Here is a 142,903-nt window from a genome sequence, read left to right as displayed (position 1 = left end):
TTAATTCCGTATGAAAAATGCCCACACAAAATAGTCCAGAACAGCCAGAGAGCCATAAACTCACACCCCAGCTTATTGCGTGCCAACTTCCCTGCATAAACAAGCATAAGTGCACAGTAGTTTTACACTGCAAGCAAGGTTTCCTCCCGGAGAGGCAGGCCCCCAATGTGGGCTATTTAAGGTGTTAGATGAGGGGCTGGGCACACGTCACAAGTACATTTTGCATAGGCTGGAGCCACCTGACCTCACTGCTGCATTACACAAAGGTACGGGATAATGCGTGGCTGCTCTAAAGGTCAGCTTGGCTCTCAACAAGGGAAAGGCTCTCCACCTTTTCCACAGAGTCAGTCTTCCAGCTGTGGGAGGGTAGGGACTGAACTACTAACCCATATAACACCACCTTAAGCCTTGTCCATTTGCTGCCAAAACTTCAAGCATTCACAGCTCTGATAAGGGTGACATTTACTTCAGTAGTCCGGCATTTTAAACCCAGACTGATCTTTTTCAACTTCTTTTCCTCCAACCAGCCAGCAGCTCTGCAGGCTTGTTTCTACCCTGGGCTTGTTTCTACCCAGGCTACCAGTGAGGACAGTGATCGCAACCAGGTAACTCACGGGTTTTCCCTTTCATATCTGCCTTCCATTGACAATGGCTGCCCACCAAAATCAGTCCAAGAGATGCAAACACAGAAGTAAGCGACTGAGTTACCATGACTAATAAGTTGCCATTTGCCAGCTGAGTCACAGTAACATCGAACCAACCAACCTCCTCACAGCTGAGGCGAACATTTTACTACTTACTGCAATGAAGAAGACTACTAGAGTCTAGATGACAACTTACAATCTCATTGTGGTAAATCAACTTGCTGGCAGTCGTCTGTTCGTACACTTTGCTCTGCCAGTATCAGATTGAGTCAAACCTTTTGGTTCCACCAAATGCCACGAGCCGAATGCATTTCTGCGGTGCAACTGCAATACTGTTTGCGGTGAAGATGCAAAAAGCTACTACATCTTAATCATTTTAAGCCCCTTCTCAATTATTCTAATGAAAAGTGCCATATTGAAGATGTTCACTTCCAGAAGCAGATTCAACAGAAACACAAGTAAATATATCTTTAAATAAACACAAAAATCATTCTGCCTTATTCCTAGGTATTGGACACCGACCCAAGAATCCCAGAAGTCTGGGTTCGGTTCCCAGTTTTGATGCAGACCTTCTGCACCATCTCACACAGCACAGTTCTTTATGAAGATACAAAATGGGGATGCTACCAGTTTTGACACAAAGTAAGGTAGAATGCATGCATCGATGCTTGTTAAAAACCTCCACACGAAAGACAAAGGTTGTATAAATAATTAAATATAAATATACACAACAAATTTACCACTGCCCGTAACGCTGACTTTGTAAGGTAGTCTACAGAGAAGGGTATTTTCCTGATGCTTACTCGTTTAATGAAAATAAGTACCTGTAAGAGAACAGACAGCACTCCATCTGCAGATAAATTTTACCTGCTTTCAGTGCCAGTTCAGAGCCAGCACATGCTGGGAGTAAACAAATCCATTACAAGACAACAATTTGTGACAAATGAGAGCAACACATGGACTGAGGACCAGTGAACGGGTCCCCCATGCACATCAACATCACAGAAACTACCATCACCCTCCTGAACTGTTGCAGAGGTCAGGAACTGGGCAAGACACAAACTTTCCTATCCTTCCTCTGCTAGTGGCACTCTGCTCTGTGTCAACACACGTCCCCCACGCTGGCAGAGGAAGTTTTTACTGGCATTGTCTAAACCGCATCGTTACAGTGCAAGGACTGCCAACCCTGTCTCTTTCATCAGCACAGAGTTCTCCTTATCAGAGAGGAGAAGCACAAAAGGCAGAGAATTACGTACACACTAGCAGTGTTTCTCCGATGCTCAGCATAAAAATATAATCAAAAATTGTACCAGAATGGTGATGTGAAAAGCACCCTGCCAAGTCAGTAATAAATATAAAATTCATACCTTACATTTCCACAATATATCACCTCTTATCCCGCAGTACTTTACGCATTGTTGGGACTCGGATGAATCCCCAAATCAGAACAGATTTGTCCTGGAATCTAACATTTTTGTTGGCTTTGCGTTCATTCAGATTACACCCTTTAGCGAGAGCAGGATAACAGCACTTAAAATGGCCCCTTGAATTTGGTGGCGGCCATTTTAAACGTGCCCAACTCCTTCCAGCCACCCAACTCACCCCCTCCAGTTTGTCCCACACACCCCCTGTCCCTCTCACTCCTTGGCCCCGGTGCCCCTCCTGCCTGCCCTGCGGCAGAGGAAAGACAAAGCAGTATTCTCAGGGTGTATAAACAGCTGGCTCACACCAGTAGGCAACATTCACGATATCCTAACTCCAAATACAAACCCTCTAATTCTGGAGACCGCAGCCACTGACATCTGAGCAAGCCTCAGCGTTAAAAGGCAATAAACCCCTATCTTCTCATCTTTCACCCTTCCCAAGCAATATCACTGCACAGGTATTATACACAGCATCCGCAGAGACCACGTTGTGCAGCCAGCAGTAGTAACAGCTTCTCCTTTTTGTGAAGGCCTCGTGAATTGATAGAAAACTAGAGGTGACAAGGAGTGAAAAGTCATAGCCCACCTCCCTGTGGCTCATTATCCTAATACCCATCACTGAATCCTTCCTGACAGATGCGTTTGCCAACGACTCTGATGGGAACATTGAGCAGTGACGTTCCTTCTTATCCCATCAACATGCCTATATGACAAAACCATGTCCATTTTGGCCTAAATATTGCATCTTCTGAAAGACATACATAAAACGTAGGAGGTGCTAGAAAACCCTGAGGAACACTACAAGTGTTAGTAGCAGGAGGTACCTTAAGGCAGAATTGCTGACTGTAGTCCTTCATGCAACATACCATACCTGATCATCACAAGTCTAAATAGGGAAAGCATCTTCTAAAAGCTCAGCTAACACCAAAGTGTGCAAACAAAGACCAGATTGTCACAGCTCAGGAGCCATGAGAGGCAGTTCAGTTCTTCTAAATTCTGAAGTTGCCTCTAAGGAGCCACAGCCAATCTCAAACTCCCTTGCCTTATCACTCGTGGTAGCACAGCTCACTAGGGATGGCAGCAGTGAAATGCACTGCAAGGTTTCCCTTCTGTCAGTAAGATTTTGGAGCTCTTCATACTTTTCGCATTCCTATCTATTCACTTATTGGTGGCACTGCCTACAAACAAAGTATTTGGGGAAGAAAAAAACCCTTGGAAGCCACAACAATATGAATGATTTAAAGTAGCCCATCCAAAGAAGGAAAAAGAAGCTACTAATACTTGGAGATGCTTCCAAAAGGAGGTACATGTATTTCCAAGTACATTTATCTGCATCTACACTGACAAAAAATCAGGACCATTATTTCACCTCTGGCAGCAGAAACACAACTGTAGCCCGCTCAAGAAGCAACTTCTGACATTAAACAAAAAAAACCAAAACGAACAAAAACATAAAAAACCACCACTACCCCACCGTGTCATTTAGCTTTACAATGAGACAATAAACTATACATCATTTGTCTTCCTTTTCCTAGTACAGATAAGGCCATAGAACAGCATCACCCAGAGTGTGGTCCACAAGTTGCTACTGGCCTACAATAGGTGATCTGTGCAGCATACTATCTGAAAACAACACTCAGTGAGCCATGGCACCTAATAAAACTCCCTATCACAGAATTATAGAATGGTTTGGGTTGGAAAGGACCTTAAGATCATCCAGTTCCACTCTCCCTGCCATTGGCAGGGACACCTTACACTAAACCATGTTGCCCAAGGCTCTGTCCAACCTGGCCTTGATGCGCCAGGGATGGAGCATTTACCACTTCCTTGGGCAACCTGTGCCAGTGCCTCATCACCCTCACAGTAAAGAACTTCTTTCTTATATCTAACCTGAACTTCCCCTGTTGCCCTGTGTCATTTTCCTCATTATAAACTGAATTATAAAAACTGAATGTTTTTATGCCTATATAACAGATGAGCATTTACATCAAAATGTAAAACATCACCCAGAGTGCATCTGTTTTGACCAAAGGGAAGAGGCAGTACGAGACCTGGAATTCCTGAGCCAGACATCACAACTGAAACATCAGCATTTTGAACTCACAGTCACTGCAATGATGCAGGCATAGGAGAAGCAGGATGCATTGGTGGGCAGTCTCCTGGAGAATACTGTTATGCCAGAGCTACTTCTATGTACAGGTGGGTGCTGCTGCAAGCAAACAGCTGTGCTTGCAGTATTATTAGCAGTCTCTAGAGCTGACAAGCATCAGATGTTTTGGTTGCAACCATTTTTGAAAGCTGGTATTTAATTCTGCATGAAACCTACTCAAAAACCTCATGATGAAATAGGAAGTTTCAGAAGAGCATCAAGTACCTTACCAAGAACCAGAAATCAATTTATGAACACAAGGATTAAACACAGGAGATTGCTGAGCAGTGGTCAATGAGCTGGGAACTGAATTGTCTACAAGCCTATGACAAGCACAAACTAAAAAGGGGCTCATTCAATGCTAGCTGAATTATGCACAGGTCCAGTGGAAACCAAAAAAGGAAAATCATAAGCCTGTTGCTGCATGGGGAAAAGAGGACAAAACACCTTAACAGGGAGGCATACAGTCTCTTCTTAAGAAAACATTGGAAATGCAATCACCTGGGACAGCTAAAACTAAACTGAACTCAACCACCAGAAAATGTGCAGAAGGAAGAACCACATCTACTGTGTTTTGATCATGTGAAGGCAACCAGATCAGTGGGGTGGGTTTTTTTTGTTGTTGCTGGCTAAAGGATATTCAATTCCACAGCTGAACAGCAACTTACTATTACTTATCATTGTCTACCCAGGCTTCAGTGTGGGACAGTCCCTGTTGCACATGAATGTGACACACGTGTCCCTACAGTACAGTACTGTGCAAGAGGCTTCAGGCAGAACCTCCATTCCTGACTCTTTGAGGATAATCAAACAGCCATGCTCAATCAGGCTGGTGGTTTGTTTGGCTTAAAATATATATACTCCAATAAGTAATTAATATATTGAGTAAAGGAGATCTTCATTAAAGATTCTCCACATTCACTCCTTCAATTAAGGTTTTAAATGTTCACTTTCATAGATTTATACCTCCCTCTTGTCCTTCAGCAATGCCAGAAAAGACCAGAGTTTACATTCCTGGCATCTCAAAGATAGAAAAAGAGAGGAAAATAAAACCAAATCCTCCAGAAAACAACAAAATAGGAAAGACAGAAAAAAAAAAAAGGCACCAAAAACCTACCAGGGATTCTGTCCATCTCCAGAAAGAAGAAATGGTGTTCCTGTTGGGAAATTTGTCTCTTCCTATGTTCATAAATGCGTCTGTAAGATGAATTAGAGAAGCAACTTGGGCAACTGGAGGAGAAAACCTGAGCCCCCCAACCCAGGTGTGGGGCTGCTCTGCACCCCAACAAGGGCCGTGGGGAGAGGGCAGATGTGGGGTAAGGGGATCCCATCTCCCTTAGTACCGTGGTAAGGCATTTCTGCTGTCCACGTGGTGAACTCAGTTCATTCTAGCGACAGACAGGTACCCCGGGGTGACCGGGGTGTTTGCGCATACTAACTGCAATGTCAAGGTGTTTGCGCCTGCAGCACTTACCTCTTCAGTGAGGGAAATGGCAGCAGGATGCAACTCTTACCTGCGCCGTGCCAGTGACGTCACAAGCAGCTAATTCCAGCCTGGTTGCCATGGAAACCAGCAGGCCTCAGCACCAGTTAGCGGTTCAATATATAATTTACTTATTCTTTTTCACCTAAGTGATTAGGACTCAAAATACAGAAGCATCTCACAGATCCTCTGATCATTTCACAGGAATTTCTTGAAGGCAAACACCAGCCTGAACTACTGAGCTGTGCACTCTCCAGGGAAAAAAACCCAAACAAACAAAACCCAGGCAAATAAAAGCCAAAACCAAACCAATCCTCTCCCCTGCTATCCCCTGCCCTCCCAAGTTTCAAGGGAGACAAACACTGCGGCTCCTGAAGATTTCACAGGGCTGTCACCATCTGAAGGAGATGAGCCAATAGCAAAGGAGGAGATAAAAGCCCAACACAGGAGCTGCGGCATCAGGCAGGACCTTTGGTCTGTTCCACCTGGGACACCACATCCCACAAGCAGCTGCTGCCCGATGCCGCTGTCAGCATAAGGCACATCTGCACTGTTGGTGATGGGCAGCAGCAGGATCCCAGAAAGTCCCTTTTGGTTCCTACAAGCATCACACATTGAGGAACAAGTCTCTCCTCTCAGCAGAAGCTTTCATGAGCACTGCTAGTCAATGCAACAACAACCAGAGCCCTGGGGAAGGCACAGCTCCATCTCCGTCCCGTCTCACAACCCAGGACCAGTAGCCTGTATTTTCCACAACTTTAACTGGTGCTGCAGTCAGAGGTGATTTCTCTGCTTTTTCCACTGCCTAATTAGTCACTGCAGAGCTTGTGCAAGACCTAAAGGTTACACTTCAACATACTGGTCCAGTGAGAGAAAATACTAAAGAACTGGTTTTACTGTTTCTTATTGTGCTCCATTATGTTTTAAACCAGTATCTTTCAAAATGGGAAGTTTTAAATATTAACTTTGAAAACCAGCTGCTTCATGGCTGAACCACACAGTCTGGCAGAACAATAGGAACAGCAGTACTCCCCAGCCCTCCTGTTTCAACCCAGCATGGGCCACCCCCATCTTACTTCCCAAAACAAGTCATCCCAAACAATCCCTGCTGCACCCCTTCTCCTTGCTGGTCCTTCCTCACAAGCAGAGCTGGCAGTAGGGAGAAGATGACAACCACCAGTAAGACCCAAACAAACAAAACCAGAGGCGTTATTTTGGCACAGTTCTAAATCAGGCACATGATTCCCTAAAGAGTAAAAGAAGAGGAAAAGAAAAGAATCCACAGACGAGAATCTTTCTGTAGTTAGTTTTTGTTCATGTTCCTGAATGCTCTACATGGTAGAAGTTCTCATCTGCAACACATCTGAAAGCCACCAGGACAAACTGGTAGGTGACTGTGCAAAGCCATTAACACTTTCAAGAGTCCAAGGGGCTCTTTTCTAAGGGAAGGAGTGGACCATCAAACACCAGGATCACCTCAAGAGCAAATTTTAGAGGTCCTCCTACTCCAAATTATTTACCACGATAATTTAGAGTGGACCAGTGCTTTTATTTGTGCTCCACTTCCTTTTCTTCTTTGATCTGCAGCATCTCCATTCCTCACCCTTTGCATAACCCTTTACATTCCTCACAGCCCAACACCAGCTTCCCTCCAGTACCCTTTGGTCTAAACTTGCTCCTCTTATTTCCATTACTGTCACTCTGGTACCCTTTCTGCCCCTTCATGCTGTCACCCTAATCCTGTTGGGTCACAGGGTGCTTCCCTCCTCCTCCAGTATTAGGATCTTGTGCATGCTCTACCAACATCAATTATATTAAACAGCAACAAAACCTTTGAGAGTTTTCCAGGAGTTACCCTGATTTCAACGCTAAGGGAAATAAAGGATCACATGGGAAGTGAGTAGTATCAGAGGGAATAAAACACAGAACCAGGCTGATCTGTACTCCGGGCACTTCATTGTCAGAACTGGATTGCACCCCTGACAAATTGGAACACATTTATGCCAAGTCTAAACCAGAAAGAACCACTGACAAAAAATAACATTGTTTGGCTGTACATCGATGAGTACAATTAAAAAGATGATTAAATGTTTCTATTTTGGGGGGAAAAATAAATAAAACCAACCAAAAAGAAACCCCAAAGAATGTCTTTAAAACTCCTTTGCTACAGCAGCTCATTTCATACAGGGAACAAGGCAAGAAAAACATACTGCAGTGAATTTTGCTATGGGAAAATGACTGATACTTTGGATTGAGCTGACAGCTGACTTAAGAGTCATCACTAGGGCTAACTTCTTCCTTCTCCATGCAGCCTGCAGCGGCCTGGCATGTCTCAAAACTTGAAAGAAAAAAAAAAAAGAAAGGGAAAAAAAAAAAAAAAAAGCTGCTGATTTCACAGGGAAGAAGCCTAAGAGGCTGTTTGGAGGATGAAGTCAAGTACATATGGTTCTATTTATTTGTTTGTTTTGGGGTGGGGAGAGGGAGTCAGTGGCAAATTCTCAGCCCTGACAACCAGCTCACAATAAAAGGAGCACATGAAGTCAAGAGTTCCCCAAGGAAAAGAAATGCTCTTAAAGTTTGTCTTTAATACATAAATGGCAACATATTTGCAAGATTCAAAAACTCGGGCAGCATCCAGCTCCAATGGTTAAAGAGTGTTTCTCCTTGAGGCCACCGTCTGAATCCAGCCCATATAAACTGTAATCCAAAACTGCGTTTGGATAGCAGGTCAATATAGTTCACACAAAATCCCCCGCTGTGCACTGAGGTGATACAAAACAGGTACACGAGGCAGGTCATGTCCTAACACACACTTAGACCTCTCCACCACAAACCAAACACAGCTGCATTTGAATGCATGACCAAAGTTCTCTGCATTTTCTTTTAGCAGGAGGGGGAAAGAAAAAAAATCCCCTTAGGAAACACTGTATAAAAATATCCCTTCTCTGGGCTTTATGAATGAGAAGTCACATAGAAAAAGGCAGGAAATGAGGTAAGGTTGCTTTTTCCCTCACTCTATATCGTGACCGCAATGCACACATACATTTCTGAGTTTAAGAATATAACCACATACTCGTATATAGCTGCATCTCATCCAAGTGCTAGTCACTTGGGAAAACTTGGAAATTTAAGAATTCTTTGCCTCTGATCCTACAGCCATTACCAGTTGGGAGCTAACACACATTTCTTTTTTTGTTCATCCTGAAGCTTTGAATTATAATTTGCTCATTAGCCTAATAAATATCTCATCGTTGTGTGGCCTGGAACAGCAGAAACAGCAGTTATTAGAACAGTTCCCCACTGCAGCAGAGGAAGCTTGTCTGACCTCAGCATCCCTCAGCACCTTAAGCAAACACAGATCCACTACAGCCGTGATCCTCATGGAGCTTTCCTGCTAACCCAGACATAGCAAAGCAAGAGGTTGTGACTCTCCTCTCTCCAGAGTGCGCACAGGCTCTTCTTCAGTCACAGGAGAAATACCCCATCCCCACAGGTTTTCTCCATCTGCTCCCAGGAAAAAAAGGAATTAAAAATCCATGGCACAGGGGCAACAAGTACTGTAGAAAAGGTTCACTGGCTCAAGTGCTCTGGTTGTGCTGAGCATTTCAGTAGTGCCCAACATCATTTCCTGACATTCCAATTTTCCCAGGTTGCCTCTACCTCTGTCCTGTGTCTTTGTGAAACTCCTGTTTATACTTGATACAGAGCCTTGACAGAAATGCCCTCTTAGAATGGAGGGGTAAGAAAACCAAGAGGGACTAACAGCTAACAGAGGTTTTTTAAAAATAAGTGAACCCCAACAACATTTCTCAATGCAAAGAAAAATGACCCCAAAATAATGAGTCTGGGTTTGGTTGGTTGTTGGGTTTTTTTAAAGCCAAGATTGTGATTCGGATCCTGCTGAAACCTCCCCTGGCCCATTCCCAAAACATATGCGCGATGAGAAGAGTAATGACTCTCCCAAACACACTAAATAGGGCAATTTTGGGACCTCTTCCAAGATGTCTCTCCATCTGTCCATCTCCTGCCCAGCAACTCATCATGCCCCCTAATCTCTAACTTTACTCTGATCTCCAGCCCCACCATTAGCTCCTGTCTCTGCCCCATGTTAATTTGGTCACATCCTACTCCAGAGCAACATCTTTGCTTTTCCTGGAGTTGCCTCCTTTCACAGACTGACATCAGGGAAATTCCCTGGTTTTCCATTCCCAAAGCCAAGTGGTCATTGAGGCACAAAGGGGAAGAACCTACTGTTGGCAAAAGGGAGCAGCAATCCTGTGGCACAGATCTTCATCAATCCCAAAAGCAGAGGCATCAAGTTGTACCTCCTTTCTACACCAGCTCACACTTGCTCCAGTAGCCCACTTGTCATGTTTCTCTATGGGGCTACCTTTCAAGCCCTGCTGAAATCCCCTTATTTGCCTGTAGAAAATATGGAAAGAATTAGCACTGATATTGGGCTCCAAATACAAACTGTCCCTATAGACAAAACATTAAAGTACTGATGTTGCGTGTACCCAAAGGAGGTAGCAGAAAGACTCTTCTGCCTGCAGCAGGTGAGAGGCAGACCTGCAATTTCCCTGGGAATTGGGCTTTTTCCCTTAGCCTTCTGATTTACAGCACAATCAATAGGTTTCTGCCCACTGCTGCCACCCCCTTTAGTTTCAGAATTGATGGGTGGCAGCGCTCCAGCACTACTGTGCTACAGACAAACTGCAGAATGCCACCAAGGCGAGTGCTCCACTGAGTCACACACGGTCAGCTCAGCACAACACAACCGGGCCAGGCAGCACACTGGAAGGCTCTGCACTTCTCAGCCTGCTGAAGCTGGGAAATACTATTAAATGGGGATAACAGAAGAAGGCAAAGGGAAGCGGCAGACAAGTTAGCTAAATAAGCTGAAAACAAATTGTTGGATAACACATCGAGACAATCCAAGTCTTCACTTCTGCTGAGAGGGGCAAACAAGCCCCTCCTGGCTCTTTCCTCCCTCCCTCAGCACATATCCCTGACTAGATGTGGCTGAGAAATGACATTCTTACTAGGTTAGTTTACCACAGCACACTTGCAGCAGTAACAAGGAATGTGGGAGGCAACTAGGTCCATTCTATTTGTCAACCATGCTGATCTGTATCTACTTTAACCCACCACGAAGCTGTGCACTTATAAGCAAACTGAAACCACAAGCTAAACCCCAGTACTGTCTCATATCTGAGGTGCACATTTCATCTCCAAATCGGGAATGGTACAGATTAAGTGCAAGCCTGCTTCCATTCAGATCAGTCCATCTGCTTCCCTTCCCCCAGTTCAGTCGGAAGGGGTTCAAGCCTAATTCCTGCCTTCCTCATCAGACACCCACAGCCAGAGCTTACAAAGGGAAGCCCTCTGGCACATCCTCTTCTGGAGAAGCAAAACAACATCATCAGCAGAGACAGGCTTGAGTCTGAAGCACGGCATGTTGAGTCCTCATCCAGCACCTTCCCTCCAGTGTTATGGCACACCTTCTCTCCTCTCCCTCAGATGCACGTGTTGGAAATGATACTGCATCCACGGCACTGCCAGTACCACTTAATACGAACCTGCAGCTTGACAAGCAATTACTTAGTGCATCATATCAACAAGTACCTGGATCATAAATTGCAACTCAGCCCTACCCTTTCACCCTCCAACACCTTTTGAGGGCATTTTCCAGGAAAAACTTATCACAGGCCGGCTCCCAATGTCAAACAGATGTAAAAATGCCTTAATTACACTGCAGTAGATCACATGCCTTTTCAAAGCTTTAAGGAAACAAAACACAAAACAAAACAAGCCTTGTCTCAAAATAAGCCTCTTCTCTTCCTTCTCCTCATGGAAGGGCCTTAAGGCACAGCTGGATGCTGCCTGCTGGTGACAAAGCTGGTTTAGGAAGCCACTAATGCTCACTCCTTCCCCAGGTGTGACTGGGAAGAGGTTCTGTTTCAGTAAGGACAACCACCAAAAACACTCTCTGCCCACAGCCTCGGGCACAAAGCCATGCTCCAGCTCAGAGGAGGGCCTTTATGCTGGCAGGGTAGGGAATATTCCAGGCAGCCGGACAACACCACATTCCTTTCCCAGTGAAACTTGTATGAAATGCTGCATCTTGGACAGACACTTATTACTGTTTAAACTAACACTTGCCAAAAGAGAGAGAGAAAAAAAATTAATCAATATTCCCAACCTGCTCAAGTACTCAAATGTACAACGGAAGGAGAAAAGAAATGCCAAGAGGGACAAGAGAGGAAAAAGAGAGTGTTTTCAGATTAAATGAGAGATGAAAGAGAGAACCAACAAAACAGAGATGGTCAACAAGTCTCTTCCACAGACACACAGCTGTACAGGAGCTTTTTGTACCCAAGGACAGATTTTATAGCAAGCCAGAGAAGCAGCAGCTCTCTTTAAAGGAGTGCAAGGTGAAGAGAACGGAAGGTGAAGGAAAAGGGAAGCTCAAGCTGCTTAATTTTGTGACTGAGACCAGCGGACAATAAGCTATAAAACACGTTGGCTGGATGTATGGATAGGAATGAACAAAGGGATCACTCGTTTTCATCTCCAGTACCTGCAGTTCTGGCAGGAGGCTCCCTGGACACTTGGACACATAGTGCAAGTGAAGTTTCTTAGATGCAGGCATCATCCAAGAGGAGGCCTTGCCAAATCACATCCTCTGCAGCCACACGATAGAAGCACATGGAGCTGCTTTGACAGTCCAGAAAAAAAAAACCCAGGCACTACCTTAATTCAATTAGACTTTCCTATAGATAATGAAAGCATCCACAGTGGTATCAGATGAAAAAATCAGTTATAAAGAAGTACAGACCCTCACATTTCAAAGTATACAAAAGCCAACCGACAGAAACACAAAGTAGCTTCTCTCTCAGGGTTGTTGCTTCAAACTATCCATGAAGAATGGTTTTTCACATTCCAACCAACACTTGGTCTCAGCTCCAGCATCACAGCCAGCTCCAGTGTCCAAGACAGCATATCACACTAAACAGCCCAGCAGTGCACGCAGTGTGGTGATGTGCCTCTGGCACCTTATGCTACCATAGGCATTAAGCGAAGACCATGCTGCTTCAGTTCCACTGAGATACCCAAGGACTCACTCCATCACTGGAGAGTTTTGGGCGATGAACTACCTGGTTAAAACAGATGTTTTGGCCAATAGCAAGAGCCCCAAATAGTTCCTTTGAGCAAGAAACTTCATCACTAATCTGCAGAAGAGTCCTACGAGAAACAGAATTAACCTGCAAATACCAGAAGAGTAGATGCCTGTTCCCAATAAAGCTTTACAGGTCAGAGTCCTCTAGGGCAGAAATGTGGCTGACGACAAAAATTTAGGGGAGGGGACCTAAAAGGACGATTGAAATGTAAGGCTACATCTATGATAAAGCTCTTCTAGGGAAACACGGCAAACAGCAGAAAGACATTTCTGCTGTGCAAAACCCAGCATGGCCCATCTTCACCTGAGCTGCCCACCCACAGGGTCTAATCAGCAAAAGCACATGTTCCACTGGCAAGGGACAAGCCAGACAGGCAAAGGCAGACAAAACAGAGGGCCTCTGAGAGGTCTCTGCGTCCTCCGCTCTCCCAAGGCAGAGCTGGAAGTCATCACTTCAAAAAGCTAATGGAAAAAAGGGAGAAGGTTGGGGGGAAAGAAGGGGGGACGAGATCAGACTCTGTATTTCAGGTTCTGGGAGCTGAAAGAGAATAAAAAGGTAGTTGAAGCCTAGCTATCCACTCTGCTAAAAACCCTATGAGCAGGCACAGAACAATGCTGATTTTTACACTAGAAACCAGAAAACGAGGTGGAGGGAGAATGCAGGACAGTGCTGTGTTTCTACATTAGGATTTTTAAGTACGCTGCAGGATTTCTGTCTCAGAGTACTCACTGAGTTACATCAGACTGTAATGGCCTGTTGATTTTGAGAGATTATGGCAGTGCTGCTGATGCGGGGGGAGAGGAGATGGAAGATATGGTGTATCAGCCAGCGTGCACACACATTTCAGATGATCACCCCCACTCCTGGGTGAGAAAGACACAGCGGATTCCCAGTGGGACCAGGACCAGGAGGGGACCACGCACAAGACCCCGTTAGTAATCGAGGCTGGCGCTGCAGGCAGTTTTAGTCCATCCCTGATCCCCATTTCATTCCCCTGAGGCAGCAGATGCCAAAAGCAACATTTATGCAGGGGGGTCCCATCCAGGGTTGGCAGGACCAGAGCCACATGGCATGGCACAGCAAGTGTAATGGAGGAGGTGAATCCCGTGCGCGGCGTGTTCCTGAGATGGATTCAGCCTCACTCTGCCAGGCTGACAACTTTGCCTGCCTGCCTGCCTTTCTCTCTCCTGTATTTCACAGAGAAATGGTATCCTTTCCTTTTCCTTTCTTTGCTCCCGGGCACAAGCAATCAAGAACAAAGGATGAAAGAAAAATGCGGGGGGGGGGGGGGCGGGGGGGGGGAAGCGAGGCGGGGGAGGGACATTTGAGAGTTAAGGAGCAATCTTCAGCAGAGAGAAGAGAAATATTATTTTTTATAAAAAAGGAGGAAGAAAGGCGATGCAGAGCCTTGGAAAAAAACACAATATGCAAATGAGGCAGAACAAAAATCAGAGCTGGAAAAAAATAAAATCAAATCACACCTAAGAAACCCACCTCGCCATCAGCTCTCTGTCAGGGGGATGCCACCGGGGTGAGGGGTCCCCAAAGCCCTCCATCTCCAGCAGACACCCGTGGCTCACTGCAGGCAGGCAATCTGCCCTCTGGGGCATAGGAAGGGAAGGGAAAAGGGAAGAGTAAAGCGATTCTGGAGCAGTGCAAATCCTTGTTTTCTCTCTGAGGTAGGGAGCTGTGGGGCAAACAGAAGCAGCCAGGTGCTTCTAACATGATGTTTGTCAAACAATCTGATTTCAGGCTTCACTGGAGTAGTCCCTCGGCAGCTGCTTTAATCTACCGCAGCAGTTCTCCCCCACAGCAGGCTGCATTCCCCTTGTCCCTCCTCCACGCTTCCTCCAGGACCGAGGTCCCCCAGGAGCAGAAACCTCCACCCCAGCTGGCAGCGCATTGCCTCACAGACCAACCACCTCAGGCCATGCCACAAGCTAAGCAGGATCAGGTTTGAACTGGAAGTTTCCAAAGGAAAAGGGAGATCCTGCTGCTGCAGATGACATCCCGCACTCTGTGCAGAGCCCTCATGCCGCTCAGAGGTGGGTGTCAGCAAAGGTGGTCTCTTCCCTCTGGACCATGGAGTAAATAACTCATCCATCAGCTTGTTCATTAGTGACACTGTAGCTGGTGGTGTGTTACAACACACTGTAGTGCAGTTACCCTTCTACTCATCATCATTTATTTATTTTCTTTCCAAGGTATGGCAAAATATCAGTCTGTGCTCCTCAGCTGCGAAGAGGGAGAGGTGTAAAAGGGAACTAGGAAGCAGCAGGATTCCTGGCTTTTAGACCAACTCTGGGACTCACCTGAAACACCACATTTTAGCACCAGCAGTGCTCTCTTTTCTCATAAACAACAGCTCCTTTGCCACAGCTTTCTTTTCTCCTTCATCCCACATTTCTACTCCAAACATTGTCAGTTTTTGGTCCAGTTCTGCCTGCAAACACCTGATGCTAAGAACTATAAGCTACGAGTTGGTCTTTAAAAACCAAACCATTTTTTGTAAAGTTTATCCATATCAGAAAAATTGATTACTACTTTTACTTCCTACCAAGGAGCATCGTTTAACTTAGTAAATGCTAACTGCCAAGCAGCACAAGTCGCAGCTGTGTTGCAAGGGCCAGTTAAAAACAACTTCAAGAAGCTGATAAATTCCACAGCAGAGGTGTCTACGCACTGGTGGGGAACATAAAAGACAAGGCAAAACCTTGCACTGTTTTACAAAGGACGGTGGATATCCAGGTAAAGCAGACATGGGAAGCTGTGCACACACTGAGGGCAGTAAGTTGTCTAAGGGGAAAACAGCAAGAGCAGCAGAGCTCTGTGCCAGACAACTGCCCACAAAGGTCTCTTGCACCTCCAGCAGCTGGAGCTGCTGCAGGAATTGCCCAGGAGCTCCAGTGCTCCGAAGAGTGACTCCCTCACCCAGACACCCGCAGGGAGGCAGCGAGAAGACATACGATGTCTCAGTTCACATCTTAGCCAGGTCTGTGTCCCTATCAGTAAGAACCGCCACCACAACTGACACTAATTGGTTCTCTTGTTGTCATGCTGCAGAGGTGACAAGGACCACATGGGCACAGACAAGAAGCCTCCCTCTCTCCAGTCCCCCCAGGTCATGGCTAGGTACCCTGGCAGGTACAGTGTGCTTGGATAGCTGGTATTGCCATGATGTGTGTGATGCTTGCTGGTGAATAAAGAGCATCACTATCTGGAGCTGTCGAGCCTGCGTCACTCACTGCAAGAAGCAGGGGGGGGAAGACAACTACCAGCTTAAACCAGATTTTACTGGTAGGAGCACCACCAGCATCCAGGCTCTCTGGGACTGTACAAGGGAACCTGAAACGTTACCAGCTGCAGTTGCAGCCTCCATCCCCTCCTTCATCCCGGAAAAACAACAATTAGCACACGTGTGCATTAGTGCATGCATGTGTTTGCATGAGCCTGCAGTGCAAACATATACAATAAACAGAGCGAGGAAGAAAGGGGTTGTTGTTTGAAGCTCAAAGAAGCTATTTGTAAAAATCAGTGTGCAAGTGAGAATGAAAAAAGAGCAAGAATTACTTTCATCTTTCTGGGAGGGAGAAGAGGGGCAGGGAATTAAGCACACACACACACCCCGAGCAATGCCTAAGAAGAATTATGCAGCTCGTGATAAATGCACTTTTCTGGTTCTGTGAAAAATCTAACATAATGAAAGTACCTTGAATGCAATTACTGGCACTTGTTTAGCGTGGCAGGGCATTGCACTGCCACTGGGCTTGCTCCTCTCTGCTCCCAATTAGCATGCCAAGTACTCCAGCCACACACATGGGCTCACGGGTCAGGGATTGGTGCGGAGGAACAGCAACGAGCTACCTGCCCTCCAATGAGGGAGCAAGCGATGTGCTGGGAAGCCCCAGCTTCCTTCATTTTACATCCTCCCATCCCTATCACACTCTTTTCCTCCACTCCTCCAGGGTCTCTGGAGGCAGTGATAAAAACCGCAAACTCTCCCCCTCCTCTCTCAGCTGGTCTCATTCACGGCTCATGGCAGACCCAGTTTCCTCTGGGGACTCACTAATGAAGACGGCCAACGTTAATCTCTTTCCCCCTCCCTGACGGGTCGATTTATAGTTCCACGGAGAGTCCTGGATTGCAGCCAGAGGGCTTGACACATTCTTCTTGTTCCAAGACGGAAGGGGGGGGGGGGAAGAGACAGGCGCACGCACGCACACACACACACACACTCTCTGAAGACACACGCGCATTTATGATTTGGATTTAGCTGGAAGATGCAGCTGGAAAACCTGTTTACCTGTTCCAAAACAGCAGCTGAAGGAACAGCAACCAACAGTGCTTTTGTATATACATGTACACTCCAAACATCTTTGTGTTTCCATAGCACCTCTCTCAGCCCAAAGACCCCAAATCACAGGGATCACTCCCTCATCACCAGGATGAAATAAAGCATCAGTTGTGTGCCAGCAGCATTACCCGTGAGTCATTATGAGAGGAAGCAAACGATAACTCCTCCAGGATAAACGGCAGCGGGGGGGCAAAGGGAAATTTTAGACAGGCAGAAAGTAATGAACTGGAATTTGGCCAGGACACTGAGGTTATTGTCCCCTCATCCCATGGAAAGTGCAGTGGGATCTTTAACAATCGACTGATCAAGGCCTCAGCTCTACCTCTCATCCATAAGAGGTTCCAGCAGTAGTACAGCTTCTCCCAGGAGCAACGCTAGTACATGAGGTCAGGAGGGGCTCAGAGAGAAAGGCACCCCTGTGATACCCCCCGATCTGCTTTTCCTATAGCACTCCTTGGCATTGCATGCACTGGAACCCCTCAGACCTGTCATTCCCTTTTCAAAAGAAACCAGACAGAAGGAAAAAAGGGTATATTTTTACCACTGAGCTATAAGGGAGTATCCCTTCCCCCCCAGCAGCCTTTAATTCCTTCCCCCTTTGGCAGTTGCTGCCGTAGCCTCACCGCATCCCTTAACTTTGCGCTGTTTAGTCCAGTTCCCCGTCCGCACATCGGATTTGGCCGTGATGACAGCACCGCTCTGCTAATAGGGTCAGTCAGTGAGCTACTGCTGCAGAGCCGCAGGGGAGCACAAAACACGGCCTTTATTCCTGTAAGACCTATACATTACCTCCTCACCCCCGCCCCCTCAGGAACCAAGTGGTGGATTTAAAAGGAGCACTGTCAAGTCATTTAGGCCCATTATTTTGCACTAGGAGAAATGGCCTTTACATGGCTCTCCTTTAAATGGCTCTCATTCCATCTTTAAGTAATCTTGAAGGTTTCAATTGCAGGGCTGTAAACCACAATGCAAAAAAGCACAGACAAATAGATCAGATCAGATACGAGACTGCCCAGACACAGAGTTCCACTTGCCAAGCTGACTGCAGAGCAAAAATAGAAATGAACACTGCACATAATTATAGTATTTTACATTTCCACTGCACTTTCCATCCTGAAAGATCCCCAAGTGCACACACATGTGCATGCATGTGCATACAGAGAGGCAAGACACTGGGAAAATTCACTTGCTTGTGAAACAGACCAAGAAATCGTGGTCCAGTAATAACAGCTTGTACTGAACCAAAGCCTTCATTAACACACACACAAGCTCATAGAAAATCATTATAATGTGAAACAAGACTAAGCCAAGCCACAGCAATCTGTAGATCAGCAGCTCTGCTGCTGCTCAGCGTTTCCCCCAAAACAGAAGATTAGAAACTGATCTTTCATTAGCTCTCGCCCTCCGTTTCTAGGGAAGCCCAAGGTGCCAATTCCACTTTGCTACCGCAGGGCAGGGGCAGCTCTTCAGCAGTCCGCTCCCCAGCCTTCCCCTCTGCTGCTGGGAAGTGCTTTGCAGCCTGTTACTGCACACATCCTCCAGCCCTGAGGGCTGCAACAGCCCCTTTTTGCAGACAGCAGAACGTTTGAACAGGGGAACCAAAGCCAGGGACAGTGCCCTAAACACAGTGCTCCTCTTTCCCTCCAGACAAGAGAGCCGGTGTCAGGTACAAAGGCCCCTTCTCTACATGTGTGCCACCCAAGATGCTCTGAGCAATGACGAAAAGGGCCAGGAAAAAAAGCTCTGGAAGAGAAGCAGAAGCAGAGATGTGATGCTTTGGCAGAAACCTCCAACTTTCTCAGGAGGCTGGAAGCAGGGAGAAAAGAGCAGGCGCTAGCTCAAGCCTCAGGCTAGGGTGCTGGGTCACTCCCTTCTCTTTCCTGCATGTCTGTGGCAAGTCAGTTTTGTCTTCCACATATTAAATATCTCATAGCGGTTTTAAACTCCCATCTGAGCACACAGGCATTTCGATGTTGACTTGTGGCCAAGCATATGAAGAATGGGGGTAGGAAGTTCAAGAGGAGACAGAGAAGGCGGCGGCTCTGAGGGCACTACAAAAAGCAAAGATAAGTCAGGAAGAGGGAAGGAAACGGTCTGAGGTTATGAAACGATACAACAGCTGGCTATATAGAGCTCAGAGGTTTTGTTTCTTAATGAAAACCAGGAATCTCACCAACAATACAATGTAATCAAGCGTAGTACACAACTACCCGTTCAGCAAACAGCCTCCCTACTAGGAACCTTACACTACTAGGATGAGGCTGATGCCCGTTTTTGATGCCCTTCACAGAACAATCTATTCACTCAGCAACACACTGCAGTTGTGTCTGAGGCTCAGTGAACAACTGGCACGTGCCCCTCTCAGCAGAGATTTTGGGGAAGGAAGAGATTTTGTCAAGGACACTGCAGCAACACCCTTCCCAGTACTTAGGAAAACAGCCATGGGATTGTTAATGTCCAGAGAAAACTCCAGGTTTTAATAAGGTCACATCTGAAAGAGCCCCAGATAATAAGCTGCATGGAAGTCAATTTATCGACCTGAGCACACAGGGCTAAGGCAAGCCTGCTGGGATTCAAAGTTGTGGTTGCAGGGTGCATAGGTAATTCATACCTGATGCTTGAGGCCATCCCCTCTGGCTACAAATGGAAAACCAATGCGATTCCTTAAATTTCATTTAGTTTAACAGTCCAGTGCATTATTCAGGAATGCAAGGAAAAGCCTGCTTAAAACGGGATTTTTATGTTGACAATGTCACTTTACCAACAAATAGCTCCGGCTGCTCAGTGTCCTCAGCGGGAGACAGCCGGTGCTCAGCTGGCTGATGTACCAGCAGCCACAACCGCCACCACGAGCTGCTGCGCACAGGGCACAGGCTGCAGTTCCCTGCTCCTCCCAACGGGACTGCAGATTCCCAAGGAGGGGGAAGGGCTAACGGGGGTGAGAGAAGAGGCACAGGGGCAAGCTTGGGGTGAAGCATTATTAAATTAAGGAACAAACCTCACTGCCACTTCACTGGGACACCCTCATTGGCTTCGGATGCGCACCCATGTCAGCTCCCTTTCCCCAGCCTTGTGTGCTCCCTCCCATCCCCCCCCAGACAAGGGAATTAACCACCAGGGTCAGGAGGCTCCTTTCCCCTCCCAGAGATAACATGCCCACTTTTTACCTGCATGCAACATCAGCAAGATATTCCATGGGCTTCTGAGACCTTACCCAGCAGCTTCAGCTCTGCCTCAGTAAACAACCAGACCATGTGGCACAGCCTTGTGCCTACAGGAGGGCTATGGCAATAACACATCTTAGCAGAGGGAATGGTACAGCCAAGTGGCATGAGGTTGCTACAAATGACCTTAAAATAATCTTTAGAATTAAAAATAGATGGGTGCATGTGCCTTTGCGTTTTGGTGTTTGTTGGTGTGGGGTTTTTTTTTGGTTTGTGGTGGTTTTGGTTGGGGTTTTTTTTGTGTTTTAGTTTGAGGATTTTATTTTATTCCTACAAACATACTACATAAAGAATGTCAAGACAAAAGTTCTGGCCATTTTGTTTTCCTCCCCCCTCTTTCCTAGCTAGCAATGAAAGTTTCTTCTAGGCTGAAAGACACTGACAAGCGTCGGACCAAGAAAATGCTGTCCTCCTAAACAGCGAGAAACTGAAAGCCGTGGTGTTGAAGGGGAATGGGATTCTACTCAGCCCACACCAAATTCTGGTTGGTCTTCACTTGCTTTTGCTACTGTCTGTAACAAGACTTCTCGTTTTAAGCTGAAGACAGTCAGCAGGCTCAAAATTCTCTTACCTGCAATTAAAGTATTAAAGCTCACAGAAACATCCGTTCTACCTCAGCAGCAGTTCTCTTAACTAAGCCTCCAATAAAATTAAAACACAGAGCACGCTTTACTCCTTATTGTAACCTAAGATATATCAGGTCTGATGACAGTACCATATTTTAAATCCATCATGGCGGGGGGGGGGGGGAGATAAATTGGTACAAGCCCAGTGTAAAACAAACATTCCCTCTGGGTCATCTTTAAAACTAATCTGGGCACGACACTAGAAAGCATGCTTAAGGAGACAAACAAAAACCTTCCAGTTGTTTTATAAGCATACTATCAGTGGAAGAGGCCTAAGTAAAAATAATACTGTATGGCTGTATTAGCTGACTGTTATTGTTGGCTACTCAAGCAAAGTAGGGCTTCAACAACCCAGAATTTACAGGACTGCGAGCCTGGTGGGTCTCTGGGTTTGATTTTGTGCCAATTCACATTCACTCATGCTCTTGGATAAGTCATGATGCCGTCAGCAACCACAGCCCAGCTGGAAAACTGGGTTAAGAAAGCAGTGGACATTCACTGAAAACTAGGGCTTGCCTGCACCAGGACACACAGGAGATGCAAGCTGAGGCACTTTAAGCAGACGAACAAAATGGCATTAAACCCCTGTGTGGACAGATTTATGCAGAACACAAATGTGTCCCTGATTTGCCTGCTTCACCACTAAACCTATTTTTACTAAATCAGCTGAAAGTTAATCTAAATCTAAATCAGAGTATGGTCAGATCAGCCAAGCAATCCAGTCAATGCGGGCCATCCCTTCAGTCAGACAGCAGTAACTCACCTTATGTGCTTCCAGTCTTCTGTAACGCAAAGAAACTTACAGTGTCCTCAGATAAATCTTCCGCAAACTGTTTTTGTGCTACTTAAGAATCAGAAGGGACAGTCTGGCTGGGAGTCAGCAATCTGGTACGTTGGCAGAGGCTGGCTACAAAGATGTCCCTAGAGTTGCCAGTCTAGCACCGTTCCTCAGCTCCAAAATTAAATAGTCAAACTTTAATTTTTCCCCCCAAAAAAGACAGAAATAAAGCTTTTGACCCTGCAGTGATGCTGCCTCAGGAACGGCCAGAGACATTGCCACCAAGACGGGGCATTCATCTGCAGAAGGACTTTTTCCAGTACCACAGTTATTTCACAGAAGCAAGAAGCCGGGCGAGGTCTGTTGGCAACCCTCACACATGCACTACTCCAGGACTGGGCAGGGACTCACGAAAACAACTTCCCAACAGTGACCCCAGCCATGCACCGGCCTCAAGAGATGCTGGCACGCCTTTACGGACTTGACAAGAAGATGCCTTTCATGCACTGGCTTTCTCACTTGGAGGAGGCCCCCAAAGCACGTGGACTCAACACTGGGTGGACAGACCTCATCTGAGTGGACATGGAGAGCTAAGCTGGTTGCTGAAGTCAGGGGAAATACAGAGCTGCCACAGCAGCTGTTTCCTGAGGAACACAAGCTGCTGGCACCAGGGAAAGCGCTGTTTTAGTGTCTACCTGATTTTCTGTCCTTCCTGCCCCAGGGTCACATCGTCCTCAAACAGGATTTTTAAGAATGAAAGTGTAAGGATGGAAGAGAGATGTCACTGCTCCCCCAACCCTCCTGCATCAGGAGCTGGCTGGGGGTGGGCTCCATCCATTGTACCTGCCCATAACACAGCCCCTTCCAGCAACCTGTCACTGTGTCACGAGGGCCAGCCTCTCCTGACTGTTCTATCTAATTGGCACACACCAGCGTCAGGGATGCTGTCTGCCCCCGTTGCCAGGTCTATGCAGTATTAATTCTTTGCCGGCAGCTCTTGCTCCCCTCGTGCATGTTCCTCCTCACCGCTCCATCAAGCACACCTCTGCTCTGACCTGCTGGCCTGCTCTGCAGCTCCAGCCACCGGGCTGCTGACCCTCAGCACCCCAGCCCCCCCCAGCACTGCTGCCCCTCGGCCCCGGCGGCACTCTGCATGCAGCTGGAACAGAAAAGCAGCAAAACCCCACATCGCCCCGGGGAGCTGGCTCAGACCACCAGCCTCATCCTGCCTGCAGCTTCACTAACAAGTTAAGCCCGGAAGGGGAAAATGCCCTGTGCCCCCGCATCCACACCTCCCCCTCCTCCCCAGCTAGCCACCGGAGCAGAAACCCTTTTGTTTCTCATCAGAAATACAGCAATTATTTCAGAAAAATCTCTCCCCTCACCACTGGCAGAAATACCACAGCCTGAGCCAGCAGCTCTCTTGATGATCACAGACAGTGGAATATTCCAGAAAAAAAGAGGATGATTTGGGGAGGGGGAGGGGAGGAGGTATGTGGGATCCAATCTTCCTCTCCCTGCCAACCCCTCTCCATCTCTAACAGATTTCATTTGGTATCATCAGGATTTCTGTGAAATTTACACCCAATCCTCCCTTTCTCCCGTTTCAACTCCTGGCTAAGCTCAGGCAAAGGTGCACAAGAATAACACGCTGCTCCACTTTTCTCGCAGGCTGGACAAATAAGTCTTCAGCTAGCCACATGGAAGCCATTAAAAATATATTAACATACCCAGCAGGGTCTGTCACTTTTTCTTTTCTCCCCCCCCTCCCCTTTTCTTAAACACAGAGAAGGAAGAAATCTTGCCACAGTAACAAGAGGTTTTCATCAAGTCTCATTACCTCAAGCACAGCCGCGCACCACAGCCCCCACAGAGAACAGCCTTCGGTTCCCGCTGTCATTAAAGCAACGAAGATCTTAAACAAAAATTAAACCCAGGACAGCATGAAGTTGGGAGCACATGAACGGATTAGGCAGTGAAGGGTGCATGGAAGCCAAGGGGAAGAGTGGGAGCAGAGCCACCAGACAGGGCTCTGCTCAAGCAGCTCAGGAGGGATGGGGCAGGTTAAACATGCCCTGCAGAGTGGGCCAGGGGCACTATTTTCAGTTTCAAGCTGGCATCTAGAGGTATGCTGTATTTCCCGGAGACTAAGTGACACAGCAACATACCGGAACATTCATAAGTCTGGGTATAACGAGCCTAGCAATTATGATAAGCAAGAAGCTTTTTCTGAGATGATGGACAAGAAGGATGATTCTGCACACTTTGTCACACGTCCATTTGTACTCCAGGGGGTCCTTGTCCCTTCTGAACAGCGTTGTGGCTCATGCTTCCTGGAGCGGCTGCACAGCACGTCTTAACCTGCAGCAGCTGCTCTAAGCCTGAAGCAGGTGGCTGATGGTTTGGGATGGGGGTTTGAAGGGCAGGAGGCAGCAACTCTACATTTAAACAAGGGATTTCTATACCAGGGGGTTGTTAGTCAAAGTGCTCTTAAACTGTAGTTTCTCAGGTATTTCTTTGGGCAAATCACTGGGTTAAGCAGCTTTCCTCTCTACCCTGGCTACTTTAATCCAGATCAATTCCCTGATCCAGTTCAGTGTGCAGCAGCATGTTCAGCTGCGCTGGCACAGCTGAACAAGCAGCTCAGGAGCAGTAGCAGCAGCAGGGGCTGCTGAAAACAGCACTCGTAAAACTACCCCCTCGGATTCAACAGGCATGGCACTAGCCCCAGGAGAGCAAGACGCTGCATGCAAACCCCATGAAAACAAAGATAAGGGAAGAAGGATACTTCATGCACAGTTAACTGGAAAGAGATGATTTGAACCAAACAGGATGTAAAATAAAGCCCCAAAAGTTGGTGATGGTGTGTGTGTGTTTTATGCACCTCCAGATGAGATTAAGTTTTATTTCTCCCATGGGAATGGAAGAAAGCAACAAGCTCTTTGTGAAGCAGGCAGTACAGTTAGGAAAGGCAGAGCTATGAAGAGGCGATGATGGTAAAATGCCAACGAAAGGTGGACCTCTGAGGGGCAAGGTTCCTGCACATGAGGAGCAGCAACTATGCAGGGACAACACAGAAATAACTCCCTGGCAGATCAGTAAGGAGCAGAAGGGAGCCAAGATGTGACTAGATGAGTAAGGACTTAGAGGGGTCCACCCCAGGTGCAGAGAAGGAAGGGGATCAGGAGAAAGGAAGCTACGTCACATCTCTGGTGTCACAACCATTCCGGTTGTGAACAGTTTAACAGATCATTATCCAAACAGTTTACACATCCTCTGGTTCTGGAGTAATTACATCAATTCTTAAAAAGACATCACATAATGAAGTCTATGGATCTCACAGAAGCAGATAGGAAAGTAAGCAAAATGTCTGACTATACTAGGAACAGACCAGAAAATAGTGCTGATTTAATAACGATATGATACAAATCAAAGATATATTTGCCTCTGCAGCACTGAAACCTGCTCTACTCATCCTGCCTTGGAAAGGCAATGCAAGGAATTGAGGGGGTTCAGCACATGGCAACTAACAGATGAGATTTGGAAGACAGCAAATGCTTACATGAAGTCCACATGTGCAAAACAACAGCTACGTGCTAGCGGGGAAGAAAAGCCTTCTACTGCAACCAGACTATACTGCATCCAGGGCTGTGATGCTGACACGGTGGGTGCATACGCTTTTCCCCAAGAAACCCATCCACCCTCTCACAGCCAGCCACCACAACTTAGCAATAACTGCCACGAGCCATGGGAGAGAGCCATCCCATGAAGAGACAGCAAGGCAGACTCTATCCCCATGCCAGCCCAACTCAATACACCATACGCAGTCTTCATTGTGGAGCTTCATGCTTGGTATTTCCACAGCCTTGCAGACAAACAGCTTGACTGGATTGCTCTTCCTAGCCACTGCAACAATTATACAATGGTTTGGGTGGAGAGGACCTTAAGATCATCTAGTTCCAGCCCTCTGCTATGGGCAGGGACACCTTACACTAGACCATGTCGCCCAAGGCCCTGTCCAGCCTGGCCCTGATGCTCCAGGGATGGAGCATTTACCACTTCTTTGGGCAACCTGTGCCAGTGCACAAAGTCTGTCATGTAAAAGAAATCAAGAGCCCTGCTTTAAGCTGATTGCAGGAATATAAGGGAGTCTTACCCACACTCCCGAGTGTGACAGCAACGTAATTAGGTCAGGGGATAGCTGTGCTGTAACAGATTCCTTGGGCTTGGCTCTATCCAACGTAGAGCCGCACATGAACTCTGTTTCAGCTTATATCTGCTCACTGCCAGCAGCCAGGATTCTTGAAAACCTACTTCAAGTGGCTAGCCTGTCTCAGGTCACAGCTCAGGCCCTTGATGTGGGCTCCCAGCTCTGTACTTCTGCAACAGTCTTCAACAGCAGGGCTAAGGACAGCAAAGTTTGAGCCAAGGTACAGCTGCCTGCAGCTGAAACAGGCCTGCAATACGTGCCAGAGGAGAAGAGGGGGTAGGCTCAAGGCAGCACATGCAAGGAAGGCACTTGTATTGATGCAGCTTAAGCTTATCCTGGAGACCAGGAGTTTGACACCGTGATTAAAGCACAATCAAGAAATGTTTCCTGACAGTGAAGTCTATTAGGCTGTGGAACAGGCTCCCACAGGAAGCAAGGGAATCCTCATCCTCCTGTCTCTGTAAGAAGTGATGGGACAAGTAGTAGGGAATCGAGCCCCATGACTGGCGATGGCATGATGGGGCCAGTCCCACAAGAGGCCTCTTTCAGGAGTAACACCAACTTAAGAAATTCCCTCTGCCCCTCCTGCAACACCTCTCCAGTTTTGCTGACACTGCTGCTCGCAAGGCAGAACCATGGACTAGACCATTGTGGTCACTTCACATGTTTGGAGGGATGGGAGTTTTGACTGACATATTTTACACCACAGTCTTACCAATAGTTGCATCCACACAACTGGCGGGATGGCAGTGGTGGGACAGGACAGGAATGTGAGGTGGGAGGTGAGGAAATAGGGATTTCTTAGGTTGTGCTATAGGTGTCTTTACACTAACCCAGAGTGAATGAATTCATGCAAAGGCAGTGAAGAATGCAACTGAGGTGGAGGGTGTTAACTAAAACATGATTTAGTATAGTCAGACTTGTGGATTTGGACATGACCTAACATATATGGAAATTTACAGCAGAGAATGTCCCTGTTAATAATATATATGGTATCAACTAAGTTTCTGACACACTGGGCTGGCACTAACTTAGTGGCTTAGGTCTTAAAGACTGTCTCAGTTTTGATTTATTTAATGTTTAATTGCCTCCCTTAAATGTTTCCTTTATATATTTTTTGAATGGGTAAAAGATCAGGTTGGTTTTGAACTGTACAAATCAACAGGAACAAGCATTCTGCCCCATTTAAAGTAGCAGACACCTATCTCCTTTTTTGCTGGGTTGGGCTTTTTTTTTTTGGTTTGGGGATGGGGGGAAAGGAGGTGTGAAGAACATCACAAAGTTCAAAATTAATGTCTCAACTTGTAACACACTTCTCCGCCTCCCGCAACACTGGTTGCAGAAGCTACCCACGGCTGACACTACTCATGAAGCTCCATATGGTTCTGCTTCCCTTCATTTTTCCTCAGCCTGGCAAACTTTGGCACTGCTCAGGTTTTCCTGGTCCTTGGAAAACAGGAGAGATTCCAACAATTCCAGTTTTTACAAAGCTCCCATGGTGCTATCTACGAAAAACCTATTGTAATGGCAAAGCATACAGGCAAATTTGGCTTAACATCACTGGTGCTGTAGAACCTTTCATAATGCACTTAGTACCGGTAACAATTATTTACACTGCAGTAGAGTTGAAGGATTTCAGTAACACAACATACACATACAGCAACAAATGTCTGTGCCTGAATAACAGGTTAATAAAGTTATTTTATTTAAGACAGAAAGGGCTCAAAATGGTGTGTCATTTTAAAGCACCCATGATTTGACAACAGTTTGTGCAATTATCACAAACCTCTCAAGGAAAGCTTCTAGTGCACTCAGGAAATAACCCTGCACACAGTGAGTATCCTGCATGCACCGTAACTCAGCAAGTGCTTTTTGCAGCTCCCTTCTACACTCAGTCATGAAGGATACAGATCATTACAGCCTCCAGCTATAGAGCTTTAGCTCCCAGAGTAGCAGCTCACACTTTTAGCTCTGGAGATCCCCAGTTCAATCTGCTGCATGTCAGCCAAGAGGGCAGCTGTCATATAATTACAGCCACAACTTTGCATGTGAAAAAGTAGGGAGAGCGAACAGAGATCTTATTATAGAATCCTGGTTGCAACCTGCTGAAGAGCTCCCTATTTAAAGTAACTTCTTGTAAAGAGAGGGAGAGGGAGGGGAAAAGGGAAAAAAAGGAAAGAGCCTTCCAACGCAGCTTCCCAATGCTCTCTGGTTTGCAGAAGAAATCGATGCTGCTTTGCAAAAAAGCCTTTTGTTACAAATGCAGGTATATATCAGATGAAGCATGCAACTGCAGACCAGGAGTAAGGCTCTAGCCCCTTATGAGTCCCCAAAAAAAGAGAAGAAGAAAAGAAAAAAATGCTTATTGCTGCAACTGAGATAACAGAAGTCCAACAGTGCATCTTAGTGTCTTTCTGAACTATAAACCCTCGCCAGCAGCCAGGCCATTTTGCTATGCAAGTTAAGTACTAAAATCTATATGTAACTCAGTTACATCTTGTTTTCTTCAAACTGTACACACTCAAAGGGAGACTTAACAGAAGATCTGGGAGAAGAGTATGTTTGAACTATAAAGGTACAAACCATGGCAAAAAAAATCAGTCTCAAATAAAAAGATCTTTTAATGAGTACAACACAAAACAATTAGACCAAGTTTCTTCTTCTCTGTTAACCTTTCTGCAGACCCTTCTGCACACATACAGCAATTTTTGAGCCAAACATTTTTCCAAGCCAAGAAGTTCAAAACCAGAATTTGAAGCAGTGTAATCCAGTTTTAAAGACACATTTGTATTCCCCAAACAATTATTCTGGAAAGCTACCTTTCTTCAGTAAAGCATTTTCAGGCTTAAGATACAGATTAAATTATTTGCAGAACATTCTCCTCTCCTACAGTCCCATCCATACATTCATCCATCCATCTATCCATCAGTCAGCAGTACAGAATCCATGGATTCCCTACAGCCTGGGGTGAATCAAACACTTTGGACCATGGGCAACAGATGAGAAGAAGATGTTCCTTCAAACTACTTACCTGCTTGATAAACACTGCTCGAAGTAGACCGATCTGACTCAAACTGTTCAGTATCTGCCTGCAGGAACACAGACTCGCTGAAACACAGCAACCAGTTCATACATGTGCTATACCAGTGACCCTTCAAAACTTCCCAAAACACAGAGCTGTGATTCCAACAGGATTTGAAGGAGAAGCACCTAGTAGACAGCCAAGCTGGAACGTGTTCAAACAATTGCTAACACCAACAGCAAGCCTGCAATAGTTAACTCCAGAATTCACTAACACTTTGTATTTAAACCAGCTGAATTCTCTGGTGACATCTTCTCAGCAGCCTCATTTCTGAAGCTCCATTTTCACTTGGCTCAGACAGTCTTCTGCTGCTCACCTCAAGCAATATCTACTCAGGAAAAACACAAACTACCTGCCCATCTCTCTCCCGTCAGAAGAACATGAGGGAGAGACTCAAGGACACAAAACCCAGTTTTAAAGAAAGCTATGTGCAGCTGCAGCAGCACAGAAACATTTGGGGCTGATTACACACACACACAGCAGAACCCTGGCTGGGCTCATCCCACAGAAGGGACCCATAAAAGGTTCACCTCTCCCTCACCTACTGCAACCAGGCAAAGCTCACGAACATCTGAACCACGCTTGCTGCAGACATCCAATGAAAGCAGTACAGCCCTATGCAGAGATGACTGAAATGAGACACTGTTACTCTATTTTCTGGTATTATTTCTGTAAATTTAGCACTGCTAAAAGGTTCCAGATAGACATTCTCTGGAGACCAAAATCCTTTGCCTACCCTGAGAAGATATGCAGAGAGAACAGCAGCAAAACTTATACGTGCTTTTCTCATCTCTCCCAGCCTGCCGAGGCTGAAATGACTGACAAAGGTCCAAAATGAGGGACACACATAAATTATTAATATTGCACTAGTAGTCTCGCTGTTGCTGTGACAGTCGAAAGACTTAACAGAGGCAGGCTCTGCAGGGAAATATTACTTTACTTCAAAATCATTCATTCAGGAAACTTACATACTGAGGAGAAAAGAATCATTCTGCAGCATGCTCTGTCAAACCCCTCAGCTTTAAGACCCTTCATTTCTAAAGCAAAAGCAATTTTAACAAGAACAGGAAATTGGCGTGAAGCATGAGGCGCTTCAGATTTCAAGTGAGCAACACTGGAACAGCATTACTTTCGGACACAAATCCTAACATACGTCTTTTTATGCCTGACCTGGAAAGTCCATCCCACTTCTGAGAGCCAGGTAAGTGTTTTGTCTCTGCAGCCTCTCTGCTGAAACAGCCAAGTGACATACCAGTGAGAGGATAATGGGTAGCCATGCACTGGCAAGTGGAAGGGAGCCAAAAAGCCACTTCAGTTGGCCGCTCGAGCTGCAACCTGTGCTTTAAGCCTGTGTGAGGCTCCAGATTTACCTTTGTTTCATTCCAGGTCCAGCTATACCTGCTGCCACAGTAGCCATGTATCCGTAAACAGTACACAAAGAGATGTGGCTCTCTACTGATCTATTAGCTTCCTCTCTCCTGTTGCAAGGGAACAGTTTATGCAGGGGTATTAGTCTGTTTTACATTAATTTCTAGAACTGGGACAAATGACCTGAACTTTGACATGTCTGAAGAAAGTTAAATTATTTTCATCTTTCTTAGTAATGAGAATAGATTTACTTCTTACTTTAAACACAAAATTTCCCTCCCAAAATATTTGAAGTACTTACTGAAATGTTTTCTTTACCAAAGCCCTGCAAAGCCTCAAGATTATTAATAACATTTTGAATAAAGAGGCACAACATTGCTTCATACCAACAAAAAAAGCAGTCAACTTTTCACACAATAAAGTAATTAATTTTGAAAACTAGTACTTTCTATTAAAATTCTTGTATTTAAAAATCCAAAAAGGTTTCAAGTAACTCTAGACACTGATGGGGGCAAAGAAAAAGCAGACCCTACCCCCAGCTGGATGGCATTCCTCTCTTTGGGTGCAATGTGGTAACATTTGATTGACGCATCTGATCCATTCCAAAACTCCAGGCGATGTTTTAATCATCAATGGGCAGAAGAATCCTAATAATTTTGAGGAAAAAAAAAGAAAAATAGAAAAACAGAGTAGAATATGGAGGCAGGACACAGAGCACCTGGTGTATGTCTAGCAGATCCAGCTGATTTAGCTGGGTCCAGAATAATCAACAGATTAAAGACCAAGTTGATGGCAGAAACTCACAGCTACCAGTATAAACCCCTTCCTCCCCTCTACCCTCTTTTTGCCATCTCAGCTCAACCCAGTCTCCCAGTACAACGTGGAATTTTAGTCCCATGCCAAAGGAAGGGAAATAGGAAGAGGGAAAGGAGTGGGAAGCGAGAAACCAGGGTAACTAAGGGATAGCATGAAGAGCCCATTGGCATGCAACCAAGGGCCTGCACAGGCCCTTGCTACAGCAGAAAACAGGAGATCAGGCACGTACAAGGAGACGGCAGGAGAGCAGATGCAAGAAGGTGAAGGTTCAAGTGGTCCCTGAGCTCAGGGGGTAGGAAATGGCAGCAGACATAGTACAGAAGTGAGCCCCAGCATGCACAACGAGCTCAGCCTTCAGAAGCAGCAACACACCAGGTGACCTGCTAGCTTGTGATAGGCATTTTCATTATCGACGGGCACGGTACAAGAAATATATAGTGTGAACCTTCCACATTAAACAAGGCTTCCCAGTTCACCCATAAATTTATTTTGCTATCAGCCAAACTCAGATCCACCAATATCAACCACTTCTGCTCTGAAACAAGCCTCCGCTTACAGTCTTGCACCAAACAGTTGCTGCTGTTTCATTTCAGCACTAATGAGCACTTGCAAGCCCTCAGGACCTGCCAACCTAAGAGATGGCACAATCCCAAGAGGACTTTACCTGTTCCAGCAGCAGCCAGAAGGCAAGCATCATCAGTGTGACCCTCCAGCTGGCCAGCTGACGTATCAGACCAGCCCACATCCCAGTCAACTGACCTGAAGCCAGGTACCTTCCCACTAGAAGTGAAAAGCTGGCTGACTGGTCAGCAGGACATCAGTTCTAGCAGGCCAGAGCTAGAGAGACCTGTTTGGGAACATGAGCTACACAAAGGTCTCCAGGCACCTAGTTGGTTTTTACATCTGCCAGGTGTTCCCAAGTCTTGGGAAGATTAACAGCAGAGAAGAGCTGGATGGGAGAAGGAGGGAACACAAGAGAACAAGCTGACGCTGCAAAGGGACGGGAGCAGCAGGCTGAAGACGGGATCTCACAGTAGGAAAAGTGGTTGCTACAGTGCAGAACAGGAGCTGAGGGAAACAGGAAGGGGCTGTTAGCAGAAAGAAGGCAGGTAAAGGCATGCTACTGCAGGGAATGGGAAGGCCTGTAGCTTAGGGCTGATAAATCAAATGCTGCTGCCAGAGTCTTACACCAGCCTTTGAAGCCTCTGAATCACTGACTGGGGGGCAGCACAAGTAGGATCTGCCACAAGCATGCCCATCCAGCAGCTTCAGGTAGTCATTTAAGGTATGTCTGGACCATTAAGTACCCTGAAGATAAGGAGAGACCTTGAATTCAACATGACACAGTCATGTGGAGCTTGCACAATGAGAAGGATGCGCTCCCAGCCCTGACAAGGACTACACAGCGGCAGCTCATACCTCCCTTAGGCTCCCCGGAGCAAGCGGTTGCAGAGCAGCCAGAATGCCTTTGTAACCAACCCCCCAGCCCGTCAGGAGGGCCTGAACCCTGCACCGGCAGCAGTGAAAGCACAAACCTCCACCTCACACTCTAAATAATTAAACTCTGTGGGAGCAGCAGCAGCCTCATAAAACTCCTACACAGACCAAGCCAGTCATTAATGGGGGTCAAAGATGAACACTCTATTTTTTGTAAGTGTGCTTTGATGTGTGGGGAAAGTGGTGAGAGGAGATCTTCATTACCCTCTCTGATACCCGACAAATTTTTCCTTTCCTGGCTATCAACATCTCCTACTTCCACCCAAACCCCATACCGCTGGCAATCATCCAGACAGCCAGGGACAATCAGGTGTGTGTGGATGACATCTGTGCTAGCTGGTCACCTGCAGGCAGGGAAGCAAAAGGCCTCCCTGAGCAAAGCCAGGCTCTACCAGAGGCTCAGCCAGTGCTTATTATGAGGTTTGGGTTTCACACAGATGCCAATGAGTGGAATCCCAGGGCCAGTATGATGCAAACCACAACCCCACACACCATCTCCCCTACAGCAAGGCACAGAGGAGAGTACAAGCCAGTAAAATCTGTCGGGATTATTAGCTTGGGCTCAGAGCCAGAGCTTGGAGCTGCCACAAGGGCAGGGAGGCTGCCTGCAGCCCTGCAGGTCAGCAGGAAGGAAGTCGAAGTCCCCTGATGGGCAAGGAGAGGCAGCAGGCAGGAAAGGCAAGACACAGTTGAGAGAAGGTCATAGAAACACTAGTCTACACCTACCCCTTCTGGCCTTAAAATACATACGTACACATAGATGTGCAAGCTGCTTACTAGTATGCTTTGTTCAGACATTTTAAAGGAGAGAGAGCTGCTCTTCCCACTCTCTTTGCATTCCCCCACACCAGTTTTGGAAATGGTTCTTTAGTCTTCCCATCAATAACAGCCTCAGGTGGAGAGAAACAAAGGCAGGTTGGTTTTGGGGAAGGGGTCATCACATGGACACAGAAAATTCCCCCAGCAGCATGAAGGGATGTTGGATGCTCTATCAGCAGTGCCAGTTCCAGCCTGCACCGTCCAAGCCTCTGCCAGCCTGTTTTTCCTGCTGTGTTTTCTCCACATGGAGAAGTCACAGACTGGAAGTGGCTTCAAGATCTCTGCTACTGTGCTGAGAAAGTGGCTGGTGTAGCAAAGCCAGCTTTCATTTATTATTTATAAGCAGTACTGATAGATGCCCATTTTTTCAAGTCACCAGGAACCTTCTCCCAACAAAGCCCAATACGTGCAGAATACTTTCAGAAGGAAGTTAAGAGCTTTACATGCAATGCCAGCACTTGTCTTTGCCAGCATGGCAAAAGCAGCTGCCGTTACTTCCATTATTATTGGAAATAAGGGGGAAAATAGCTCGGGCTCTTGAGCCTTGGCACCTCTTCTCTCCCACCGTTTGGCTACCAGAGCTCCGGTTACTATTCAGGGCAGAAGTGCTCACCAGGGCACACATTCCAGGGGGCTGGGCCATGCCACCTGGCCAGGCTCAAAATGGCAGACAGCGATGAATAGGGTAATTAGAAAGTACAACAGAAGCCACAACATAAAAACAAGGAACTTCTATTACAAGAAAGGGTTCTATGGCATGGTTAGATCCATCACCCCATATGTTGGGTCATGGTGGTGCCTTGGGAGCCTGCTGCTGTTATCTGTTTGCAATCACATTTCAGCCCATCTTTCTGCTTAATGCACGAAAAGCAGAGCTAATCAGATTCACTCTCTCTCTCTGCTTAATGTCTCCAGTTCCCAAACATGCTCTGTACTGCTTCAAGTGATGTTCAACTAAACCAGCCAGGAGCACGCTGGGCAAAAAAAGAAAATAAAAAAAATAAAAAATGGAACTACCTATTAATTTTAGTCCATCTTTCCACCTATTATGTCTAAAATTCCTTCTACATTTGAGCCCTGCAAACAAAAGTCAGGAAATTCCCATTTCCCTCTCTATGCCACACCCAGCTCATGTATGAGTTCCCTTCTCCAAGCTGCTCCTCCAGTGGCATCTGGGCAATTAATTCTAGCACAGACCTCTCAGCCTTTCCTCTCATTCTCTGGGACAGCTTCTTAAAATATTTCCTGGCTAAGAACCTCCACAGAAGGATGTCTTCTGCTGGCACCATAATAGCCCCTCTTTGTTAATCTATCTGAAGTGACCATCACATGCTCTCTTACTCCCTCTCTCCCCAGCACTATTTAATTATTGCAGTCTTACACAGGATCTCTAATGTGCCCTCAGCATTTCCAGTCTGAAGACAAACAGGGCCCTGGAACGGCTGCTTCTCTCACTGCATTCCTTTGCACTCCTCAGGGCAGCTGGAGCATTGCTGGAGTCAGCTATGACACCTGGATCTTCACTAAAGCAACCAATGCAACAGCTGAGAAGCCCCCAGACTGGGCAGACTGCATGAAAATTCAGCAGAGATCCAGGAAAAGACTGGCTCACAGGAACACCCACCATCATGAGCCAGGTTAAGCAGCACAGGAGGAGAGTCACCCATTACAAGCACAATTGAAGATTTGCCAACAACAACAACAAAAAAACCCCCAGCAAGTGTTTACAGGAGATGAGAAAGAGATGTAGGTGGAAGACAAAATTGCAGCATTCATCTCTCTATCCAGGAGGAGTGAAAAAAAGGAAGACTGCAGAGATGAAACCCCAGACAGCCTGTGCATCTGTCCGCATCCCCCAGCTCATCCCCACTACATCAATCAGAACAGTGGCAGCTCTGAAGAAGACCCCCATTATCCAGCTCCTGCACTAACATCTTCCCCAGAGGCTGCACGCATGTGCAAGGGGGTGGAAGAAAAACATACTTCTCAATGAGATTACTTACAGCATTTTCTATGTTGCCCCCTCTCTTAAAAATGTCTTAAAAAAATTACTGCAGCTGGCTTATAAATGTGTCAGATTTAAAGAAAAAAACATATCCTTGAAAACAAAGACACTTTGTGCTCAGCATATCCAGTGGCACCATTATTTAATATCAATACGCCGGTTCTTTCCTTTATTCACTCCATCCTTGGAACACAAATCCACTGTAACAGCCACCCAGTGTATAATCTTACCATGCAAAGCAACACAACCCTCCAATAATCTTTCTCTTGCCATAATGCTTTTACATACCAAAAAGAAGAATTTAGCCTTAAATGCTTTAAAAAAACCCCAGCCAACTGCAGTACAGCATGAAACAAATCTCTAAGAACTCTCAAGTTGGAGCAAATTCCCTCATCCCTCCCTACTACCTTCCTTATTTGAAAATGTCTACACAGTACTTCTAATTTGTGCACCAGACTGACTGCAACCTTCCCCTCCCGCCAGGTACAGCCGTTCACACATAGGGCCACAGACACACAGGCTCACGGCATCCCATTGCCTCTGGCACACTACTCTTCACTGACATCATCTTCACCTTCATGCTGTATAAAATTCACCAGACAGATAGAGTATCTGCTCCTTTAGCCATAAAGCAATCACTGTAGGCCAACAGACGCCTCCATCTAGTCTCCCAAATGCACACTGTGACCTGCACCGTGCCCCTGCTAAGTAGAGGCTCAGGCATGCATCTTGTTAGGTGACACATGCCCCTTCCCCGCCGTCAGCCAGGGCTAATGCAGATGGTGTATCTGACGGATCCATCACTGGCAAAGCCGCAGCAGGAACACTGCTCGCATGGATCAGCAGGAGCAAAGTTCCCACACAGGCTGAGCTTCCACACACCCCTAGGTGCATCACATCCCTGGAGCAAGAAGGCACCGTTCTGTACTACCACGGCAGTGTCCCACAAGGGCTTCCCAATTTCTGCTGATGCCTGAAAATTAGGTAGCAGCATCTAGAGCAAAGGCAAGTCACAGTTCAGAGATAAAGAGACTTCCTCCTTGTGTGGTACCCAGCTTCAGGCTTGGCTCCCCACTGGCGTGCAGAACACTCTCTGGACATTTCCCTGTCCTTGCCATCTATCCGACGCTTCAGGGACCACCCGGTCTCACCAACTCCAAGTCCTCACTCCAAACAGCCATCACCATGTTTAGTGAGCTCTTTCACAAACAGCCTGCAAGTATCTCCTCAGCCAGTCTCGTTTTGCTCTCTCACAGGTGAGGGTTATGGCTACTATTTTTTGAATCCTTTAATAATAACATATGAGCCTAATAATAATAACTATTATTATTATTAGGCTCATAGCAGTGGGCTGTTAGCAATGGGCTTTTGGGAACTATGATATGCCTTTAACTGCAGAGGCAGTGAAACTCAACCTTTTCCTTTTTTTCCTCGCTTTTGAAAATACTGCTTGGGAATGGAGTCAGCATCTGGAGGCACACAAGTACATCCCAGGGAAAGAATGAGAGGAGCAGAGGGGAAGGGAGGGACCTGAAAATGAAGGCTGAGGGCGAGGCTTCACATTACAGCTGAACCAGGCTAAGAGTTCACTGCTGCCATAAAAGGGGGCCCCATTTCCACCTTTCTTTCATTCCCTACCTTTCACTGCTGGGAAAACAAATCTTACCCCTCCTGCGTGGCAGCTCTGATACTAGCCTGAACCTGGTGAGCAGGTTCAGCTCTCTGTCCCAGGAAAAAACTATTCACCTTTTTATATTTCTGGGCAAGTCAGCTTTCCCAAAGCTGAACAAACTGGATGCGTTTAGTATATGAGTGGGCACAAGGCAAGGAATACAGCCACAGAGCCACGACCAAGGCATGTCCACCCCTCTCAGAAGCAGCAAGTGGTTAGATCGGTTCAGCCACAGTAAGAAAATCCATCCTCACCCGTGTGAAGCTGTGATTTCACCCAGCAAGTACATCAATCAGCACAAAACAAGGGGCCAGGCTGAAAAACCTGCAACAGAAGTGTTTGCTAATAGTCTTGAAACAGGGAGGTTTACCTATTATTAGGCTCTACCTACCAGTTGCATTTCTGGATGATGAAAGCAGCTGTATAGGTAAAGAATGACACTAAAACTGAGCAGACCCAAAGCAGACAGGAATATGAGAGGTTCTGCAGGATTTCCAGTCGTAATTGTGCCTATTTCTAAATTGGACTCTGTTATCAAACAAGATGGCTGCCTTCATCACTGTGCTCAAAAATGTCTGTTTTCATTACAAACTTAACAATTAGTTTCATGGTGCTCTTGATAAAGCTTTTTTTTTCCCCCAGCAGCTTCTACATCATCAGATGAACAAAAATAATGCAATTCTTTCTGATTAAAAAAATAAAACCCAAAGCCCATTTACTCCACTGTCTTTATTCCTCTCCACCTCCTCTGCTCAATTACTAAAAGCAATTTACAGACAATAAATGTAACTTCACAGCTGCCTGTATGAAGTATTCCCTTCATTTTATAGATGAGGTTACAGGCTATACAGAAATTAATATCAGCAAGGTCTACTTCAAAGCTGGATATGCAAGAGGAACAGATGAACTCTTAAAGAATACAGATCATGCCTGTACTCTAGTAAAACCAGTAATAAAGAATTAAGGATGTTACCAGTTGGATATAAATTCCTCAAATGTATCTGCTCAAATACAGTAATAAACAAAAGCTTGCATTGAGGTCTTGCTTGGGTTTATTCTGTTATTATTAGGAACACCACCATGAGATTTCAGATTTGCCGCTCAGCATCCCAGAGACCAAACATGCTTGCTTTCCTAGTAAACACATGCTTAACTGCTACCCTCATGGGCTCAAAGAGGGTCTTACCAGCTGGTGCATGATCACCAGGAATCTGCAACTAGAAACTCAGTACATCATCTTAATCCATGAAGATAAGCAAGCCAGGAGAGATTCCAACATTCTCTGCCACAGCCTCAAGGGCTTTGGCAGGGCAAGAAGGAGCAAGAACCCACGTCTGTTGTTAAAATCACCACAGGTGACTTTGAAAAAGCACCTGGAGTAGCAACACTAAAGGGGGGGAAAAAAAAAGGTGCAGTTTTGTGCAGGCACTCTTCTGACGGTAATGGCTCCTTAAGGCTTAATAAAAATGCATGGCCAACTTTTCTTCTTCCACACATTAGCAGAGCTCAGAAATAGCACCCAAGTCTGGTTATACAACTCAGCAGGCCCAGCTTCTCCTAGGAGGAAAACACCACCGGCGTGCAGGTACTCCAAAGGCTGAGTCATCTCAACAGTCCCTTCAAGTGAAAATAATCCTATTAAGAACTGGGGTGTTGGTATTGAAGACAAAAAAGAATGTTAATTTTGGCACTCCTTAATTACACTGGTTCCACTGTGTCCATTTACTACCAAACCTAACACCTGAAGGTTAGTAAAATCACCACACTCATCCATCCACCCCCAAGGTCCTCCCCAGATACCAGCCCCTCTATCGGCCAACAACTGCCTAGTCATTGCCTATACATTTTCTTATCCCTGACTAACACAAACCAGTATTTGTACAACCACAGGGCTTTGAAAACTAATTTAGGATTAAGGCCTTCATTTCTAGCCTGCATACAAATACCAGCCATGCTGAAACCAACAGAGCGTTGTGGACTTCTGTGCTGTGACCAGCTTAAAACCAAAAGCCATATCACACACGCATCAAAAAACAGGCTTCAAGACAGACCAAAAAATCAAGCATAACACAAAGGATTTTGACTTGTAAAATCTCTCACAAGGGGAGAGCTGATAAACACCATCACATTTCTAGCAGAACTGCCATTTTCTGCATTTTCACTGCAGCAAGTACCGATGTTTGTGCCCACTGACACTTTGTGCCCTTTTCACCCAAGCCAGCAACAGCATCACAGCCTTGAAAATGGCTCAGCAGATGTAGGTGCTGCAGAGAGCACCCACCGTAGGAGGTGGGAATCCATACACAGGGCACGGAACCCATGCTCCTCTTTCCAGGCAAGGTCTGGGGTGTTCACGCTAACCCATCAAGCCCTGAAACCTCCCAAAAGCTGCACAACAACAGCAGGAGAAACACAACCTGGTGGGATTGAACAGGTAGTCCTGTGGTTTAAACTGGTACCCTGAGCCTACAGGAGTCCAGAATTTGACTCCTACCATGACCCCAGTGCAGTGGCCCCATCCACTCCACCTGAGGACAGGCCACAGCACACACTTCCCCACCTCAACTCTTCCAAAGGGGATGGGCTAGGAAAGAAACCAGCAGCTCAGGCTTAGAATTTTATTTTTGAGGTTGGTAGTTCTGTTATGGAGACTGATCCACTGATATTTTCCTAATATAAGGAACATATAAGATGCCTAGAATTTGATAGCTGCTTTTTAATTAAATTGAAATAAGTAAATCACAGCCTGTTGCCATGGAGAATGAACAGACACAGCCTCTTGACTCCAGGGCAGGATCAAGCAGGAGAGGCAGACAAGGCTGTGAAATTAAAAACACCTATTTTAAAGCAAATGGTCTTGATAATTAGCAAAAAACGTGGCACAAGGAAATAACATAACCATATGGCAGGAAGTGGTTTTCAAGGTGAACTATGAAGCTCTTTAAAATAAACAAATAAACTGCTGGAGTTGCTGGGTCACTCACACAATCATATATGCAGGATTAAATGTGATTTAAAAAAAAAACACTGAGAAAATAGCAATTAGCTCTTCTTTCCCTTTCCTGCCTGTAGCCTGTGTCTGTTCTTATTTTTAAGGACTTGTTTTGAGTGATTAACGTTGGCACCTATTTGCAGTTACCAGAGGGCTGTCAAACTCAAAGCCTTGTGGTTCACCCTGAAGGGAAAACCAAGTTTATGGGATATAAAACCTTTTATCTGTTACTCAGTGTCATTACACAATCTTGGCCAGGTCATCAGACACTAATAATCATTCCTGAATCTGTGCATCCCTGTTATGACTTCCATGACAAAGTGACTTCAGAGGGAATTTGCCCTCCACACACCACATATCCAACCCTGTGCTACATCTCTCACGAAGCAGCACAGCTCAGAGAGAATCCATCAGTGGGAGACAGCACAATCTTCAGCACAAGCTTGGCTGATGGACAAGCCTTGCACGTTCCCTTCCCAGTATGCCCAGAGCACAGGGCATCAAAACGTTCCACCCCTTTTATGACAATTCTGCTGTGCTCAGATATAAAAGGGTTGCAGCATGGGAAGTTCCTTGTCACCTTTTCAAACCCAGCCAGGGCAAATCTGAACAAATGTCTTACAATTTCCAGCAAGCATGAGGCCAAAGTGCATCAAATTCATAATAGCTTAAAAATACTTGAAATAAATTGTACCTGATGACTCAGTTTCAAAAACGTGCTGTACATTTTTTTGAAGGGAAGGGATAGATGAACAAACTTTCACTTCAAACCTCCCATCCACTCTAGGGGAAAAGCCAACTTTTTCTCCTATTTTGTGAAGACACAGATTGTCGGCCACAGTCTTCCATGGCACCTAACGACACACATGAAACAGTCAGGATCCCAGTCCAGGCCTCTGTGACACAGCTGGCTGCATTAAAAAACAGTCACAGTCTAAGCCCTAATCAGCAGAAGTTGAGCTGGCTATTGACAAGTTCCAGTTTGCTCCCCACCATGACCAAGAAACACCCGCAAAGGGAGGGGAATCATAACAGGAATCTTGGAGAAAGAAGGTGTTGGGGAAAAATGAGCAATTAAAATCAGCATTGTCTGCTTTCACAGTTTTGCCCTGTTTTGGAGCAATTGCTGCTTTAACTGAAGTCACACTACATAAGATTCGTGCTTTTCATTAAAAATAAACTCCAGGTCCAAGTCTGCACGAAGACATGCTTAAACTTGCAAATTTGATTTACCATGAGGACACCAACAAGGACCCCAGTGCCACTTCTTAAAAACGCTGGGGTGGGGATGGCACAAGCAGGCTAACTCATAGCCTTTGAACAGCTGACACTGACAGCAGCATCTGCCCAACCTCCTCACTCATGCAACCCCTTTCTTTCCAAAGCCTGCAGTGAGAGGGACTGTGAAACATCTTAGGACCCATTAGCTGCATGCGAAGGTGCTGCACACTCTTGTCTTCCCCTCTCTCTACACACCACTTCCCTGGTGTGCAATTGTTCTCCTGCTGCTTGAACCACAGTCCTACCCTACCACCTGAAAGCAAATGGCTTTGCTGGAGCTGTTTCTGCCATTGTAGGCACCAGACACCCAGAGGGCAGCGGGTGGCTTGTTTCTCCTCACCTCACAGCTTTACTTAAGTTTAGATTTAAAGAGATTTAACACAATTATCAAGGCCAGCCTAGCACCTCCCTCTGAAAGCGAACTGTGGTTTCTTCTCCGTCCCCACCAGCCAAGATAACATGCAAGGGAAGACTCCTACCCAGGGACTCCCTGTTGGACAGAGCCAGGGTTAACGGGCACCTGTGTTAAGACTCAAGCCAGGCGGCCGCTTGTCATAAGAGGGAAGATGCCAGCCGTGCCCAGGAGCAGATTATTTCCGTATCATAGCAAAGAGGGCAGCAAGCCAAGAATAAAATCATGAAAGAAGAGGAAAAAAAAAAAAAAAAAAACAAAACCAAAACCAAACAACCCTCACACATAAACTATTCCCTTCACCAGCATCACACCATGGCATACACACAAAGAGGGGAGAACACTCATGAGACTCAGTCCCCTACCCAGGCTGCCCACAGTCACCCATTCCTATCACTTGTACCTTCCCCTTGCCAGGTCTTCCCCGACCTCCTGCCTGCTCCCATGCCATCCCAGCTCCCTGCACCCCCAGCCCACCTCCTCAGGACCCCCACAACTGCTCCTCACCCCCAACACCCATCCCACCACCACACTCTCAGCACCCACATGTAGCAAAACCGGGGCAGAGCATATCCCAAAGAAGAGGCTTCAGATGCCAGCCTTGCTGGGATGTTTTTTCACCCACCCTGGGCTCCCACCGGGAGTTTCCAGCCATAAACCTCGGTGTGAGGTTGCTCATTCGAGGAACGTATGGCACATGTGCACGCCACTGTCAACAACTTCCAGTCACAGACCCGGTGGGCAAGTCCCGGGTGGGCGAGGGGCTGCCTACCAGCAGGAATTTGGCTTTGGGAAAGGCAGCTCGTAAGCGGGATGGCTCCTTGACAAAAATAAATATCACCTTACTGTTCTTTTTAACAGCCAGAAAGGTTACGATGTGCTGGTCCATACGGGGCTGGGGAGAAGGGTGGGCGACTGGGGGAGGCAATGCATAAAACCGCACGGGGTTAACTGTTTGCTCACCGTAAAAAGCAAATAACACTAAGGAATCGGAGGTTAACGACGGACAGAATCCAAGCGAGGGTCGCGGGAAGCACCAGGGCCCTCAGCAGAGACCGCCTGCCCCCCGGCTGTGGAGGCGCCCGCCTTTCACACGCGGGGAAGGCGGCTGAGGGAGGGACGCGAGGGCGGCGGGTCCCGCTCCCCGTCCCCGGGGGGCAGCTGGGGTTCCAGCCCGCTTAAAAGCAAATAACCCCCCCAAAAAACGCCGCACACGCCGGGGGGAGGAACAACATAAAACTCCAAAGGTTTTGGGAAGTCACCTCAGACGCAGAGAGTGCAGAGGAGCGAAGAGCCGAGGGGTGCCAGTTCCAACCCGCCGCCCCGCCCTTCCCGCCAGGTGGGGGGGCGCTCTCGCCCGCCAGGTAACGCGGGCGGGCAAACGCCGTAACGGCCGCCGCTTACCTGTGAGGGCCGGCCCTCAGGGTCCCATGGCAGCCCCGTCCCGCGGCGGGCAGAAGGGCTCCCGGCTCTTTGTTGCGCCGAGGGAAGCGGGTATGGATCCTGTCAGCTCATGTGACGCGACGGGCTCGGTCTCCGGGGCTTTTCCTTGCTGGATTTACCTCACCTCTCCCCCGCCCGCCCTCCGCCAGCGCTCAGAGCAGGCCCCGCAGCCGGGCGCGGGTCTCAGGCCCGACCGGCTGCTGGCAGAGCGGCGGCGGCCGGGGAGGAGGAGGAGCCGCTGGCGGGGCGGGCTCCCCCGGCAGGGCCGGGCGCGGAGGAGGGCTCTGGCATCTCACAGCGCTGCCTGGAGGGGGAGGCGGCGGGGCAGGGCGCTGCCCCAGGGCCCATCGTGTGTCAGCTCCCCCCTAGCTCGGGTCCCGCTCTCGCCCCTGTTTCCTGAGAGGAGGCGGTGCCGCAGGCCCGTCCTCGCCCGAGGCCTCGGTGGGATCGGCCTCTGCTCCGGCTCGGCGGGCTCCTCTCCGGGGCGGGAAGGCCTCACTGTCAGCCCTCCCGCTGCAGGCGCCGGCTTTCCTAGAGGAAGGGCCGCCTCACTGGTAGTGGGGTGCTGCTGGGACCACAGAGGAGTCGGGCAGGGGCTTGCCTGGTCTCCTTTAGCGTGGAGTAGGAGTGGGTAAAACGGATCCCTGAACAGTGGTTTTGTTCCCCTCTTAAGGCTACTGTTGCAGCACTCGGGGCCCTGATGCATATGCCTGGGCCTGCCGCTGTATTCGGGAAAGTAAATGAAAACGTAATTACGTGCGTTCCAGTAAAAGCGAGGAAAGCCCCTCGTTTTCTGTAGAAGAGAAACAGCAGTACTGAGTCAGATCAGCATCCTGCCTCCCAGAGCACTGAACAGACAAACCCTAACACAGGCTGTCAGCTCAAACAAGCAGCCGTGACACTGCCCTAGAAGACCTCCCCTATGACCTGGTGATCTGTGATCAGGCACTTCCTCACCCACAGCTGGGGTCTTCACATTCAACAGCTTCCGAAGCATTTTTATTAATGAATACAGTAGCTTTTTTTTTTTTTCTTGATCCATGTGAAATGTTTGTGTCTGCTACATCATGCAGCAAGCACCCAGCTCCCTTCTTCAGACAGCATTTAGTCAACGTCTTCTTGTCTGCCAAGCACAAAGTGGGGGGCAGAGAGAGATCGCCTTTCTGCAGCTCTTTAACGCCTCGATATGCCATTTTTCTTCACAAGCCAAGTCTGAAAAACATTACACCACCAAGCCATGCTGTATATAGGAAACAGAGATGACATTTCTATCAGAAATGTGGGCAGCTCAGAAAACCTTGGACTCCTTCATCAAATACAACCGCAAATTGAATGAGCAGCTTCCCTGCTGCTCTAGTCAGTCCCAGGATTGCTTCTACACTGGCATCGGCTTTCTAGACACCACAATTGACATTAAAAAATGGCATCGTGCAAGCAAGCACATACACAAGAACATACCATAAAACTCCCTCTATAAAGTGGCTGCAATGAGACCAGCAGACATCCAAAACACACCAAGAAGCTATGAGATTCAGCCAGCCCTGCAGATATTGTTGCACCTGCTCTGAGGGGAACACTGGTGAGCTGCTTTATCCAGCAAGGTCACTCTTCCAGCAAAATAGATTCGAATTTACTATGATAAAGATAACACAGCAACAGCACCAATCTTAGAAAATCACTTTTCAAAGGATCAAGGTTTATTTGGTATTTGTCTAGTGCAACCGAAATTAACAAGGACTTGCAAAGACTCTGGCCACATTAGCTTTTTGCAAATTTGTTTTTCTGCTTTTTAGTTTAGTCTCTGCTGTAGCATTCCTCCCACAAACACATGCCAATAGCGATAATATTCCATGTTAAAAACCACACATAAAATAATCTTTTAAATTAGTGTCTCTGAAAGATTTTTTTTTTTTCCCTGTGTCTCTTCTCCTAACCTTCAGGCTCTCCCTTTCCCAGCTCATTACAGGAAGTAAATCCGCAGATGAAAACACATGAAATAGAACCAGAGCCAGAGCATCAAACATGAAATACGCCAGGACCGCTGCACAGACAGCATAATCAATGCCCTTCCTCCCACAGCAAAACCGCCAAAATTCTTTGTTCCTGCATGTACTTGTGCCACATCTCTACAGTTCATCGCTTCATCCTGCACGTGAAATAGCCCCAAAGAAACCGTGTGAATGAACCTAAAATAATTGCTGTCTTAGAAAGCGCCTACTGCCAGCCGGTAAAGGACAGAAAACCGTACTCATCATTAGAGTACCTTTTGTCAGACAGCAGCAAGTTGAGCCCCTCCATCCTTATCCCAAAGGAGACCTACAAAATGTTCCCAAAAGATAAAGCTTGGCATTAAAACTTATAATCCCTAGACACTAAAGCTCGTGGATCTAAGGGGATGTTGCCTTCCTAGCCTGTTACAGTCTGCCTGCTGACCTCTCCCTTTGTCACCAGCACAAACAACCCTTTTCTGGCAGTGGTTCAGCAGAGCACCAGCAGCCTGTCAGTCACTTCTGCTCACACCCTTTTCCACTTCATAGGTGCTCCTTTTTTTCCTCAAGTGGTCACATTGATTAATATAATTTGATTAAACTAAGAGCTATTGCATCTAACCTGTAGTTAGCTGGAATATTGCTGCCTTCTGTCAGATCTGATAAAGAGACCCTGAGCCCAAAAGCTTGTTTGCTTTTTCCAGCTCTATCAGTTGATCTAATAAAGGATGTTACCTTTTGCCACGAATCTTGCTTCCCTAGGATCTTTAGACCATCCGCAGCTACACCACCGCTTTTAGCATCTTACCTGCTTTAACCAATTCTTCCAGATTCTCTTATCTGTGAAATAGAATATGATAAAATGGATTCCCTTCTGTATTGATTCTTATACTGTTTTCATGAACGTAATATCCAAGTACCTTCTAGGACTGCATTAGCTCATCTGACTAACATCTGTCACATGGAGAGCTTTTCTCTTTCTTGTTCTCTTCTTAGGAAGAAGATGCGTGGAGCAAAATGGTTTGGTTTCATGAGTGGGTTGGTTTTTTTTCCTCTCCACTGTTCATGTTGCTTTGTGTTTATACCAGTGATAATGAGGACGGTGGCAGTTTCCGTGGTAGCTCTTATTTCCCAGGAAAGTTAATTGCAGAGTGTTGAGCCACCCATAAAAAGAAGTCTCATGCACAAAGCAGCATTTTCATATGTCATTCCTTAGCAAAGAAAAGCTAATCCATATTCTCGACATTTGGGACAGAAACTTCTTAAGGAAAGAACAGCATTTCCTTTTCTCCAGAAAAAGAGTTTCAACCCGTGATCCTCAGTATGTGACGTTCAAACAGATCGTTGCAGATTATTAACATACAGGCCAGCGCTCTATACAGTTAGTTATAAATAGGAAAAATCTGGAAACCGAAAAGAGTAGCATGCCTTTTAATTGCACTGAGACAGATTATCATAGGACAGCTTGGAGGGAAAATGGTGGAGACAGACTATTTCACGCTAAAAAATAGAGATAATTTACTTATGTGTAAGGAATCACACTGCTGTTCCTTAAAGAGGAACTCTGAACGATCCCACGTGTCTAAAAAGGCAGTAGGTACAACATATGAGCTACTGAAAGATAGAAACTGAGGTGAAGTGAGGAATCATCTGTGCTCAAGCACTGCAAGCAGAAATACCAGAAGACCTCAGGGAGACAGTAGACAGCAGATTTAATATGTTTTTGCAATGTGATATGGCAGCAAAAATCATGCAGTTAATTTAATTTGGGGTTGTAAAGGCAGAGACCTCTTCTCGGAGATATAGGCAATAGTCCCATTTTTTAATATAGTGGTGAGACCGCAGTTTGAAGACATGTTTAGTTCTGGACAACTCAGTGCTAGCTAGATGTCAACAACTTGGAGGGAAATAAAAAGAAGAGCAACATAAAATGATAAAAAAGCTGGAAGGGATTGCAGTGTGTGTAGGTTGCCCAAATAACGACTGTGAAGAGCATCATGGGAATTGCGCACGGGAACTTCAGGGGTGCAGAAGCACTAGGGAATGAGAAAGACTGGTTAGGGTTGTCTGAGGGAGTATAAATGGTTTACATGTAAATTAAATTAAGCAAAGGAAACATTAATCTACAAGCCTGCAAGACGGCACTGCAGAGGAGCTTCCTATCACCTGGTTCGCACAAGGCTGTTTGGAGCAAGGCATATAAGAAACCTGACTGCAGGAAGGGATTAGATGAGCACAATATGCCTTGGAACTATTTAACTGCCTGCTGACTGTAATATCTGCAGAGCAATAGGTCTCAGCCCAGTACACAGTGGAAACTTTCCCTTCTCTACACCATTGCCGGAGACACTTGTAAACCAAAATACCCATGCAGGTATTTCCAGCAGGTGACCATGGAGTGAGTGCTGTATTCAGAGTGGCTGGAGGGGTGTATTGTCAGAATTTTTCCCTTTTACCACTGGGATTTTCTTGTGAGATCACTGGCTTATCATCTGGTAAAAACAGTTCTGGTGGCACTCCTGTGTTTTAATATTGGCATCATAACGTTCCCTGGATTACGCAGACCTTTGAGTAGATGTCCAGAATGGCACTTACCTCTCCCAAGAAGTCTGTGGCATACAGCTAATTGGAAAGAAAAAAATCAGAGCCCTTATTATTCCTTAGTTAGAGGGGTGATATCAAGATAAGTCTTTTCTCTAACATAGGAAAGCTAACTTAAACTTGTACCCATAACACCTTTATATCACTCTGTACCATCATATGTTCTGGCCTGCCTGTTACACAGAAAAGCTGGACCTGACAGTATAGTATGTTCCTCCCAAGCAAGGGCTGGTACACCATGTTGCTGCTCATCCTGGATGTGCTACACACACATTGGGGGGGGGGAGGGGAGGGAGGAGAGAAGGAGGGCAGGGAAAGGTCATGCTATTTTATAAACATTCTAGAAGGGTTTTGAATGTCTTTTCTTATTTGGTCTATATTTTTTTAACACCACCCCTTAGGGAGTCATATGCAGTGATAATTACCTGTCCAACCATACACAGAGCACACAAAGGTATAGCCCCCTGTAACTGTTGACCTTAAATGTCCTTTTTCTGCATAGAAATGTCACCTATCATCATGAAGGAAACGTTTCTGCTTACTTATTTAGATGAAAAACATGGCTTAACACAGATGAGCATACAGCAAAGTGTACTAACGGGTTTAAGATAGTCTTGTAATGAATTGCTAAAGCATATGCTAAAATTAATTCATCACACCCCCCTAGCTTATGATGAGTGTCTGACTGTTTTATTTGCACTCTGCCTAATGGCCCATCTTTCTCAGGACAACATACATTAAAAACCTCCCTGTAATTCCATGTTTTTACCTTTCAGGCTATGTTCAAAGAAAAAAAAAAAAAAGGAAGCGTTTTCTCCTTTCTTTTAAATGTAGCTCTTGTCTAAGTGCTAGGACAGGCACTGTCAGCTCTGAAAATTCAAGATTAATCAAACAATTAACAATTGATGTCAAGTGACTTGCCATGACTGGAAATGAGAGATGCTGCATTCATTTTAGCTCTGTAAGAACCAAAAATAGCTAACCTGATTTTTATGGACAGCAAGATTATTTTAAACCTGTTGGAGAGGAGAAAAGGAAGAGTTACAACTCCTATTAAACTGGTTTTTTCAAATCTCCCATTGCATGTTGCATATTCTTTAGCAAACGGCCAATCTGTAGAGAGGACTGTGCTGGAAGGGCTGCTGTGCTTCAGGTTCACACCCTGCCTTGACCTGAATGAGACTGAAAGCATACAGAAATCCTGAGAGGGCAAAAGCTGAGCTGAAGTTTTACTTTCTCTTCCCCATGTGCCAACATAGCACTGCACTGCACTGCTTGAATAAACAACCCAACCTAGAGGGAATTACATCACCTCAAAACTGTGGTTTCCTTTAAACATTAAAAAGAATGGCAAGTATTTCCATTCACATAATTATCAGCATTATCACCTCTCTTCACACCTCCTTCTTCTCCAGCATCTAACTGTTGGGATGGTAGGGACTTCCCTGTCTCTTCTGATGAGCAGAGAAAGCCTTTGAGACTCAGCTGCAGCCATTTGCTCTTCCTTGTCTAAAGCCTCTTGACAAGCTCAGGAACTTCTTCAGCAATCAAGAAGACTTTATGGGATGGATGAGGAGCAACTCAGCACATTCGCTCCATAACCATTTATTTGGAGAATTACAGCATACATATTTGGGCATTCCATGGTATTTTGACTCTTATTGCCAAAATGGTGGATACCTCTGTAAAAGAGAGCAGTAACTTCTCCTGCAGCTCGGCTACCTCAGCCAGGCAGACATGAGCCTGACCGATACTTGCATGGGAAATCAAAAATGAAAAGCAAAGCCCTGCAGAAACTGGGGCTGGTGGCTCAGGAAGAAACTTTTTTGGTTTTCCTAAACTGTAAGGAGCTCAGCACCTCCCTACTTACCCACCTACTGGCTGTCACTTGGACAACCTGGTACAAATAAGAACATAGGAACCTGAATTCTGTTCCCGACTTCACCTCTGACACCCCGCAATTTTGGAAAAGTAGTTAAACCTCCTGAGACTGCATTAACCTCCTGAGTCTCCTTTTTTTTTCCTATTTATGAAGCTGAAAAGTCATGCTGAGCCTTGCAAGGACTACTGGAATCTTTGATTTTAACAGCGCATGTCAGTGCCAAAAGCACCGTTAGCGGCATTACAGGGCTAATTTCTTCACAAGGGAGGGAAACTCACTGTGGTACAGGTATTTTGGGTACAATTATTGCCCTTGGAAGTACTCAGATATCATTGCATAAAATTGTAAGCAGACAAATCTTTCAGATGGGATGGAAACCAGAGGCCCTGACTAGTTATTAAAAGACATAACATTTTGAAGAAGTCCATATGTTAGCTTTTCCATGTTCACCCTGTTCCAATTTGGGTAATTACATTCTGACTCCTTAAAGCAGGGTGGCTGACATGCCTGGCCCTACCAGCTGTATATCCAAATCTTCATGTGGCCCAGAGCAATATGACACAACCCACATAATTCAAAAGGCTGAAAGAAAAGAGGATCTCCAGGAGAGTTCATCGAAAGACTCCCTCCCCTGAATGAGATCAGATCCACAGCTCGTAACACAGTTTGGCAGCTTAAAGGCCTGGTTATTAATAGTGAAGTACCTAGTAACATACTAGTTACTAATAGTAACCTGCATTTCTATTTTATCATTAACAAAGAAAAACACCATACCCTTGACAGTATGTGGAGACTGGGCTTGCCCTAGAATCAAGCAAGAGAAGACGCTGAAGCTCACATTCTCCGCTTTTCCCTTGGAGATCACTGGCGTTCTCTGACTATCTCCTTTTTTCATTTGTAAACTCAGTGATACTTCACTGTGCATAGCAAATCTTGGTGACCACAGAATCCCAAATCACAGGAAGAGTGGTATCTGAACCTTCATCAGCTTCCTGACACAGCAAAGAAGAGGAGAAGTATATGCTGCAAACGATTTTTTCATCATGGATGCAGAAAATTTTCCCAAACCCAAGATAAGATGCCATTTCCATATGGAAAGAAAAGTGGTGGCAGTTCCAAGCAGCCCTGAACATCTGGCCTATTTTGCATTTTAGATGCCAGTCTGACTTACTGATGGTGTCAGCAGCCACTCTCCTGGCCCTCACATGGGCAGCCCTGTGCCAAGACACTGGTATCTGATGAAGCTAATTCTCCAGACTTCATGGATGCAGAGAGGAACCTGTCCTGTCCCCATCTCTTCAGAGGTGCTGGTGGCGCCTGGGCCATGATGCAGAGCTGTGAGGGGTGCCGGAGGCACCAACCCCAGGGGTAGAAGACAGTCATGGCTGGGGATGTTCTGCATGGCTGAAGGTGCCCACCCCGGGAGTCTGTGGTCTGGGGGCTACTGGGGGAGCTGGCAGGGGGATGTGGGCAGGCAGGGGACAGGAAAAGGAGCAGAGAGGACCTAGGGCACCATCTGGTGGCTTCACTCACTGCCTACCCCAAATCCCTGTCTCACAGGGTCACAGTATTGCATTAGTCAAGGGCTGAAGGAACACCAGGTCTTTCCCAAGAGGCAGCTCTGCAGAAAGAAGACATCCCTGCCCTTGATGCAGACTTATGCACCTTTATGGCACTGCTGGATGGGACAGTGGTGCAAACCAGAGCCATGGTAACCATTTCACTTGGATGCTGTTCAGTCAAGCACCTCCCTTGATTAAGAGCCAGCACTACCCAGGTATTTAGAGGTGATTTCCACTAGTGACACCCCTGAGAAGGAAAAAGGAGTAGAAGTTAGAGTCGGTGAAGAACACCTTGGGCTACACCTTGGGCATACATTTCATTGTCATTATCCATCACAGCAAGGTCTTTCTTATCTACGGATAAAGGCAAAATACAGTTGGCATGTTTCACACATCAGGACAGTACCCATGCAATTGCTTTGTCCTCTGCAGAAACGGATGAAAACAACGAACCAAAGAACCACTCATGTGCACCCCAGGTTTTGCCTTCTCAAATTAGGATTTGCTGTAAAGCACTGTGAAGGAGTTGTTTTAAAGGGACTAGGTGACCTCAGTATTACCAAGGCCCTTTGCAGCAATACCAGCTAAGACAAGTGAGGATGATCACGGTGAGATACTGCATTTCTCAGGACCAAAGGCTTACACCTGGTGGAGATGGCAAAGGACCTTGGTGCTATCATGGCACCTCCTTTAGAAGGTGTCAGGGCAGCTCATTTCCACCTTGCACCACTGCTTACTTCAATAGCGAGTCTCCATTTCCATGAAATCCTGTCAATACAAAAGGATAATTCAACACTTGGAAATCAAAGTTTATACCACTGTAACCTGCGAGCACACTCTGTGCACAACAGCACTATCCTGGGGGAAGCAAGTGGATCTGAGCACATTAGGGGCACAATTTTTAAGAGGAAACTCAATATTTACTTTAAAGCAAAACATGTAGAGTGAACACAACAAGCTAGTCATCACCTCTCACCTTTGGGGAGCTGAGGGAGCACATCCTTTTTTTTCTTGTTTAATTGCTCAACACTTAAAAATTAACTCCTTTCCTCCTGTTAGTAATACTCATTTTCTGTGTCTATTCTCATGGGCCATAGAGCCAGGTAAGACAGAGACCAAATGGCTGCCTTTTTCCTGAACAAATCTCTGCTATGAAGTAGCTATACCAATATTATATGAATTATATTTCCTAATCTCTCCTACCTGTGCCTGAAGGCATTTCCTCATACCTCCTTGGAAACCTTCATACCATTTAAAAGCGTTCCTCTTTATGCCTTTGTCATACACTCCAGTGCAACTGTGGCTGCCAGTGGCACACAGTGCTAAAGAAGCGATATTAGCTTGTGGCTACATAGCTTCAGAACTTCCTTTTTCTTGTGCAACAGCCTTTTACCCTTACAGGGCCAATCCAGAACCCATTGAAGTCAACACACCAACTCCCCCCGACCTTGGCAAACTTTGAAGCACAACCCAAATCCTCAGTGTCTCTTGGAGATTTTTACTTTTCCACTTAATTGATCAGAACCTGGTGTGATTCTCCCAGTACTTTAGCTCTGACTCTTCCAGAATAGTCTCTTCTGTTCCAAATACCATTCTTCCTCTCATGTTTCATTTTAAACAGCTTCAGCTACTTAATATATAGAATTTTTCAGGCATAAGTGTAAGAAACACTCTATTTAAAAACACAACAGAAAGACAAGACAAATCAATTCATTGCAAAGTGAGATCCTTGCCAGGAAACTTCCAGTACCACCCAGTATTTTTAGCATTTGTAAAACTGAAAAAGCAAAACACAAAAACTAAGCAGGATTGTTTTGAAAGTTTTCAGTTTTTATCTATTTTCCACCAGCTTCTGCTGAATATTTTATTGCCATGCTGCAACATATTTATAATTCATCTCATCATTTCTTCAAATTTGTTAAGGAAAGGAATTGTAATACCTGTACAATCCTCTTGAAATTCTTCTGTAAATATGGATGTTTTCTGGTCATATTAGGAAACACTAAAATTCCTTACTTCAAAAATACTTATTTGTAATTGTCATGATCACTTAACAAATGGGAAATGGGTTTAATAAGCCACACTGTCTGTTCATTGCTCTTTCTGAAATGAATTCCTCAACACTGGGAAGAGAAAAAGCATTTTCCTGTGGTTAAAGAAAGTCCAAATTGCATGTTTGAAATCTCTTCTAATAAAAAGAGCAAAGCAATAAGCGGATTATCTCTTTAAACATAGTATAGGAAGGCTGGAGGCCCCGGAGACATTTTCCATAGCCTCTATCTCTGATGCATAGCCACATTAGCTTCAACTAGAGAGGGTCTTATGACCCTGGAGCTCAATTTTAATTTGATCTTCTTCTTTAAAGAGGTTTCTATGATTCCTCTCAAGTTATGCTGCATATTCTTATTTTGGGTTGGCTTTGTTTGGTTGTTTTTCTGTTGTTGTTTTTTTTAATCTGAGATAAAACAGCCTCAGCTTTTTGATCCACTGGTTTGATCGTGTTATATGGATATTTCATGTAACCTCTTCCCTATCAGAACTAGAATATGCATAAGCACGAATGGTAGGCAAGTTCCAGCTGACGGGAAAGAGAAAAGCTTGGATAGAAGATTCCCCTCTAGGGCCTCCCTCCAGTTGCTCTAAGTTTCAGAACAGGTCTGCCTGGGCAAATAACCAGTGGGGTCAGGGTAAAGGAGACTTATACCCTTGTTGGGAAACACTGGCCAGCTGAAACAAGGGCAAACCTATTGCCTTTGATGGGGCAGAGGTACCATGCCTGCCCCCACAGAGGCTCAAAATCCCAAGTGATAACAATGCCCATTGCCAAAAAGAAGGAAATTGGGGAGCTCGGCTTGAATGTCTCTGGGCTAAAACCTGGCCCCAGACCCCCCTGTCTTATGCAGCGCCAGCAGAAGAGTTTCTGCAGATTCTCACCTCCTTGTTTCTCTTCCTTGTTCTGGAAAGGGCACTGCCACTGAGACAGGGGTATTTTCTGCCAGGCAGGGTTATTTTCTCTATTTTCCTATTCTCCATCTTTATCTCTGTCTGTGCATCCAGTCCTCATGGTATACTGCTGTTATTGCTGAGGGAAAAGCATTTACTTGGAGGCACTGATTTGAGTCGGCTGAGTATGGTCACAGCAGGCATCTGTGACTACTTGATGGGATTAGCAGATTATGAGAAAGCATGTTTCACTGTGGGGTTCCTGAGAAAGGAAAAATGGGCAGGTGGATGCTTGGATCTTGGTTAAACTATGCATGAAGGCCTGATGACCGTGTCAGGAAAGTCGTAAACACAGGATCAGATGGACTGCTGCAGGTCAGGATTGGAAGATCAAGCTAGCAAGCAGGGAGGTCTCCGGATTGTCCCATCATTTACAGAGGGTCGAGATTTAAGTATTTCAGCCATTCCAGGTGAGAGAAATCTGCACAGATCCCATCTGCACCATTTCTAAGATACATGTGAGTGCTTGACAAAAGCAGTTTTTCTTTTGCATCAAACGGCTTTGCTGCAAAATAGCTCTGCTGCATCAATGCAGACTGAGCCCAGTGGGATTTGAACAGATGCATTCTCTTGTTAATGAAGGGCAGTTTAGAAGAAGCCAGGGGGTCACAAGTCCCTTACGGTTGTGCCCTGAAGTCATTGTGGATCTCTGCAGAGAACTGGGGATGTAAGAGAGTAGTTCTGCAGTACAGAAAGATGTCTGGTCCACACAGGGTGAGATTTTTTCCTGTTAGATATTCTCATATAGTGTATCACAGGATTCTTCTAGAGTTGCTTGCTTCTTAGGTGTCTGCAGAATGATGAAAAGGAGAAAAAAGAAATGGAGGAAAATTATTCAAAAGGTGATGAATTAATTCTTAATAAGCAGACCCTGACATTTGTTCTGTTAGAGATGGCTCTAAGTGGTCTGCTGAAATGGAAGCTACTACAGTGAGAAATGTTGCTCCGCCAGAGACAAACGTGACTAATCCAGCCCAGGGGATAAAGATACCTCCTTTACTTGTCACTCTTTCCCCAAAAAGCTGTCAGACAGGGAGGGGAGGGAAAATTGGACTTGGTAAAAAAATAAATCACTTTGGATTCTGTGAAGGAGGAATTCCCTGACCTCCTCAATCCTGTTTCTTCAACAGTTGAGTCTATTCCTCACGACCGTTCCTTGTGTAGACAAGGCGCTGACAGACTGATATTTTAAGCGCTGTGTGGCACAGGCCTGCTGTAAGCAAGGTTACACAGCAAGTAGCTGAAATGCCACCGGGTGAAGGAAGCCCTACCTACACTAGCATTTTCCCTGTTGCCACCTCCAAAGGGAAATGTTTTACAAAATGCTGACTCCAGGCACCTCCAAAGCATATGGGATTAACCCCTCGCTACCCAAGCTGGCTGACAGTCCAGCACGACAGCACGCAAATGCTTTTGTTTCAGGGGCTCTCTGCCCTGCTTCCCTTTACAGCTCCCTCTCCACACACAGCATCCCGCAGCAAGGTCAGCCACCATTCAGCAATCCGAGCTCCTGCTCACAGGCCAAACACACTGGCCCACAAGTCTCACTCTTCAGGAAAACACCCTGTTATATTTTGGCACAGCCAGGTGGAGGAGGAGTGTCCCAGGTGGTCACAGCCCAGGATGACTGAGAAGGAAGCTGATGAAGGTGCTTGCACCAGTAGTGGAAAGCGCAGACAAATTCTCCTGTGCAGCGATCACAGGGCACTGCCACTCACATTTCCTTTTGATCAGTACATGAATTCAGGACACTTGGTGGTGTCTGCTGTTGGTGTGAGACCTCATTCCATCCCCTCTCTTTGCTTTCTTCTCCTTTGTTTCTCGTATTTCTGCTTCGACCTTTACCCCACCCTGGCTGAGACTACCAGCACCAGACCGACTCACACACAGATGCTTTTTTGCTCTTGCTTTGCTCTGGCTCTGTTTTACAGACCCGCTACTCCCCAAAGCAGCAGTTGAGTGGTGTGGGCCACACACAAACGATTCAGCACAACCCAGACAGCTCCACACTAGGGAGAAAAACCCACGCATACTGCATCTCATCATCCAGACTGAATCATTCCGAAGGGGGCAGCTGGGAAAGGTATACAGAAGAATAAATAGGACAGGGAGAAGGGATCAGGACCTACTGCTCTCCCTATCCAACTAGTTCAAAATGCAGCAGGAGCACAAAGCCAGGGATACTGTCTTTTCCAGCATGTATGATGCATGAGGGTATAAGACAGCCTATATAAAACAGACCATCCTTCCCCTCAGTGATCAGATACCTGCCACTGTCTTTGCTATCACCAACCACTGCTGTGCCACAACAGTAATTGCAGGAGGCCAGAGCCCTTGAGACCAGACCACATGGCAAGTAGCTCTGACACAGAGGAGGCTGGTTGATTTTAGACCACTGTTTCCTAAAAGGTGGGAGTTGTGAAAATGCCTCAAATACTGGAAAATACTGTTTTTCACGAAACACAGGGATGGTGTCAACTGAAGCTGGCACCATTCTCCACGCTGCTTAGGCAACCTAAGGAACTCTCCCCAACAGGACATCAGTGGGAGGAAGCAGGAGACATTTTTCAGGAACACTTTCCAATATTAGAATAATGGAGGTATTTTTTAACAGATAAGAGGTCTGGAGGGAAAAAGAACAACGAAGTTCTGAGGACAGGAAGGAAACGTTCCCTGGGTTGCCCGATGCAAGTTTTGCCCCTGTGAAACAGCTGATGCCTGCCAAAGGCATAGTAGAGGGCTGTGTGGGCCTCTAATCTGCTTTATGTGGCCCACACAACTGATCTGCACCTGCATATTCCTAGTTGCAGCTATTTTCACTATGCATGCTTTTAGTTCCTTGTCTCTAACTCGTTACTCCCAGCCCAGCAAGAAGATCCGAGCTCAAAACGTGCCCACACTGCCTTTTCCTGAGCCCCAGAGCTGACAGAGACTGTGTCAGCCCAGCCTTAGTTCAGACCATCTTATATTCTACTACCATGAAATGGCTCTTAGGTGTTTAATGCCAGTGACAGCAAAGCTGTGTTGTCCAGAGTCTGCCCCCAGTGCAGATTCCTCTACCCCAAAGGACTTCTCAGCTGCCTAAATAACCTGGAAAGGACAATAGTGGAGATCAGCATGTGGCCAACTCTCTGTGCACATCTGTCCTGTTCAAAGCAGTGACAAACCTCTCAATGCCTTTCAGCATATGTCATACAGGAAAGCATCTGCACGAAACCAGGACTGCCAGAACTGGTAGAGCTGCAGGAGTGAGGATTCTGCTGGAAGAGGGAAGATGGGCTACATGTGCAGCCCAGCTGGTCAGTGGATGCCACATCTCATTTTCTCCTTTCAGTGTGCTTGCTAATGCCATGGTGACTCTGTGGGGTTTCTTTCCCCATGTGCCCAGGGCATAAGGGAGCTCTCCAAGAGCAGGGCCTCAGCCCTTACCTTCACTGGAGGACTCTTTCTGGGTGACAGGTTGTTTGTATTGTCCTTGAGGATAGAATAGACATCAACTTGCTGCAAATCCAGGCACTGCAGAAGAAGAGAAGAGATTAAGGGTCAAATAAATTACTTAGGTTTAAGACAATTAATGGCCCACTGGGTTGTTCCACATCTCATGCCTGACATTTTTTAGGAACTGCCATCTCCAAAATGTTGAAGTTCCTGACCTGAACTTGGGCAAACAGAAAATTCTTTTCCCCTGAAAGCTCTACAGTGCAGCTGCATCATCTTCCTTTTTTCAGGCTCACAGGGGCAGGCTTTGATGTTACCCTGTGTAAAGCAGTGGAGAGAATGCTAATGCTACCGCTTTCTTCCACTTCAAATTGTCCCAGAATGCAGGATGAAGACCCCTCTGCCTCATGGAAGGATATTGTGCACCATGTGGACCACAGGTAATGGGCAGTGCTCTGCACCCAGAAGTGTTTAGGTGCCTGAAACCCACAATCTCTTGCTCATGGTTATTCTGGGCATACAAAGGTGAGAAGAGGGGCAAGGCTGAAGGTCCTGAAGCACAGGGGCTGTCAAAAATGGGAAACCCTACCTCAGGCAAGACTCCTGTTTATTGTCTGGGGTTTTTTTCCCAAGCTGGATCTCTCTTTTCTTCATAGAGTGAGCAAAGAATAATAATAATAAAAATCAATGCACTCCCAGGCCCTCAAACATACCCATGGTCCCACACAGCTACACAAACATACACATGCCCTGCATGAATATGCACCCACTGGTCCCCCAGGTAATCATGTCACAGGAGATGCGTGTCAGTTTGAGTGATGTTCCAGATCTGCCTGAAGGATCAAACATAACAATCAGGAGGACTTTTCCGTGTGTGTTTCAAGGATGACAGCAGGTTGCCAAGGTGGCTGTTTCTCTGGCAACAGGAAGATGGGAGGAGCTCAGGCCGCAAGAGGGGCAGATGGTATTAGTGGAGAAACTGCAAAAGGGAGCGAGGCGCCCTGTAACGCAGCAAAGAGGAAGAGCAAAACATGGAGGCCCGATTCTGGGGCTGCCCAATCACCTGAAGCCTCATCATTTTATCCAGAGCTACAAACACTCAGTATTTTTCGGGATCATGGCCAGCAGGATGGTGGTTTGAACAGGACCAGATGATAAAGGAGCAGCATTTGCAAGCAGAGCTTGAAACAAACAAGCACTCAGACAGGAGGAGGGCACAGAGAATGGAGCAGCACACCTCTCTCCCATTCCCACCCCTCCTCTGGGAACAGTCAAATTATTTCACCCGTCTGCTTCCCACTCTCCACAACCCGCTTGCCTACACAGACATTCCCAACTATTCACATGTACACTCGCGCACACGGAGAATCCCATTTCCCCATCCTCATTTTCAATTCTCTTTGTGATGCTCACAGTGAGGACCCTATCCCACATGCTGCGCTCCCAGCAGCCTGGCACTGTGTCCCCTTGGCAGGACAACAGGCAGCCTCTTTCACTGCTCTAGTCTGACTCCACTCGCAAGCAAGAAGGATCCTTTTGGTGTTTAACCTCCAAAAATGATTCCTTCCCTCCATAAGCCCTCTTCCCATGGAGCCTGTTGACAGTGCTGGTCCTTCGCTGGCTCCTTGGAAAGCTGGTTTCTCCAGTCACCATTTGCAAATTAATACTGTTCCTTGGTCGCTGACCACCTGCTACTGTCACAGTGAAGGCACACAGGCCTCTCTCCTCCCTGCTGGCAGATGCCTGCCCATCCCCGAGCAGCCTCCTTGTCTCCCTCACACCATGAAAAGCTCCTGTGCTCTGGAACCCGCCTGCACTGCAGGGGTTCTGTTTGCTGCTCTAAAAAGCTTATTTGAAGTGTAAAGTGGATGAAGCGAGTCCCTTGGATTGTTATTTCCAAGCTGCTCCTTAACAAGGCAGCTGAGCTGGAAGACAGAGGAAAATACAGGTTTGGGTCTGGGCAGTGCAGTGAGGTAGAGCTGCTCTAGTGATGCAGGAGGACAAAGAGGTCAAGGAACATCTGGCAGTGTAGTGGGAACAAAGAGGGTGCCCAGCAGCCCTCTTATTATCAGGGCTTTCTGCTACCTGCTGCTTTTCACTGCATAAACCTACCCCCAGGGACCACGAGGTGAACAGTGGCACCTGGAAGAGCCAGCGGGGAAGGCATTTGCTCCTAGAGATATTCAGCAGGATGGCTTTGCAGAAGGTGTGCTAGGACCCTTACCACACCAGGGGTGAGCCTTGCTGCTGTGTTGGATAACATGTCATGAGCTGCACCAGCCTGTTCCAAGCCTTTGCTTTGATGTCCAATGCTGCCTCCTGTCGCTCCTGCTCTCAGTTCTAGGCCTACAAGGACACTGTGGTTCCCTGATGTGATATGTTTCCAGAGTCTGACCTCTTGCTTTACCCCATGGATAGCCCATCTGGCACATGCTGCCCTCCTCTCCCATTCCCTAATCATTGACCTTCTTCTTTATCCAATCACTTGGAGTCACTTCTCACGCGTCCTTTCCATTTCCTTGCCTTAGCTTACCCCAGTGCTGAGGACAGATTTCTGCCCTCCCCGTGGATTAAGCACTGTGTTCAACACCCAATTTAACAGCAGCAGGTTTTCACAACACACCTAGTTTCAAGCGCAGTGTGCAGAGCTGGGTTTACACCATGCAGAGTCCCAACACAATTTGGCAGCAGAGCACCAGAGTCATCTTTCAAAAGAAATACGGTTTGTCAACTTCCCACTCCCCTCACGTGTCCTGAGGGCCCATCCAACACAGGGTCCCCACCCCAGGGCTCTCGCCCTCTTTCCTCCATGCTCCCCCCTGCTCTCATCATGTGCCATGTGTGTGGCTGGAGCTGCTGCTTCATGCCTGAACGAGCCACCCTGCAGCAGCTGCTCCACGATAAAGGACTCTCCATTGGGCGGGCTTGTACCCCCCGGCATGCACAGGCAGGAGGTGGTCCAGGCTGCTTACAGCTCTGCCGAAGAGGGCTGAGTGCCTGCTCTGCACACCAGACTGGCTGCGAGCCCTGCACAGCTGGTGTGTGGTTAACGGGCCTCAGGGAAGGCTGCCTGGGCCAGGTCCATAGGGCTGTGGCAAGCACAGAGGCTCAGCCAGCTCCAGGCACTGCCTGTGCCTAAAGCTGCCTCTGCTGGCTTGCTGGATTAGCCTTTGCAGGGCCTCCTGAACAGAACAACATGATGAAACATGTAATTAAGATGGAGCTAAGGATGCATGACGAGGCCGACTGAGCGAGAAATGGATTTGATTTTTTTTTGTCTCCTTGCAGAAATCATCCACTTCAGCAGGAAACTACCCATTTGGATTTTTATAAGCCTGAATTAAAAATAAATTACTTGATACAAATGAAAAGGTTTATAACCTGCAACCTCCTTTACCCAAAGCATTGCTTTTTGCCCAGAATAAACTATATCACGTACAATACATAGTGGTTTCTTTTAAACCTCTACTCCAAAAATTCAAGGGCCACAAAATGGTGCACCCGCTCCCCCGCCTGTGAAGTGAGAACGGGAACGGGGCAGGCCCATCCTCTTGTTCATATCTGCCCCTGATCAGGTCTCCTACCTCCTTGGCAGAGCTTTGCTCCTCTCTGTAGTACATTCTCCAGGGCTTCGCTTTGTTTAGTTTAAATGATTAATGCAGCAGAGCTCACAGGTTTTCCTTGGAGAGACGTTTCCAGCCCTTACAGACCCTGCAGTTAGAATGGTTTCCTAATATTCAGAAAATATCCTTCTCTACTCACTTTCCTTTTATGCCGCCTTGTTTGTCCCACAGATCACGGGGGTGGGGAAAAAAACAACCCTTCCCTTTGTAGTGGAGCAGCCCTCACATGGGAGTAAAAGGAGAAAAAGGAATCCATTTTAAATCGATCTGGATGGGTTCTAAATGGGATTAGGGATCATGGTTACTTGAGGTAACTGAGGTCTGGACCTGATGTTTCAGGAGAGACCCTCCAATCCTATTACCTATGATGCTGAGCCTACTGGCCTCGAGGTGTGGGAGCAGTTGGTATTCCCCAGTTTGGGGAACGGAGAAGGAAATCCTGCACAATGAAAATGGGAGATGCTCCAACAAAGAGACTCCTTTCACTTTCTTTCCTGCCCTTTTCTCCCTGAGAGAGAAACTGCAGGGTCTGTAACACTGACACCAGTTCAGGTGTCTCAGCAAAGTTCTAAACAGCTGGGGTTGTTCTGGGGGAGCACATCTCTCTGCCCCTTTCCTGAGCTGTCATTCTCCAGCTGAGAATGTCATGTCCATGAGACACTCTACAGTACAAAGTGAGGCTAAGATCCCATCTTTCTTCCTGCCTCCTGGAAGACCTTCCTCTTCTACTACCAGGAACCTCCTCTGGCCCAAAGCCTGCAGCTCTGTGCTGCTACACTGCTGACAGAGGAAAGGGTGCTGCCTCACAGGGCACAGTGCAAGGCTTTGGCACCAGGGAGGCCATGAGTGGGACCAGGATGGAGACACACAACATGCATAGTCCTGAGAGGAGCTAAGCAGGGCAGAGCACAGGGTCATCAGTACCAAGCTGGTGCACGGGTATTGCTTATGTTTTGTATAATGATACTGGTGCTGTCTGTACAATGGCAGAGCAGGAAAAGGAAGGGTTGTACCATGATGCGAACAGAAGGGATGGAGGGTGATTCTGATACTCACATCATAGACAGGAGATGGTGGTGGTGGGACGGCTGAAGGAGGCTGGGTTTCCACCTTCTGTCTCAGGATATTTAGCTGGTTCCTTTTAGGGCACAACACCTGCTCAGGACAAGACACCAAATGACACATTTGGAGCAAACACCACCTTCTCAAAGCGAAGTGAACACCAATGTCATGTCAAAGCCAGCTGCTCGCATACTCCCTTCCTGCTGTCACAGGAAAGAGTGCTGGCATTCTGCAACATGTGGCATGATCCCTTTCCTCACCACAGGGTTAAATGGTTTGGTGACTTACCCTGGAGCAGTGGAAAGGAGAACTGGGCTCTGTGCATTCATAGAAATCACTTCCACCACTGAAACTTAGGTAAATGGAGGGTTCAAGTATTTAACAGCACACAACAATGCTGTAGGACAGAGAGTAAAGCAGGGCCCTCTTCAAAGTGTGCAGAGGAATTTCAGAGAAGCAAGATGACTTCTATGAGGATTTGTCCAGGAAGCTTTTGTTAATACACAGATGACCATTAATGATGACATATAGTCAGTGATATGCTAACGTACAAGTCCAGCATGCGGTTGAAGGAAGAAGGTCTCTTCCTCTGAAACGTTTCTTGCATCAGATGAGTTCTCCTTGAGCACGTTTCGTCCATGCACAGATAAGGGTTAGCCCTGCTCAGCAAGCAAGGGAAGAGGCAGAAAAGGCAGAAGGCTTTGCTGAGTATCTCTGTTCTAATTCAGAAAGAAGTGGGATGATTATATTCACATCACATGAAAACGATGAACTGCTTTCCAGTCCATTAGTAACTAAGGAGGATGCTAAATAGCTTCTCTTAAAGATAAACATTTTTAAACCAGCAGGTCTGAGCAAGCTGTGGTGAGAAATATGGGCTGTGTTCTGCAGGAGGGCAAATGTAATGTCTGCAAGATCTCTTTGGGCCCCAAGGAGAGCCCGCAGGTCTGACACTTGCTGGCCCACCTCAAAACCTAGAGATGCCAATTGGCAAGTCGTGACAGTGCCTCCCTCATCATCCCCATGGAGACGCTGTCTAGGCAAACAGAGATGGGGGCCTGTCTCCAGCCTAGTCACTCTGCTGCTCACACCCCTTCCCCCTCCATCAGACTGCCTGCAAAGGAAGTCTCACGAGATTAGCAGGTCTGCCAACTGCTGCCATTCTGTTTTCAACTTCCTGATGTCTGACTGTGTGTGCTGAAGCCTGATGCTCCTTGGAGTCATACTGTACTAGTAGCACAGCCTCCACATAAAAATGCATGCAGAGTGTGCTGTTGTGGTGGCAGAGGGCAGTTTGAAAGAGTAAATATGGGGCATACTCTACCTAGAAAAAAAACAATCCCCAAATTCCATTCTAAAAGACACCAGGGGGTTTTAAGCCAGCCTGAAGATCTCTGGAAGAATGCAGAGGATGTTATTTGAACACCTGAGGGTGGCAGTACTAGGAGCAGTAGGTTTCCCTCAAACAAGGATTCCACTATCATAATTCCAGAGTTTTTTCCACAGGGCCCCTGTCTCATCCAGATCTTCAGCCCTACTTCTGGTTTTTCTTCTCTTGCTCTCTGCATCATTTCTTCCCCACTCCTGCTTTCCCTTTTGCCCTCAGCTACTCATCCCAGCTTTTACTTCCTTACCCAGCTGATCCCAACCTGTGCTACTCATCTGCTCACCAGAAGGGCCCTGTCAGTCCAGTCCTAACACCCTCCTCCAAGCTCCAGTGCTTCCTCACTCCAGATTCCAGTCCCAGTTTCCCTCCTGAGGCTCCTTCCAGCCTCACAGAATCACTGCTGTTGAAATGTGCCTCTGGAGATTGTCTTGTTCTATCCCTATCTGCTCAAAGCAATGTCAATTAAAGCAAGTTGCTCTTCAGGTCCTTGTTTCCCTTTTTTTTCCAAGTTAATTGGGACTTCCACACAGGCTTCCTTGGTGTCCTTGTCCAGACCTTGCCCTCTCACTCTGCCTCTTAATGTTTTCTCTGTCAAACAAAAGCCCAAGGCTCTGGTCCCCATCCCCTCCATGCTGCAGATTGCTTTTTTCTATAGTGCCTGAGCCATGGCTCAGGAACGCAGTTGCACAGTCTCCTTGCAATCAGGTTGTGCCCTTGAACCAGAGTAGTCCCCATCATGAAAGAGGATTAGAAACGGGGAAAGTCCTGCGCTCCTCCTGCCACCAGGGCTGCAACAGACTCGCTTGAGTGCACAGGACATTACCTATCGAAGTGGCACCATGTGGAAAAGCAGCCTCACAGGGGCTCCTTTAGACAACTGAGCTGCTAAATTGACAAGAGCCACAACTGAGCAGGCACAAACTGCAATTTTCCAAAAATCCATCACAAGACTACATCTTCTTGAATATTCTCAGGGCCAGCACAACTGCTAGTGTGACTTCTTGCCTTGTGCCAGATCCTTGCTCTAAAGCAGAGCATGCTGGAGTCCAAACGATTACCAGAATTTCTTTGATGGACAAATCAATGACCCATTTTGTCTCTTCTATAATCTTTTTTTCTCAGAAAGACTCAACTTAAAAAAAAAGAAAACAAACCTAAGGCAGACACCCAACATGGAAAATTTCAGCACAGAGACTTCCAATCCAGCCAAGTTAGAAGCAAATGAAATAAATTCCTAGAATGGGTCATGTCAGATACTGCTTTTTATTTGGTTATAACTTGCCTTTCTTTTCCACAGAAGCAGAGCTGTTGCGGCTATGCTCAATGCAGCAAGAAGAACTGTAAAGGTAATGAGGGCTTCCCACCCATAAGAGGTCTCTACATACCCTGTACCTGTAAGAAAGAAGGCAGAAGATTCACAGTGTGAGTGGAAGTTACAATCCTGCTGTATCTTTAACCCTGGAGAAAGTCTTGAGAAAACTAAAATAGAGAAACAGTGCGGAATACGGTAGTGCAGATGTACACATCCTTAAAAACCTTCAGTCTGACTGAACAGAGAGCAGTGTGCAGCCAAGGAATCACACAAAAGAGACAGGATATAAGCAGCTGCACTTCATATTGGTTAGAGGGAGGTGACATATGAAAGCCAAGAAGGTGGTAGGTAAAGGCTGGCTAGGGTCTTTAGTGGAAGGGGCAGAAAGACAGATGGTGGAAAGCACATAGGCCACACAAACTAGCAGGGTGGGTACTGTAAGCATCCTCTGACCAGTGCAGCAAAGCTATTTCATCACGGCTCTTTGCATTTACACTTTCTAAGAGGTTTTCCATATCCAGCATTGCATTCAGTAGTGCAAATCTAGCCAGTCAGCAGCATGCACGTCTGTGCATTAATGGAACAACTGACCCCTTGTACCACATGGGAAAGGGGGAGGGATTACAGTGAGCCCCTGACGTGTTTATGAGCCCCCAACAGTGAGCGCCTAGCTTGTATGTAGGTCTGATTATGGCAAGAACCCTAACCACTGACCTTGAATTCAAACATCTCTATCATGCTGCTAAAGGCCAAAGCACACTATCTCCCGAACAATAACACCTAAAAGCACACTCTGACTCCGTGCCCAGGCTCCCTGGTTAGACCCTGGCTTTAAGCCTGCTGTTCCCAGGAGGCTGCAGCAGGGCAGATAAAAATCACTTCAACTTCATGTCCCATCTGCACACTGGGAACAGTAGCACAGGTCACCTGTACAAAGTGCATTTAACTCTGATGGCATTAAGTATTTAGCATAAAGTATTATTCCCACCCGACTTCATAGCATGTTTGGGTAGAGGAAAAGAAGAGAAAAGATCATCTTTTCATAGCCAGATCCAGCTGATTTATAACCATCTACCCTTTCAATCTGGCTGTTCGCTTACCTCTAGCAAGGACAAACACTCCCTTTCCCATCTTGTGAATGTTATTCCATCTGACGTCACAGTAGTATGTGCCAGTAGAAGAGGTGTTTTCAAGGGGCCTAATTATGTGTTTGTAACATACAGTAGCAGTCTTATTCTCTTCTCCAGGAGGGATGGTTACACTTTCCAATGTACTGTAAATGGATCTTTTCTGGCCCAGTGAATTAATCCAGTAATAGAAGATTGAAAATGTGGTGTATTTCGGCATATAAGGGAAGATGACTGTACAGGGGATGGATATTCCTTCCTCGAGCAGTGCAACTTGGATTGGAGGTTTCTGCTGTACGTTGACGCTTGCCCCTGTAAGGGTAATAATAGTTAGCAGTCAGCTAACATCACTTTAAGTCAGGAGCAGCCTGCTGCCCCAAAGACAGGGTCACACTGAAAGCAACTGTATGTGAGGAAGTGCACTCGTAGCACGCAGTGTTGGCCCTTGTCAGAGATGGAGTGATTCAGAGCACGTGCCCTGTGTGATCTGCCACATCTCTTAGGTAATTGCTGTATGATTTGCGATAGCCTGTTGCATTCACAGGCTTCCCCTTTTCCCTTGTGAGCTCCTCTGTACAACACCAGTGTGCAGAAAGACAGGATATGAAGCAGGAAGTGAACCGATTTTGCAGTGGTGTGAGACTGTATTTACAGCAGCTGAATAGAAAGCAATTTTCCAAGACAAATGCTAGCTGGGCGTCTCTTGAAACTCCCAAGTTACAAACCTCTGCTTGGGCATCTCCGTGTGGCCATGTGATGGCTGTGCCAGTGAAGGTGCTGTAGGCAAAGCAGGTGTTGTCGGTGGACTGTGTATTTCTGAAGCATGAGTGAGGAAGGAAATTACGTATTCTGTACAGGGGCCAGCACCAGGGCCATGAGAAATAAGACGCAGCTTAATCACTCCAAACTTTTACTGCTGTAAATGAGCAGCAAAGCACAAGACTCGATGCTAGATATGGGAACTATCTGCAGAAGACTGCAGATCTTAAGTATCTGTATGTGACAGTATCTTAGGCAGAGAGATGGGAGATCATGCCCTTCATGCGCTTCCTCCTTACACAGACAGGGCTGTTGAAAGTGATCTATCACTGCAATTCTTTAGACAACGATGTCGGGAGTTACAAGAGAGGATGAATAAGCACAGATAGAAAACCACACCGTAGTTCACTCCCTGTTTTGTTTAATAAAAAATAAAATGCTAAGAGTGAGCCATGGGCTAGTAAGGAGCCCAGGATGCAGGGCCTCTTTCGCTTCTCAGCTGAAATCAGGTTTAACATCAGGCAGTCTCAGAATCTGTTTGTTTAACAGCTGACATGACACCACATACAAAGCAACTTAAGAAGAGGTCCCTGCAAACTACTGTTGTCTTTAAAAAAGGAACTGGAAACTTACACACAAGCCTTCTTACAAAATGAAGGATTCTTTCAGAGACATGAAAATAAAAGGTGGGGGGAGGAAGGAGTAGAGAGAGAAAGAAGGGGATAGGCACGCTTTTCCATTCATGCTTTTGATGGGATTCCCTGGAGTTCTGCATTTATAAGCAGGCTCATAACAAGGCATTAAACCTGTCCCTGAGCACAGCCAGGCTTGCTTTCCTGTCATCATGCACTAATGCCGCATCGCAACAGCAGCATCACCTCTGCACAGTGGGACTCAGTGTTGGAAAAGGCAACACAGCCATAGGACAGCTGAATGCTAAGCACTGAAAAAAGGTTGTGGGGGTCAATAATGGAGGAAAAGTGAGGCCACTGTCCAGAAAGGACTGTTAGGAAGTAACGTCCATAAAAGAAAATCTTCTACAGACGATATATAGCCAGCGACAATGGCCGGAGAGTAAGGAAGAGCTTAGTTTACATCACTAGAAAAAGGTTCTTAGCTGTAAAAGCAACTGAGATACAGTACAGTTCTAAGGGACGTGCTCAATTAGTTGTGAGCATGCAGTCCCGTGGACACTAGATACAGTATTATGGAAAGATGGTGACAGAAAATCCTGCAGACACTGTAGGAGTGATAACCCAGTGGTCTTTTCTGGGCCTTATTTTCCAAAATCATTCATCATCCTTCTCCTGATCTCTACCCAGCAGAACACACATGAATATAGTTTCTACACAAGACATGGCTAAGCACTGCTGTAACAAAACAGAAGAGAGATCCATCTTCTTACAGTATCCCAGGGGCCATTAGCTTGAGAGGAACATACTAGGGAAAAAGCCAAACCATTTTATTTAGGTTATCTAACCCTTCTCCCATGTTCCTTCTTTCCTGAGCATTCTCTTTCTGCTTTGAAATGCTTAAAAGACAGAAATAGCAGCAGCGTGCCAATTCCTAGAGGGGATCTCTGGAAATTAGCAAAAGATAGCAGCTGGAAACACTCTAATATGAACAAACGTGAGAGTAAACAAAAGGAATAAAAACTCATGGGTTTACCTCCACACTGAAGCAACCAAAGAAACAGGAAGATGACTTTTAGAGTAGAGGCCATGATGAGGGGGTCAAAAGCTGGAAGACAGCAACCAGAGACAAAGATCCAAAAGGCAAAAGAGATGGGGGTTATCAGGTATTTCCACGCCCGGGCAGCTGGTTGATCCCCTCTTGTTTGTGAAGGGATGTCAGAATGTACACACACTGCTTTTGCCAAGTTGTTCCTGGCAGCTGCAGCTCTTCTGCTTTTCAGTAAGACTCCTCCCCACATCAGGTTTCATATCTCTGTACTGTTACAGTGGTGTTACACCTACCAGTGGGTGCCCAAAGATTAGACCATAAACTCTTCAATGAATTGAGCTTTGTCTCCCGATGACCGTAAAATATCCCACTCATTCCAAGCAAACTTTGTCACCTTCCACAACGACCAAAGCCGAGTGTTGGAATAGGGAAAAAAAATGCACTTTGACTGATGCTGACTGAGGCCATTTGAGGTGAATGTGGTCAAATTCAGGGAAGGATTCAACTGATTCTGGAGCAATGGACAAGCTTAAAAGTGGCACAGTGGGATTTTTACCATAATTTTGCAAGGATCTGTTTACACAGTTGTTTTGGAACAGCTATTCCTGAATATCTCACTGCATGGACCATCCAGATTTTGGAATAAGGGCACATTATTTCTACTTATCTTAAGTGCTTTGTTCACATGGGGAAGCTACTGAGCAGTGCCACAGGGTGTGGGTTCAAGGAAGAGTAGCAACATTAAACTCCTCCTTTATGTGAACACTCAAGTGTGGGAACCCCTGTTTTGCCTTCAACACAGGAAACAAGTACCAACATCAGCAGTCAGTACAGAGGAACAGCTCCGCTGTATTCTGGACTGTACAAAACTTCCCTTCACAGCCAACTCCTCTACTAGGTCACTTTGGAGAAAGGCACTCTTCTTCCAGAAGTGAGAACAACCGGACAGCAAATTCATCCCTAATGGCTGGGATGTTTCAGATCCACACAGCTGGCTCTGAATCAGCTTTGCTATACAGGCAAGCCTTAAGAAATCTATTGTAGGGGAATCTAAGGAGAGCCCTTTGAAGAAGAAAACCCTCTTTTTGTGGGAGGATCCTGCTGCCTATACTCATGAAGAGTCTTTGATTTTGATGAAAGCTTGTTTTTAGCTAAGAAGTCTGCAATGCAACAGCTGAGCAGTGTCTGACTCGAAAAACCCCTAATGTCTGAGAGGTCTTAACTTCTCTCTTGGCAGCTTCCTCCTTTTTGTGAGATATTTGTGCTGTCCACAAGAAAGCACTTTGCTGCAATTTCAAGGGTGCCTGCACACATGGGGTGCTTTGCTGTAGAGATTGGTGGGAGATAGCTGTGCAGGAAATACTGAAGAAGGTAGATGAGCCTGTCATCAAAATTGCTCTCTATGAGTTGATTTATCCCTCCAGACTTTGTAGGATCAAGGTTTGCTCCAAAACCACCTTTGGTTTACAGCATTTTTCCTTCTGTTCAGCCTGGGACAGGTCCTCAGGAGGAAGGGGTCTTGGCACAGGGGGTGGCTTGCAGCTGCAGCCACTGCCACCCCCAGAGCCCAGGGATGACTCCAGTACCTTGCTGAGAGACAGCCCTGACAGATGGGTAGAGGAGCAAGTGGCTTTGTACGGCTCTTGAAGACTGGTGCAGCAGCTGTACTCCTCCAGGGAAGGTTTAGCTCAGATTAGCCAAAACCAACTCCTCTCCCCAAGACATGCTGACGTGAGCTGCACGAAGCTGGTCTCAGCTGGAAATTACTCCTCACAGAACTTAATGCTGAACAGCAAGGACAATCAAGAGCGGTAACAAGACACTTGGGGCTCACTTGGTGTTTCAGATATGTAGGCACAGATCAGGCAGCTGTGGCTCTGAGGGGCTGTTGGAACACAACAGTGCTCAGCAGCGTTTCTCAGGCCTGAACAGCACCTCAAGGTAGTTGTAGGAAGGAGGGAGAAGGGGGCAGGGTCTTACTACCCTCCTGTGGAAGAGCTCTGCCAAACAGTGAGGGCCTCCTCTGCTCTTCTATCATCCTCATCCCCATGGTAGCACACAGCTTTGCAATTTCCAACATCGATGTATTTCTAGAGGACAGAACATGCTGCTCCTGCCAGTGATGTGTTTTAACTGTTATCAGCATTTATCTGCTTCAGGAATTCAGAGCGATAAGTGGATTAAGTGCAGTAGGCTTGTGGGGCTGCTGGGTCAACATCATCCTTCCATCTTTTCCCTTCTCTTCCTAAAAACAACCGTGTTGCCACTTTAAATGCCAAGTCCTGGAAATATCATCCTCTGGAATTAAAAAAAAAAATAAATATATAGATCTAGTATTTCAAAAGAGATCACACATAAAACCCAGCTGTGGGATTAGAGGCACCGCACGGCCAGAAATACATTCACTGCTGGGATTTGCTATGGTAGAGCTCGCTGAAAAGAAATGGCTTTGAAACGACTACCCAGCAGCTATTAACTGCGAGACAGGATGACATTCTGTTCCTCAGAGCCTAAAGGGAGCCTGAATCTTTGAATGTTAAATTCTAATTCAATTTGGTCTGAAGATTCTGGGCTGGGTTTTAACCCTGGAGACATAAATGGGGGAAGATGAAGATGAGGAAGATGGGGAGTTTTGTGTTTCTATTGCCAGCCTGTAGCAGGGCTGAACTGATCCCCCCTAAAACTTAGGTTTTGGAGCCAACCAGAATACCTGTGGCAAAGGAAATAAATTATAAAGCTCCAAAGGAATAGGTCATCGTATGACCTTCACTCATGCATTATACAGTACACTGCTGCATGTAAGCTGGTCCCTGCAGCATGATGAGGAGGGAACTGCCTGTCCAGCTGTAGCCCTGCAACAGCATAGACAGTCCAGGATCTGTATGGCTTGGTTCTTCCTTTGATGCAGGGAATGCTGATCACTTCCTGAGACTAAATACATGATTGGGCTAGGTGCTAGCAACAGTTTCTGCTCCTAGCTGGAAAGCGTCCATTAATTTCACTGAAGCGCTGTTAAAAGCCCGCGACAGTGGCCAGCATTCCCAACTGTGAGGAAAAGCACATTGTTCTGGCGCGCACAGAGGACGAGTTTGGGCAAGCGCTGAACCTACCAGAATTGCCTGTTCACAGCTGTGTCCAATGTACACCCACAAGTAAAGGCACATACACACACGTGCCCACACATGCCCCCCCAGCCAACTCCAAGCAAAGCATTTATTCAAACAAAAAGGCTGCTGCTAGCCAAGGCAAAAGCAGTGATGCAGAGACCACAACAAAGCCTCTTTATTGCTGAAGCGTTTAACACCACAACCACCCAAAAGAGAAACACCGCTTGGCGCAGAGAAAAGCTGCAGCAACTCAGCGAGCCTGATTGCAGAGAGCGCTTCAGAGCATTCCCCAGCACGGCAGCTCTGGATTTGCTGCCTTGTCAGAGACCAGCTCAATTCCCCATTGCTGGAAAGCCAGCCAGCGGCAACACACGCACCTCTGAGGATTCACAGTCTCTCTGACTCCTGTAACTCCAGACTCCGAGGCGTACAGTTTCCCTCCGTCTGGCGGCAGGAGCGATAGGAGAGCCAGCGCGAGCGGGGCTGTACCTCTGCCAGCAATTTTACCACTGTTGTGTGTCGAGTGCCTCTCCAGCAGGGCTGGATGATGCCGAGGTAAAAGCTGCCAATGCCCTCGCTATGTTTCTACCCGTTGAACTGCTCTAGGGAAGAGAACAATCAGCAACTCGAGGGGAAACCAGAAAAAGAAAGGTGTTGACACTACCGTGGGGAAGGGAGGGGACACTTCTGAGATTCTCTTTCACCAGCAGAACGAGCCTGCCTCAGAAATCACCCCGCTCCTGCTCTTTTTCTGTTCATCTACTGGAAAGATTCCCAGAGACTAAATTACCGTCACACGCCTGCTGCGCTCACAGGGGCTGATGCTGCGCGGCTGAGCCTCATCCCCGCCGTGTTCCCTGCGGCTCCCCTTCACGGGCTCCTCGTACAGCCCGTGTGGCAAGCCGGGCCGAGCCGGACTTAACCTGGAATGACTCTTTGCCCTCTCGGGCTGACACCTTCCCGCAGAACACCTGCCTGGCCGGGCCTGGGGCTGCAGCGGGGCCAGGCAGAGCCATTCTGCTGACGGCACAGCGGGCCACGCTCCGTCCATTCGTGCAAGAGGGCATAAAGCTCCCCCCCAGGCAGCTCGCCCACACCGGGAGGAAAAGCAGAGCCGCCTCGGCCGAGGGTCACCCGCTCGCCGCCACCGAGCCCCCGGGCACCGGCCTGGCTCGGCCGCTGGGGCTGAGGGGCGGCGGCCGTTACCCGCCAAACGCACGCCCTTGCCCACAAGATGGCGCCGTCGCGCCGCTGCCGTCCCCGCTCCCGCCTGCCTTCGGGGCCCGCCCCGGCCCTGACCCGCGGGCAGCGGGCGGTCAGCAGCGATGACTGCGGTTGTGTCACCGGCGTTTCGGCTCAAGCCAGCTGCAGACAGGGGGCCTGGCTCGGACAGGTCCCGTGTGAAAAGCAGGTATTGTGCCAGGCCAGGCTTGGCCTGGCCTCTCTCTCCTTCCCTCCACACACCTACCTACCCACCAGATCACTGGGGGAGCTGCTGTGTTTCACACCCGGGACTGCTCACGAGCACAACTAGCATCCATTTAAGGCAAAATTAATGCTAATTAACCGTAATCAACAACTCGAAGGACAACATTTACTCAGCAAGCTGCAGATAATGCAGCAGCAGTTCTCCAGGAGCAGGCTGAAGATGGGGTGTGGGAAAGAAAATAAACCTTAAGGTTGGCTCTGTCAGATGCTCAGCCCCACTGCAGTGGGATTAATCCATTCCCCTTGTCTGCTGCCCTTCTCAGCCCTCTGCTGCCAGAGGTCCCTGCCCCTGCAGCAGCCCAGACCTGTCACCCCACACACATCTGGCCCAGCTGCTCACAAGCCATTCATCCTACACCAAGGGTGCTGTGGAAACTCCTGACGGCACTGGTGAGGAGCGCAGTTCTAGTATGAATGGTACTTCTCAGCTTGCAGAGGCCTCCTGACACTCTGCGTGGGTGCTTCCCACAACCAGCAAAGCCCAGGCACCTATTTCACGCTGCTAACCAGCGATGCTGCACTAGTCAAGGCTCCAGCGATGACGTTCAGCTTCCCATGGTTGCCTCACCAGGGGCAGGCTCAAATCAGTGCCTCCACAAACAGCGGCAGCATCTCAATGGCATGCATGTGACTGCTGTGGGGGCCCTCGTGGAAGCAGAGAGTAGGAGTCACAGGAACACAGCCTTCCCACCACCATGGGATGTGTCACCAGCCCCAGGGTCCCATCACCAGACCAGCCTGGACTTTCTCACATTAGCAGCAAAAATGCTTCTGGTGGGATGCTGGGCAGGAGCAGGGCATGCTGCTGAAAGCTCCCAGCCATGCTCTCTTCACACAGGAGCCCCTGGCCCCTCTCCTCGCCAGCTGCATGCCTTGAGGTGTGCATATCATGGTCTGAAATCCTCCCGAGTGAAGGGCTGAGCTGTCCTCTCTGTAAGGGGCACTGGGTGTGATGCAGGCAGGTTTGGCAGGGGCTGGGTCTGCACAGGGCAGGCACAGGGAGGGTCATGTTGGACAAGGTAGCAGTAGTTGGGAGGGAGCCGCAGGACCGGTCCCTGCCAGCAATAGGCTCACCAGATGGCCCGTATGGCCTCATCTGCACAGGAAAGCTGCTCTGGCCTCAGCAAGCCTTGCTTTGAGCCAGCCAGCCGTGCCAGCTTCACTCCCTACACCCTGGCAGGGAGCAGCTTCTGACCACCTCCAGGGGCGTAGGCCTGCCTCACAGCTGCCTCCAAATCCAGATTCCTTCTCCCTGTGCTCCCCTGCACTCAGACCATGTAATTCCCTGCCCTGTTCTTCCCCTCACCTTTTTATGTGGGTTTGGGGTTTTCTTTTCTTTGCCCTGCAGCATCTTTCCAGCTCAGCGTGCTGGGAGACACAACCCACAGCACAATGACAGCAACCTTGGGAACCAACATGGACCCCCTCAACAGACGCATGCTGTCACACCCCACTTTAGATTGGCACAGCTTTTCTTGCACACCAAGCCTCTGCCAGCTCCTGGGAGGAAGGCTGGGAAGAGATTAAGTAGCTAAGAATCTCACTGGCAAATGAGTATGGCTCTTTTCTTTGTCTATCAATTCCTTAACTTTGCTTTTATCAAGAAATGTGGAGAATACGCAGACTGATACAGCTGTTTTGGCACGCTCTCCTAGGGTAGGAAAATGTCTTTTTGCCACCAGGGCCTATTCTGGCTATGCAAGCTAAATAAAGAATCCTGGCAAAAGCATTTGCTGGAAGAACCACCTCTCTGCTAGGATTTTTGCCAATATAGAAATGTATTTCATTCTGTCTTCCCTCCCCACCCCCAATTTCCCACCTGCCGTCTACATCCTTGCCTGACAGGACTACAGGACAAGGATCTGTAGCTCTGGCCTCATGCAGGAAGATTGGATTTTGTTTTTCACACCCTTGCAGACCACTTTTGAGTGCACTGGGAGCAGCCAAGGCTGCCATGGGGCAGTGGGAGACCTTGGAGGGGTTTTCTGAACCTCTCTGTGGGCTTGGAGGTTGGGCACTGAGCCTGAACCCACTCCATCTCCTCCAGTGAAAGGCATCACTGCTGCCTGGAAAACCACGTGGTGGTAGATGTGCATCCCACAGGGATGGGAAATGGGAAATGCAAAAGCCCTGGAGTGCAAGAGGAAGCGTGTCCTGTCAGCACAGAGATATAACCTCAGTGAGAGCAAGTGCATGGAGGTGGGACTACCTGGATACCAGAGCAAGCTTCAGATCCCTTCTCCTGTGGCTAAGTATATCTCCACTTCCTCTTCAGATATATATATGTATGTATATATACATTTATATGTATATATGTATACATGTATATACACATACACACCTGTTTTATACCTAGCCACTAACACTTGCTGAGGTTTCCCTAAGGCAGCCCCCCTGTATCCTCCACAGCCCAAGTAGCCGTGCAGAGACCCTCTACCACAGCCAGGCCCATGGCTTCTCCCACAGACTGCCCTCTCCCTGCTCTGCACACACTGGGAACATCCTTCCCCACCCATACACTGCTTTCTTTAATATCTCTGCCCAGCTGCGGTTTATAAGTTGCTTAAATCTTTTCTAGGAACAGATAGAGATCGCAGTTACCCAGAATCCAAAAACGCAGACAGCTTGAAATGTGGTTAGGCTCTGCCCTACTTTCATTGAGCTGAGAGGGAGGCTCTGCCAAGGTGCTCAGGGCAGAGGACAAGAGGAGAGAAGGAGAAAAGAGAAAGACCCATCTCAGCAAACCACCCCTTCCTCCTGTCCCAAGAAGCAAACCCAGCCTGTCCCCCCCAAGCCTGCTGTGTCTGTTTGAACCACACCACTTCTCCTCCTGGTTTGCCCAGGATGTGCAGGTGACCAGGGCATGGAGATGGGAAGCCTGGCAGAGATGCTCTCCTGCCTTGTAACACTTGACACAGACACGGGCATCTCTCCAAGCTGAGAGAGGTGTGAGGGTTTTGCTGACTCAGGGCCATGAGGATGGCAACGCAGGGAGTGCTGCAGATTAAGAATGAGATGTGTGGGTAGAGTTTTTACTGTCCACACCCTCACTGATTGCTTTTCCCTATACTAAGTTGCTCTGAGGCCAAGCGAGATGCAGAAGTGGAAGAGCTGTCTGGGACTCCCCTCCCATGAGAAATCCCCTGCCTGGGAAGCCCATGCTGGGTTGCAGAGCTGCTGTGAGGCTGCGCCTGCATGGTGAGCACAGCTCCCTTGCACTGTCAGGCCCCTCCAACAGCAATACTTACAGGAATATGCACTGACCTGGAAAGGGATACTGCTGAAAAAATCGCCAGGAGCCCTTTTTCCTTCTCTCGGTGGGGCCAGCCCACACGACCAACCTGCAGACAAGGAAAGTGTTTCCCACACCTATTTTACCCGAGGTCTGATTCCCATAACCCTGGGCTTTTCTCACAAGCACCAATGACGTGCAAAGGAGATGGGACTCAGGTGGGGGAGAACAACTTGCAGATACGTACCTCTGGCTCTGTGACTTTCCCCAAAGTAGAGAATATTTGCTAAGCAATTCCACCTGTATTCCTCCAGCTTTGGAACAGTTATATAGACAGATAAGCCACTTGCCACCACTGATATTTTAAGGGCATTCATCAACCCTGCTTGGAAGGGCATATATCAAAGCAAGGATCAGAGCAGCTGTGGGGTATTTTTGGTGGTGCTTTCATTAGTGGAAGCAACAGTGAGGCATTTCGGGAGACTGGTTTGCTGTAGTCAGGGCCATTGAGAGATGCTAAAGAAGGTATTGTCTGGAAGATGATATAGTCAAAGATCATTACAGTATTTATTAACACCATTTACAAGGACTGACTTGAACAGCTTTGGAAAGAAGAATGAAAAAATGCCAGCAAACACATTACGCTTTCCTGCAAGAGGTTTTTTCACCCTATCAAAAAGCTTTGTTAGAAAGAATGATGAGAATGGTAATAATAAGGCACTATAATTATACCTGATCCTTCTATAATCTCTCTCTCTGCAGAGTTCGGGAGCACTTTACTGCTATTATTGGATTTGAAAAGTCCCATCTGGATAACATATGACTGATTTGTTTGCATGGCTTATTTTAGGTATTTTGGCATGTACATTAGAGTTGCCTTTGTGTCTGGCCAATTCCCTGCACAGTCCATAAGAGCAGGAAAAGACCTTCAGCTCCTGTTCTCCACCACCCCGTTCTCCCATTCCGATGCCTTGGAGAGTTCTTCACAGAAGTCCAAGGATGAAAGGTGCCATTAGTCCCTCCCAACCCAGTACCACAGACTGAGGTTTATAACCAGGAGGCTGGATAATACCTAAAACATCTGGATTTGCACCTGTATTATTTTAGGCTTGAGATTCAATGAATCCCAACAAGCCCAGGTGCACCTAAAAGTCTAGTGGCAAACGCCTGGCACATACTTTGTTCTAAAATACATGCTCTGTGGTCAGAATAGTTGCTACCTTTTAGGCTGAAGCCTTTAAACAAGGGGGTCTGCTATGTGCACACATTCCAGGCATGCACAGAACCAGGGAAGGCGTGACGGATGCTCGCGTCTTTCTGGACTCAGCATTCCTTGCAATGCCATCTCAGTTACAGTGACGCTGGCAAGCTCCCACCACAGCTTTCCTTCTCTGTGGTGGCTAACTGAGTGAGCAGTTCCAGCAACATCAAGAACTTTGTTGGCCTCTTGCAGGAGTTCTTGGGTGTGTGTGAAAGTGGGCACTTGCTACTTCACTCTGCAAAGGCCAGAAGAAGAGAGATATAACTGAAAAGAATTCAACTCATGCTTAAGAATGTTATTATAAAAAAATAGATTTAAAAAAATGAATATAGGCGAGACACAAAAAACTATGGCTTACATTACCTGAACTGTTTTCAGCCTGAAATTCACACAATTGTCACTAGTTTACTGTGCAGGGAGTAAAACTGAACTTTCAGGCTGAATCCCCATAAAACTTAACAAACACCAGTTGCTCAATTCTTTTGTTGTTCCTACTGCTTTTTAAGGACCCTTTTTTCCTCCTGCATCCTTTCTACGTCCCACCTGGCCTCATCAGCACACAGGTGGGGTTTCCAGTGCCTACCCATCCCCAAGACTGTCGGCACATTTTGTTGAGGAGTCTAAAAGGACACATTAGTCCTGCCTTAAGTTTTCCTCCAACTTCATTTTTGGAGTACCACATCCAGTCTCCTCACTTTCATTCTCTTTGATTCTTTAGAGCCAGAGCCGTCTTTGTCAATTTGTTTACTTCTGGTTTATTTTTGAAAGACAAACCCCCAATGGACATAAGCTCTCAAGTCCCTTTTGAAAATGCTGTCTTGTCTGTAAGTGCTTTGTTTGTGATCCTCTCCAATCCTTTAGGCTATTGTTTGCGAGCTGGAAGGCATCTGTGCTTGGGCTAATCACGTCAAATGCCAGCAATTCCCCCAGCATGATTTGTCGCACAAGCCAGTGGGAGCGGGGTTTGTTTTGATTACATTTAGTGTGGAAAACCCGCATTTGCTCACATTGGCCTGACAAAAAAGAGGGAGTGGAGGGAGTAATCCAAAATCATACGAGGGGAACAACAATTGGGTTATTGACTTCAATAGCATCTGGGACTAGCTCAAAAACTGACAGCTCTGATGGCAAGGGTGGTGTCTTGGGAAAGTAGGTAGCCCAGGAACTGAAACAATCTTGCTTTAAAAGTGCGTGCACATCATTTACTCTGGGTTGGATGAATCAAACATAGATCTAGGAGGCTGTCACTGCTGTATGGTATTTTGCACAGCTTTTTTTCAAAGCTGTGCCGCTCCTTTCTGAGATGAGGTTAGTTAGGCTGGGACCGCCCAGCCCTGTCCCCAGCTAGCATGGCTGAGCAGACCGGTCCCAGCCATCACCTTGGGCTGATGCTGGCCTCCCCCGAAGCCCTCAGCTGACAAATCAGACTCTCACTCATTCTAGATGATGGCAACGTTTTTCTCCCCAGCCTGTGCCGGTTCTTGCCTCCAGGCATCAGATGGGTGTCCCAATTTCTCTGCTCCTGGAAGCCAGGAGGAAGCATCCGAGGGCTGCTCCCACTGGGGCTGCTGTCAAACTGCTGTGAGGGCACAAAACTGCAGGCTGTGAGGTGGGGGTACAGGCCTGCCATGTGCAGACACCCCGTCTGCCTCAAGAGGCCCCAGCACGGGTACCAGGAGCTCCACACACCCCAGAGCTCAGCTATCCCCTGCTGAGCCACTGCCCTTGCTGGCCTCAGCTGCATCCCTGCAGTTGAGCCTAAGTCTGAACTTAGGCTGGCTTGTTCCCACACTCTTCCCATAGCAGAGAAGTGCCCAATAAGGCACAGAGCTCAAAGCTGCACCTGGATCCCAGCTCTCCCCTACTTCCTGACCCAGCTTTTCCTCCTCCAGAGGTGCTCCATTAGTCACCATTAATCCCTTTTTGTATTCACAAACAGGTTAACCTTGCCAGTGGTCTGTGGCAGGGATTTCCACAGCTTGAGTATATGTTGCGTGAAGAAATGTCTCCTTCTGCTTCCTCTGAGTCTTGCACTTGAGTATTTCGTCAGATGCCTCTTTGTTTAAGAGAACACACTTACATGGTCACCCATTCCATGGCACTTAGCTTCACAGATCTCTGAAGCAGACCTCAGCCAGCTCTTTTCCAGCTGAATACACCTGGTTTATCAAGCCAACCCTTACACGGGAAGCATTCGGAAATACTCTGCTTTACCTGACTCAGAACCTCAGCTCCACCAGCCCTAACTGAGATCACAAGGCAGCAGGAGCACACAGAGACCAGAAGGCTCTGCAGGGAGGCATCGGGAGTCGCAGAGCAGCTCTGCCACATCTCCCTCTCCCTTTGACACCTGCTTTCCCTTTGAACACTGCCCTCAGTAGCCCTGTGCTTGCCTCAGGCCAGGCAGAAAGCTCCAGTACATGCAGTTACTGATGCCAAACATCTAAGGAGCCGGTGCAAAATGAGCTCAGTGAGACAAAGCCATCATACTCCCCTAACCAACATATCCTTGTAAATTAAGGGGTTTAGCACATTTAAAGGCTAATTACGCAACTGCACATTTTCAGAGGGACATCAAGGTAAGGGTCTAAAACCGAGACCCAGCTATGTGTACACAAAAGGCTTTATTTTGAAGCTTGACTGTCTAGGAGAAGCTCATTTCCAAACACAGAGGATGCCCAAATATTAATATATTTTTGGAAATGCTTTTGCACATACTTGTGCTCTTAAAGTGAATCCTGAACCATCGAGGCAGATCCCTAATGGCATACAGACCCTGATGTCAGAGGTAATCAAGTACAAGAGCTGCTGGCTGTGGGGCCCCTCCTGCATACACACACGGGTACATATGGAAGTTATTAACAAGTTTCAGCGAAGGATTTTGGGAAATTAACCCCTGAGGCCCCAGAGCACTGCTAACAGACAGCTAGTTGAGAGCAGATGAAGAGCAGTTTCCAGCTGGATGCCTGCAGTGTGTTGGGACTGAAATCCAGGCCCTTCAGAACCGGCTGGTAGAGGAAGCCCCTCTCGCAAGGACTAAACTTTTCAACTTCTGCTGTTAGGAAGAACGGTTGAAAAAAACCATCTGCGAGGCTGTATAAGTTTCCTCAACAAACTGAAATGAGTCAGCTGGAGACATGTATAACATAACATATAAAAATGCAAACAATTTTCTTCTATTCCCCAAATGGCGTTCAAGAGCTTGTGAGGAAGTTTGTAATTTCTTTGCAAGTCCCTTTAGGAGCCACCAAAAGGAACATTTGGATATGGGCCACCAGGATCTGCTCCTACAAGGCAGAGGGCCTGGTTTAGAGGCAGGGTGATTAAAGTGAACATCTCCCACTCAGTTACCCCCAGGATGTAAATTCTTATGGCTTTGCTTTGTACATTTTCTCAGGAGTTGAAAGAAAAAGGCTTTTCTTCCAACATCCAAGCAGAAAACGAAGGAGGGCTCTGTAACGCCTGCCACAGCCCATGCACTTTTCATGTTCCTGTTCTTCCCAGATTGGTTTCCTTTCTTGCACCAATCCTGATCTGCAAAGTGACCTCTCCTTGGGAATAATGAGGATACTCAGCCATAATGTGCTTTAAACTTCCGTAATATAACAATGCTTGGCAGTCATTCACTGCTTTTCATCCACAAATCTCAAATCAATTCGCTGCAGCCCTGCATGGAATTGACTGACTTGTGAGATGGAGATGAGCACTTGCTGTGCAATTAAAAAAAACAAAAAAAAAAAGAACAAAATAAAGTAGACTTCATTAAAATCCAAACCATTTCCTCCTCTCTTGGAGAGATTTTCCCGAAGCACAATACTGGCTGCAAACAGGGCTCTTCTGCAGCCCCCAGCCATACAACCCAAGATGCTCGTTTTCAGCCAAATGAGAACAGTTCACAGCCAGGTCAGAGCAATAGGGTCAGAAAGCCCTTCCCTCAGTGAGGTACAACCATGGCCATAAACCAGATGCATTCCTGTGCTCAGTTATAAACATGGAAGAAATGAGCCTGCTCCTTCTCCTCTTCCCAGTTTCTGAAAGGAAAGCGGTAAGGCAGACAAGGCAGCTTGGCATCAACACTGCCAAGGAAGAAAATGATCAAGGGGACAGGCAGGGTGCCTGAGGTGGCAGATCCAGTCCCATTCCTCCTGCAGCAGACAGAGAGGGAGGGCAGCTGTGTTGCTTACCACCAAGGCAGGGCCTTCACCCAAAAGCAAGGAACAGTCCCAAAACACAAGTGTCCAGAGCCAGCTGAAATGCCCACAGGGGATGGCAGGGCAGGCGTAGGAGCTATAGGAGACTTGTGTTCTGCTGGAGCTCTGCACACAAAGCACTGAGGCTGAGCAAAGGGATGGTGTCCGAGACCAGGACAAATCCATGGCAGCCAGCAGCAGCCGGAGGACGTGTGTGGCCTGGGAATGCTCCCAGCAGCACGGGAGGTTTCCCTCCACCAGCACGCCATGCTGCCATCCTGGTCTGGCACACCAGCAGCACACTCCCTATGTAGCGTCCACCCTTCCCTCCACAGAGTGTTTTGTAACCACAGCCCCTGCAGTGACAGCACCACCACCGCTCTGCCCCATCACCTCCTCCATGGCCCATCCCACCTCTCTGCCCTATGCAAACACAGGGCTGGCAGAGCTGTTCAGGGGAAGGGACCCCAGAGAGTCCCCTCTAGCCCAACCTGAGGCTCACTCCAGGGCCAGTTCTGAGGTCACATGAGGTTGCTCCAGGCTTGACCTGTTGGGCCCTGAAACCTTCCAAGTGTGGAGACCACACGTCCCCAGGCAACCCACTTCCCATCTGGACTACCTTCATAGAAAAAGGGCTTCCTTGTAGCCAGCCTGGGCTTGTTTTCCATATGTCTGTTGTGGCTTGTTCTCCCACTGCACACCACTGTGGTGAGCCTGGCTCCTTGCTGACCTCCTTATAGGTGCAGGCAAGCTGCTGTTAGGTCCCTCTGAAGCCATGTCCTCTCTGGGCTGAACAAGCCCAGCTTCCTCAGCTTCTATTTGCAGGGCAAATGCTCCAGCCCCCTGAGGTTCTTGAGGCCACCCTCCCTCCCAACTTCACTCCAACTTATTACAGTTTTGTTGCACCAGGGAGTCCAAAACTGGATGCAATATTCTGACTGGGGTCTAAGGAACGAACAGTGCCGGGAGGTGATCACTCCCCTCACCTGCTGGTGGTGCTCCTGTTAATGCAGCCCAGGATGCTGCTGGCCTTTGCTGCCAGGCAGCCTGCATGAGGATTCAGCTTTGCTGTCTGCCAAGACCTCCTGGTCCTTGCATGCGTTACAGTACCTGGACAGGGCTGCTTCAGGAGCTGGAGATACCAATAACCCTGAGTGACAGGGTGTGTGTTTGAGCAGGGGATGCACAGGACTATTCTGTCAGGATGGGCTGAACTCCAACCCTATGTGACACTGGCTGGGGTAACACAGGGCACACAACCCTCACCCAGGGCATCACAGCCTGTTTGAGGGCTCCAGTTCACCACATCTAATGAACCCAGTGACGATGAGAGATGCAATTACCTGCTTAGCTTTCTGCCCTGGCCTTGCACCAGACTGCAGCTCTGGAAAAAGAAACACCATAGCCACACACCAGCCATCACACTGCACGTGGACCCTGTGATAGTGAACAATCCAAGCATACGCTTTTGCACTGGCCCGAGAACCACAGCAGCCATAGAGCCACCGAGCTGCCCCTGGCCTCCCTGGGACCAAGAGGAACCAGTGGCAAGTAGATGGCCACTTCTCTGGCACTTATTTGACTACCTTGGTTCATAAGACAATGCCCCGAGGTAGGAGGGCAGGCACCTTGTTGTCAGCAAAGCAACACAGCTCTCCAGAGAATAATTCAATGTCTATGTTAGGCTCCTGTGATGAATCACACCCGTCTCTCTGTGTCTGTGCTGACTCCATGCTTTGGTTCCTCAGATAAGATACCTGAAGCCAAAAGAGCAAATTCAGAATAATCTGTCCCTACATTTGGCTTTTTCCCCCTGTACAGGTGTGAAGGGGAAAGTCAGCGTGAGCTCAGCAGGCTGCCTGCCTGGCTATGGATGCCTCGGGGTGTGCTGAACAATTCGGCTCAGATTTTACAGTACCTCAATTTCTCCTTTCACATAGCTGCTTTTAGTCACTCATTTCAATGACATCATACCTGCCTGCAACCCTGAAATGAACCATAACCTTATTTAAGCTGACCCTCTCATTTGTACTCGAGCTTACCAGTTTGAGTTCACTGATGCTGTGCCCTGTTCTAGGATCTTGAATTCTCATGCTTCTTTCAAACACTGTATGAGATTTGAGGTACTAAAAATACTTCTGGAAATCTCACCCCTGTATCTTTAGGAAGTTTCTTCTGCTTAGAAAATTCTTTACTTGAATACAGAATAAGATGAATTAAGCTTGTTGTTCCCAACTAGGACCATTCATTTATGTTCTGCTTTTGGTCTTTATAAGAAATTCACTTGTTTGGTTTCAGTTTGATTGCCATGTCTCGGCACTAAGCTGAGTTTCCAACACGGCAATGGAATGAAAATATCACCATGTATTCATTGACTTTTAAAAATTAGTGTAAAAACATGTTTATTAAATTTTTTTAAAGTCTTATATAAAAAATTCTTTTGCCTTTTTGGAGGCAAAACCAAAACATCTTTCTATGCTCTGTAGGTGGCAGCAGCATATTATCAGATGAGCATAAGAAAAGGTGCTCGATCCCATCTCTGCACATCCTCCCAGGGCAGACCTGACTCTTCAAACCAGGATTACCTCTGCAGAAACACCATGCCCTTAGTATAAGGTAACTCATTTGCACTCCCCAAAATCTGTTCAAATAAAGCAATGCAAAAGCCAGTGAAGCTGCATGTATTGTACATGGCTGCAATGGTTTCTCTTTAGTGCAAATGTCGGCCTCTGAAGTGGCAGGCACCACATTCATGCTGCAAGGAACGAAATAGGTCTCACTCCACCATGGCTACATGAGTCTGCAGATGCCTGAGCTGCACTGCTGTGGCACCGGACTCAGCCACACCACTTCATGAGGACAGAAACAAGCTTAGGCACTTGGGAACAGAAGAAAATGCAGGGCTGACCTGGGAGGACAGGCAACTCACCTTCTTCTCAAGCTTATAAGTTATAAATGGAGCAAAGAGCAGAACTTGGAGGGGATGGGAGGGAGAAATTGCTGCTCTTCAGGTTTGGTTTTACCCCAGGCATCTCTGGGGAAGGCCACACATGCTGTGCATGTACAAGGGGACAGCTGTCACAGCCAGTGGGTTCAAGCCCTGCTCCCCTTGCTCTCCCAGCAGCCAGTCCAGCCCTATCGGTGTGGTGTGTGTCCCACCAGCACAGCCACCTAACAGGCATCTCCCTTTGTCTCCCGTGTGCACAGCATCATCTCCCAGCCCAGGGCGGAGAGGGGCTAGGGACAATGCTCCTGTCTGACCCTCCCCTTCTGCCCCAGGGTGAGACCACTTCCTCCCTCGGGTGCATCCCTGAGGAGCCCCCCAGACCTGCTCCATCCCCTGTTGCAGCACTAGCAGGCAGGCTCTGGCAGCACAATTCTCGCAGCATAGGCACTGCTTGGCGGCTCCGGCACAGGGGCTCAGAGAAGATGAGGGGTGTTCCCCCCATCTCATCAAAGTGCAAGGGGTTGTTCCGGGTCCCTGCCACCACCAGCTCCAGCAGCCGGACCACGCAGTCTGAAAACCAGTTCTTCAGGCGAAAATAGCCCTCCTGGAAAGAGATTCGTAGGCTGACGGGCCCTGTTGGCATCCGCACGCTCAGGCTGAACAAGCAGTTCCCCTGCGAGCTGTCACGCACCAAGTAGGTGCCGACAGGCTCCTGCTGGAGCTTGGCGTGAGCTTCTCCCACAGACAAGGGGCCCCAGTAGAAGTCGCTGGCCTGGAGGATACTGAGGGATCGCTCCAGGATTTCCCACTCGCAGCTGCGAAACATCCGGAACCGATCGGGCAAGCCAGGCGGCACGGGGCTGGGGAGAACACTCCGATGCTGCCTTTGCGGATGAGAAGCAGTGGTGTGCGTGTTGTGCAGATCATCTGGCCTCCCTCTGATCATCTCTCAAAGAGCCCATGGATCCTGGAAAGATGCTGCCTTTATCATGCTTTCTCCTTCGCATGCAGCCTGTGGGACAGAAGAAGAATGAGGCAAACCAAATACCTTCTAATTTGGCAAGTGAATACACTTCACAGGGAAGAAAGACCAACAAGAGTACCAAAGAGGGTACTAAGGAGTTACTGTACGTTACTAACGCCTGTTTGTAGGAATAACCAGGGATATACATGCAGGAAAAATCACAGAATAGAATCATAGAATGGTTTGGGTTGGAAGGGATCTTCAAAGGTCATCTAGTTCAAACACTTTGCAATGAGCAGGGACATCTTCTGCTACATCAGATTGCCTAGAAACACATCCAGCCTGGACTTAAATGTTTCCAGGGATGGTTCATCCATCACCTCTCCGGGCAACCTGTGCCTGTATTTTACCACCCTCATTGTAAAAGATCTATTTAAAACCATCACCCCTCATCCTGTCACAACAGGCTCTGCTAAGAAGTCTCTCTCTATCTTTCTTATAGGCCCCTTTTTAAGTACTTAAGGGCTCCAGCTGGGTCCCCACCAGTGCATGGTGGCACCTTACAGAGCTCTGCATCCACTGGGTCTCAGAGATTCACAGCTAGCGCTCCCCAGCACACCCTTCAGCAGGCTGGTTTGAACCAAGCAGATCTTGGGTTATTTCAACATTTCCCTCTGTTGGATGCTTAGGGGCTTTTGAGAGTGGCCTTGAAACTGGGAAGGGGAAATGACACCCCAAATCAGAAGGGAACAATTTCCCAAAGCAAGAAAGTCTCGCTTACGTTGTGAATCAGTGAAGGGTGGAAAGGTTTCCTCACACCTCTCCAACCCTTTCTCTGTCAAAAGGAGAGAGAACAAGACTCAAAAAGAAGATGGGAATGAGCCTTTCCCACCAAGCGTTATGAGCCACTCCCCCATCCCAGGACATTCCTCTTTCACTGTGTCAGGAGAAAGCAAAGGTCTCCGTTCAAGACCCCTTTGAGAAATGTTCATCATCAACTTCAGGGCTGCGACTGTCCACTTAATGCTGGTACCAGACACTGCTGATGTCCAAGGAACAGTTCCGCACCTCCTTTTCCAGCCCCTTAACTTCTGTTCCTGCTGGAAGGACACCTTCCCCTGCCAGCAGACAGTGCTGCCCTCCTCCTCTGCTTGTGTGCTGCGTTGAAAGGGCTGTGCCTTACTGTCCCTGCCCTGCTCATCTCCTGCACCTCGTGTCATCACCAGGATGTCCGTTTTCAGAAATGCAAATTCCTGAACTCAGTGATGCCATCAGCCAAGTCATTTCAATTATATGAAAAAATACATATTCAGCATGTATGTGCATATATATATATGCATAAACATAAAAACCACAGCCCCAAGCCAGAGAAGCTCATTCTGTGTGAGAAGCTGAGCTGTTACATACCACTTCCCCAGGCCTGAAAAGTCAGTAGCTCACCACCATGGCCTGCTCTTGGTCCCTTGACATACTCCATTAACCCAGTCACACTCAATGACAGCGCAGCCGTGCTCGGAGCAGAACAGCCTGCTGACATGCAGCCTGCAGTGGAGGAAGACACACGCTCCTCCATCTCTGTGGGCAATCCTCCCACTGCAACCTCGCAGGAACATTGGGGCTCATGGCAGGCGGGCAGGCAGGGACCTGTGGAGGGCTTGCTCTGGAGGGAGAGCTTCAGGTCGGGCTTAGCTCCTTGCAGGGTTCCCCTTATCTCGCCCCCTGTGCCAGCTATTCAAAAGCCTCACGCTCCTTTTGGTGCTCATGCCAGCTGATTGGCCACATGGGTCCCACTCTACACCTGGGAAGAGGACATGGAGCAGCAGGGCCAGATGTCTTTCCCTCACATGGGCACAGTAGTTTTGGAAAGGAGACATCTGTCCCTCCCAACATCTCTCTCAAAACTTGACAGTAATGCCAATAATGTAGTTGTCAGGCAGGTCTCCATACCTAAAGCTATAAACAACACCCTTTCCAAGAGCAGCCTGAGAAGCTTCTCCAGTCTCTAGCCTTGTGATTTGAAGTCCCTGGTACTGCTCTGAATGCTGACAATCCTGCCTTTTAGATCCTGCCCTTTCGCTGTATGTCACAGCAGGAGGGAAATTCCACACTTAGAAAAAGGTGGGAGGGGTAGGAAGGAGTTAATCAAGCCGGGGTTTTCTTTTCCTTTGAAAAGATAAAAAAAAAGCAGCAGTTGAAAGCTGCTCGGATGGTTCAGCAAGTCAGAATAAACCTTAGGGGAAGCTGATTTAGCGAGCAGAGCACAAGTAAACACAGTCACCACGTGCAGCGACTAGGGCCATCTATCACCACCGAAAACTCAACACTGTAGGTGCCACAAGAAGCTGCAGCATCTCTGTTCCCTTCCATTTCCTCTCTACTGGGCAAGGAAGGTATAGAGCCCTCTGACATTGGCTACTATGGAAAAAGAAGGTCGTACTCCTGACAGATGCCTCCAGGGCTGCAGCTACAGCCTCAAGGGGAGTGAGAAGGAGCCCTGTTCCCGTCAGCAGCCACTCTTCCCAAACAGCAACTTCTCTTGGGTTCAAACAGAAATTTTGCCAATCTCATGGGTCTAGGCTGGAAAATGAACTGGAGCAGGAAAACCGAAGCAGGCAACCGTCTTCATTTCCAGGCTAGTTTTGAAAACAATAACATAGGTAATATGTTTAAGGCTGCTTGTCTGTCCCAGTTTTCTACCTTGAGTCATTCACCCAAGTCCTTTAAGAAAAATCCACTGCCTGACTAAGAACCGAGACTGTCATCATTTTGAATTCAAAGTAAACACAGAAATAGCACCCTCACAATTTGTTCACTCAGTTTGAAATCCACATATGGGTCAGAGCCTCAGAAAGTGTGAATTTGTTTAGCTTCACTGACCCATTTCCAACAGATGACTGCCTGGCCTGCAGAACAGCATTAGTTAATTATTAATATTAGCCCTGGAAGTGCTCTTGATATTACCTTTAAGGTTCACTTTTAATGAGTTAACAGGTCCTATGTGTACATAGCCTCCCATGTCAAGGAGGATAGGCAGGCTCTCAGGGTTGTAATGGAATACACATATATAATTAGTCATATATAATTAGTTCTGCTTCTGATTTGCCACACCACGATTTGCTCCCCCCACCCACCCACCCACAAAAAAGCCCCAAAACCCCAACATTCAAACATGTTTCTACCTCCCTACTGCAAGACAAAACAGAGCTTGCAGCCAAAGCAACATACCCTAGAAAGCGGCATCCCGCTAATTAAAAAACTGGGTAAGTTTCCCCAGACCTTCTGATTTACTGCAAGTTCAAGAGCTTTTCAAAATAAGTGCTCTTGACACAGGGCATTCTGCTTTCCTCCTCGCTCACTACTCAGGCAAAGCAGTGTATTTCATACAAGGAGACAATTCTAGTAAAGGAGGGGACTGCACGCAGCCTCTGGTGTCAGCCACAGCTTGACAAATCTGGCATGTTCAACAGCAGCGTCAAGTACTCAACTATCGTGTGTTCTTGCACTCTTCCTCCAGGATACTTGAAAGAGCTTACCTCTTGATATTTACCACCCATAGGGATGAGTTTCTGGATGTCAGGCTTGGAAGTGGTCCAAATTCAAGAGCTTCGATGCGGCACTTCCCAGTTTTTGCAAAGCTTCACTTAAAAGCACATCCATCCTTCGAAAAGAAAGAGACAAACAGGTGACTAAGCCCATTAGTTTGCCATAATGTGGATCTAAAATACAACAAATCTGGGGACAGGTCGTCTGTCTCAACCTCTTTGACCTGTATTATTGTAGAAGGATGCATATAGCACTTCAGTTAACAACAGAGATGACAGATTATTGTTGTTGTTATTATTATTATTGCAACTTACAAAGCTACAAGTTTATTAGGTCCAGACAACTCACAGATGGCCTAAGGACAAATGCAAAGACCATAAAGTGGCCGTCATCTTCTGGAAGTGGAAACCATAAGCCCCGTATGTTAAGAGATGACAGCAATAGGAATAAGCTTAAGGATTTGGAACAGCAAACTCAAACTTGTGCTCATTGCAACAACAGTTAGAGTACCTTATCTGAAACCATGTAGGTAGCCATTCACTGCTGAGTTATCTGAATAGCAATCCAGTCCATTCTGGCCTGCTTCCACAGCTCCCAGGGCTTTCCTTTCTCACCTTATGGATGGAAAACTAAACCCACTGACCTGGTGGAGCAGCAGACCACCATAAGTGCAATTGCACATCTGTCAGTGGACCCATCAGGAAGCTGAAAAAGCAAACCCAGCCTTCAGCACGCCTTTCAGAGGCACTCCCTGTAAGGCTTCACTTATCCCTATGCTCCATTACTTAACATCACTTCTCTGCATCCCCCCCGCGAAGCCCAGACTGGGCACACACACCACAAGCCATGTTGACTTGCAGGTAGCAGAACTGTGGGTCTATCTCATTCACTACCCACTCCATTCAGCTTCATCGTGTCCCAGTTATCAATCCCACCATTCTCAGAGCAGTTAGATGGAGGCTGGGCTAACTTGGAAAAGCTCTCCCTGAGAGACCCTGCAAGCCCTTGCAGCAGCGTCTTCATTCCAAGCAGCAGAGCGCGAGCAGACATCACTTGCTTGCACGTCTGCATGCCACAGAAATGCGCTGCCTACTTATTTGTGGCTGGAGAGGATGTTCCAAAGGAAAGCTCAAGCAAACGGCTGGAAGAAACCTCCCTGGTAAGAGCCAAGCACGCAGTACTGTGTTTTAATGGTGGGCCAGCCTGGTTCCCACGGCCACCATCTGCCACACGCTGGCAACCGTTTAAACCATGCTGCCACTGCTGTGGTGCGTGACCACACCAATACCCCTTGTAGCAAGCACCCTACCGCAGCCAAGGTGACCAGGGCAGATCCAGAAAGGGTTTTGTGGAGTGGGAAGGGAAAGGCAGGAGACACACAGACAGCCGTGCGCCAAAGAGCACAGAGGGAGCTGTGGTTAGGCGAGGAATGTGGTGCAGCTCAGCTAAGAGGACCAATGTTAATAACAGCCGATTTCTCCAGCACAAAGCTGGCCTAGGAGACACTGCAGTTCCCTCTATCTCTTATGCCATGGCTATAAATAGAGTTTGATGCGAGGCTGCCATTATGTGTGATACATGAGGGAATATGTGGAAAAAAGAGAACAACCCGCACCCTACACACACATATCCCAAACCAAACCTGTGTTTGTTTCCCTATGAAACCAGCATTCCAGGGTGCAACACTGAATAAAATGCAACAAGCTGAGGCAGCACACACACTGTGACAGTTCCTGCTTCCACGCAAGTAGAGTCATCAAGCAGGAGGATTCTGCATGCAGGCTCTGGGAACCAGCTGCTGGACACCTCGCAAGGACTGGGTCTTATCGAAGCCCTCCCAGCATTTTGGGGTTGGAGAACATACTTCAAAACCCACAAAGAACTTCCTGATATTTAGGCTTTATACTTCTTATCATAGGAAAACATGACGTGTTTTCTGCATTAATGTGACACTTTGCTGATACAAGCTAAAAGGTTTTTACCCCAAGAAAACCCACAAGACAGTGTGATGTGCACCAAATATTTCTTCAAGGCAGGGAGACCTTGAAGCAGGTTTGGTTTCAGCATTACATGCTTCAAAGTGGAAAAAAAATAAAGGAAGGTGACAATTTACAGGGAAAGCTAATTGCTTTTGCTGGACTAACGGGAAGAGCTGGAAGAAAGACCCTGTTTTCAGGGTCCTCTCCACACACTCTGGAAATACTATGCACATTCAGAACAGCTACTTACAAATGAAACAGCCGATTCCTCCTAGAAACAGCCCAGTGTGAAACTATAATCCCGCTGATTCAGGGTAACAGAGAAGCCGCACTGCTTCCCTGAACTTGAAGGCTGCTGTGCAGTAGCCACAAGCAACTATAGCATGTTCCACAGTAAGTAAAGCTATCAAAGCTACCAACTGACTTCAGGCAAAGACAGCGTCTATTGCAGACTGAATTATCCCCCATCCTCTGTAACTGGGCAAAAAAGAATGAAAAATACAAAGCTAGAAAATCAGTAGGGGTTACTGCGAAGTTTCAAAGCTGCAGCTGAGCCTACCCTGCCATGATTTAAGGAAAGAGAGTTGTTGCTTACCTCTGGCCAACACAACAGCATTTTTGGTAAGTGAGGGAAGCCTAGTGGCATCACTCCTGACCTTTCCATTTTCATAGCAAGCAACCATCCCTGCAAATGCCAGTGCAGCAAAGCTACATGAAGCCTCAGCCCTGTGCTCAGCTGAAGAACACAGCTCCTGCCCTTCCTTTCCTCTGCCTCTCTGCCCGATGGCTGGGGAAGCAGCCCACCAGGAAGGTAACTGGGGCTGTCCCCAGTTTGGGTGCAGAAAGAAGGAGATGGGAGAAGGCAAGATAAGGAAGAAGAAGGAGGCTAAGATAACACCAGTCCCTTATGGCTCCCTACTGGAAATGCTGTCTCATCTCCCCACCAAGAGAGGGATCAGTGGAAAGGGGGTAGTGATGCCCAGGGCTGGATCCTCGCCCTCCATTGGAGCAAAGCTCTGCATCCCCCAGTCATGGCTACTCAGCCTCACCAGCTCCCCTCATCCCCAGTACAGCAGCACAGGTATGTTTCCTCCATTCCAGCCTCTTGCAGCTAAATTGACTTTTCCCAGTTGCTCCAGCACCCTGTTTGAGGAAACAAGTAAATCTTGAGAAGCAAAGGCCAGCAGTGGTCCCTGCAACAGCCGTGACCTCTTATCAAAACCATCACATTTAGCAGGAAAGGAATTCAAAGCAGCAGCTAACTTGAAGAACTGAGCAGCGTCTGCAGCTCAAACTGGTTCAGTATCATGATCAGAACTAGGATTTTAGAGAAGAGTCCCAACCACTTAACCAACCTGAGCCAAAGCACAGAGGCACAGGGGAGAGGGATCCTCCCTTCGCTCTTTAGGAGGAGCAGCTTCAGGAGGTGTGAGAGGCCATGAAGCAGTACCAGTTACCGTGCCTTCAGAGGAAGGGGTGAGGGTCAGAAAGCACAAAATGCACCACAACACTAAGTTTTATAACGGGGATTTCCAACACACAGAATAAAGAAACTTGTCCCGAGAGTCAAAAGTCAAAAGAAAAAAAGTCATGAGAGGTTATTTAGGAAATCTTAAAGTGACAGAGCATGCAGGGCTCCCACAGACGATGGAGCAGAGATGCTGCCTGGCTCAGAGGACAGGTTCAGGGGACAACCCAGGTCACACCACAGGTATTAGCTGTAGGTACGACAGCTTGCAAGGGCTCTGACATGGATCAGAGGCACCAAACACACACACTACAAAACCACTGTGCCTGCCCAAGTCTCTCAACAACCTCCGTAGTTAAGCAGCTGAAAAGTTGAAAAGATGAAAAGCTAACCCTGGTGGAGCTGATAGAAAGGAGTATAAATCACTGACGGTAGGGAGCAAATTTACATGAGGATGGCTGCCACGAAACTGGGACAGTAGGTGGGCAAGATGAAACAACAAACAGAAAGCAAATGTCATTTTTAGTTTATCAAAACCAGAAAACCTCTGGGGGAATCATTTAGTTGGCAGGGAGAGTGCAGTGGGGATGAGGACACCGCTGAAAACTTACACAAGGAAGCAGACAACTTTTCCTGTACAGGACGCCGAGGAGAGTCCTCAGTATTCAATGTTGTTTAGTCTAAAGTGGGGGAAGGGGGTCTTCTATCAGAAGAGACAGCGAAAAGTGACATTAGAGCAGAAAGCCAGGTGGACACAGTGGAAATTCTGATGGAATTTGGAACTGGCTTGTTGAGATGCAAAGAGAGGTGCTCTCTCAATCAAACCAGCTGCCACTTCCAATTGCCAGAGGGCTGCAAGTGTTGTAAGGAAAATTTTTTGACATGTTATGCTAGGGCAGGAGCAGCACATGGCTACCTGACTGTGGGGAAAGGTAATTCCTAGACAGAGCTCCCCATCAGGAATATGGTATATGAAGAAGCAACAGCAGCTGGGACGTGCCTTGCATTTCCCCAAGGCCCCCATGCCAGAAGCAAGTCAAAAGTGAGACACGGTGCAAGAGGTAAAGAGCCAGCAGCAGCCAGGTACCCATAAAGCAGATGGACAGAAGACAAAGAGCAGTCGCACCCCAGGGTGATGGGAGGTGGAAAAGGGGTGTCCTGACGAAACCAAGGCATTTCAGCCCTTGTACAACTGATCACCTCTCTGCCACCCTCCCAGCTGCTGCATCTTCCCCCTGGATTGACTCAGCCCACTTTGCAGAGCATCCCTCCTGGCTGCTTGACAGGTTGGTGGGTGTAAGTGGTCCAAAGCCTCCCCCAGCTCAGGCACGAGCAGCTCTCCCGCCCTGCCCATGCAAACACATAAGCTGACCTAGGTCCCTTTCCAGAAATCATCTCCCCTTATCTTCAAGCTGCCATTGCCCACAACACCTCATACACTGGAGGTCTAAGCCTGTCCCTCAGCAGGCAGCTTCCAGCCTCATGCTACTGAAATCTAGGCAGCCAGCAGGAAAAGGAGCAAGCCCAGGGCAAACAGTGGCAAAACCACTTTACCCTGCAGGCCAGAGAAGTAAGAGGTTGCTCAGAATTCAGCAGGATAGCAAGAACCAGGAGGTCAGGTAAGACCCTGCCCTGGCAAGTGCATACAGACCTTAGGGAAACAAATGGGGTCTATATTTTTAAAAGCAATAAATTAAGCGGCCCAGCTGACCAGTGAGCCGAGTAACTGTGCTGAGGGTTCATTAAGGGAAGCCCTAGCTCCGAATGCAAAAGCAATCATTAAAAAACCAAGAAGCAAACACAAGTGCGAGGTTGCAATATGGATGGGTGGGAACGTAACAGTAATGTCACCACCTGAGAGAATATGTTATGTCCCAGTCACCTTAAATAAAAACAGAGCTGAAACAACTGGGATGGGCCTACAGATGGGTGATAAGAAGTCACATGTAAGTGTTCAGGCTGGAGAAATTTCATGCTCGGTTTAGACAGCAGACAAATACGAGGGGATGCAGGAGAAAGACAGAGTACACTCAAGCCGTTCTTTCTATGCTCTTTCATAAAACTAGAAGAGAGGAAGTTCAAAGGTGACTGGGATTGAAAAGTAACTAATTTAAAAACTTGTAAAGGAAAAACTCCAATCACATAGACTTTAGAATGACGCTGCTGGGGAAAGTGAGAGAGCTGATCTGAGGAGTCTCATTTCTTTCTCTCTGCTTTGCTTCTGTAAAGTACCCACCACACTATGCTTTAGCGACTCTAGGCAGAGAAATCCAGCAGCAAAAGGTTGGGTTTTTTAGCATCACCTTTCAGAAGGTTCTCTTAACCATTCAGACTTTACACCAGACTAAGGGGAGCCCTGCACAAGGCATAAATGTCCTTTAGTCATGCAAAACTGAAGAACTAAACAAGGGTATATAAAGTCACTGTGAGGAATCAACTGTGGACCTGCTAGAGAGTAGTTAAAGCAGCTCAGCCCGTTTTAACGACTAAAAAGAACAGCACTTCTCACTTGGATGTGCTGACTTGAATACTGGTGCACATCCTACACACATGGGAGATTTCAGCTGATTACTGCTAAAGCAGCTCAGAATCAGAAATGGCTGTGGCAAGGAAGTTAGACACTCCCTCTGTCCCAGCTTCCCTTGAGTGGGGCTCTTGGTCCACTGTGTCACTTACCTGGGTCTCAGAGGACAAACATAACTTCTAGCAGGCCAGACTGAAGAACGCTTCTCCAGCCCTGGCTTCCCTCCCGCCACATCCCCAAAACCTCACCAGAAATCAAGGAAGAACTCAAATATGGATGAAGAACAATGTTGCTGGTCTGTCAAAAAGCATGTTAAAATCATTCCTAAGGGCATCTGCACATCATCACTAGCATGCCAACTTAGGCAAACCTATGCTGAACCCTCCTCAGCTTTAGCAAGGCACCTTCAGCAAGCTGTGGAGAACCCCAGCTATGCAGTTCAGATGGGGGGAACAGGAATGGAGATCTTGACATTTTCCAACTGGTAAGGGTCACAATTATTTTCTTCCCTGACGGCCTTAGCCTAAGTTTCCAAATAAACTTTGCTACTGAGAAAGTAGGAAAGTGCATCCAAACCGTTCCTGAACTGCAGAATCACACACACACATACACACACACAAAAATCCCTGTTGCACAAGTCACAATCTGAAGTCAAAACTCGTTCTCAGCATTTGCAGGGAGTAAGGGGGAGGACAAAAACTCTCAGCAACAAAGGCAACTGAGTGCTGCCAGCTTAACCCAATTTTGCCAGCCACAACGCAAAGCTGAAGCAACCTATTTGCAAATTTAATATTGGCACCCTTTGATTCTTTGCATGTGTTTGTGAACAAGCAGAAGCACAGAAAGCGCATGAGGAGCAGGAAGGGAGAAGGCAGAGAGAATGTGCATTATCAAAATACCTTGAGAGCAGTTCTTGGAAATGTGCAGCCTGCAAGCCTGTATCAGACATTCATTTCCTGTGAAGTGCACACAGGCCTTTTCATTTCTCCACTGAAGAGGACGAAAATAAGGGGGCAGCTCTACAGTCTCCAAAGGCAACACAAAACCAGCATTTAGTGATTTTACTAAAACTGAATTAACATTTTTATATTATTAAATACCTATCGAACACAAGCAGATTCCCAGAAGCTTAAGAAGTAGGACTTTCTGTACCTCTTGCTTCTAAATCTTAACTTGCAATCTTGCGCTTGGTCGGGGCAGGGGGGGTGGGATGAATTTTGCTCGAGTCATTTTGACCACTCGCTAATACAAAGCCACCAAATCCTGCTATATCAAACACCACTGCACTTTTTAGGGTTTTCTTTAAAGGTCTGAAACTGATTTCAGCAAACGGATGAGATAATAAATGCCTCACTGAGGCAGAAGGCTACAGGATATGCACAAATGCAAACCAGAAGAGCAGGCAGTAGTGTAGACCGACAGTACAGAAGGGAGTAAGTTGATATCACGCTCGCCTTCTGCCTCTACTTACGTGTAATCAAGGTTCTAATTAATGTAGCATTTAGCTGCATTATTTTAAATAAATATATGATGTATGATGCCTCCTAATGACACACATAATACCTTTATTTTGTATAAAGATATGTATGACACACTCAGCTTTTGTTTGGACCATCCACGTTTTCATTTACAGAAAGAGATGCAACTCTCCTGGCTTGGGAGCTCTTGGCAAGCATCACTAGCCAAGGTCTGCAGCAACCTGGAATAATGGCTCTTGCACATCCCACCTCCCCACAGCTTTATTAACCTAATCACAGTGTCAACCCGACCCAAATCATGTCATATTTAAGTATTAGCATTATCTGTTTATTGCTGACCAAACTAAGGTAGGAGAAACCTGTGGAGAGAAGCCTGTGGGTGGTAAGGGAAGATGGGGGTGGTGAGGAGTTACAGGGGAAGACTCAGAGGAAAGAACGAAACATCCCCAGCGGGGATGGAGAGAAAGAGGAGCAAGGGAAGAAACACAGCTCCAAAGGCACATTTTCTCTTTTGTTTCTCAGCAATGCAACCACAGCATTAGTGGCAGCAACTAAGAATTTACACCACCCAACTTCAGCTCTATCCTTGCGCAAACCGACCACCAACTTCACAGAAATCCCAGTTGGACTGAGGGTAGGAGGCACTGGCTGCATGTCTGAAGCTGTCATCTGGAAACTGAACTTGGCCTTCCCTGAGCAGGCAGGGCAGGGACAGGGATGACCTGTGAGGATGTGCAGAAGCTGGTGCTCGTCTATGCCTGCTTTTTGACGCCCCACACAATTTACTTATGCCTTCCAGTGTGTTGCCTCTCAACTCCACTACACTTAAGTAGTGATAAGCCAGGTTATTCAAGGACATGTAACATACTGAACCATAACAAGGAGCACAGAAAAAACAAAGGCCCAGATTTCAGTCTAGCTCAGGAAAAGACGGGAACCTGTGTGGGAAGTTGGCATTCCAGTAATCCCATGGGTTTGTGCCCAAGAGCCTTCCACTCTGGAGGGGACAAGAATCCCTACTTCAACAACTACATTTTAAATCACATACCCAGCAGAATCGCTTATGAACAGAGAAACAAAGCTTGGCTTCATATGCAGCAACTGGCCACATCTCATCGTAATTTGATTCAATCAAGACCAACATTATGTGATAATAGAGCCTCAGTCCCACAAACTTCTGTGGATGTGCATAATTTTTAAGCACATGACCGTAGCCCTGCTGTGACTGAATGAGTTAGTTCATGTTCACACAGCATCTGAACTGCAGTCCCAACTGTTTGGGGAAAGAAGATATGCCTTAAGGGTAGAGTCAATAGAGAATGAAGCATCAGGAAACTAGTTATTTCTGATTCCACCCGATTTTACAGAGCTGAGCATGGTCAACATGTGACTAGGGCTTTCATTTAAGTTCTCTGAGAGCTGCAAGGACTAGATCTAGCGAACAGCACTGTCTGGGCCACATAGTCCTAAATAGCAGTTTGCTAACAATACTCTTTGCCCTCAACTTTACAGAACAATGGTCAAGCCACATCCCCTTCCTTCACCCATGCAGGGAAGTAAAAAGCCAGGGACATGAATTTAACATTCTTGAGTTCCTTTCAGTTACTTCCAGGGTTCATCCAGAACCTGTTGCCAAGCTTCTACTGAACAGGAAGAAATACACAAACTAAAAAAAGCTGGGGGGAAGATCATAAGAGTAGCACAAGCTGAGGTTTTAGGTGGTAACTATTCCAAAATTCTCAGTAAGAGCATGTGTGTTTGTGGGAAAAAGTGAGTAGCGGATCCTACATGGCTGCGAGCACCATGACTCAGATTGCATCAAGAAGGAGGTTTCAGTGATAACCTTTGCCGACAAGGCTCTTCATGGGCGCGCAGCACTGATCTTCTGAGAAAAGGCAGGTGTGAGGCTGCATTCTGACTGTGCCACATCTGGAGGATGGCAAGTTCCTCTGCCTTTCAAAAGCAACCCCAACGGGCACGTATGCTCCGGGTTCACAGTTACCCCGTTTCCCTGTAACGCCTTTGCTTCTGGCAGACAGCTCGCTTTTCCAGCTAAGACTAAGTTTAACACCCCGCACACCACTACTCCAGCGGTTTACGTGAAGAGTATAAAGTGCCATGGAGACCAGGTTCCCCCCTCCCTGGTCCTGTGCGGCTGCTTCCCTACAGACCCATCCGAGACATTACATAATTCGCGGGTTTCACTATAAAACAAGCATCTCCCTTGCCCTGATGCTGTGGAGAACACCTTGACGGCAGGACAAGCCCCAAGCCCGCCGGAGCCTCCCAGGTTGCTCCCAGCACCCCACAGCCACCCCAGCAAGCCACATGGCTCTCTTGAGGGCCGGCAGGGAATTGCCAGCACCACGAATCCTCTCCTGACATCCTCCACCACCGGGGAAGGCACCCCAAACCCCAGCACGCTCCTTCTTCCCCTGCCAGCAACAGCCCCAACACCCCCGGTGCCAAACAGCAGCTCCCGCCGTTCTAAGACGCCGAGGGGGGGTCCGGAGAAGACAGGCAGACAGGCAGACAGGCAGACGACACCTCCACACCCCCCACTCCAAAAGGCCGTTTTCGGTTAACGCCGCACGACTTACTCTGGGCACCTCCGGGACTGCCGGTGCGAGCGAGCGCTCAGTGCCGGGGCGACAGCGGCGCTGCCCGGCCCTGCCCCCGCTGCTGCGCTCCCACCCCGAAGCGAAACCGAGGCGGTCCCGATCCCTGCCGCCCGGCGCCGCCGCGCTCCGCATCCCCCCCCGGCCCCTCAACTCACAAAGGGGCCGGTGCGCGGCTTACCGGGAGGGGGGGTGGCGGCGCGGCTGCCCCCGGGCCCTCCTCAGCAGCGGGGCGGGCGGGCGCCGCGGTGGCGGCGGCTTGCGGCTCCGGGGAGCGGAGCGGAGGGGAGGGGAGCAGAGAGAAGAGGAGGGGAGGAAACCCCCCAAGTGTGTCTTTTCCGAGGAAGGAGCCACGGGGGAGGGGAAGGGGAGGGGTTTCTCCCTCCTCCACCACCACCCCGTCTTTCCACAGAGTGGCTCTCGCGGGGAGTGGGGGGGGGGGAAGTAAAGAAGAAAAAAGTTTTCTTTTTTCCCTTTTTAAAGAAAAGTTGGATGGATTTAGGGAAAGAAAAAAAAAATAATTAAAACAAAGAGGCTGTGAAAGCCTTTTCGCTGCAGAAGGGCAGAGGAGCTCCACCGGTATCACAGCATCCCGCGGGACCCGCCAGGAAGGCGGCAGAGAGCCCCGACGGTGCCAGTGAGGACCCGGGCTCGACCCCTTCCCCCAGCGCTCCTCTGCTGCCCTCCGACACTGCACCGGAGGCGGGAAGCGGCGGGGAGGGGGCGCAGTGCCCAGGGCTCGGAAGCACCGGGGATGAGGGGCTCTGCGCACGGCCGGGGGTTGTGCACGGCCCGGGGCAGCAGAGCCGAAGAACGAGAGCCCTTCACAGCAGCGGAAAACGGCCTTCACTGCTGGGGTTCTCCCAGCTCCTTTCGGGCACTGCAGGAGTCCCCAGAAGGGCAGCGGGCACCCTCGCAGGACAGGGTGTGCAGCAGCGTAAGGCACGCTTGAGGGGTGTAAGGCACTCTTGGTGGATCGAATGAAAATGCTGGAAATCACAGGAAAAAAAGGAAAACACACAAAAATGTTATGATGTAAAATACAAATAGTGCACCACATGGTGCATACAGAGTGAGCAGATGCAATAGGAGAACACACAAACTTCGTAATTCAGTGCAAATTGCACAGTTGTTAAAGAGCAAGCCTGCGTTTAGGCTACGACTTGGTTGCACCATTGAAGCTCTCATTCAGCTACATGCTTTCTCCAGACCCCGCTGAGACTGCTGCATGCTTTGCCTGGTGCGTGCGTGCCAGGTGAATTGCCCTATTGGAAAGCTGTACGCAAACCCCAGACACAGACATGCTCTGCCTGGTGTGTACCAGCCTAGTGATGCAAAGCAGCTGTAACTCCGGGTTGAGCAGCTGACTAAAAGAGCTTTACAGCTGCTTTGCATTGCTAGGGAGCATGAAGCAGTCAGAAACACACCACTGAATCTGATCGGCAGCCTTGCCTTAAGTTCCACTGAGTATTGAGACATTCAACCAAGCATGAAGATGCTGCTGACCACAGAAGAATTTCTGAACTTCCATAAGTCTGGGCAAAGCACTTCATGTTTGGGTTTTTTTTTTTCAGGGAGGCTTCAGTGGGAGGACCTGCTGCTGGAGCTCTAAATCACAGCAGAGATGAAGTGCTCATCTGTTCCATTTTTGGCTTTTAAGTAGGCTTGTCACACTTTTCTTTGTATTTTTGGATGGCAGCTTCAAAAATATCCTGTGGTTTGCTTTACAGTTGCCTAGCAGGGAGTCCGTTTCCCTCTGTGGGTATTTATAGCATTTATTGGGTGACTTCATAGACTCTACCAGCCACCTTGCCTTAACATTATTAAATTGATTAGTTTCATTCTGTCTTTTAATCTTCATCTTTGCCTGCAAAAAGTAACAGCCAACCTTATTGCTTGGAGATTGTGGGTCTCCTTCTTCTCTCTCTTAATCATAGAATCATAGAATGGTTTGGGTTGGAAAGGACCTTAAGGACATCCAGTTTCAACCCCCTGCCATGGGCAGGGACATCTTCCACTAGACCAGGTTGCCCAAGGCTCTGGCCAGCCTGGCCTTAAACACTGCCAGGGACGGAGCATTTACCACTTCTTTGGGCAACCTGTTCCAGTGCCTCACCACCCTCATAGTAAAGAACTTCCTCCTTATACCTAACCTGAACTTCTCCTGTTTAAGTTTAAACCCAGTCCTCTTTGTTCTACTGCTACAGCCTCTGATGAAGAGTCCCTCTCCAGCATCCCTGTAGGTCCCTTTCAGATATTGAAAGGCTGCTATTCACTTGAGACCATGACCTCGCAGCACTTAGAGCTGAAGTGCATTGCAGCAGTCTTCTTCAGCAATAAAAGCTGATCAGACATATCACGATGGCACCATTGACCACAGTTTTCCAAAGCTCAGACTTGACTCACAGGGCCCAAAATGTGTTCAGGATCAAGGTACATCTGAGGTGGCTTCCTTATAGGTGGAAAACACAAGGATGCTGCAGTAGCTTTGTGGCTTGTGACACAAAGCAGGAGATCGCAATTAAACCATGCTCAGCTGCATTTCTTCCCTGCTAGCCTGAAACCAAGCCTGGATGTGTTCTAGGTGAAAAACAAACCCTGTCTTTAAGTGAGTTCTCTTAAGAAAAAAAGAATACAAGTGAATTCCCTAGAACCAAAAGACTCCCCACACTCTCCCCATTGGATAGATGTTGTTTTTGTCCCCAACTGCTTTCAGCATACGGATACCCACCTGAAAGGCTCTGTGTAATGACAGTGGGGATGCAGGCAGGCCAATGGCTCTGGCATGAGCAACTCACTTTGAACACTGCACACTGGTACATCTCTGGAGAAAGCTGGATCCATCCTAAAGACAGGGTTTCTGAGATGCCCTGGATGCTGCTGACAGCGTGGAGAGGAATAGCTTCCAAGAAGAGGCTAGGATTTGTTCTTACAAGTTTTATCCTACCCCTGATTTTTCCTCTGCTTAAGGATACATACACCCTCACTATCCCTGATACTAAACCTTTGAAAAACATTAAATATGAAAGCATTAATTGATAGAGCTGTCGACAGAATGAATCATTTCCAAATAGGTTTGTCTGAAGTCCAGCTGCTGAGGGCAGTAGGTCTGAAGTTATCCTACCTTTGGATCATAGTTCTGCTGTGTGGAATGTCTCTGCTCTTTCTTCAGCAAACCCCAAGTCTTTGGTAAGTCCAAAGATGTGGATATCCAACAGCTCAGGAGGCAGTAACTCCCAAACAGCTTTTCTCCTTCTCAGCATGTGAATTCCTTATGGTCTACACAAGACAGAAAGAGCCATAGCTGCCTATATGCTCCTGTCAGTTTGGGAGGTGTGGGAAGAAGAAAGGTATTTTGGGGCAGGTCATTGCAAACTGCTAAATAAAGATGATTTTCTGGGAAAGCAAAAGGCATGCACTGACCCACAGGAAGGGAGAAGGTAATGCAGGGAGGGAAAGAACTGAGGTGGAGAGAATGAAGCACTGAAAATCTGCAAAAGAAAGGAAGAGAGGTTCAGAAAAGCAAAAGGAGAAGATCATCAAGGGCACGGTGGAGGGAATATGGGTGATCACCTTAGCTGTGTCAGTACTGCTTTGCCCTTCAGCCAGCAAACCTGTGAGTGGAAGTTCAGCTGGGGCTGGAGCATCATCTGCAGATGATGAATGACTCCAGATGATTATTTAGGGGCTCAGTGCCTTATTGGCCACCCAGCCAGACCCAAACGTATTGTCACCCATCGGTGTGCACACTGGCTTTGGGATGGGATTTGAGTGAGAGATGAAACTGCCCTGGACATGGAGGGATCAGGGTGGCTCAGACATAAGCTGGGGGATTCCTGACAGGTGATCAAATGGGAAGGAAAGGGAGAAAAGAAAGCATGGGACAGGCCTGGGTACCTGGCATGAGAGGTGATGCAGGCAGTGCAGGAGATTTGATACAGAAAGAAGGCTGGAAGGATGCTTGGGGAGTGGGTAGGAAATGACTGCCATGATCTCCTTGTGTGCTGTGAGTCCAGACTGCAAACAGCACAAAATGTACACTCTTTGACTGCATACAGTCTTAGGTGATTTTTCCCTTTTGACCCTTCCTCCCCTTTCTAGATGGTTCCTCTCATAACTCCTTAGAAGTCTCCTTTTAGGAGATGCTAACAGCAAAACATTAAGAATAATTAAAAAAAAACCCAGAAAACCAACAAACAAATCAACAACAACACAAAAAGAGAAAGCCAGGATAGCAAAACCAACACACAAAAATCCCCCAGCCCCTCTCCTCTGCTCCCCCCAGGAAAAACAGCCCAAAATAACAAACACCACCACCTTTCTGTGGTTTAGAGTGAGTGGAGGTTGTATTAGATCAACTCTCCTGAGAAAAGTTAGCACAAGTAGTGGCCTCAACTGCGTGAAGTGGTGGCCAGGCCCCTCCTTCCCCTCCAAGAGCAGGGCTCTTCTCAGTATCTAAGAGAAACTGCTTTCCAGGAAATCGAAGGTACAGGGGCTGCCCGGAGCAGAGTGACTTAGTGCGGCTGCGAGAGCTGTGCACCGCTGCTTGCAGGTTGCCAACCTCTGGCACAGAGCTGCTGCACCCCTGTACTGAGCAATGCGGTGTGGTGGAGGGCTGGAGCGTGGGGAGCCACAGCCACAACTGTGCCATGGGCCATGGGCACCCCATGCTGTTGTGGCTTCCCTCCGCGGCTGTGGTGGACACCACTGTGCTCATGTGCTTCAGCCTGTGCCACCAGCCCAGCACCAGGCTCCTGCATCCTCCTCAGCTGGGCCTGAGCCTCATGGAACAGCGGGGAACATCGGCCCATTGTCCTGATGCCAATGGGCAATGTGCAACCCAATGTGCCTGCAGGCCGCAGGGTTGGAGGCGAAGCTGGGAAGCCGAGTGAGCAGGCACACTGCTGAGCCTGGGCACAGCAGTTGCCATCAGGAGGTTGGGCTTCACAGGGAGCAGTGGCCCGGAGCTGAAGTGCAGCGAGCAGTGGTTGCAGTGCTGGGCAGAGACAGCCCAGTGGGATAGTGGGATGCTTTGTGGTGGCTGTTCAAGTTGCTCTTTCAAGGATGGAGCTTTCCTGTGCCAAGCAGGGCAGGTGGGCACAACTGTCTCCTTTCCCTACAATCACATACATAGGCTCAAAAAGCCCAATCTTCTGTTTCAGGTTTTTATAACATGCACAGTTACTTCTGTGAGAACACAAGTCCAGGAATTCCTTGTATGTTTATTATTGTCAAACACCGAAAAACAGAGGAGGGGAAACACGGGAGGGCAGTTCTCACTTGTCAGTGCAGTCAGTTATGGCTCTGTACATCCCCCTGGTTCGTTTGAGGGAGGAAGACCCAGCAGTCAGTGACCTTCTAGGTTTTCAAAGAAAGCACCAGGCTGCATAGCCTGGAAGGTATTTAGGTCAGATGTAAGCAGCTGCAGAGAAAACAAACAGCCTTTTATAACTCTATTGCAAACCGTTCCCTCGCCTCTGAATCTGGCCTATATGTCAAACACCCCAGAGCAGTAACAGAGGAAATGAGGGAGGCACCAGCCCTCTGCAGCAATGGACTCAGGTGTGAGCTCCCTGGGGCTCTGTGGCCCCATAAATCTGTGACCACCTCAGATAACTCCTCCCAACGTTGCTGCTCACCAAACATGGAGGGAGGTACTCAGTTAAGATTTCATTGTGAGCCAGAGGCCTACTGTTTCTCCCTGCTATCCCACATTTTCAGGACAAGTTCCTGGAGTGCTGTCCAAAAGTGATGGACCTTACCTGGAACTCTCTGCTCAGAATCCTTTGCCGAGAACATGTAGCCTCAGCCCTGACCATGCTTTCCTGGATTTGTTGCCTCACACTAAGATGGGAAGTGATGCTGAACCCCAGCCACAGGACACGGGCACAGAGTTCTGACCTGTGCCCACCTGCTTCAGGGTTATCTCCAAAAAAACAAAAACAGCCACAGAGGAGTGGAGGGTGCAGGGAGTGATCCAAGACACTGACCCCATAGCAGAAAGGTCCTGAATCACTGCTGGACCTAGCAGCAGGGGCTACCTCAGCTGAGGAAGCTGAGCCTCTAAATGAAGAAAAGCAACATAGAAGGCAGGAAGGGAGTATAAATATGGGCTGTAATTTTCAGAGCAGTTGTAGCGGAAGTACTGCAGGCTGGTACCATCTGACAGCAGTGTCTGTTACAGCAGACTAATTTTCAGACCAGCCTGCTTTCCAGATGATCACAGGACAAAGGACTCTGTCACATTAATCACTGTTGTTTTGTTAAACATCCCATCTTAATTCAAAAACTGCTAATGGTTGGGAAGCTGCCACCACCCTAAGTAAACTGCTCAAGTATTTAACTACTTTTTCCATTATAAAATGTATACCTCATCTCTAGACTGTTTTTTCTTGTACCATTGTTAGGCAGCACAGCAATTAGAGGAGCAAAACTTTAATCCTCCATAGGCATACTTAGGCTTTGATTGTATCAGTCCTAAGCGCTCCTCCCCCATAAGATGTCTTCCAACCCCTTATCAGGCCTGAGCGCTCTTGCAGGAAGCCTCTCCAACTTGTTAACGTCCTCCTCGAATCACAGATGTCAAAACTGGGAATTCTTTTACACCAGTAATCACATCCATGGAATTAGCAGACACAATATAATCTCCTGCAATGTAATCTCATTACACCTGCTCTGCATTCCCTGCTTATACATCTGAGGATGGAATTAGCCTTTCTGACCGTGGTGTTGCACTGGGAGCTCACATTCGGCTGCTCCTGTGCCACGAATCAAGCCTTTGCCAGAGTCACTTCTTCCACAGACAGAGCTGCCAGGCATGAAGAGTGGCCCGCCCTGAGGAACTCAACCATTGGGCTGTTTTAAAAACACACATTATGTGCTTGTACCAACTTTAACATTTTGACACTTGCTAACTAGTCAATTTTCAGTCCAATTACCACAAAATGTGTTAATTTGGTATAATTCCAGTTTCTTAAAAATGAAAACACAGTGTAAGACTGTATCAATTTCCTTGCTGGAGCCCTATTATGTCAACAGCTTTTACATTTATCAGCCAAATCCATAAACCAAATCTATAACTTACATCTCCAAAAGTTCCCAAGCAGCTTTATGGATTATTTTCCATAAACTCATGAGACTTAACATTAACTAGAACTCTTCCCTTGTTTTTAAATGATCCTTGTATGTTCTATTTTCTTATTCTGAGGGCAATAAGGAGCTCATAGGCCTGTAATTACAAATATCAGATTACTCCTGGTTTTTGCTATTATTTTCTCCCAGCCTATGGGGAATCTGCCAGATTTTCCAAGTGAAGGAAGGTTAAGTCTAGAAAAAAGCTGGAGAGAAACTCCTCTTTCCATGCTGCTTCACACATTAAAATAGGTGGTTACTCTCAAGGAGTGTGTGGGTTTTGTAGAGACCTGGAGAGCAGCTCGCCTCACTAGTTAACCAAAACAGGCCCAAGGGATGGGAGCCAGCAGAGACTCCTCAATCTGTCCCAAATATAAAAGACTTTCTGATGAAGAAGGAAATGGAAAGCTGAGACAGGAAAGAGTTTATTTGTATGATGGGTGCTCATATATAATTTATACGCAATAAATGTTTCTAGCTATTTCATTAGTTGCAAATAAAGTGATACAAATGTGCACCACTTGGAGCTGATGCATGGTGCGTGCCTGGGGCTGCTTCCAGCTGAACGGTGGTGGTTCACGTGGGGATGATTTAACACTTCAGCAGCCCTATGCCAGCTACGTTACAGCTGAAACCAGGACACCCTACTATCCAAATTCTGCTGCATGCTAATCCCTGGAGCAGATGCACGCCACTTTTTCAGCCACTCATAGCTTGGCTTATTAACTTAAACAAAGATTTCAATTTAAACTATCACATTGGCCCCAGACTGTGGTGAGTAAAGAGCCAGCATCTATTTGTCTCTCACAGCTTCCGCAGGGCTGGAGAGCTCTGGGACAAGGAGCACAACAGGCACGTGCCTGGAGCAAGGGGAAAGAAACCAACTTAAGCCATCACAGCATTTTTTTATCTTAGTATGTCAGCTGCTTTTTCAGTCACCAGAAACTCATTCACATCAATGAAATTCAACACAAAATTAGGTAAAAACCAAGGAAAAGCACACCACACGAGATACCTTAATGGGTCTGCCTCTGTCAAGCAGAGCCCAGGGGTGGCAGGACTTTCATGTTCTACCTCAACTTTTCCCACATGGGCAGCTCATTTAAACCCTGGAATCATCTCCAAAACAAACAAAGTTTGTGGACAGAGCTCAAGGGAGGGAGATCTCCACTGGGAAATGTCCATAGGTTGCAGATCTGTGGTTCAGCCCCTCGTTGAGGCCTCTCATTTCATAAGTCCTCTTCTCCTTCCAGAACAAGTCACATTAGCAGATAACGTCTTCTCCTCCACAACCTTGTGCAGAAGGGAGGGATGAGAAGGCAGCTTTCCTCAGGCAGGGGGACATCAAGCAGTGTACGTGACAAAGTGCAGAAGACTCATTAGGGAACCATGCACTGAGGAGGTAGGGGCTTACCTTGCAGTCATTAAGTGTCTCTCTGTTCCGCCTGACCCCACTGTGTGCCCAAGCAGTGCCTGCACCCAACACCAACAGCTCTACACTTACTAGATTTTGCCCCTCTCCTTGCAGGGATCCTTGCCCTACTCTGAGCTGCTGAAGCAGAGAAGCATCTGGTCCTTGTCGCAGAGAAAGAACTGCTATGTTGGCCCTGGCAGCACCCCCATCTTGCTTGCTGCCCACAAACCCACAGCCTGGGAGCCAGCATGCTGGGGCCGGTTACACAATAAATGTTGTTCTGTGATCACTTTTATGTTCCTGTCCACTATGACTGCAGCATATGCTCACAATGTGGGGCTTTATACAGAGGTATATCCTATATATCCTCTGAAAGAAAGCAGTTAAGCTAGCTATAGCATGCTTTTTTACTTGTATAAGTACAGAAGAGAGTTTGGGGTACAGGTGTATTACTAATAAATCACCATATGATCAATATGTCAGTACTTCAGTGCTTGAATCCAACCAGCTATGGGGAATTTGTCCCTTGGTAGCAATCAATCTGCTGTACTTAAAGTTTCCTCACCAGATCTGCAGCTAGCACAAACTGATCAATGCTGTTCCAAGTCAGCAGAACATAACAGCTCTGCACGTCCCAGTGTTCACCCTTACAGGTCTCTTTCTCCTTGGCAAGGACATAGAGGTTAAATTATCCTTTGCTAAGCACACAGGATATCTCAAACTAACTCCCTCCCAGTTTTTTGTGCATACCAGCCTTTCTTACCACCAGCTCAGCCAACACCCCAGCACCCTTCCAGGTGGAGTCTAATTTGGTCCTCCACAGGCAGCAATCCACTGCAGTAGCCTGTGACACTTCTTAGAAGCAGATGCAACAGAATGAATTCTGTGAGACATCCAAGTTTCGCCATGCATCATGCAGAGGGCTCTCCCCTGAGGCGTAGTTTGCCAAGCAGTACCAGGGGAGATATGCAGTCTTGTAAGATGCTGGGCTGCTGTTTCAGAGTGCTAAGTAACATTGCACTGGAGAAAAAAGGAAGGACCTGGAGAAGGTCTCAACAATCTGGCTTTGGCTAATAAGACAGCAATCCTGCTGCTGAGGGAGGGGCCAGGGCTACATCTTAGTGCAACATTCCCCACTTGCAGCTCTATCCCACGTCATCAATCGCTAGGATTTCTGTGAGGAATTTTTCCTTTCCCATGAGGAGCCTGCTGATGCAGCCTCCTACCAGAAGTGACTTGGGATGCAGCTCATAGAAGTCCAAATTTCCTAAAGAATGTACCATTCCCACCTAAGCCCCATAGGTCATCTCTGTGACTCAAAGCAGAGAATCCAGATCCTGCTGTCTGCTGGAGTGGGACAGAGGGCCCAAGATGGTGTGGGAGAGTCCAAGACCTGTGAGTGGTGATGTGCATACCAACATTTACAGCAGGATCTCAGGATTACCTCATACAGGCTTGTGCCCAAAAGCTGGTACTGAGTAGAGGCTGAGGCTGCCAGATAAACAACTTTGGTGACTAGCACCAACCTACAAGCTCTGTTGAGAGCTCTTAGCTGTTAATGAGCTTTCTGGAACTAGCTGTCAGCATGTAGCACTCAGAGGATGTTGCGTGTGGGTACAAGTTCTCTGAGGTGAAGTTCTCTGTGCCACAGGGACACGGGGCAGCCAAAGCCTGGGACTGTGAAGGGGATATCCTGTGCTGTAATGTGCTTGCATGGCAGGCTGGACAATGCCACCACCTCTGATAGGCTCATTCCACTGATCCCCAGAAGTGGGTCTGGCTCAGGAGGATGGGCTGTGAATCATGTGTCAGGCCTGCACACCGATTCTCTCTCCTTTTCAGACTGCAGTTAAGTGGCAATGGATTTTCCAGGTCATTGCCTGTTGTCTCACCAGCGACAGAGGTTTCCTCAAAGGGTCCACATCCCCCCTGCTCCTGACATAGGGTCCTCTTCCTCAAGAGCTATGCCACAGACAGAAGAATCACAAGCCTGGCAGCCACTGCTAACAATTACACTGCTTTCTGGTGACTTGTGAAAAAATCCCAGCAACTCACAGGAAGGCCCTGGCCTACATTAGCAGCAGTGATTGATTATTGAGTGCGTTTTACAAATCCGTTCTGCCAAGCTGTCCCTTGCTTTTCACCTTTTGTAATCAGACACACATCTCTGACAGCTCTAGGGAAGATGCTTAGATGGCACTGAGGCCTCTCTCCCTCTGCATGCCTTCCCACCACTCATGGTCTGCTTTCCTGTTCCTCCTCCAAGAAGGCTAAGAAAAAGCAATGCATTGGATTTTCCAAACCTATGCGATTCTGATTTCCTTCTAATGGCTCACTCGGAGGGTAGGCTGAGCTCCAGAGCTCTCATTTATTCTCAGTGATGGGTCCTCAAGGTTACCTTTCAACTTCTGGGGTGCAGAGCTATTTTGCCAGGGTAAGATTGAGGCAGGCAGGAGAAGCAGGGCTGTAAGCTTCTACACTGGTTTCTTTCAAGCTTTGCAAGCTGTTCTGAAAATGTATGGTGTAATTTAGGAGACTGATGTGCTGAACGGAGCAGAGAGTTTTCAATTACCAATATAAAAATGACTCCCTAAGAACAGACATTCATTTTGCTCTCTCCAACTGTTCCAGCAAGACATCCCACTACTCACAGCATGGTTTGACTTTGCTTCATTTGACAGCAGAGTCCTTGACTGAAGGGGAACAGTTGTGGTCTGTGTTAGGCCTTGTTGACTGACTGCTGGAGAGAATGCATGGCACCAGCAAGCAGTATTCCCATTCATATTCAGGTATGGATTTTATTGAAGCCTGGGCTAATGAAGAAAATAGTGGAAACCTCCCCAGCTGAGAGGAGTCTGTTTTTGAAGAAGAGGAGTACAGCAGCTAAGGAAGGCAGCGCTGTCTGCTGTGTATCTGCCGCAGCTTGGCCATGCAGTAGCCAGTTCACTGTGACAGGTCACAGCACGGGAGAGTGACTCTTATCCCTGGAGCAACACGATTCCAGCAAGCATTAAGAGTTCAGAAGAGTTTCTCTATCAGAGAGCGATGGAAGTTCAGCACTGGTGTCAAGCACTGAGTCTGTTTGATGTTGCTACAATGCTCCTGGGTCACAGTTAAAACATCTCACACTGTGTTGCTGCAGTACAGGCAGTTTCCATAGTCAGTAACACATCTGCTGGAGGCAGCCAAGGATGCAGCCATACTTCCATGACTGCGACTTCTCATAGGTCCCTATCGTGCCCAGTAAGTAGGTTGATGGCAACTGCAGACCCCACAGACATCATTAACTCCTTGTTATGCTTACTAAGCCCCATCCAAACACAGGGCATTGGCTACTTCCCACAGCATCTCCCTCCCCGGAGCACCCAAGAAGAGAGCTTGCAGGAGCCGGGTCAAGGCCAGAGGCTCCAGGACCAGCTGGAGACTGCCCTGGTTTCACCTGTTCGGTCAGATAAGAGGTTTCTGGGCCTGGAGGAGAGGGCAGGCTGGGTTGCTGTGACTGCAGCAATAGCTGGGTCAGGAGGAAAACAACGAGTGATGCTGTGAAGGGCTGAGAGTTTGCCAGGATGTCCCCTTGCTGCAGGGCCAAGGGTGGGGAGCGGTGGGGAACCGGGAACCGCTCCCTGTGCAGGGGAGGCCGCGCTGTTAGGCCCTCACCCACTGCCCCCGTTTCCTCGCAGGACCCCCGGAGCCAAGAGGCTGACGGAGGACAAAGATGGCGACACTCCCACCCCACCGCCTCCCTCGGGCCGAGGCAGAGCGGCAGAAGGCGGAGGCCCGGGGCGGCCCGGGTAGGCGGGGAGCAGGGCGGTGCAGCCGGTCTGCCCGCCCTGCCGCCGGGCTGTCTCCTCCAGCCACGGCGTTGCTCTGCCGTCCGGGCCGGACAGAGCGGTAGGAGGGGGCCGGGGAGCAGCGTGCGGGCGCGGGGAGCGGGGCCGGGGCGGCCGCCAGCAGCCGCGGCGCTCCGGGGGCCGCTCCGTCCCTGGGGCCGGAACCAGGACCCGAACCAGCTGCCCCAGGGCGCCCTGAGGCGAAGGAGCGAGTGTAGCGGCTCTTCCTGCCCGCCGGGGGGACCGTAGGGCCGCAGCCCCGCTGGGGTCAGCCAGGGCGGGCCTGGGGAGGGCAGTCGGGCTCTGCCAGGAGCCCAGGTTCTCAGGCATGTCTGTGAGGAAGTGACAGGTCCATGGTCACACCAGGAAGTCAGCCCATGGTTGTCAGGATCCAGGCTGGCCAAGGGTGAGACAGCCCCGTGATCAACAGACACGGCCATAATCCTTGGAGCTTCACCTTTGCCACTGGAGACCAGCAGTACTGGAGTGCTCTTGGACTGAGCTTAGGCTTATGGGCACGAGGGAAAGAGGTAGGGGAGTCCCCATGTGTAGGTGACTGAGGCCACTGGGGTCTGTAAGTGGTCTCAGAGTCCTGACAGCAGCCTTCTCTCTCAGCCCATCCCCTTTTTCTTCACACTGTACAGACATATGGGCTCAGGAGGGACTTGCTGTAGTGTGATTTAATTGCTGTCAGGTCTCAGAGGCTGTTTAAGGGAATAGAGACCTGAGACAAGTCACTGGGAAGGCAGTATGTCATGAGAGACCTGGCTGCTTATGAGGCACCCTGGAGGTCAGACGGGCTTGGGGGTGAAGGGGAGATACTCAGACCACCCCTGGAAGATCCCCAGAGGCTGGGTAGTACTGAGGGGTTCACTTAGGAGCCTGAGGTTGAGTAAAGGTCAGATGTTAGTGCCGTAATTGCCAGGCAGATCGGGAGGGATGAGACAAGTTTGAGATCGAGCAGGTGTCTAGCAGGTTGTGGACTTGTATCCCATACCGGGGTGCAGGAGGGCAGCAGCAGTGACCACGGCAGTGCTCTCTCGAAGGTGCCGACTGGTGGTATGAAAGAGGAGAAGCACAAGGTAAAAGAGGAGTGTAGTACTGGATGCAGCATCCTTATTCCTGAAATCGTCTCTTTAGTCCAGGACAGGTGCCTGGCTGACTGCAGCTAGCTGGGGGAATTGTGCATATTTCCCTCTTGCCAGATCTCCTGTGTCTTCTGTTCAGCTTGCAGCTGCTGCAGAGACAGAGAGGAGGCTTTTTTCCTTCTGTGTAGGGAAAGCTTGTTTCTTCCTAGGAGCATCGCTAGTACGTGCTGGGAAGAGGGATTCCCCGAACAGGCAGGCAGGGATGGCATCTTGGGATGTTCAGTGGAGAGCTATAAATCAGCAAGCTGCTAATTAAGACCACAGGAGACTGGTGAGTTACTAAAGACATGTATTACTCTTTTCAGAGCTCTGGGCCATTAACAAGATCCCTGGGACCTACTTGGAGCACGTGGCTCTCTCCAGGGACATACCTTGTGAGCACTCTATTTTGGGCATGTTTTCAGAGGTGAAGTTCCCTGTGCCCTGGGGCCACGTGGCAGCCAAGGCCTGGGGATCTTCAGAGGGACACCCTGTGCTGTGCTTGCATGGCTGGCTGGACAATGCCAACACCTTTGACAAGCTCATTCCACTGCTCCCCAGAGGTAGGTCTGGCTCAGGAGGATGGTTCTTGTTGTGTTGGAGGGCTGCATATCTGATACATTCTCCCTTTCAGGTTGCTATTATGTGGCGATGGACTTTTCTGGCCACGGCTTGTCATCCCACCGACCTGCAGGCTGCCCCTACCATTTCCTGGATTACGTGAGCGATGTGCGCCGGGTGGCAGCAGGTGGGCAGCTGAAGGGCCCCTTGAGAGGCCGTTTGTGCAGAGGGTGCTACATTGCTCCTTAGGACAAGCAGGCAGCGTTTGCTGCCAGGAGAGGGGTTGGTTGGTTGGTTCCCTCTGCTTCTCCCCAGCCTGATGTAAGCCGGCGCTTTGTGACCGCAGACTAAATAAGCAGTCCCTTTCTCACTATTTTGTGAGAGGAAGAAACAGTAAGAAGCAAGTGTTTCTGTACTAAAAAGCAGTAGTAGCAAATTGGTGAATGCAACTAAGTAGTTTCGCCAGGCTGGCTTTTTATAATCAGTCAGTGACCTTTAACCAGTGTTAGGTGTAAGTTGGAGACTCTTCTGTTTCTCCCTGATGGCAGCTGGCTACTTGCTTTAGTATCATACAAAGAAATCTGTCAGCCAAAGTGTATTGGGCTCCTAATAACTGTCCACCTGTATGCTGATTTTGTGGGAGGTTGTGGCGTGTGCAGTTTTGCATCCCTCATTCAGTATACAAAGATCCTCTGGAAGTTCTTCAGCGGTGCCAGAGGGTAAAACACATCTTTCAGTGAGGTACATTTCAGATGATGCAGCACTGATGAAGCAGTATTTTCCCATAAGCCTCTTGGGGTTCTCTAAAAATGGACTGAAGCCTGGTGTGCTAAATGATGCAGAGAGCTTTCACTTGGAATAATCATACTTCCCTCAAGGCAGCAGATCTGGCTCCATGTCCTCATGGCTTTTGTGGAATGCCCTGCAGCAGGATGCTCTGTCAAGGTCTCTCTCTTTGGCAGATGCTGCCCAGTTAGACTCCTTTCCTTCCTGCCAGTCCTGTGTCTGGCAATGAATGGGAATTTGCTGTAGTTTGTTTTCATATAGAAAGAGATTGAGAGCTGTGTGACCTAACTACTAAGGAAATGAGGTGGTGGAAGCTCTCTTTCTTTAAAACTGGCCTACTTAGCCACCTCATTTCTGGATTAGGAAGCAAATTAAGCAGTGGAAAAGCCCTCCTGTGAGAAGGGGCCCATGTTGGTGGAGAAGCTTCAAGATGCTGCTGCTTTAGTTTCTAACGCAGCTCTGTGTTTTTGTCTGTTGCCACTTAGCCTTGCAGTGGAGACGGTTCACCCTGATGGGTCACAGTATGGGTAAGTGGCTCTTGTCCTTGTAAGATGTGAGATTAATGGAAATAGGAGTAGGCAATTAACTTACAAGACATACCGCTAGGAGCTGGGTTGGAATATTTATTATATTGTGTCAAATACCAGGTTGCTGCTTGAGCGATTCAGAAATCTGTGTCCTTGTTTGAAATGCCTCTGCTTTCAGGACCCTGTAGTACAAGCAGTGATCAGTCTTGCTGTGGACCTATCTCCAGCCCCAGGAGGGAACAGCAATGTGCAAAGAGGGGTGATCTGTGGCAGGAGAATTCACAGCAGGCCTTCCTGCCTGGTTCCGACAAGGCCACAAGGCCTGGGGAGAGCAGGGCCCTTCTTGGTGGTTCATGGAGCTTGCTGAAGGGAACCAGACTCCAAGCTCTATCCCTTTATGCTTGAGTTTTGCCACGATTTGAGTTTTGCTTCGCAGGGCTGTGCTGGCTACAGCTCACAGAACCTGCACACCATAGTGTGTAACTAGTAACTCCTTCTTGGCCTTTGCTGCCTGAGAGGAAGATGGGTATGACACAGGACAAGAGTCCAGTTGGCCAATAGCCCTGCTCTCTGCCTGCTACTCAGTTCATTGGTACTACGTTCATTTCTGCTTCTAAGGCAGCTCCTGCTGTGCGTGGAGTTTCTGTTCCCAGGAGAGGTGTGTGTGTGTGTTTGTGGTTCTGGGTGTAACAGAGGACTTTTCTCTCCTTTGCAGGTGGAGCTGTAGCAGGAATGGTGAGTAAAGCATCCTTTCTTCATGGGATTTGTGATTTCTGAAGCTGGAACAACAAATAGGAGGGAATTGAAGGGACCAACTGTATGGGACTATGTATTACAGGGGAGGAGAGGCCCTTTTCTGACTCCCTTTCCAGTGCAGCAGGATGAAGACATCTCTCAACACTCAGCTTTTCTCTCATATTGTTTCATGTCTCCTCAGTTTTGTTTCCTTTATCCTGAGATGGTGGACAAGCTGATCCTGCTGGAAAACCTTGGCTTTCTGCTAGCACCAGAGGTTAGATTTCACATGTACTTCCCCTCACTTTTTAAAATAAAAAGTAGATGTTTGGATTTTTTTTTTTCTTTCTTTCATTTGCTCAGAGAAAGCACTGATGTGACCAGTTCCTGACAGATCACACAAGACTCGGTGCTCTTCCTTTTGGCAGCCACAGATCTGCTTCTTGTTGCACAGACTGAGGTCCCTGTGGAGGGTGGCCCTTGGGGACACTTGGTAGTGCTCCACATCCTACAGTCCCTTAGCACTGAAATTCACTTGTCTGTGCCATACCCTTGTACAAAAAGAACTGGAACCTCTGTCCAAGCAACTGCCAGCTGTCCTTTTGCCAACAGCTTGTTGGTGATCTGGGTAGATCTCTTTTTCTGTTTCTGGCAGGATGTAAAGCTAAATTCTCAACCTGAACTCGTCGCTACCAAATGCTGGGGTTTGGTTGGCAAAAGTGGGACAGAGGCCCAGGGTCAAAGAGACAAAAGATAACAGATTTCCCTTGTTCTTTGGACAGTTGTCCTCAACTCAAAAGGGAGGCAGGAAGGGGTAGAAAAGATTGTAAGGGTAAAAAGTAAGTTCTTTATTGCAGTGCTTAGCTTTCTGTTCCTGCCTTGCCTTTTAAGTATTGCTGTTACCTTTCCCCCAGAAATGGACATTTTTAATATGATGTCCGTGACTGGTACGAGTTCTGAGGGATGTTGAAGGGTGAAATGCCCATTTCTACCCTTTGATAAGGGGTAAAATGATTCAGAAATGGGGGGTTATTCCTGTGCCCTATGTCTCTTTGTTTCAGGACACTGAGGCGTGGCTGGAATCAAAGCGATTGGTGATTGACAGATTACTGAGTCTAGAGGCAAAGCAGCAAACTCCCAGAGCACGGAGCCCTGAAGCAGCATTGCAGAGGTCCGTTCCCATTTGTCCTCTTCATTTGCTGCCTGGCCTCACCTTGGACAGAGTTACAGCTGTGTGAATGAGAAAGGGAAACTGTCTCTGTACTTCCTCTTTCAAGTCCTCCTGGAATCTCACCAAGACCTTTTGCTTCTGCTGCTTCTTCCTGCTCTTTTCTGAAGCAGCCTGAGAGCTCGCTGTCACCTTGTCATGCCATTTTCGCTTCGCTTCCTCCCTTTCCCAGCAGCACAATCTCTCTGCCATGTCTCCCTCAGGCTCTTAGAAGCAAACAGACATCTGACAGCAGAGGGTGGGGCAATCCTACTGCAGCGAGGAGCAACTGAGACACCCGCTGGTAAGGGGCTGTGTGGAGACAGGGCTCATCCTAGTGCTGGGCCAGCCCTGGGTGTGGGATGGGAGCAGTGCCAACAGCCATTGTCTTCCACAGGGTACAGGGTGCCCTAACTACAATTTCATGCAGCCTGAATGGGAGCAATTAAGTCTGGAGGCAGAGCTCTCCATTCCCAGCAAGTGGGTTTGATGCTTGAGTTCTGGAACACCAAAAGAAATTAAGAAAGGAGATATCTGAATTAATCCTAATCCTCCCATCTCAAAAAATCTTGGGCAGACCCAGAGGGGAGGAGAAACAGAGCAGCTCCTTTGAAACATGAAAACCTTCTGTTGTTTTTTTCATTCCAGGGCTGGTGTATAACAGAGACATGAGAGTCCGTACGGTGAGCATTGCTCTTCTGACGTGCCCCCTGCTGCTTCTGAGTTCTGAGCTTATAGAGAACTCAGCCGTAGTGGAGGTCCACTCCCTGCTTCCACTCAGCTGGTTACTTTCTGCATCTCTAATTCCTGCCTCTCTTTTAAATGCTGCTGTTAAAAGAGCCTCAAACATTGACTCAGCTTACAGAGTCACTGGAAAATGTTACTGATTTCTTTTCCTAGCAGTTCCTCTGCCCCAGGGCCTCATGGCCACATTTTCCTGCTGTTATAACTCTTCAGGCAGCAGCTGGATGGATGCTTTCTGTCAGCTTGTCAGGTCACCCGTATAAGAAGGGGAGAGTGTGGAGCAAAGTCCACATGTTTGATGTTTTGATAGCTTTGTGCTGCTTTTGAGCAAGCAGGGCCTCCTCTACCTGTGCCATTGCCAGGGTATGAAAGCCAGAGTAGTGTACTGTCTCCTTTTTAGTAAAGGGATTTTTAAAGCTTTTCTCTGGTATGAGATCATTCCCATATGTGCTGCATCCCAGCAGGCAGTGTTGCTGGCAGCCCTGAAATGCAGCTGGACAGAAAGAGCCTTTGCAGAGCCAGCTACTCTTGTGCGCAGCCTGGCTGCCTGTCATGTCCCAGCATGGCAGCTTTGGGGCCGCAGCCACTTCTGCCTTAAGGACTGCTAGTGCAGCAGGGGTCGGGTACACTCTCTGTCCCCAGCTGCTGTCCCTGACCTTTGCTGCTCTCCCTGTCTTTGCACCTGCAGCAGAGTCGAGAGTCCTTCACAGTGGAGCAGTGTGTGAAGCTCCTGCAGAAGATCCGGGACCGTGTGCTCATCATTGTGTGAGTGAGGCACAAGCCAAACCAACCCTTGCTGCCTCCCTGCAGCCCTGGGTGGAGGGAGTAAAGGTTAGAAAGGAGCCTTCAGGTAACCCCTCCTCTGCAGCAGCCACCCAGACCTTTGGGCCAGTTGGCACAACAGCACAGGCTCAAATGTGAGAAGCATTTCCCCGTTCCTTACCACTGCCCCAGGCTGGGCAGGCTCCTAGAGCAGACAGAGAGCAGCTGAAACATCCTCCTTCCGGCCTCAGCTGTGCTTTCAGGCTGGGCCTCCCTGGTGCAAGGCTGACCGAGGAAATGCCATGACCTCCTGCCTTCACGCTCCCAATCCCATAACTTTCCATCCCTTGGCCCTACAGGAAAGGGCCATCCTGGCAAACCTGTGACATTCCACACTGTTCCTACTTACTTTCCTTCTGGGTCACCCAGCTCTTCCCCAAGTCACAGCACCCCAGCCTGCCCCCTTCTGCAGACCCAGAAACCTCTTGCACAAGCAAACAGGTAAAATGAGGGCAGCCTCTACTCCTCCAGCTGGTCCTAGAGCCCCTGGCCAGACCCAGCTCCTGCAAGCTCTCCTCTTGGGTGTCCAGGGCCGGGAGAAAAGCTGTGGGAAGGTAGCCAGTGGTTTGTGCAGAACTCCACAAGCTGTTGAGCTGTCTGGGTGGGTAGCTGGTTCTGTCCTCCTCCACGTCTGCCCTTGGAGGGCAAGATGTGCAGGGCCCTGACTGCCTTGGTCTGTATTGTGCCATTAAAAGACTCTCTAGGAAATAAGAGGAAGTGCTAGAAGTTGGGAAATGAAGAGCAGTTTTGGCATCCCTGGTCTGCTGAAATCATAAGCTCTTAAGGATATTCCTGCTTATCCAGAAATGCAACATCATGGTGAGGACAAGTCCTCTAGGACATACAGAGTACATGCCTCTGTGCCTGGGATGTCATCTTGTCCCATCACCTGCAGTAAAGTAGGAGATAGCATGATCTTAACTCTGCAGGAGGTCTACTGCTGGCTTGTCCAGGAGGACTGCCCTGGTACTTCCCTCTCCAAGTGGGGCACACCCAGTTTAAAACAGCAGCGTGGAGGGAAGCAAGGGACAGAGGGGAGATGTAGAGGCTGTATGGAAGGGAAAAGGCAGAAGACATGGTGGGGCTAAGGAATGATGTATTAAGAGACAGCACTTGGAGGGGAGCAATATCTAACCAGTCTCCACTCTGATACTACCAGGCAATCACCTAAGGTTTTGAACAGATAGTTTGACAGAAAATAGCTGCCCCTCTGACTGCCATGTATGACCCTGTATCCCTGCTGTTTACAAGCAGCTTAGAAAGAGCAGTTGTCTTTGTCACCCCACTGTCCTGGGGACAGTGCTTCTGCCCAGGACAGTAGCAAAGATAAATGGAGACACACTATATGCTGTACTGAGCCTTGCTGTTGCTTTTCAGAGCACAAGATGGACTCTTGGTACCATACAAGCTGGACACCAGAAATCACTTTGTGAAAGACCTGCAGGAGGCACTTGAGTCTATCCTCAAAGATGTGAGAGCAAACTCCATCCTTGCATCTCTACTGTTTGGGTCCCCAACCTGGGAGCAGCAGCTCACCTTGGTGGCCACCCCCAGTGGGCACCCCACACTAGGCAATTTATCCTGAATGGCACAGCCCTCACGCTGTGGGGAAGCCAACTTGGCCCCTGCTGCCAGAGTCCCAAGTTAAGTACTGCACTCTAGACCCAGCTCTTCCCTAGTCCAGTCATCCCAGCCCTGTTCTGCCTTCCCCTGACCCCACTGCTTGTCTGAGGGAATGCTTTCCTGGTTCACATCTTGTGTCCTTTCTTTCCAGCACATCCAGCTAATAGAGGTACCTGGGAGTCATTTTGTGCACCTGAACAAGCCTGAGGTGGTGTCTGGGATCATCAGCAACTTCCTGACAGCGCAGAACACCAGAGCCAGGCTCTAGGAAGCCCTCACTGCTGCAGCAGGCCAGGAGAACATGGAGCTAAAAAGCAGGCTATGGAGGAATTGTCACCATTCTTACCTCACATCCAACATCAGTTTCATGATACTCTTTCCTAGCCTTGGCTCACTGCACAGTGGAAGCAGGTCTGCCAGGGGCTCTCTGAAGGAGAGCTGAGCAAAGTACCTCAGTTGTCAAAGGCAAAATGAATCCTTCATTTCTAGCTCTGAAAGTACAGGAATAGAGGCCCAGAGTGGCCTTTCCCTTGCTTGCTCCCAGCTTGCACCCTGAAATAAAACAAGAATACAGGCAGAGGCATCCTCTGTGGGAGCAGCAACACCAGCTGTAGCTCAGCAGGAGATGTGTGGCTCATCTCACTTCCTCCCTTAGGATGGTACAATCAATCTTATCCTAGCATTAGAGCTACTGGAAAAACAGGAAAGTATTCTGCTTTTCTGCTTACTTCCATGGATGCCTGAGCTCAAAGGACCTTCGTGTCTCCCTTCTACTGTGAGACCTGTAGAAAAAAAAATCAGTTTTAAAGAACAGCTTAAATAAGAGCTCACCTGTGCACAGAAGGCCATTTTAATGAACTCCTAGAGAATGAGTCACTAATCCTCTATCTGAAGCAGCGGGGAGAATTACTAATAATGGAAAAGTTGGCAGGGATTATTTCTGTCCTTCTAAATAAAGATTAATTTCCTAATGTTAACTCTGTCTTCTTGACTCTAGAGGAGAATCCTTTCTTTTGGGATGCTTGCCCAAGCAGCTAAAACACTGATCTTGGAAGCAGTGATTTTTACATGCAGTCTGCTTTAGTTGAGGCACAATTAGGATCCATCTGCCTTCTAGTTAAATCGATGCAAAAAGCCAACTGAAGCAAGCAGGCCTGGCAGCCTCCCCATGCAATGGAAACTGCATTGGCAGTGGGTTTTCCAGGGGAGGGTAAACGCGTTTTAACTCACCTCAGTGGAAATTCCCAGTATTTCCACCTTACATTCATGGCTACACTCATACGGAGGCTGCAGGGCGATAACGGGCCCTTTCTGATCACAGTGCACAGGGGTGAGCCATCGTTAAGTCCAAAGCTGCACAAAGGTCTGTGGGCAGTGCAAAAGCACTGCCCCACAGCTGGATGTGCCTGTTGCCATTCTTACCTCCCTCCTGCTGGCTGATGACAGGTTAAGAGAAAACAGGTCATGGAGAGTCTGGCTGCTCCTTTCAAAGGCAGGCTGCCAGCTCACCTTGTTCTCGTGACAGTGCTGAACATCAGGAGCTCCCAGAGCCTGGGCTAGATACGGCTGCAGGGGTCCACTAACAGCCACAAGACTGAGCACCTCAGCACCTGGCTGCAAGGAAAACACCGAGGGAAGGGGGAGGACTCTGTACCACCTTCCTTGTGACAACAGGTCTGGGAACTTCCCAGATGGCCTTTTCCAAAGGTCACTTCCCTTCTTTTCGAACTCACCCCCAGAGAAAATGTGCAAAGGAGCACCAGCACACAAGCCAGACTTTTATTGCCACCCCAGCATACAAGAAGCTCCAGGTCTCCCCAAACAGACCAAAGGGGAGAGAGAGGCATCCCCACATTCTGAGAACATAGCAGCAGTTCATTTACAGTTCTTCAGCCATTCCTGCCCCTAAAGAGGCTGTGCTGGGTCAATCCCAGGTCTCACCAAGGTAGAAGAGGGCCTTGGGCAGCAGGGAAATATAGGTTGTCACAGGAAAGGCCTCAGGCCCTTGGCCTGAGCACCCTGGGAAGTGATGCCACAGGGCCAAATGATGGCCAGGAGAGCAGGATTCCATTGCAAGAGAAAGAAACTCCTCCTTCAGTGACAGTTGCTGGGATCTCCCATTTCAGATCGAAGGGCAGGGACAATCTGAAGATGCCTCAGTTCCTTGAAATCCTCTGGGACATGGAGTCCATAGGCATCTCTCCCGCCCCCTCCAGCACGGGCACCCAAGGAATAGCTCAGCACAGCTTAGTATGGCCGAAACTTGCGCTGGGCTCGCATCAGCGCGATCCTCTGCTTGTCCTCCTCAAATTTCTTCCTCAACTGGGCGATGTCTAAAAGAGACAGAAAGAGAACAGGTCACATGGGAGCAGCAGATCTCCCTCCCCTGGGGAGCCTCACCTCCACACGCCAGGAGAGGCTCAGTCCTGACACACACTTCCCAGACCAGGTACTTTTTCGCCTGGGCTAAGTGCCAAGCTGGGGCTTTGGAGCTCCTCTCTGGCAGTGCTGCAGCTCCCTCTTGGGGAAGGAAATGGCTAGTTTTCCCTTTGAATTTCTGCTTTTGTGCAGGCTGAGGAGACATCTATTGGAAAGCCAGGATCTGTGCACTCTCCCACAAAATGTTGCAGCAGCCCTTTCTAGAAGAGGTGGTGGCAAGAGGCCCCAAGAGCTGGCGAGGCTATCTGCACAACCACCCAGCACTGTTCACCTGCAGCTGGATGCAGGTGATGGATTCTCCACTGACAGACAAATGACCATGATGCAAGGGACAAGAGTCACAGGGAGGGGTCAGAGGAGGCTCGGACACTCACGTTCTCTTTTGGTCTCACGATGCTGCCAGGCATAGAAGTTGAGCAGCTCTTTGCGGGCCCTTTTCTGTTTCTCCTTCTCCAGCAGGCGCAGGTTGGCTGCCTCTGTCCGGGGCAGACCAGGCTTCCGGCCCCTCCGTGTTACCTTCACCCAGCCCTCCTCATCCGGAACACCCTCCTCCTTGGCTGCTTTGGCTTCTTCCTGTAAAGACAGGAGGGTGAGACAGCTTAGTGCAGATGGGCTGACAGCCAGCCTGATGCACAGCTCCCCCACAAAGCTACAGCTCCTGCTTCTGCACAAGATTTGAAGGCAGGCACGGAATCAAGAGCAGGCATTCAACTATCAGTCAGAACACTGTATGCAAGCCAGGATGCAGTTTATTTGTGGATACATATTGTAAGCCCTGGATGGAAGGGTCAGGTGGTGTGGACCAAACCAGGACCTAATTGCTCACCAGCAACTGGAAGTAAAACAACCCTGCCGACCAGCATGTTTCCCACCACCTTTTTCACTGAGGCCAGGACACTGAGAGATCTTCTCTCTTCCTTTCCTCTCCCCAAATAAACTGCTTAGCTGGGTCCCCTCCCCAGCCTAGCCTCACCTCTTCTATCTTTTTGTCATAGTCTTGCATGTAGGCATCCACCTCAGCCTTCAGCTCCTCCTGATCCACAACTGAGGCCGCATAGCTGGCGATCCACTCTGAGGAAGAGGGCAGAAGTCAGCCATAGCTTCTGCTAAAATCAAGCTGCGGTCTGATCCCTTTGGGCAGCTCTACAGAGAACTGCTGTGGGGAAGGAGACACTGTTCCCATTCTGTTCAGCCTCTCCACACCACAGCTCAACCAACTTGTGGCCTAGGCCACAACCAGAAAGTGATAGGAAGAGCTTGCAACTTTCCTGAGCAGGAGCAGGCTAGTATTAAGCCCAAGAGGTGCAACACTGAGGGCTGCATTCCTGTCAAGTCGTCACACCTGAAGTGCTGTCACCCTGACACACATCAGGGTGTCATCACTCAATAACAGGTGCCCGTTATTGAGTCGGATTCTGTTTTGAGTGTAAGACACAGAGTTTTTCTCAATTTATGCAGTATTGAAAAGATGTTGGAAAAACTGCCCTTCCATTGTACCAAGCAACTCCCTTCTCCCACATGGTCACAGGACCAGGCTACAACATCCACTACAAGATTGTGAATAATAAAACCAGGGCAGTGAATCACTAGACACCTTCCAGCTCAGTACAAAATGGTAAGAATTAACCTGGGATATGCAGGGTAGGATTCAACAAGGAATAAGCATAGTTCTTCCCCAGCACTAGCTAGCGGGAATATAGCCAGGGCTGACTTACTCCTAACACCAGTTTTCACAGGGTGACTCTCTGTTGAGATCAGCAAGGGGCCTTCCTGCGACAGAGCCTTGGCTGCCTGGACGCCAGCTGGCTTCTTGAACACCACATACGCCACTCGAAATCCCTGAAAGTAGAAGACATCTATGCCAGTCAAGATACACCACAGAAAGTGGTGACGCTGCAAAGAACTGCACTACAAATATAATAAAAATCAAACCTCAAGTTGCAGCGGGACAGCAAAAAGAGATAATGCAAACTTAAATAAGTAATCACATCACCCACTGCCCCCAAATGGTTTCTCGTGTCTCACGTTTCAAATATTACCCTCCAGCGCTTGTGATCTTTTCCCATTCTAACCATCAGGATTCCCCTCCCCACCAAGCTTTACCGTCACAGTTTTGCAGTTGAAGAACTTGGAGTTCAGCTTTTCTTTTTTCTCCCCGGGCCCTGGCTTGTCACACACGTCCACAGTCTGGACATGCCCGCAGCGGCTGAACAGCCTGGACAGAGAGGCCTTGATACGGAGAACGAGAGAAAAGAAGTGCTACAGAAAAGCAGAGGCCGTTTCTCTTCCCACTCTCTCAAGGCTGCTCGCATGGCCCCAGCCCCTCAGCCCACCGCCACCTCGAGGCACGACACGGCCCCGGGGTCATGAGGCGATGCCCGCAGCCTTCAGTTCCCCCACCGGTAAGGTGCCCCCCGCCCCTCCCGGCGCCAGCCCCACTCACCGGGGTGCAGTACGGGGGCACGTTGAGGACGAAGAGGGTGCGGTGAGGGGGGTGCGCGGTGCCGGCGCCCTCCCGCAGCTGGTGCTCCTTCACTAACAAATAGTGGGTAGAGCGCTGCCGCGCCCCAAACTTCACCGCCAGAGCTGCGAGCGACGCACCGGTTAAAGACCCCGCTGCCGCCCGGGCCCCGCTCCCGCTCCCTCCCCGATGCCCCGAGCCCCCTCACCCGTGTACCCTGGCGGCGCCTCTCCCACCACACGCTCCACAGCGGCCGCCATCTTAGCTCGGCGGGAAGCGACGTGGCGCGGAGGCCGCCGGGAGTTGTAGTTCCCCGCGGCGGCGCGCGGCTGCTAATGGCTGCGGCGGGACCCTCAGCGGTGAAAGACCCGATAGCGGCCCCAGGGTGGAGTTTAACCAGCAAGTTTCTCCATCCAGAGCATCACCCTCTGTAAGAAAAGCTTGTTACACACCAGCATTTAGTGTAACGGTTCTGAAAACGAGGACCTGAATTGCATAAAACAGGCCCTGTGCTTAATCATATAGAGGCAAATAAAGGAAACTTAAATGTACATAAGAACATTCAAAGATAACTGTAAAACCAATAGTGTTTAAAGACTTGTTAATCAGAAAAAAGATTAAAAAATTACATTTTCATAGAAACTTGTATTTATGACTGAATGGAAGACAAGACCACTCCAAAAATAAAGATACTGAAGGAAGACAATGTACAATAAAGCAAGCAATTATATGGACAGTTGGCTCAACCAAATATCTAAGTTAATGAATATTATCAGTAGAAACCGTACATGCAAACCCCATGAAAATATACCAAACTTGCAAATTGTGGCATCACTTCACAAGTCATCATGTTTTTCAAAAAGCAAAGGAAAAAAGAAATTCTATTGTCAATTACCTACCACATGTCCTGGCCAAGCATACCGAATTAGTGCCAGCAATCAGTGTTTCGTCTATGGGTTTATAATTTCTAAGATGCCAGAAAGGAAGTGAACAAAAATAGACCAAGGGGAGATTTATATTAGACATAAAGAAAAAATTATTTACCATGAGGGTGGTGAGGCCCTGGCACAGGCTGCCCAGAGAAGCTGTGGCTGCCCCATCCCTGGCAGTGTTCAAGGCCGGGTTGCACGGGGCTTGGAGCAACCTGCTTTATGGAAGGTGTCCCTGCCCGTGGCAGGGGGCTGGAATTGGATGAGCTTTAAGGTCCCTTCCAACACAAACTGTTGGGTTTGATTCTATAATAACCATGCTGCATGAGGGCAAACGTGCCCAGAGGTGAGGTCAGAAGGTGGTAGGTGAGCTCAGTGGAATGCAGACAGCCAGGAGAAACTGCGGAGCTGCAAGGTCAGCTACTTAAAGTAGGAATAGCTGGCTAGTCTTCTTTCAATGCCTAGCAAAAGAAGCCACTCTATGAAGTATTAGAAAACTAAGATCACTTTAGAGGGCAGACTCAGAACAGAACAGCAATGCACACCAAGACATTGCTGCAAGACAAATCATGGAGTGCTGTTTAAACAATCACTTTGTTCACCAATTATAAAATAAAAACACTCCCATAAGTCACAAGGCTAGAGAACAGAGCAGTTCTTCAAAAGGTGTATGTCAATGTCATAATTTCCGACAGATAATCTAACACAATGCACGATTTTAACAGCAAGTTAGAGAGGAGATCTTGCCATTTGACTTTTGGAATTGATATGAATCTATTAATAAAAAAAAAAAAAATATGCTTGAATGTCTCTTTCAGAAGAGACAAGGTACAGAATCACAGACTGGTTTGGGTTGGAAGGGACCTCAAAGACCATGAAGTTCCAACCCCTTGCCATGGGCAGGGACAACTTCCACTACACCAGGTTGCTTAAAGACCCATCCAACCTGACCTTTTTCTTCTAATCAAGTGGCCCTTTGCACTGAGGAAGTCAGTTAATCCCTCCCTTGAGAGACACAACTGCAGCCACAATACAAGTCTTCACATCTCCACAACTTTCTACCTAGCCAATAAGGAAAGTACCCTATTTCATTTAGAACAGGTACCCTGATTTCACAGCTGTATTATTTTTTACTAAAACAATTTTCTTAATTACTAGGCTGTCAATAACAAAGGCCATTTTCTTTTCTGTGATAGCAGAATTTAAACTAGGTGGGGATACAAATTTCTCCCACTTAATAGCAAGAATCAGGAACTAATTTCAATAATCCAGATTAAAAAGCATATAAGGATCAATTCTCTCATCCATATACTCCTCTTGCTCTTCCATCACATTATCAGTTTTAAAGTTTCTATATTGATATATAAGCACACTTGATTGGAACTCCACCTATTTTCAGTTGCTTCACAGCATCTAAAAAGGTTTAGAATCCACTCTCTGTATAACAAACGTTTATTCAGAAACAGGTAATACATTATTTTCTCCAACCCCTAATGTTTCCTCCCCCTCCCCCATTTTATTTTGATTTTCTTAATTAAAACATAAGTATTTGATGGGCAATCTAAAAAAGGAGAACCATGGCTGTCTGAGGTCCCCTCCCCTACAAACACTTGTTGTTCACATGAAGCACCATAGCAATAATGGTGTCGGCAGCTTCCAAACCAAAGAGAGTACTCTTTGGAAAAAGAAAGACAAGTCCTGCCAAGTCCTCAGTTATTTCAATGGCTAAAAGTGATACAGTGAAACAAAGGGGTTTCAGTGAGATAGAGGAATGGTCTGCACGAGCTAGATAAGGGCAAAGAGTTAATACAGAATGAGAAAGTGAAAGAAACAGGATTGATTGCAAGAAATGAAATCCGGACCGACAATGGTTACAGAGGTCGCTGAAGTTCAGCAGAGCTGAACAGAATGGATTAGATTAATCTCCTAGCTAGAAGGATCGAGTTCAAACCCCAGCTACATTCTGGAAGTGGCTCTCAGCTTTCCTCTCTTACAATTTGAACAAGTACAAACGAATGGAGCTACTGGGACTTCAAACATCCACGGCAATTACGCTGTAATAACAAAGGGAAGTGTTGGAAGTGCCACCTAGTGGCCTGTGGCTCCTCACAGATGCTCACTAGCCCAGAGTACACCCTTGCTGCTCTGCATGGGACTTGCTTCAGGCTCCTCTCCTTTGTGTTCCTTAGAGTGCAAACTGCTTTTCTCTTCAAAAACGCTCTCTGAAGTCATTAAGTGCTGCAAGCATCCTCCAAATTCAAGCATGTGAGCCCACACAGCCGCCAAACATTGCCCAAACGACATTTCCCAGAGCGAGCTCTCACGTGCAAGAAAAGACTGCTTCCTATGTTTTAGCATCTGAAAATGGCCCCAGCTCCTTCTTTTTTATAGGAGAGTGGGTAAGTTAGAAAGGGGAAAACAAAAACAAAACAAAACAAAACAAAAAAAAAAAACACACAAAAACAAAAACAAAAACAACAAAAAAAACCAAAACACACAAAACAAAACAAAAAAACCCACAAAACCAAAAAAACCCCACATCCCTGCATCAGCAGGAGGATGCAATACAGTCTAATGGGAATGAAACACTTGGATTTCCTCTAGCTCTGAACACAGGATTCATTCTTATTTTTCAGTCCGGAAAAGAGCAACTGACCCTAACCCTACAGGACTAATATGTTCACTGTACAAATGCCAGAGCCTTTCCCCACTCCCCCGCCTCGCTGTAGAGTTAACCCCCCCCTCCAATAGGGGCAACAGGTAGAGCACTTGTACATATGTCCTTTCTGCCTTATGCCTCTGTTGGCTGCTATACACAACAGGAGGCTCAGTTTTTCACACTTCTCAGTTACAGCTGCTGAGCAGAAAAATGTCCAACAGCCAGAATGAAGTAGTATGCCACCAAACGCAAGTCAAAGACGCAAAACAGTGCTTCCTGTACAGAGCCACACCTGACTTTGTACCCAGTGCAGCAATTTCAGACACAATGTGGTTCTCTTGCTTGTTGATAACCAAGGGGATGCACCTTCTAGTTAAAGGTCAGTCAGAAGAAAAGAGAAGGAGATCACCACTCCTTCCCTCAAAGTCTATGTGCACTTTTAATGGCCACTAGGGGCTTAGGAGTAAAGGATGGAGTTACATGGTATATGCTTGGTAATACATTACTGGCAGAAGGGGGAGGTTATTTGTTTTGGGGAAAAAAAAAATCATGGAAGAAAACTCCAACTATGAAAACAGAAAGTACACACACGAGAGGGAACACTATTGTACAGTAAGGTAGTGATCATAGAAAACAAAAACTTTCAAGGCAGGCAAATGCAAGTAACATCTGCACTCCTGTACTTTTCTTTCCCCAACTTAAATGGGTTTCCAGTCCACTTCTTGCTCCCCCTTCTCAGAGTTTGATTTTGAATTCTGTGGGCTGCACAGAGGCAGAGACTCCTGAAGATTTGAAGAGTGCCTTCAAGATCGTGTCAGGGTCCACTTCAGCTGGGGGATTTGAGGACGCGCTTGCACTTGACCGGCGTGGTTCCCCTTCCTTCTTTACTGAAGGGGTATCACTCAATCGGCTGGAGGATAAAAATAAAAAATAATAATAATAAAAAACCCCAAAACAATATCCAATATCAGAGATAAAGGTTTTAAAGGGCTGGGAACACTATGGAGTCAAGCTGTATTTCCCTCAGCTCTAACACAGAGTGGCACAGAGAAGAGAAGGAAAATATTAATGCAACAATAACTTGCCAACAGTTTTCCTCTCCTCAGGTTCCCCTCCAAACAGAGCCTGCAAATGCGTTTGGTTCTTCCCCCACCCAGAGGACACTTACAGCAGTATAGGCTGGTCTGAGGTGATCACATTCCCATTCATATGAAGATTGCATTTCATTGGTTGACCTAAACAAAAATATAATCCAAAAAGTAATTTTATCAGAATTGTGGTAAGGCAATATCACAATCAGAAATATCACACAACAGGGAAAGCAAGAGTTTCACATGCTGGGAAAATGTGAGAAAGAAAAGCCAATACATCTTCTATTGCAAAATCACAGCAACAGAAAAGCCACCGAAATACTCAGTACAATGTGAACAATCACACTAATTAAGTCACGTATAGATACAAACCCCTTAGTACAAGGGTTTTGTACCCAACGTGGGAGACATAAGAGGATTTCCCATTCTCAGCTGCCTAGTCCTCATTTGATGATCGTAACATATAACTCATTTAGAGAAAGAAGCAGCACCTATTTCCAGCTAAAAATTAAAAGCTAATTTCAGTCTATATATTTAGATTGAAGGTGAATCCAGATGAAAAATGCCATTGTTAAAAGTTTATGGAGAAGCCAGTACTAATTGTTTTACAAGTCAAAGACAATATGTCTCACCTTGAGACTTCTGAAAATACTAGTTTTACTTGTACTTTGCAAACAGCTATTCTGTAAGCAGGTAACGCCTTCGTAAGGACTATCTAACTCTTGGCACTGAATTAGAAACAAAAGGAATTTCATTTGGAAATTAGACTAGTTGACTCCAGGAACCTGCCTCTACCTTTGAGCATTCTCTTTCTAGGAAAATCTTTTTGTTTCACTTAAACTGCGCATATATTTAGCTGGTTGCACAAGTATATTACATTATTTAGCTCAAACTGATTTACTGGCATCTCCTCTCTCTTGATAGCATCTGAGATGCTTTTAAACTCTCCGCTGAGGTGGCAAAAGTTGTTGATTTATCTTATCTTAAATGCAACTCTGGCCTTGAACTTACCGTCTAAGCACCTGTTGTTGTATTTCTTATATGCTGTGATAGCATCTTCTTTCTTCACAAATACTACCTCAGCCACTCCAGGGTGCACCAGACGGGCTCGTTTCAGGGCACCACACACACAGAATAACTCCTGAGGGCAGAGAGTTAGTCATGACCACAGGTCACATCAAAGGTACCACTTGGATCAAAGACACTGAGTAAGAAAGGCTTAGTTTCCTAATTGCGCCACCCATCATGCTTAGTAAACACATGGCAGAATCTTGATGCTTGTATGTGTTTGCTATAGTATGAGTACTTTGCATTAGTAATACAGGTTGCACAAGCAGAAAAGTTCAAGGCCAGTACTCTATACTGTTTATTATACATGAAGATCAGACTTATTCTCAGCCTGCTGAGAATGGAAGTGCCTAGATAATTTGGATGAGGGCAAGGAGAACACCAAGCATCATTTTGGGGAATTCTAGTGATATCAGGATTTTGTCCCATCTTAAGCACAGACTTAAGAACAAAACCCAAACTGATCAGGAACCTTCAAAGTTTTTGCAAGGAAAGCAAACCCACATCATACCCCTCTTCAGTACATTCACCACAGACCAACCAACTTATCAAAAGAAGTAGCATAAGAGAAGAAGCGTCACTCAGCCACAATTTGGCAGTAAGCAACACTCACAACAATGTCTTCCTCTGTGACTCGAGGATGCAGATTGTTAACTGTCATCTTGGTACCTTCCAAAGGACTGAACGCCAGCTGCCAACACAAACAAATGCATCCCATAAAGAGGGCAGCAGACAGGACAGCAGAGAAAGCATTACCAAAAAAGTCACTAAAGGGATGTCTGGGAAAGTCGGTACACACACACAAAGGGGAGAGGTACAGCTAGTAGTGGGAAGTACCAATGGTCACAAAAGCCCAGCTCATCTGACGGCGATAAAGAAGCCCCTTCTCCACACTAATTTCTCTCTGAAGTAACTTTTCTCTTTCATTCCCAAGTATAACACTTAATCCGCATACATATGCCTACACTTTCAAGGCCATGTCTGCTTCACTCTGCATCAGCCAGCAATCTCCCAAATATGGTACGCTGAACTTGATGTGCCTGGGAACAACAGCTGGTGGGTTACCTGTACCCAACATCTGGCAGTTTTGCAAAGCAGTTCCAGCCAGGTTGTCTACAAATTGCCTGAGAAGTCTCATGAGTACAGAAAGAAGCTGTATTTGAAAGAATCCTGTTTCTTCTTGCTAACAGGAGTGGACAGAAGACAACATACCTAGCAGTGTTAAAACACTACTCCTAAGGACATTGAAGCCACCAAGAAGTGTTCAAACAACTGGCCCCTCCCTGTAACATGTATTCCTCCAGGACCACGAGCTCTCTTATGCTAGAGAGAAAAGTTGAGAGAAGCAAGATGTGCTATCTGAGAATTCTCAGTTTCCCAATAAACTCTGAAGAAAAGAGTATTTAGGTAAGTTTCAAATTCTTGGGACACGGGTTGCAGTTATCAGAATAAGCTTGATGGAGTCCCAGAAATACTAGTGGAAGACAGGCAGAAATAATCTGCTCATATGACCAATGAACAGCAAGTTTCATATCATAGAATCATAAATTTAGATGTTTCAGAGACTTCTATAAAGAGCATCTCACACTTCCCTAAGCTCACCTCAATGGGTGCTGGTTCTTTTGGAGGCTCTTCTTTTGTCACCAAGGTCCGGGACATGTTTGCCAAGGCCTTCGTTCGCATAGGAGAGGGAGGTGCAGGCGGAGCTGTGTATGTATCATTCTGGACCACTTTAGTCAGGGGAACAGTCTTGGACAGAGAGAATTTATTGCCACTCAGCCCAGTCTGAGGAAGAAAAAAAAGTATCTCTGAGAGCTGCAGGCTACAAAATTCATCCCTCTCTTTGAAGCACCAACAGCAGGAGAGTACTACTAGCACACACTAAGAACTGTGAGTCCTTTCCAGTGTCAAAACCACTACAGTGCTTGAGAGTTTCAGCTTTGAAACAGAAATCAACTCAAGTTTCTGGACATGAGCATATAAAAGTATGTTTATTCCCAAAAAGCACTTCCCTCACTTAACAAGCACTTTTTACTTTCATATTCTTTTTAAATGAACTTTACCAATGTGATTTGAATTTGAAAAGCTCCTTTTATGTAAAGATGCTCAACTACTTTACAAAGTGTTCACAAAAGTTGCTCATTAACAATAAGACTGAGCTGTACAAAGACCTAGTACAAAGAGCAATATTTCAGAAGCATGGAGTGTAACCTTTCTAGTTGAAACTACCAGAGTTTAAAAAGCCAGACTAAAAATCGTGTTTGGTAGCTGCTACGAACACTGGAGAGAACACATTTACTCCTGCAAAACCATAAAAAAGATAACCCATCAGGTTGGTTTTTAAGGATCACAAATGTCAGGAGGTGTATTCTGAGTACCCACATGGGGAAAAAAAAATGGGATAATCACTGCACTAGACTGCCTGTGTGATGGTAAAACCACATGAATTTGCTTTTTTTCAGAACCACAGAATAATTTAGGGTAAACTTATGTCCAATCCTCATATCTGAAGCAAGGCTAACTTCAAAGACACATCAGGTTAGCTCAGTACATCCTACTTTGTCCAGTTAAATGCTGAATATCTGGTAATGGCAATTTCACAATCTCTTTGGGTCCCCATGCCAGATGCTGATCAATATTCTGAGAACTGCACGACTTCCTGTGTGCGTGTCCCGTGTCGTCCCCCCGCCTATTTTTCCTGCTGCAACACATTTGTTGCTTTGTCTTCTCACTGTTCACTCCCGAAAAGGACCTGGCTTTTGCCTTTTCTATGAAATATTAGGCAGTGAGAGTGGACAGATCTCAGTACAGCCTTCTCTTCTCAGTCTTAAGAGACACTGCTCTCATCCTCTCACACATCATGTGCTGCAGCCCTCTGACGATTCTGTTATACTGTTTTCAGTCTGCCAGTGCCTGTTTTGTATCACAGAGCCCCAAAACAGGCACAGAACTCCAGGTGCATTTCCAAAACACCAAACAGATGGGAATAATTATCTTCCTTGATTTGCTGGCTATGATCATACTAACATACAATCTACAGCTGGCCTTTGTTGCTGGAAGGACGCACTGCTAACTCATTCTTCGTATACCACTCAGCTGGACCCCCAGGCTCTTTCCTACAAAAGCTGCTTTCTAGCCAGTCAATTCTCAGCTTAAGCTGCAGAGGGTTATGCCATCCCAAGAGCAGGACCTCGCATTTGTCTGTGTTGAAATTCAATCTTCTCCAGAGCATTAGTACTCCCCAGCAAGCTGCCAATTAAGATTTTGCATGGCAGTAGATTTCCTGCCTTGATGTCCAGCCTCTAGAAGCAGCAGAAAGCTTTCCTTGCTTGCTTGCTTAAACAATAACAAGATAGGCTCAAAACACTTCAACAGGAAGAAAGCCAAGAACTAACATGCAGCAACCTGCCAGCAAGTAAGAAAGCACATTCTGGCTGCAAAAGGCCTATAAAACCACAGTTAGTCTAAAAGGAATCAGTCCTAAAAAAATAACACTTAGAAGCATTGGCACAAAGAGAAGATCGGGGCAAAGAGCAAATATCTCAGGAGAAAGCGTCATTTACATACTTTAAAAGAACATAAGCCCTGTAAAGCCACAGCCTGTGTGTCCACCAAATGTGAGCATGGCATGGTGGGGACTGTTCAGATAATCTCTTACCGCATTGTGCAGGAAACTGTTTGTTGTGATTTTCATCTGTTTGCTAGTAAGGGGAGAGACAGTTTCATCATCTTCTTCCATGTCATACAGGCCCTGAAAAAAACCAAGGTAATAGTTTATAAGCAGTTTTCTCATGTCTTCAGCCTTCGTCAGGTAATGAACATGACTACACTGGACTTTACTCCTGCCCTTGCAGGCTGGGGACACAAAAGCTGAAGGTATTCAGGTCCATTTCAAAACATCAGTGTAAAAACTATCCAACTCTTTTCCAAAAATGCTGTAATAAAGCTGTACTGAAATATGTATGGTTTTTTCAAATCTCTAGACCTCATTAGGATTGGTGAAGACACATTAATGGAATAAAACCTCAGTGTCTCACTTTCTAGCACCCTGCTACCTTTAAAGCTGAAGCCTGTGCATTTAATTTGTTTTTTTGTTTGTTTTTAAATTAAGCAGATGCCTTCCAAATACATGCGAACCAAACGTTCCTTTTGCATAGTCTGCTTTCCACAACACAGCACATATCCATTTGGCACTAGAAAACACCACACTAGGACCTTTACTGAATGAATTATGAATTTCCAAGTTCAACTTAATGCTCACAGCCCTGCCTTATAATCTTGACATAAGCTCCTACACAAATAATTTTTTTCATGGACTTCAAGTAATGCTAAGAAAAAAAAATTATAAACACATGGCACTGCCCAGAATATAAGACGACATAATTCAAAACAGCTTCCCATTAATTCAGTAGAAAGGTAAAGAAAAATGAAGAGATTAGCAATGAAAGCTTGCAAAATACGTAGCTTTCATAGTCAGCAAGATTCTGGTTTACAATTGGGAAAGCTGTTCCAGTCACAGAAATGCTATGAAGGAAAAAAGAACACAAAAGTGATGGCAGAACAGAGGAGAATTGTGCAGAAAATGCCTGAAAAATGCTAGCTGTCAGGACAATGGACTTGAGTTTGAAATGGATGAAATGGATTCAAAGCTTATAGTGATGAGATCAGAATAATGAAGGCACTCCCTTAAGTGACAGCACCTGGGACAGGTGAGGGCAGCAGGTCAGAGGTAACATACACAAACAGCTAAAGTTATCATAAATGAGGCAAAAAAAAAAACCCCAACCCAGGACACGATGTTGGAATACTAACATTCATAGTATTTCCTGTAATATTTCATGTACGCACACACACAAAACAAGTAATAAAACTGTGTAATTCCTCCCTGAAAGCACCCAAGGTGGTCAGGTGGCTGAATGGCTGGGGGCTGTGACAAAGACCTTTACAACTGATCCCAGAAGAGACAACACAAATTCAAGGGTCTTCCTCAGAGTCTGCTTGGCAAGCGATACGGCAACTCCAAAATTTCATCAGAATACCAGTTAACATAATTCACTGTCAGGTTCTCAGCAGGGACCCGCAGCGGGGATTGCACAGAAAGGTTATACCCTCTCTCCCACCTCACTGTAGAACATTTGACCATGTACAATCATATCCATTCTCTGAAGAGACTGGCAGGATGCTGAATCAAAACAACCAACAACTGGATCTGAAGTAGTGTCACAGAGAAATTTACACAAAGACATCAGAGCTAAAGGTCACACTCTCTACAAAAAATAACATTAGCATACAGAGATAAAAACTGGGAATACCTACTTCATATTCATATAACATAGAAGGATTCAAGATTAATTAAACTAAACAAAAAATTCAATTACCATGGCAGTATCTTAAACACGCAAGAACAGGAAGCTAAGCTGTTAGAGATCTTCCACTTTTCTATTTAAAGTTTTCCTTGCATTTTCCAACATTCATGAACACCTTCCTCCCCCCTCAAAAGGTAACAAAGAGCACTGAGCAAGGGCACACACCTGTTTGTGTGTATGGTTGTTCACCACATTGATCCTCATTCCTGCTGGATGAGAGTGTCCTGGAACTGGAGCCTTCTGCTACAGTCAGAGAGAAAGAATCAAAGCATTAAACACTAGAGTCCACCAGATCCTCATTTCAGATCAAAGCTGTTAGCTGATACCCTGAGACCACTTAAATGAAACTCACTCTCCTGTTCTTGAAACATATTACCACAAAATGCTATTAGATAATGTCTATGTTTGCTGTAGTGTGTTAGATATGAGATAGCTTTGCTTGATTGAAGAAATTAAGACCTAATGCCACACAGAGAAACTGATTCAAATTACTTGAGTTTTAGTCCAAGATTAGTGGGAAAGGGACAGTGCCCTGCCAGCACTGACTAGATTTACATTTCTGCCAACATGAAAACAGGAATGGGGCAAATCTTTCACGCTAGAAGGAACCAGATACCTATTTCCATCAAACTCAACAAGTTGGGACACAACACAATTTAGTTCACCTCTATTTCAAGGGAGTACTATATACTGCCTCTTTGCACTAGACCTGGAATAAGCTCTATTGCTTGTAGTGGAATAAAATGATGCACAGGCTGACCTTTCTGTGGCCTGTTGCCCCAAGAAACAGGGAAACCACAGCAGAAGTAGTCAGGGAATGTAGCTGTACTATTCGACAACTGTAATTAAGCAACATCTCCCCCCCAAAAAGCCCTTTTAGTTTTTGAAAAAGCTGGAAGCTTTCCCTTACAGAAAAGAAGGGGTCTTCTTCCAAAAATACTCCATACAGGCAGTAAAATCTTCAGATCTGCACTTTATCTAGACTGTAACTTACACCACAGCACCCTCACGTTTCAATTTGCTAATCAATTCAGAAACAAGGGTACCTGTCCTACAAAAACACAAGCAGAGTTATGGAAATTCTTTCGCTTTCTAAGGCTTTTTTCCTTCCTTTACGAGAAACAAGACCACAATACCATCAGAGCTGTGTGCTGCATGTCAGATCAAAATACTTTGGTTTTATTCTACTCCAACATTCGGGAAGAGAGGAGAGCCATGAAAAATTTGCAATTTTAGTATAAATCCTAAACCCAAAAATAATTAATTTCTCATGTGCATGGTTTTGTCTACAGTCTTAATCACCATTATATTCTACAATATTTTTTCTTGCATGATGTTGTCTAACAAACAAAGTACCACAGGTCAAATCAAATAATATATAAAAAAAAAACCAAAGAAAAAACCAAGCAGGTTAGAGGAAATTGCTACTGTACCAAGTCTCTGGAAACTATTTTAACTCTCAGAAACTGTGTAGAAAATGTTCAACTCCTAATGGCTAATGGTGGCGATTTGGCTTAGAAGGACAACATGAGCATTAATTATCCTCCTAATTAAAATACTACTGAACAGACTGCACTATTGCTCTGTGATTAGCCCTTCTTATTGCCACAAGAGTCCTTTCTCTTTCTTAGGTCATCCTGGCAGTAATTTTAGCCTGAAATTCCACCTATAAATTTCCTAGGCTAATTTACAGAAGAAATATGTTTGATACTTTCGAGCAAAACTCACAGCTGAACAGAAGGTGGACTCATCTAGGCTTCAAATCTATGATAACAGGAGATTTTCTAGGTAGGCCAGGAACTTCAGTTACATGCTTGTAGAGGTGAGGAACAAAACCACTCCTCAAACCACAATCCTGACAGTCTGGAAACTTCTCTTTTGACTCTACGCACAGTACCTAATACACACACATAGCTCAACAGCAGTTGTTTCTCAGAGACATTTGCCAAGAATCCTGCACACACAGCAAAGTGAAATTAGAAAACTGTCGAAGGAAATCAGCAGGTTAGAGTGAGCAAGTGATTATATTGCAATTGAAATAAAACTTGAGTCTCAGCAGGAACAAATCATGTAATCAGGCAACTCTCTGGAATTAAGTGCCTTCCTGAAAACCAGACAAGTAGAAACAAGAGAGATTGTGGAAGGACTCACTGAATTTTACATCTTCTTAGATACAAACATAGCTCTGTATTCTAAATCGTTACCCCACCACTAGGATAAGCCAGTTATTTGGACAGGACAATCAACCACATCAGACTTGCAAAAAGGGGTGGTGTACAAATGACAAAACAATGCATGCCTTCTCTTTGATTTTAGGTGGGAAAAAGACTACTTAACCATTCAGGACAACTACTTTAATGCTTTAGTGTTTAGGAGTGTTGCTTTAGTCTTTACTGGGCTCAAAATTCACATTAAAACTTAAATGAAAGCTGGGATTCTAGAAAAACTCCAAGCAGCTGTCAGGACACCCAGAAGGCTCTGAATACTGCCCTACAGGCTGGACTGAACTGTACCATCATCACTTCTATCGTAAACATGTGAACACATTCATGCATTATCATTTCTACTGGACGGCTGCAGAATAACTGAGGGGCTCAGAGGTGACTTGCTTGACCTACTTGGATAGTTTTGGTGATTTTCACGGCTGGATTTGCTGTTCCCATAGTTGGGCTGATAGCAGCTGGAGTGCTCCGTTTTAAGCTGATCTTCTCTCTGGCATCCACCACTTTGGTCACCTTTTCAGTAGCAACATTTTGCTGTTTTCGGGAATTCAACATCTCTCGAGCATCCTGCACCTTCCCTTTGATTTTAAACCGAGCATCCTTTTGAACCAGTTTTTCACGGGCATCTTTAACCCCCAGTTTGTGTCGAGCATCTGTGAGGCCTATCTTCTGACGGGCATCAAATGTCCGCTGGAAGCCAACAGATGGGGGCGATCTATTTAGAAGATTTTGTTGGATCCCAATGCGAGATCTTACACCTCCATACACTGGTCTTGTGTTAAGCCTGAAGAGAGAAAGAGTTTTAGACATCGTAAGATGTGATACTGTATCAACAAAAGTATTTGTGTTACTGCAAACAAAAGTTCATTATTACTGCACAGAAATCCACTCAGGTTAGATGTCCAAATACAACAGTAGAGATCCTAAGCTGGTTTATGCTGGATTTTACATTCTACATAAACAGCTAAGGAACTGATTTTCAAAATCCATCCTTAAGCTTACATTTACAATCTTCAGTAAAGGGTCTGACTTCAGCTGTGCTAACTACATACTATATTTAAACAAAATTCACCAACAGCTTAGGTAGTTTAGGGGAACCTTTGAAGACAAAGGAGAACAGAAACACTTTCTATCTTCAGGACTGAGCAGGTCTAATAAAGCATCTTTTGTAATACATTATTACATCCTGATACAAAGAAAACATGGAACTACATGTGATTTCAAGAATTCTGGGCAGCAAATTCAGATACGTGGGAGTGTAGAAGCTTGGATTTTTAGATGCATAAGCACCAATACCAATCTCAGTTCAAAGCCACCAGTTTCAAAGTTGATTAACTACCAGCAAAAATACTTATCAGCCAAATCACTTTTAAACATCAGTGCCTTTTCTTTAATCTACTAACAGAACTACTGCACTCAATGGCCTTTACTTTTAAGTACATCATCACAATATGGAGGACAGAAAGATAACAGCCCACAGAAAGGACAGCAGTTGCACCCAAGTATTACTAAGCAGCAGCCCATTATGCAGTGAAAGCTGAAACTAGCTTCTTATTACAGGTTTGATTTGCTTTTTCAAAATCTCCCCTTAAAAGGAAACATCTTGTCTAATGTTTTAACACAGCTCCTCCTTTAAGTATTTTTTAATGTTTTCTTTTTTCCATTGGGTTTCTTTATGAGAAAAGAGGAGAAAAAAATATGACAACGTAGTAAGAGAAATTTTAAAGTTAAGGTACTGAAAGAATATTCTTGCTTTTTTTTTTTTTTTTTTTAAATTCAGATGAGCTACAGAGGGCTACAGCGTTCATCAGCTTTCTTAAATATATTATCCAGTATCATAAAGTCTAAAAGTAGGTATCTAGAATTTGTTGAAACACCCAAAAGGCTAACACCAAAAATTCAAATGATGTAATCTGAATTCGTTATACAGCTTTGTATCAGTATTTATTTCCAGATCTAACCCCACAATCTTAACATTATGTACAGATATATATTTTCAGTGGAGGGATCTGTAAAAAAAACAATCAAACAAGCAAGATGAAAGACTAAACCTTCCCATCCATCTCTTTCATTCTTGTGTCCAGAGAACTGGAGCGCTAGGACTGGAATCCCATTTTGCTACGTAGCTAAGAATCCTATGGCTGCACTCCCCTACATCCAAAGCAAACTAGGTAGAAGAAACAGGAGTATTACTAAGACCATTTATTAAAATATATCCAGAATAATACAGAAGACTAATAATACCTATAAAGTAACAGCCACAGAGAACAAGACTTCCCTTGCAATTCTAGCTATGCATTCAGTGGTGCAGAAGGGCTGGATGAGTGGGTCTTTTTAATAAGCCTAAAAGAGGTCAAAGTAAAACCAGAAATATATATATCAGCAGTTAAGCCAAAATTAATTAAAACTGTTACAGACACAAACTAATGAATTTGGTTACGAAACTAATACTGCCTCTGACGACTAGTGTTCATCCTCATAAACAACCCTCTTCTGTAGAGAATTGCTTACCCTATAACAGCATTAACTGCTTAGGCATTTTGTGACACAGCACCTGAAATAAAAGGAAATCTCAAACATTTAATTAATTTTCCAGAACTCCACACTCTCTCTTGAATATTTTGTGAATTAGTACATTTTACAGGCAAAGATTCTTCTGCTAATTCATCCAGACTACTGAGCAGGGTGATTTTAGTTTACTCAGTTTATCCAACCTTCACAAAGTCAAGTTAGCTACCTCAGAAATGCTATAAAGTGATGTCGTGGGTTTAAACCTAGCTGTTAACTCAGCACCACAGAGACACTCACTCTCCTCCTCCTTCCCTCCCCTCCAGGTGGGATGGGGAAGAGAACTGAATGAGTTCAGCTGAAATAAGAACAGTCCAATAACTGAAGTACAATATAAAACTACTACTACTACTAATAATGATAAGGAGAATATCAACAGGAGAGAATATAAAAAGTGAAAGGGAAAAAACCCAGTAAGTACAAGTGCTACACAATACAATTCCTCACCACCTGCTGATCAGCACCCAGTCTGACCCGATCAGTGATCTGGGCCTTCCAGGTCACTCCCCCCAGTTTTTATACTGGGGATAACATGCTGCGGTATGGAATACCCCCTTTGGCTAGTTTGTGTGAGGTGTTCTATCTCTGCTCCCTCCCAGGTTCTTGTGCCCCTTCTCAGTGGCAGAGCTTGGGAAACTGCAAAGTCCTTGATCAGGGTAAGTGCTACTGAGCAACAGTAAAACATTTAACATAATATAGTAAAACATTGGTGTGTTATCAGCATTGTTCTCAGACTGAAGCCAAAACAGCACTGCACCAGCTACTAGGAAGGAGAAAAAGAACAGTTACGGCTGAACCTAGGAGAAGTGAACGGAACATGACAAACACAGCACAAAAATTGTTACAGTGCTGCAGAGGGACTATTGTTCAGCAAATGAAAGCAGGAAGAATTCCTGGAAGAAATAAGAGTTAAGGAGGGATTTGAAAAAGAATTTAGTAGGTGCCTGGCATATTAAGCAACATAAGACTGTTCCAAATATGCAGCATAACATGAATGAAAATGCAAAGCCAAAGCCTTGTCTAGACTAGGATTTAAAAGTGTTTGAACATTTTGGTAGCATATGTTAGCAGATAGTTTTCAAAATACAAGATGTATTAAGTGGAGACATTCAGCGTTAAAAATCTAACGTTTCCCAATGACCCTTAAATAAAACAAATTTTAATTCTTTACTCCTCCAACAACAAACTAAGAAAAAAAGGAGCATGCTTAGCTAACACAGCCAGGTAGAAATCCATGGACAAGATCTTCAGAAGCATCAAGAGACTACAGCAAAATGGAAGATGAAAAGCTACTAAAGGAGAAGCCTGATAAGAACTGCCACCAGCTGCACTAGAGTAAATGGCCCAGCCTACACCAGAGACATCTGCTGTACAAGGCAAGAATGTAATCTTGTAGCTACCATGTAACACACTCGACAACCACCCAAGCATTTGAAACAATCTGTCAGAGCACCATTAACTCTGCTACAGTGACTACAGTTTCCAAGGGCCAGGCAGCAATCTTTACGGAGCCACTGCAGCCTGAAGCCTCGCCTGTGAGGATCCGGATCAGCTTTGCTACAGTTACGGATCCCCGTGGCACAACTCCACCTCCCACGGCCATCCCACAATGCACCGTGCCGCTGCCCAACGAGCCGCGCAGGGAGCTGCAGGGGGACCGGGCACCCCCAGGGCACTGCATGACGGAGAGCTCCCGCTGCAGATACATGGCGGCCCGACGCCGAGAGGGATGGGGTGCTGCTGATCCCGGCTTGGGGGCACCACTGGGTTAATCAGCGGGGAGAAGCAGGAGGTAGCGGGGAAGGCGCATGTCTGAGGTACCGGTGAAGCAATGGCTGTGCCAGAAATGTAAAGCGCAACGGGAAGAACCCGAGAAGGGAGCGGAGAGGCGGCGGCTAGGCCTGCTC

The 142,903-nt window shown here is 47.1% G+C and overlaps 5 protein-coding genes across 7 annotated transcripts in view; 1 reads left to right on the top strand and 4 right to left on the bottom strand.

Annotated features, from left to right (window-relative positions):
• Positions 1-54,954: 54,954 nt before the first annotated feature.
• On the bottom strand, positions 54,955-68,948 carry NFAM1 (NFAT activating protein with ITAM motif 1). Its single transcript, XM_080628543.1, has 6 exons — positions 68,873-68,948; positions 66,419-66,757; positions 65,289-65,398; positions 62,614-62,712; positions 57,926-58,012; positions 54,955-55,286 (listed from the first exon to the last, which is right to left on the bottom strand). Exons 1-6 carry the CDS (start codon positions 68,925-68,927, stop codon positions 55,227-55,229), a joined length of 750 nt encoding a protein of 249 aa, XP_080484669.1. The 5' UTR covers positions 68,928-68,948; the 3' UTR covers positions 54,955-55,226.
• A 15,617-nt stretch (positions 68,949-84,565) lies between these two features.
• On the bottom strand, positions 84,566-100,654 carry LOC308222342 (suppressor of cytokine signaling 1-like). Its single transcript, XM_080620239.1, has 3 exons — positions 99,669-100,654; positions 89,610-89,734; positions 84,566-86,124 (listed from the first exon to the last, which is right to left on the bottom strand). Exon 3 carries the CDS (start codon positions 86,056-86,058, stop codon positions 85,375-85,377), a length of 684 nt encoding a protein of 227 aa, XP_080476365.1. The 5' UTR covers positions 86,059-86,124; positions 89,610-89,734; positions 99,669-100,654; the 3' UTR covers positions 84,566-85,374.
• Positions 100,655-113,603: 12,949 nt separating this feature from the next.
• On the top strand, positions 113,604-121,175 carry SERHL2 (serine hydrolase like 2; the record flags this gene model as incomplete). The annotated part of the gene is made up of 11 exons (XM_080629740.1): positions 113,604-113,751; positions 113,823-113,936; positions 115,021-115,062; positions 115,778-115,797; positions 116,000-116,074; positions 116,859-116,968; positions 117,229-117,308; positions 117,653-117,687; positions 118,437-118,513; positions 119,948-120,041; positions 120,345-121,175. 11 exons carry the CDS (start codon positions 113,604-113,606, stop codon positions 120,459-120,461), a joined length of 912 nt encoding a protein of 303 aa, XP_080485866.1. The 3' UTR covers positions 120,462-121,175.
• Positions 121,176-121,942: 767 nt separating this feature from the next.
• RRP7A (ribosomal RNA processing 7 homolog A) lies at positions 121,943-125,441 on the bottom strand. Its single transcript, XM_080629732.1, has 7 exons — positions 125,302-125,441; positions 125,076-125,218; positions 124,736-124,861; positions 124,348-124,471; positions 123,606-123,703; positions 123,007-123,205; positions 121,943-122,526 (listed from the first exon to the last, which is right to left on the bottom strand). The coding sequence occupies exons 1-7, from the start codon at positions 125,351-125,353 to the stop codon at positions 122,441-122,443; spliced, it is 828 nt and encodes a 275-aa protein (XP_080485858.1). The 5' UTR covers positions 125,354-125,441; the 3' UTR covers positions 121,943-122,440.
• POLDIP3 (DNA polymerase delta interacting protein 3) overlaps positions 125,383-142,903 on the bottom strand; it is an 18,351-nt gene continuing 830 nt past the window's right edge. The window contains exons 2-10 of one of the 3 annotated variants that reach the window (XR_013958019.1): positions 138,825-139,212; positions 136,372-136,449; positions 134,499-134,591; positions 132,443-132,625; positions 131,454-131,531; positions 130,784-130,913; positions 129,850-129,916; positions 129,365-129,591; positions 125,383-125,521 (exon numbers count right to left, since the gene is read on the bottom strand). Coding sequence is in view for 2 of the 3 variants with exons in the window: in XM_080629699.1 (XP_080485825.1) it covers positions 129,417-129,591; positions 129,850-129,916; positions 130,784-130,913; positions 131,454-131,531; positions 132,443-132,625; positions 134,499-134,591; positions 136,372-136,449; positions 138,825-139,212 (1,192 nt within the window). In the remaining variant the exon portion in view is untranslated. Of the gene's footprint in view, positions 125,522-129,263; positions 129,592-129,849; positions 129,917-130,783; positions 130,914-131,453; positions 131,532-132,442; positions 132,626-134,498; positions 134,592-136,371; positions 136,450-138,824; positions 139,213-142,903 lie in introns of those variants that run through there. The other 2 variants (XM_080629699.1, XM_080629700.1) reach the window with 2 other exon arrangements.

This window comes from Psittacula echo (genome assembly GCF_963264785.1).
Source record: "Psittacula echo genome assembly, chromosome: 1".
In the NCBI taxonomy this organism is placed as follows: Eukaryota; Metazoa; Chordata; class Aves; order Psittaciformes; family Psittacidae; genus Psittacula; species Psittacula echo.
This window is presented reverse-complemented; position numbering and strand designations above follow the sequence as displayed.

What these genes read in the sequence shown, in the direction of transcription:
- NFAM1 (XM_080628543.1), bottom strand. Translation starts at nt 68,927, where the DNA reads ATGGCCTCTACTCTAAAAGTCATCTTCCTGTTTCTTTGGTTGCTTCAG. An exon ending in TTGGTTGCTTCAGTGTGGAG is followed by an intron (nt 66,758 to 68,872) that starts GTAAACCCATGA and finishes TTACCCTTACAG; the next exon opens with GGGCAAGCGTCAACGTACAG. An exon ending in TGCTTCTGTGGAAAAGAAAG is followed by an intron (nt 62,713 to 65,288) that starts GCAAGTTATAAC and finishes TGTCCTGAGCAG; the next exon opens with GTGTTGTGCCCTAAAAGGAA.
- RRP7A (XM_080629732.1), bottom strand. Translation starts at nt 125,353, where the DNA reads ATGGCGGCCGCTGTGGAGCGTGTGGTGGGAGAGGCGCCGCCAGGGTAC. An exon ending in TCAACTGCAAAACTGTGACG is followed by an intron (nt 124,472 to 124,735) that starts GTAAAGCTTGGT and finishes TTCTACTTTCAG; the next exon opens with GGATTTCGAGTGGCGTATGT. An exon ending in TCGTGAGACCAAAAGAGAAC is followed by an intron (nt 122,527 to 123,006) that starts GTGAGTGTCCGA and finishes TGTCTCTTTTAG; the next exon opens with ACATCGCCCAGTTGAGGAAG.
- LOC308222342 (XM_080620239.1), bottom strand. Translation starts at nt 86,058, where the DNA reads ATGATCAGAGGGAGGCCAGATGATCTGCACAACACGCACACCACTGCT.